The sequence below is a fragment of the Schistocerca piceifrons genome, chromosome 3 (genome assembly GCF_021461385.2).
Source record: "Schistocerca piceifrons isolate TAMUIC-IGC-003096 chromosome 3, iqSchPice1.1, whole genome shotgun sequence".
Taxonomy (NCBI): Eukaryota; Metazoa; Arthropoda; class Insecta; order Orthoptera; family Acrididae; genus Schistocerca; species Schistocerca piceifrons.
The window spans coordinates 163,246,465-163,390,643 of NC_060140.1; the positions used below are offsets into that span (position 1 = coordinate 163,246,465).

General features: G+C 42.3%; 1 protein-coding gene across 1 annotated transcript; it reads right to left on the reverse strand.

Annotated features, from left to right (window-relative positions):
• Positions 1 to 53,226: 53,226 nt before the first annotated feature.
• On the reverse strand, positions 53,227 to 112,934 carry LOC124788483 (trypsin-2-like). Its single transcript, XM_047255754.1, has 2 exons — positions 112,638 to 112,934; positions 53,227 to 53,598 (listed from the first exon to the last, which is right to left on the reverse strand). Exons 1-2 carry the CDS (start codon positions 112,932 to 112,934, stop codon positions 53,227 to 53,229), a joined length of 669 nt encoding a protein of 222 aa, XP_047111710.1.
• Between the last annotated feature and the right edge of the window lie 31,245 nt (positions 112,935 to 144,179).

A 144,179-nucleotide genomic window follows, 5' to 3' on the forward strand; every position in this document is an offset into this window, starting at 1 on the left:
AAAGAAAATAAAAAAAATGGGGAGCAGCAGAAATGAGAATACCATTATCTCTAACAAAATATTTTGGGACTGCTTAGTAGTTGAACTGAAGGGATCCTGTCACTTTATAATTAAAATAACACACGCATGGACGAAAGAAAGAAAGTGGACATTGCAATCAGCACAGCATTGATGAAGAGAAAACTACTAGTATCAAACAAACGCCTTAATTTGAGATAGATATTCAGGAATATGTGTCTGTGTCACAGTATTCAGTGGAAGCTAATCGCGGACTGTTGGAAATCCGAAAATGAAGAGGATGTGGTGTTCGAGAAAGATTCTGAAAATTATAAGAATGTACAGGATGTTACAACATATGTCATTAGAATATAGCATTGTTGATACTAGGTAGAATTATAAAGAGAAAAAATAATGTGTAACACGAGATTGGCATATAGATGGTGATTCCCTGATGATGTGATTAACTGAAGAAGGGTAATTATGTCAATTTGAGATAAGTGCACCTGGTCCGGTAACAGCTGAGTCGGAAATCACAGGTGAAAATCTTTCAGATACCTCTAACAGTGCATTTCTTCTAGTGCAGACCCTTTGCCTCACCAGTTATGAAAAAGGTAGTACGGATCAAACCAAGATATAATTGGTTACTAAAACGAGTTCTAAACTGCATATCTGTGGTGTTATGAGCACTTGTTCAGCAGAAGAAATGAGTTTCACACTACCGAAGATGAGCAATTGGTTATAGCTTTCAATGTATGCACTTTAGACCCCATACGTACTAGATATTCTTTTTGTTGTTTTGGTCCATTTTATCTCCTCCTACAATATGAAAGACAACAACTTGCGGAAGAAGGGATGACAGGTTATCAGAACGATTTTCGTCTATGCCTTTCCACTCGGTCGTTTGTGGACCAGAGTCCCTTACCTCAAACCGATATACATTTACCTTTCCCGACATTCCTGAAAGTCTGAAACATCATCATGGAATCATCTTGTACAAAAAAAAAAAAGGCCGACGGCATAAGGACTAAGTAACACCCAGCAATGAACATGTCGCCACATGAGACGACTTCCGTGTTTGCCCTTATCAAACTATCCAACCGACTGGGGGCTCTCCAAAATACAACGAAACATTGAAGGAGTATCTTTGGATACCACTTGTGTACCGTATCCGCACTTTTTCTCCGAGAGGGAGGACATCCATCATGCGTAAAAGAGCGATGTCGTTGACGTCCTCGTCCTTGTGTCTACTTATTTGATCCACTGTAAACACGTATCCTCCAGGTCCGCGTGCAGACGTGCCAACTCGCAGCATTATTTCGCCTTCCTGCTCAATCCCATGGGTGCAATGTTTTGCTGTCATTGCATACCAAAGTCTAGTGATGGTCGCACCACACTCCAACTTACCCCAATTGTCATAGCACGCCATATAAGGATGATAATAGATGCTGGCTTCCTCTCCATCCATGATACGCGGCGATGCGCAGTAAACGGTAAGAAGTCGATGGCAGGCCATTCATACAAGCACCTCTGCACGAAGCATGCTGAATCTGTGGGCACCCATCCTACTAGTGGGAAACTGCTCTTTGATCCCTGCTCGCATCTGTCATCTCATTTTTGTTGCAGTATCAGTAGATGTCAGAAGTAACGTCTTCTGTGCGAATTTTTGCTACAGGAAGCTTGACTGTAGTCTGTGCGGCATGTGAGTGCAGACTTATGCGGTCGTATCAGTGAACGTACGTAATATCAAACGAAATTTCTTTCATAGAAAAGACGGCATGGCACATAAAACCCCTAATATATCGTGATTTCAGAATCCTAGATTCTTAATGTCTTTGACCTTCATAAAGGGAGTCGTAGGTCAGCGTTATTGGGCATAAAAGTACACTCTGATAACAGAACTCGTATTTACTTTATTAAGCTATTTTCCTTTTACGCTACCATACGAACGTTTTAAGGCACTAAAGGTTTCCTTTAGACAATGTCGAAAGAAGGAATTCACAATTTTACGTATTTTTGCATCGGTGTGGTAAATTATTAAAGTCCAGCCAGCAATTCGATGTGCGATGAAACCGATGCCGTTGTTGTATTAGTAGTGATATAAAATTTAGTGAAATGAATGTGTAACGTAATATTTCCGATTTCAGTGCACTACGATACGGCACCCTTCTCTTCTTAGTTGAAAGATGCACTGCTTTATGCAGTCCATTGCTGACTGGACCTTTATTATGTGCAGCGGAAGAGCCCCACCCCGCCTAACAGCACCTACAGTGTCCTATAGACGCAGGGCGTTTGTGAGGCTGTTAGCACCCCTCCTAAGTCGTTGACTCTTACAAACTACGAGAAGTTTTGGCTAATAAGGTTACACTAATCACAGAAATACTGGTCTCTTTTAATTATCTGCTCATTACTGAATTTTCGGCTCAACATTTCTCAGACAGAGGCCCAGCAGAGTAACTGAACCAGCTACATGTTCCAATTCCTCACTAGGAGTGCGATGTCGCGAAAGGCCAATGATGGTTGCGGCATTTTTCGCTCCACATACAGGGTGTTACAAAAAGGTACGGCCAAACTTTCAGGAAACATTCCTCACACACAAAGAAAGAAAATATGTTATGTGGACATGTGTCCGGAAACGCTTACTTTCCATGTTAGAGCTCATTTTATTATTTCTCTTCATATCACATTAATCATGGAATGGAAACACACAGCAACAGAACGTACCAGCGTGACTTCAAACACTTTGTTTCAGGAAATGTTCAAAATGTCCTCCCTTAGCGAGGATACATGCATCCACCCTCCGTCACATGGAATCCCTGATGCGCTGATGCAGCCCTGTAGAATGGCGTATTGTATCACAGCCGTCCACAATACGAGCACGAAGAGTCTCTACATTTGGTACCGGGGTTGCGTAGACAAGAGCTTTCAAATGCCCCCATAAATGAAAGTCAAGAGGGTTGAGGTCAGGAGAGCGTGGAGGCCATTGAATTGGTCCGCCTCTTCTAATCCATCGGTCACCGAATCTGTTGTTGAGAAGCGTACGAACACTTCGACTGAAATGTGCAGGAGCTCCATCGTGCATGAACCACATGTTGTGTCGTACTTGTAAAGGCACATGTTCTAGCAGCACAGGTAGAGTATCCCGTATGAAATCATGATAACGTGCTCCATGAGCGTAGGTGGAAGAACATGGGGCCCAATCAAGACATCACCAACAATGCCTGCCCAAACGTTCACAGAAAATCTGTGTTGATGGCGTGGTTGCACAATTGCGTGCGGATTCTCGTCAGCCCACACATGTTGATTGTGAACATTTACAATTTGATCACGTTGGAAGGAAGCCTCATGTGTAAAGAGAACATTTGCACTGAAATGAGGATTGACGCATTGTTGGATAAACCATTCGCAGAAGTGTACCCGTGGAGGCCAATCAGCTGCTGATAGTGCCTGCACACGCTGTACATGGTACGGAAACAACTGGTTCTCCTGTAGCACTCTCCATATAGTGACGTGGTCAACGTTACCTTGTACAGCAGCAACTTCTCTGACGCTGACATTAGGGTTATCGTCAACTGCACGAAGAATTGCCTCGTCCATTGCAGATGTCTTCGTCGTTCTAGGTCTTCCCCAGTCGCGATTCATAGGCTGGAACGTTCCGTGCTCCCTAAGACGCCGATCAATTGCTTCGAACGTCTTCGTGTCGGGACACCTTCGTTCTGGAAATCTGTCTCGATACAAACGTACCGCGCCATGGCTATTGCCCCGTGCTAATCCATACATCAAATGGGCATCTGCCAACTCCGAATTCGTTAACATTACACTGACTGTGTACAGTACATACTGATTAAAGTACAGTACATACTGACGAAACTAAAATGAGCTCTAACATGGAAATTAAGCGTTTCCGGACACATGTCCACATAACATCTTTTCTTTATTTGTGTGTGACGAATGTTTCCTGAAAGTATGGCTGTACCTTTTTGTAAAACCCTGTATATTGTCTACCATGCAACCAAAATATTGGTTGCAAATGGCAACAGGAGGCGGGATTTGAGGTATTCAGTGGTGTGCTCAGCATGAGGCTATGGCGTGCAACTGAGTGACTTAATCGGCGATTAGCTCACCACAGTGCTACAGTGATAGTGGTGTTGATGTACAGCAGAGAAATGGCAATAATAAACAATGCAAACATTGCATTATATCTAAAGCAACAGTTGCTGAAGTTTACATTTCGTCAGAAAGGAACCCAAGAAATTTCTCACAGTGAAAAAGAAGTGTCAGATGATATATTTGTGTTTGTCCAAGACGAGTGAGTTGGATGTGAGGTGTCATATACGCTCTACCGTGCGGACAGTCTACATGAGAAGAACAATGATGACGATACAGGCCCAATCGTTGTCCAAAGAGCGGTACTAAACCCGAGCGAAAGCATGGTTTTGCAAGGGAGAATAGGAGCACTTGGCAAAAAAAAAAGCAAAAAAAAAAAAAAAAAAAGAACTGTGTTTGCATGCTCGGTACAATTTACAGTATGTGAACAATAAGTTTCGCGCTACATAGGTCACAGTGATTTCAGCGGAAGAAGTGCAGTGGATGGTTGTGTAACTTAGTGCTGAAGAACTCAAGCACATATGATACAGAAATTTCAATCAAAGCGTCAAAGTGATGATGTGCAGAAGACCGCGGAATCGACCCGAAAACTTGTAAATGAGATGAAGAAACCTATCCCATCATGCAGCAAGGAATTCGTTTCCAACACCAACCACAGGAATTTAAAGAGGGAATGTATAGGAAAGGAACTCCATAAATTAGAGGTACGAAGAGAGTCATATCGAGCCCAATTAACATCAATGCCAGGACACATTCGTATACAATTATTCTGGTTGTTAATCTGGATGGTAAATTGGTTGGAATGTTATTTATTGTGCTGCTAGATGATAGAGGCGCTCCGTCCCCTACGATTCTTCCTCTTGCGCTTCATCTTGAAAGGGCAGTAGTGACTATATACTTCATAGCAAGCAAAACTGGAAAACGGGCGTAAGGGAACTACAGCGTATGTGCACTGCCTTTGGCCATATCTGGTCAAAATAGCTTGTTTGTGCCTGATGCCTGGACTGCTTATAAAAAAGCACTCTCCTTTGGAGCAAAGCATCCCTCCTGAAATGTGTGTGGCATTGAAGGGCATACTACCTCAGGCTACCGGACAAATTCAACTTCCGGATGTTTGTCTTTTTCCTGGCCTGTAAAACATTATTACACTATCCGCAACTACACCTTAAAGGATAGTCAGTTTCACTGTAAGCTCCATGATAGACTGTTTCGCAGTCAACAAACTCACCACAAGACTATGCAAGAACTCCAAACATTCGCAGAACCGGTTTATTCTGAATCTGGGGAACTACGACCACAACCATAGACGGAAACATAAAAGACCAAAGGACATACTTGTAAGGACCTAACATCTATAGCCAAGCACACTCAAACACAATGGTACAAGTGAGCCTCTGTTAATCAGACGCCATTACTGGCTAACCAGCTGGAATACACTGCCGAATAACTGGCACCACGCAGTGAAGCCGTACCGTACAATGCATGCAGACAAGCTCCACACATCCCCCACACAGTGAGATGATCTATGGCGATCTCCCACTACTGTATAACGATCTTGATTGTTCCAGGAATCTAGCGGCTGCAACAACTGGGATACATCACCATCGCTTGCCACGGTAATGATGTATGATACCCATACTAAAAAATCCCATCTTGCCTGAACTATCGCAGCTAGTAAGCCACTACTGCTATTATTACCCATCCCACTGTCGCAGAGGCTTTTTTCCCACGGCACGAGCCTTGGCACTTTTTTCCCTCTGCTCTTCAAATCGCTACCCTCACTCGCGTTTCGTCCACTATCTATCACCTGATGGACCATGTTAATTCGTAGTCTTACCCAGACGCACGGATAACATCACAGCCCAGCATCCTGTGATCCACTTACTAGATAACTAACATGTTGACGGAGGTGACAGTAGAACTTTTGGTTTGGTCACCACGTTGGTGCGGGCGTGGAGGGGCCCCATCTCTATTTTAGTTGCATGCCATCAGTTATCGTCACCTCATTGCACCAATATGATTCAATATATTTGGTTTAAGACTGCATACCCAGGTGAACGCCCTGTACGACTAGTAACAGACAACGACTTCGCCTTCGATCTTAATAGCGTGAACATTTGTGATCTCTGTGGTGTGCCATTTTTCAGTCGTCTTTCATTGTGCCGCTTAATGGTTTGCTTCGAACAAACTTGTCCTTTTTGTAAAGTGTAATTCACACAACCCACAGAAGGTTGATCTCAGCGCCTCCTACCCACTCATTTTCCTTCACCCTCCATGAAGTACACGGTGATTCATTAACACCTAATATTTTTCCTGTCGTATTTGTTAACATTACACTTTCAAACGAGACTTCCCCAAGACTGAATTGACCTCGCGTTTAAGGTTTGCTTATCAGACAGACGAAATCGGTGCACAGTCTAACAACCCTACCACAACAAAGGTCATAAATTAATTATGATTGTAGTGTTGCTCACGCTGCTAAATATTGCATTTTCGGGCAACATCAAAGTTATATTATGTGGCAGGTGTCATCATAGCACAGTTAATTAAGTCATTTCATGAAATATTGGATAAACTAGGCACTCGTCTTTTCGTGTTTCCCACGCTGGTCTCGTTGTGAACTCATGGCTCAATCGTCGAATTTCTACTGTAAATGGTGATGATTCCAAGGTCGGACGCAAAGAGTCCTAGGTGTTATTCTGCGGTATTCAAAAGTTTTATAGATGTGTTTCATAAACCATTCTTGAAGATTAAACTTTTGCAAGTTACGGCAATGGTGATGTAAAAAAAGTAATCAGCACTCCGAATTTAGCTTATTCTTTTTTATTACTTTCGTTGCATCACACTTCCCAATATAAAACATACTTGAAAATATCTTCGTCACTGTTAAAGTTCACATTTCATAAACTGACTACAATTTGCGTCTTTTCAGCATGACGACCAAGACTTGACTCTCCAATAACCGCTTACGCGCCCACCTGCGTCAAAGATCATAGTGACAAAAAAAAGAATGCACAGAAGAATAATGTCATTGCAACATAAACATATCGATGTATCAAAGTACCTCTACACTAATGAAATCAAATCAGAATGTTGTCACAGAAATATGTTAACTATTTTACAGAAACACAGTAGAATATTGCTGGTATCGAGAGGTTGAGGTGAGGTGCCGTAATGGTTACGTAATTCAAGTACCATTACAACAGGCAGCAAGAAACAATTCATAGCCGGAAAACCATCCACCAGCAACTTGACGCTTAAGGTCCAATACGCAAATGGCCCTCACATTATGCCAATATGAAAATCTGGTATCCTGGCCATGTGAATTTCAAAACCTGCTAGAAGGCATGGGGCACGATTATGGCCGCTAGATGGCAGTGTTATATCTGGATGCGCTCGTATGACCTACAAAGCCCAGCCACTTGATGCTGCAGAGGCACATCTACCTTTGCGGCCAATGAGCGTTTGTGGCCGCATTGTAAACCTAGCCGTGCATTAGCTGTGTCTTCAGTTTTATAAGGGATGCGCTTTCGTGTCGTTCTCACTACACACTGTTTCTAATTGGGTAAGAATCCCGAAACAAGTCATCGTATATTAAAAACACATTAGAGAATTTGTACAGTCAAATGGACATTACAGAAGTTGTACAGTAAAATGGCGGAAATATAATTCAGACATTAAAAACTACAGTTCGGAGTTGAGAAGTTGCGTTCAAATGGTTGGCCTGAGTAATGTTGGGAGTGCTGAATCCTAGTCTTAGAACTGACCAGCTATTTCTTCCGAAAGTTTAATTCCGTTCAGATGAAGTATTTATCATTAGCTTAATCAGATCGATCTTTTCTTGAAAAAGGAGTCTATTTCAGAAAGTACGTGCTTAATTAAAGAACACTTATTTTATTACTTGGTCTTTGTTAATTATTTTCTTACTGGAATGCACACAAATAAATTGAAAACCGTGAGAGGAAAAAAGAGATGATTCTATGGTATCATAAATCGATACCAACTATACTGCCGCTCACAATATATGTATCAAAAAAAGTTTTGCATCACGCCGGTTCCCAGAACTCCTGAAGATAAACGTTGACTGAGGATATTGTATCACAGACAAGTCCCTTTGACTGTTCCGAAATGTCACTATACCCGACCAAAGATGTAAACAACCATGCAAGAGCAGCGCTTATTAGACGGAGGGTGTTCGACAACCGATCAGTTCCAGTCATTCCACGTGGCAAGAGGTACACGGCTCGTGTTGTCTGTAGTTTAGTCATGCCTAGAGGGTCAATACGGCGGTTCGATCGTGTCCGCATTGTTACATTGAGCCAGGAAGGACTCCCAACAAGTGTCCGGGCGTCTCGCAGTGAACTAAAGCGATGTTGTTCGGACATGGAGGAGATACAGAGAGACAGGAACTGTAGATGACGTGCCTCACTCAGGCCGCCCAAGGGCTGCTACTGCAGTGGATGACCGCTACCTACGGATGATGGCTCGGAGGAGCCCTGACAGCAACACTGCTATGTTGAATAATGCCTTTCGTGCAGTCACATGACGATTCGTACTGTGCGCAACGGGCTGCATGATGCGCACCTTCTTTGATACCACGACACCATGCAGCGCGGTACATGTGAGCCCAACAATATGCCGAATGGACCACTCAGGGTTGGCATCACGTTCGCTTCACCGATGAGTGTCTCACATTCTGTCAACCAGACAGTCGTCGAAGACGTGTTTGGAGGCAGCCCGCTCAGACTGTACACTAACTGTACAGCGAATGCAGCAGGGTGGAGGTTCCCTGCTTTATTGGGGTCGCAGTATGTGGGGCCGAATTACACCGCCGGTGGTCATGGAGGGAACCGTAACGGCTGTACGATAAGTGAATGCCGTCCTCTGACCGATAGTGCAAGCATATCAGCAGCATATTGAATTCGTCTACATGAATGACAATTCGTGCCCCCATTGTGCACATCTTGTGAACGAATACCTTCAGGATAACGAAATCGCTCGACCTGGAGCCCTATCGAACATGCCTGGGATGGGTTGAAAAGTGCTTTGTACGGACGACGTGAACCAACAACCACTCTGAGGGATCTACACCAAATCACCGTCGAGGAGTGGGACAATCGGGGCCAACAGTGTGTTGATGAACTTGTAGATACTATGCAACGACGAATACAGACATGCATCAATGAAAGAGGAGGTGCTAATGGATATTAGAGTTACCAGTGTTTACAGCAATCTGGACCACCACCTCTGAAGGTCTCGCTGTATGGTGGTATAACATGCAATGTGTCGATTCTCATGAGCAATAGAGAGGGCGGAAATGATGTTTATGTTGTTCTATATGCCACTTTTCTGTACAGATTGTGGAACTCTCGGAACCGAGGTGATGCAATGCAGATGATCTTCCACGTACGAAATTTCTTGAACAACGATTGTCTCTACCATGTTTCACTGGAGACGAGATTTATGGCTCCCTGTCCGACAAGGATGATGAACTACATGGCTCGACATCTGATCACTTTCACTTGTTACGCACGGTTCATCATCATGATTGTACTGCTCATGTGCATTGCCCACACAGTTGAGCGTATACGACACCGCACGTCCCAGTGTCTCAACTTTCATAAATATTAATATTTCATCTGACACTTCTTTCTCTCTCTGCGAAATACTTTGGGTTCCTTTCTGATGAGATGTCAACTTCGGCAACTGTTAGACGTAATGAAATATTTGCTTTGTTTATCGTTGCCTTTGCCCTGTTCTGTATCAACGCATCATTGTAGCACTGTTGTGAGTTACTCATCGACTGAGCAGCTCAACTACACTCCGTAGTCTCATGCTATGATCACCAATAGATACCTTCAGTCCCTTCCCCTGTTGCCATTAGCAGCCAATGTTGTGATTGCATGGTAGAGTATTGCAGCTGAGTATTGCAGTTCCAGCAGCGAGGGCGCTGTCGCTGGGCAGTGTGGCCCTTCTGTCTCTGTGACTGCAAAGCATGCGCCGCAGTACCATCAGCGCACTACGTAAGCTTGAGCAGAGAATGTCCTCGTTCCCACCCTCTCTCCATCTCCACACCCTCCTCCTCCTTTCCCAATGCAACTTCCACCACCTACCCCTACCAGATGATGAGTTTCTGCTCTGACATGTACGCTTACTACCAACCCTAACCCCATCCTCCTGCCTCCTTCTCAGGGCTCCCTCTCCTCCCCTTCCCTTATCCTTAGCGGTTTTCCCCTCCTACTCCTGCTCCCTCTCTTGTGATCCCCTTCTGTGTCTCTGCACTCCCTCCTCCCTTGTCTTCCCTCTTCATCTACTGCCCCACCAGTCTCCTGCCTCTTGGTGTACCTGCTGACGCCCCTACTCTTTTCATCCCGCCGCCTGCCCTGCTGCACCTCACTCTCCACTCCTTTTCCATCCTCTCCAGCCTCTCCCTCGGCAGCTTCGACTTGGCAGTTTTATTCTACACCATGTGAGCTCCAAGTGGGCTTTAAGTGTGTTGTTCTGGAGTGTTTTTAATACTGTTGCCGACTTTTAACCTGTGTGTGTGCCTTCAGAGTCTTCTTTGTGTTTTAAGAATCGCCAACTGTGTTTTTTTAACTTCATGTCGATTTTTTTAATTGTCCCTCCATTAACATCTCCATGTCAGTGTATTTTTACCTCCGTTATCTCCCCTGTTTTATGTTCCCCTTTTTTATTGCCTTATATGTAACATTTTATTCTTGTATTAGATGTCATGCCACTCGGCTGAAGAGCGGCGGACTGTGCTGCTGACAGCCCCCCCTGCCCATATGGAGCAGGGGAATGAAAAGCGTCTTCGTCAGTCCTCGTTCGGCTCACCTGAAGATGACTGGCAGTTGTCCAGCCGAAATATCGTGCAATGAAATTTACGATGTTGGCTGCAGGCCCAAAATCTTTTTGACCAGTATCTGCCTCACATGCAAGGCCTTACTAGACAGTATAGATTCAAATGTCACGTTGGCAAATACTGCAGTGATGTGACGATTCATGATACCATCAAGCACAATGTAGCTCACTCTGAAATTCCCGACAGGCTTTTAAATAGCCAGACACTTCCATGCTACATCTTCCTTGCTACAAGTTATACAAATTCTTCACTGTCAGCCGGCCGCTGTGGCCGAGCGGTTCTAGGCGCTTCAGTGCGGAACCACGCAACCGCTACGGTCGCAGGTTCGAATCGTGCCTCGGGCATGGATGTATGTGAATTCCTGAGGTTAGTTCGGTTTAAGTTGTTCTAAGCTCTAGGGGACCGATGACCTCAGATATTATGTCCCATAGTTCTCAGAGGGCCATTTGAAAGTTGAGAAAATTCTTACAGGTAGGGGTTGAAAATGTTGAGAGGAAAAGCCTTGTGGATCCCAAAACGGTATTACTTCCACCATTTCACATTAAGTATGGCTGATGAAACAATTTGTTACGGCATTGCGAAAAGAAGAGGAATGATTCAGTCATCTTTGTCGACAGTTCCCTTGTTTATGGTTCAAATGGCTCTGAGCACTATGGGACTTAACATCTGTGGTCAACAGTCCCCTAGAACTTAGAACTATTTAAACCTAACTAACCTAAGGACATCACACATATCCATGCCCGAGGAAGGATTCGAACCAGCGACCATAGTGGTCGCGCGGTTCCTGACTGTAGCTCCTAGAACCGCTCGGCCACCCAGGCCGGCGGGGGCGTAGTGCAGTCATCTGGTTCCGGCTTTGACGTGATGTTACCTTCTAGCATTTGGTTTATTGGACGTCAAGTAGCTTCAGCAAGATTTTCATTAGTCATTCATTAGTCATTCGTTAGTCTGGGTTACATTCTTGTGAAGTGAATGAAACTGTTGGCTGCCTATCTCATCGCTCGCGAAAGTGTTTGTTGCTGGACGTTCTCAGAGGTCGATTCCTGGATCATTGTCTGTGACTGGTATTTGTGTTTTATTATTGTATTATTTAACAGATACCTTGTAATGCCAAAATTAAAGGTTACGTACCATGGACCTTGCCGTTGGTGGGGAGGCTTGCGTGCCTCAGTGATACAGATAACCGTACCGTAGGTGCAACCACAACGGAGAGGTATCTCTTGAGAGGCCAGATAAACGTGTGGTTCCTGAAGAGGTGCAGCAGCCTTATCAGTAGTTGCAGGGGCAACAGTCTGGATGATTGACTCATCTGGCCTTGTAACACTAACCAAAACAGCCTTGCTGTGCTGGTACCGCGAACGGCTGAAAGCAAGGGGAAACTACAACCGTAATTTTTTCCGAGGGCATGCAGCTTTCCTGTATGGTTAAATGATAATGGCGTCCTCTTGGGTAAAATATTCCAGAGGTGAAATAGTGCCCCATTTCGATCTCCGGGCGGGGACTACTGGAGAGGACGTCGTTATCAGGAGAAAGAAAACTGGCGTTTCACGGATCGGAGCGTGGAATGTCAGATCCCTTAATCGAGCAGGTAGGTTACAAAATTGAAAAAGGAAAATGGATAGATTAAAGTTAGATATAGTAGGAATTAGTGAAGTTCGCTGGAAGCAGGAACAATACTTTTGGTCAAGTTAATACTGGGTTATAAATACAAAATCAAATAGGGGTAATGCAGGAGTCGGTTTAATAATGAATAAAAAAAATAGGAGTGCGGGTAAGATACTACAAACACATAGTGAAAGCATTATTGTGGCCAAGATAGAGACGAAGCCCACACCTACTACAGTATTACAAGTTTATGTGCCAACTAGCTCCGCAGATGAAGAAATTGAAGAAATGTATGATGAAATAAAAGAAATTATTCAGCCAGTGAAGGAAGATGAAAATTTAATAGTCATGGGTGACTGGAATTCGGTAGTAGGAAAAGGGAGAGAAGGAAACGTAGTAGGTGAATATGGATTGGGGGTAAAAAATGAAAGAGGAAGCCGCCTGATAGAATTTTGCACAGAGCACAACTTAATCACAGCTAACACTTGGTTTAAGAATCGTAAAAGAAGGTTGTATACATGGAAGAAGCCTGAATATACTGACAGGTTTCAGATTGATTATATAGTGGTAAGACCGAGATTTAGGAACCAGGTTTTAAATTGTAAGACGTTTCCAGAGGCAGATGTGAACTCTGACCACAATCTATTGGTTAAGAACTGTAGATTAAAACTGAAGAAACTGCAAAAAGGTGGGAATTAAGGAGATGGGACCTGGATAAACTGACTAAACCAGATGTTGTTCAGAGTTTCAGGGAGAGCATAAGGGAACAATTGACAGGAATGGGGGAAAGAAATCCAGTAGAAGAAGAGTGGGTAGCTTTGAGAGATAAAGTAGTGAAGCAACAGAGGATCTAGTAGGTAAAAATACTAGGGCTAGTAAAAATCGTTGGGTAACAGAAGAAATATTGAGTTTAACTGATGAAAGGAGAAAATATAAAAATGCAGTAAATGAAGCAGGCAAAAAGAAATACAAACGTCTCAAAAATGAGTTCGACAGGAAGTTCAAAATGGCTAAGCAGGGATGGCTAGAGGACAAATGTAAGAATGTAGAGGCTTATCTCACTAGGGGTAAGATAGATACTGCCTACAGGAAAATTAAACAGACCTTTGGAGAAAAGAGAACCACTATGAATATCAAGAGCTCAGATGGAAACTCAGTTCTAAGCTAAGAAGGGAAAGCAGAAAGGTGGAGGGAGTATATAGAGGATCTATACAAGGGCACTGTACTTGAGGACAACATTATAGAAATGGAAGAGGATGTAGATGAAGATGAAATGGGAGATACGATACTACGTGAAGAGTTTGACAGAGCACTGAAAGACCAGAGTCGAAAGAAGGCCCCGGGAGTAGACAATATTCCATTAGAACTACTGACTGCCTTGGGAAAGCCAGTCCTGACAAAACTCTACCATCTGATGAGCAAGATGTATGAGACAGGCGAAATATTCTCTACAAGAAGAATATAATAATTCAAATCCCAAAGAAAGCAGGTGCTGACAGATGTGAAAATTACAGAACTTTCAATTTAATAAGTCACGGATGCAAAATATTAACGCGAATTCTTAACAGACGAATGGAAAAACTGGTAGAAGCCGACCTCGGGGAAGATCAGTTTGGATTCCTTAGAAATGTTGGAACACGTGAGGCAATACTGACCCTACGACTTACCTTAGAAGCTAGATTAAGGAAAGGCAAACTTATGTTTCTAGCATTTGTAGACTTAGAGAAAGCATTTGATAATGTTGACTGGAATACTCTCTTTCAAATTCTGAAGGAGGCGGGGGTAAAATACAGGAAGCGAAAGGCTATTTACAATTTATACAGAAACCAGATGGCAGTTATAAGAGTCGAGGGGCATGAGAGGAAGCAGTGGTTGGGATGGGAGTGAGACAGGGTTGTAGCCTCTCCCCAATATTATTCAATCTGTATAATGAGCAAGCACTGAAGGAAACAAAAGAAAAATTCGGAGGAGGTATTAAAATCCTTGGAGAAGAAATAAAAACTTTGAGTTTCGCCTATGACATTGTAATTCTGTCAGAGACAGCAAAGGACTTGGAAGAGCAGTTGAACGGAATGGACAGTGTCATGAAAGGAGGGTATAAGATGACCATCAACAAAAGCAAATCGAGGATAATGGAATGTAGTCGAATTAAGTCGGGTGATGCTGAGGGAATTAGATTAGGAAATGAGACACTTAAAGTAGTAAAGGAGTTTTGCTATTTGGGGAGCAAAATAACTGATGATGGTCGAAGTTGACAGGATATAAAATGTAGACTGGCAATGGCAAGGAAAGCGTTTCTGAAGAAGAGAAATTTGTTAACATCGAGTATTGTTTTAAGTGTCACGAAGTCGATTCTGAAAGTATTTGTATGGAGCGTAGCCATGTATGCAAGTGATACATGGACGATAACTAGTTTTGACAAGAAGAGAATAGAAGCTTTAGAAATGTGGTGCTACAGAAGAATGCTGAAGAGTAGATGGGTAGATCACATAACTAATGACGACGTATTGAATAGGATTGGGGAGAAGAGAAGTTTGTGGCACAACTTGACTAGAAGAATGTATCGGTTGGTAGGACATGTTCTGAGGCATCAAGGCATCACCAATGTAGTATTGGAGGGCAGCGTCGAGGGAGACCAAGAGATGAATACACTAAACAGATTCAGAAGGATGTAGGTTGCATTAGGTACTGGGAGATGAAGAAGCTTGCACAGGGTAGAGTAGCATGGAGAGCTGCATCAAACCAGTCTCAGGACTGAAGACCACAACAACATCATGTCTAGTTAATAGTTCCGGTCGTATTTGGAATAAATCTTGAAGTGTAAGGGCTGTGTAACAAGTTTACCATCATCTCATTTCACCCGTTTGCTGGTCAGTTGCTTGTTTATTTTAATTAACCCTTGCTTGTAATTGCTGTTTTACAGCAGGTTTCTGAATTTGTTCATAGGGATACCGTTTCTGGCCTTCATGCATAAACTCCCAATTAGACCGCTCCCACGGTGGAATATCATAATTCTGAAGGCAAGAAACGTTAAAATCAAGCAATGGAAACCAAAAATATATTATACACAACAAAATTATATTTACGTACCTGTTTTTTCGGCATTCGGTTGTTTCGGGTACAAACTTTTTCCAATACGTTGTTCAACAGCTGTCTTCAATTTCAGGCCGTATTTTCCCACAAATGAATGCCAATTTCGTGTATGACTACAGTCAATTGCGAAATCAATTATAGCTTTTGCGTCCAACTGTTGAACTCGTTGTCTAAACTCTTCTTCTGTAAATGGTCGTTTTCTTGCTTTCTTTAGCAGATTATCGTATCCTACGTCGTGCTCTTTAGCAATGACATCTGCTCCACTACGCAGTGCGTCTATATTTATAGGATTTCCCGGTCCTACGTAACCACTACCAGGTAAAGTATATCCTTTGTTCTGTACACGTTCAACTACTTTTTTAACGCCGTAAGCAGCACCTGCGGCGGCAGCAGTTGTCGCGCCAGCAGCTATCGCTATCTGCCCTGAAGTTGTAACACCAGCTGTGCTAATTGCGGCCCCGTCCGTGACACTCTGAGATAACAAGGGCACTGTTTCCTGACGCGTAAGGTCTTCAGCTATGATTGTGGTCACTTGCTTTGAAAAAATAATTCGATATTTGTAGTTTGGCAGTAAGCCCTAAAACGTTATTTACTGCCATTCCTGGGGTCTCATACCTTCTGCTGCGTAAATGGCCACTTACTTCTTAATATTTCAATACCTGTAAGTTGGAAGTGCAGCGAGTTCTTAAATATTATTAATTTATTACCATTCTTGGCGTGTAAGGCCTTCAGCCATGATCACAGTGGCTTGTTTCTATTTAAACACTATCTGTATCTGTATTTTATGGTGATTTTCTAAATTGTAACGCACAGAAAACACTATTATTTACACAATTGTGTGTATTTTCTTTATTTATTGTTGAGTCTGGAATTATTGTTTTAAAAATAAATGTGTAACTGTAAAAGGCAACCAATAGTAACTGATTACGGCCCTGTCCACATTCGTAACCGAATATTGTCTTCCCTTGAATAACAGGTTTCACTGCGCTGTAACTTGAGCATTAAAGTTCATTTTCTCCACTCACATCTTGACCACTTTCCTGCAAACACTGGTGATGTAAGTGAAGAGCAGGGCGAAAGATTCCAGCAAGACATCAAAGAAATGGAAAGAAGTTATCAAGGAAGATGGAACGTCAACATTATAGCAGACTACTGCTGGATGATAAAAAGAGGTGATCCTCAACAAGGACAAAGCTATAAAAGCAATAAAAGAAGCTTCGACAGAAAGCGAAAGCATTATTATAAGGACTTACGAGCTTAAAGAGAAATAGAAGTGTACTGGAAATGTTGTTTAGAACATGGTTTATAAATAAAATAAAATTTTATAACAGTGGAAAAAAGTGGTAAATTACTTAAATTTTGTTATTATATCCAAAAATAATCCCTTTTTTGAGAGCAAACCTGACGTGCTAGAAAAAAATGGATTGCATTTTTGAAATCAGTGTTGAAAAGTACAAAAAATTCAGTTCTCAAATTTCAAACAGCATTAAAAAAATATTTTCTTGCAGACCTGTGTAATTACTGCCAAAGATCACATGGCCAGTTAGGCTGTATTTTGCCAACAGTCACTTGAGCAGAAACATCTTTGGTCTGATTACGTTCTTGTTGCTTGTATTCACTATCAACGACGAGATTATGGTCATCTCTGATATGGTTTCCTTCCAGGGACTCGACAACGACCCATGTGACGTATTCGTGCCTGTCTTCGAACGTGTTGTGGGATGCGACAGAGATTTCCAGGCTCATATAGCCATGCTTCCTATTTCTGCCAGACGTGACCTATTCCAGTCTTGAAATGAGTGGTCGTTAAGCAAGAACTCTACCACCGTGATGAGGTTGAGGTAACTGAAACTGTTAAAAACCAAGGCTTGGTTTGATGCCCCGGTAGTGGTGAAAATACATAGTGGTTACCACAATTCTCTGGCTATATGGAGATTTAAAATCGACATCGAGTGCTCAGGCACAAGTGAAAAACCAGCACAAACAACACCCAGATGCCCTCCTCCAAAACGTATGAGAAGTGAATAATTTTCTAAGATATACGGTGCCCACATGTATTTATAGATCACGCTGGATTGGGTGTCGTCACGCCTCATGGTTATTAACACTCTTTCGAAATTTATAAACAAAAGCGCCTGCCATATGAGATCTCTTACACAAAGAGAGTCTTCCAGAGGTAGCTGAAAAAGTTATCCACGGCCATCCTTTCTTGCACTATGTCAATGACATAACTGTCATGGCTACTGCACCTCATAACCACCAATACCACATCTTTACCATAAGGGCCCTGCTTGCACGAATGCCAGTTGCTTCACTGTACCTCCTCACACTTGTTCAAGAAATAAGTGATCCAGTCCATTTCAACATCACTGTCATTATCTCTCCAGCTCCCCTCCACTCAAAACATTTCTTTTTCTTGTTGGGGAGAGATAAATTATTATTCTAAATTCGTCCCAAAACTGGCCCGAACTGTGCCTCTGCTAAACCAACTGCAGAACAAGAACTATCTGTGCAGGTGGACAATTGCCTGTAATTGCGTTTTCTACCTTCTGAGGCATATGCTGCTCTCAGAGCTATGCCTTACACTACTATTCATCAACATGTTCACGGGTACTAGCAATGCAGGCTTCTCCATATGTGCATTGCTGATAGTACAGAGCAACCGATCATCGATATGTCCATGGTGCTGAAAACAGCCTAAAAGGGCAACTCTCAGACTGAAAACGTAGTTTAGCTATTACCTTTGCAGTTAAGAAGTTTCGCAGTTGAGAAGATCAGTGTTTCAACATTCAGGACTAAGTTTACTCTCATTATGGTCCAAAAACCACTGAAAGCGTTATTCAGGGGAGTGTCTCTGCTTGCCGTGCAGACATCACGATGTTCTGAGCATTGGGTGCTTTTCCTCAGCTCCCACAGCCTCAATATTAAATACAGTCCCACAGCACAACATACAGATTCGGACACAGTATATCGCCTACTCGTGGGACCGGACTTGGCTTTGGACCAACTGGAAATACGCACAGCAAAAAAAGTTTTGCATCACCCCAGTTCCGAGAACTCCTGAGATAGAATTTGTTTATGGATATTGTATCACAGACACAGTCCCTTTCACTGTTCAGAGATGTCACTAAACCCGCCCAAAGATGTAAACACCCGTACTTGAGCAGCGCCTATTAGACGGAGGGTGTCCGACAGCCAATCAGTTCCAGTCAGTCCACGAGGAAGGAGGTACACGGCTCCCGTTGTCTGTAGTTCAATCATACCTAAACGGTCAGTAGGTTGGTTCGATCGCGTACTCATTGTTACTTTGAGCCAGGAAGGACTCCCAACAAGGGAAGTGGCCAGGCGTCTCGGAGTGACCCAAAGCGATGTTGTTCAGACATGAAGCAGATACAGACTAGAACTGTCGGTGACATGCCTCTCTCAGGCCACCCTAGGGCTACTACTGCACCGGATGACAGTCACCTACGGCTTATGGCACGGAGGAACCCTGCAATTTCACTCCAGACGTCCACAGCGAGGTCCTTCTTTGCAACCACGACACCATGCAGTGCGGTACAGATGGGCCCAGCAACATGCCGAATGGACGCTCATAATTGGCATCACATTCTCTTCACCGATGAGTGTCGTATATGCCTTCAACCAGACAATCATCGAAGACGTGTTTGGAGGCAACCCTGTCTGTTTGAACGCCTTAGACGCATTACGCAGCGAGTGTAGCAGGTGGAGGTTCCCTGTTGTCTTGGGATGGCTATATATGGGGGTGACATACGCCGCTGGTGGTCATGGAAGGCGCCGTAGCGGCTGTACGATACGTGAATGCCCTCCTCCGACCGATAGTGCAACCATATCGGCAGCATATTGGTGAGGTATTCGTCTTCATGGACGACATTTCGCGCCCCCATCGTGCACATCTTGAAAATGACTTCCTTCAGGATAACGGTAAGCTCGACTAGAGTGGCCAGTATGTTCTCCAGACATGAACGCTATCGAACATCTCTGGGATAGATTGAAGAGGGCTGTGTGGTATGGACGACGTGACCCACGAAGCACTCCGAGGGATCTACGTCGAATCGTCGTTGAGGCGTGGGAAAATCTGGAGTAACAGTAAATTGATGAACATGTGAATAGTATGCCACGACGAATAAAGGCATGCATCAATGCAAGAGGACGTGCTACTGGGTATTAGAAGTACCAGTGTGTACAGAAATCTGGACCACGATCTCTGAAGATCTTCCTGTATAGTGGTATAGCATGCAATGTGTGGTTTTCATGAGAATTAAAAAGGGCGGAAATGATGTTTATGATGATCTCTATCCCAATTCTCTGTAGAGGTTGCGGAACTATCGGAATCGAGGTGATGCAAAACTTTTTTTGATGTTTGTATTACGTTTCCTCACATATGCGTCTGGGTAACGGAATCTCGAGGCGTTTTCCGTTAAAGATTTTCGAATCGCTGCCAACAAGCGACACCGCCCTATCTTATGGCACGTTTTCCATTCCGTGGCTGGATCACATATATTTTGAAGACCACCAATCCGGTACTCTGTGCCTGCACTTGCCTCTATTACTGTCTGTCGACCATCACAGTGGCTTCTAGGTGAACACTCATACACTCATCATGCAATCATCCTGACTGCCCTTCAGTATTCAGTTTTACAACCTCTCTATTCTGGGCAATCGGGTATGCCACGAATGAAAGTCCTTGCAAGTGGTAACACCACCTTTGCAGGTCTGAACAAGGACAAATGGTTCAAATGGCTCTGAGCACTATGGGACTTAACATGTGTGGTCATCAGTCCCCTAGAACTTAGAACTACTTAAACCTAACTAACCTAAGGACATCACACACATCCATGCCCGAAGCAGGATTCGAACTTGCGACCGTAGCAGCCGCGCGGTGAACAAGGACATAGAAGGCATGAGGACCACTCAGTTATTTCTCCCCTTGGGCCAACCCTCATCGACCCTAGAGCCTTCTGCCCTCTTCTGTGCTCTGTTTCGCAAATTGTCGTGGACGCTTATGTTGTCAGCGTGGTGTCCACTTCAAATGTGTCACAATGAACGTGGCTTCGTTGTACCATTATGTCACATAATGGGCCACAATTGAAGACGATGAATATAGAACAATTCTGTACCTCAAACTGAATTAAATACGTATTTAGTGCGGCACTTCACCCACCACCTTAATGGCAAAACTGAGCATATGGTGCGGGCACTTAAACAGCAAATGTAAAATCGATGGGAATCGCCATAACCACATCTGTGTAGTGCCTGCCAACAGCTGATGCTACTACTGATTTGGGGTGTATTCATACCAACCAACACCGTCCGCACCTCAATGGCTTAATCAGACCTGGGCAGCCCAAACATGCTCACCTGTCAACTGCACGGGTATAAGTGGCTGTCCAAAACACAAGCGGCAGTTACTAGGGACACTGGCTAGGAGTTCGATATCCAGGTGTCGCATCAAATACCTCGGCCACAGTCGCCGAAAGCGTTGCACCTCAGCACGTAGGTTGCAGCCTCCGGTTCCACACTTCAGCTGGTGGATTTCAGAGCCAGAGTACCAATCGTGTCGCCAGTTCAGCCTCCAATGCATCATTAGGTATGCTTCACGAGGCAGACGCTCGTTTCAGGGATACGGATCTGGTATCCCAGTCAGGTAATTTTGAGAGCCCGCATGTGGCCATGGTACTGCTACATCTGCGAGCAGTAACATCCCGCCAGCAACACCCTTCGCATAGTGCGGCTCAGACGCGCTCACTTTTCCAGCCAATTAAAGGTTTGCAGACGAATGGAAAAACTTGTAGAAGCTGACCTTGTGGAAGATCAGTTGGGATTCCGGATAAATATGCGAACACGTGTGGCAATACTGACCCTACGACTTATTTTAGAAGCTAGATTAAGAAAAGGCAAACCTTCCGTCTAGCGTTTGTAGACTTACAGAAAGCTTTTGACAATGTTGACTGGAATACTCTCTTTCAAATTCTGAAGGTAGCAGGGGTAAAATACAGAGAGCGAAAGGCTATTTACAATTTGTGCAAAAACTAGAGAAGGGTACCCATGGTCTAGGGGTAGCGTCTTTGATTCGTAATCAAAAACGTCTTCGGTCCGGGGTTTAATCCCCGACACTGCCTAAATTTTGATAAATAATCATCATTGGCGGCCGAAGACTTACGGCATAAGAAGTCAGCCTCATTCTGCCAATGGCCTTGTCAAAGAGGGCGGAGGAGCGGATAGAGGTTCAGGGCACTCTTTTGTCCTAGGGGTGGGAATTTTCCCCTAAAGGCGGAAGAATCAGCAATGATCAACGACATGAGAATGCAGAGGCAATGGAAACACAGCATTAAAGACACGTAACGTGTATCCACAGGACATGTGGCTGTAATTGAAGAAGTGTCATGATGATCTCTCCATTGGGAAAAGATTCCGGAATAGTCCCCCATTCGGATCTCCGGGAGGGGACTGCCAAGGGGGTGGTTACCATGAGGAATGTCAGAAGCTTCAACGTGGTAGGAAAACTAGAAAATCTGTAAAGGGAAATGCAAAGGCTCAATCTAGATATAGTAGGGGTCAGTGAAGTGAAGTGGAAGGAAGACAAGGATTTCTGGTCAGATGAGTATCGGGTAATATCAACAGCAGCAGAAAATGATATAACAGGTGTAGGATTCGTTATGAATAGGAAGGTAGGGCAGAGGGTGTGTTACTGTGAACAGTTCAGTGACCAGGTTGTTCTAATCAGAATCGACAGCAGACCAACACCGACAACGATAGTTGAGGTTTACATGCCGACGTCGCAAGCTGAAGATGAACAGATAGAGAAAGTGTATGAGGATATTGCAAGGGTAATGTAGTATGTAAAGGGGGACGAAAATCTAATAGTCATGGGCGACTGGAATGCAGTTGTAGGAAGGACTAGAAGAAGAGGTTACAGGAGAATATGGGCTTGGGACAAGGAATGAAAGAGGAGAAAGACTAATTGAGTTCTGTAACAAGTTTCAGCTAGTAATAGCGAATGCCCTGTTCAAGAATCACAAGAGGAGGAGGTATACTTGGAAAAGGCCGGGAGATACGGGAAGATTTCAATTAGACTACATCATGGTCAGACAGAGATTCCGAAATCAGATACTGGATTGTAAGGCGTACCCAGGAGCAGATATAGACTCAGATCACAATATAGTAGTGATGAAGAGTAGGCTCAAGTTCAAGACATAAGTCAGGAATAATCGATACGCAAAGAAGTGGTATACGGAAGTACTAAGGAATGACGAGATATGTTTGAAGTTCTCTAACGCTACAGATACAGCAATAAGGAATAGCGCAGTAGGCAGTACAGTTGAAGAGGAATAGACATCACTAAAAATAACCATCACAAAAGTTGGGATGGAAAACATAGGTACAAAGAAGGTAGCTGCGAAGAAACCATGGGTAACAAGAAATACTTCAGTTGATTGAAGAAAGGAGGAAGTACAAACATGTTCCGGGAAAATCAGGAATACAGAAAGTCGCTGAGGAATGAAATAAATAGGAAGTGCGGGGAAGCTAAGGCGAAATGGCTGCAGGAAAAATGTGAAGACATCGAAAAGATATGATTGTCGGAAGGACAGTCTCAGCATAAAGGAAAGTCAAAACAATCTTAGGTGACATTGAAAGCAACGGTGGTAACATTAAGAGTGCAACGGGAATTCCACTGTTAAATGCAGAGGAGAGAGCGGATAGGTGGAAAGAATACATTGAAAACCTCTATGAGGGGGAAGATTTGTCTGATGTGATAGAAGAAGAAACAGGAGTCGATTTAGAAGAGATATAGGATCCAGTATTAGAATCGGAATTTAAAAGAGATTGGGAGGACTTACGGTCAACTAAGGCAGAACGGATAGATAACATTCCATCAGAATTTCTAAAATCATTGGGGGAAGTGGCAACAAAACGACTATTCACGTTGGTGTGTAGATTATATGAGTCTGGCGATATACCATCTGACTTTCGGAAAAGCATCATCCGCACAATTCCGAAGACGGCAAGAGCTGACAAGTGCGAGAATTATCGCACAATCAGCTTAACAGCTCATGCATCGAAGCTGCTTACAAGAATAATATACAGAAGAATGGAAAAGAAAACTGAGAATGCGCTAGGTGACGATCAGTTTGTCTTTAGGAAAAGTAAAGGGACGAGAGAGGCAATTCTGACGTTACGGCTAATAATGGAAGCAAGGCTAAAGAAAAATCAAGACACTTTCATAGGATTTGTCGAGCTGGAAAAAGCGTTCGACAATATAAAATGGTGCAAGCTGTTCGAGATTCTGAAAAACGTAGGGGTAAGCTATCGGGAGAGACGGGTCATATACAATATGTACAACAACCAAGAGGGAATAATAAGAGTGGACGATAAAGAACGAAGTGCTCGTATTAAGAAGAATGTAAGACAAGGCTGTAGCCTTTCGCCCCTACTCTTCAATCTGTACATAGAGGAAGCAATGATGGAAATAAAAGAAAGGTTCAGGAGTGGAATTAAAATACAGGGTGAAAGGATATCAATGAAACGATTCGCTGATGACATAGCTATCCTGAGTGAAAGTGAAGAAAAATTAAATGATCTGCTGAACGGAATGAACAGTCTAATGAGTACACCGTATGGTTTGAGAGTAAATCGGAGAAAGACGAAGGTAATGAGAAGTAGAAGAAAAGAGAACAACGAGAAACATAACATCAGGATTGATGGTCACGAAGTCAGGCAGTAAAATAACCAATGACGGACGGAGCAAGGAGGACTTCAAAAGCAGACTCGTTATGGCAAAAAAGGCATATCTGGCCAAGAGAAGTCTACTAATAACTAATACTGGCCTTAATTTGAGGAAGAAATTTCTGAGGATGTACGTCTGGAGTACAGCATTGCATGGTAGTGAAACATGGACTGTGGGAAAACCGAAACAGAAGAGAATCGAAGCATTTGAGATGTGGTGCTATAGACGAATGTTGACAATTAGGTGGACTGAGGTTCTACGCAGAATCGGAGAGGAAAGGAATAAGAGGAAAACACTGATAAGGAGAAGGGACAGGATGATAGGACATCTGCTAAGACATGAGGGAATGACTTCCATGGTACTAGAGGGAGCTGTAGAGGGCAAAAACTGTAGAGGAAGACAGACATTGGAATACGTCAAGCAAATAATTGAGGACGTAGGTTGCAAGTGCTACTCTGAGATGTAGAGGTTAGCACAGGAAAAGAATTCGTGGTGGGCCGCATCAAACCAGCCAGTAGACTGATGACAAAAAAAAAAAAAAAAATAGAAACAGAAACCAGATGGCAGTTATGAGAGTCGAGGGACATGAAAGGGAAGCAGTGGTTGCGAAGGGAGTGAGACAAGTAGCCTGTCCCCTATGTCATTCAATCTGTATATTGAGCAAACAGTAAAAGGAACAAAAGGAGTAGGAATTAAAGTCCATGAAGATGAAATAAAAACTTTGAGGGTCGCCGATGACATACTAATTCTGTCAGAAACAGCAAAGCACCTGGAAGAGCAGTTGAACGGAATGGACAGTGTCTTGAAAGGAGGATATAAGATGAACATCAACAAAAGCAAAACGAGGATAATGGAATGTAGTCGAATTATGTCGGGTGATGCTGAGGGAATTAGATTAGGAAATGTGACACTTAAAGTAGGTTTTGCTGTTTGGGGAGCAAAATAACTGGTCATGGTCGAAGTAGAGAGGATATAAAATGCAGACTGGCAATGGCAAGGAAAGTGTTTCTGAAGAAGGGAAATTTGTTAACATCAGTATAGATTTAAGGGTCAGGAAGTCGTTTCAGAAAGTATTTGTGTGGAGTGTAGCCACGTATGGAAGTAAAACATGGACGATAAATTGGTTGGACAAGAAGAGAATAGAAGCTTTCCAAATGTGGTGCTACAGAAGAATGCTGAAGTTTAGATGGCTAGATCACATAACTAATGAGGAGGTACTGAGTAGGATTGGGGAGGAGTTTGTGGCACAACTTGACTAATATACTGACGTGCTGTGCCCTTAGTCTGTTTCATCTTGCAGTTGTCCTCGTGTTCACACTCGGCGAACAACTGTTGACGACACCTGGATGGTCGCTTCAGCATCAGCTGTTTCTTTGGTCACATTCTTCAAAATCTCAGTATCTGTAGAAAATGTATTAATACCTTTCTTATGGAAGTTCCTGGTGTTAACTGAGTGCAATAACATACTGTTTTACTTCACGTTACTGGTACACACTGCCTAAAAGGCAAACAATGAACACAGAATTTACAGAGTACAGTTAACTAAAAATTGTATTTAAGTACCGTAGCGTCACACTTGTTACTCTCTCTTTGGAAATAAAATTTCCCTGACTGTGCGGACGAACTACATTTGGCATCCTGTTATTCTTTTTTTCTACTGATGTCCGTACACAAGTTCTAGCATGTCAGCGACTGCAGGTTTTTCTTGCTGTCTTACTGATTGCAAGTAAAAGGGCATAATCATGTCAGACAATGGTTACTTCAGGAGTAGGACAATGGGAAGAAGCTACGGCTCGACATTTGCTGTTCATGCACCAGAAGCAGTGATTTAGACACTGTGACGTCTTCGAGGCAATGTCTATTCGCAGCACTGCCACAAACACACCTGGCTGTTGCCAACCTCTAGTCGTCTCAGTGATGAATGATTCCTGCAAGGTATTTTCCTCCCATACTGTCACGACGTGCTACTGTGCCAATTGCGCAACTCTTACGAGTCCCTCTCAATTCCGTATTTTTATAGTATTTCATATCGTCAAAGTTGTTATAAGAAGAAAATAATTTAAAAACTAAACTATGTTGGATAGTACCCAGGTGACGAACAGTATATTTGGACAGACTACTTACCGTTTACAGATGGCTGGCGATTCTATGGCAGGACAATGACACAGCACCAAAACAAATATATACTCTTAAAGAAACAACAGAAAGAATAGGTCTTTTTTGTTATACATACCCTGTGTTTAGTATAAGGCTCTCTTAATCTTCATTAACTTGGTGTTCTGCGCGAGTTTTTCCTGTCCTGTTGGTTGGAGCACTTCCCCTATGTATTTAAAATGTGTTACTCTGTTCATTTCGCCACATTTTGTGTTTGAATTAAGTGTGTTGAATTTCGTGCAGAAGAACACTGTTTCTTGGAAGGAGACCCGTACCCCTACTTTTTATGCGCATCTTTTGAGTTCTTCTACCAGCGTGACTGTTGTGGGTTTGCTGCCTGCAAGTAGTGTCAGGTCGTCCGCACTGGCTTCCGGTATCCTTTTAATTTCAACTCTTTCGTCCACTTCTTAATGACTTTGTCCAACACTAAGTTGAAGAGGGGTGGTCAGAGACCATCACCTTGACGCATGCCTGTCCTGATCTCAAAGGGTCCAAAATTTCCTCCGTCCTCCCCTATATTTCACTTTTGATGTATTTGTCAGTGTTTATTGGATCAGTTATTGTCCAGACGTTGTTCGTGTCGGATGTTGAACAATGACTGGCGGTCGACGGAGTGATACGCTTTCTTAAAGGCAATGAAAGTGCGTATGACTGGCATATTTCTGAGGGCATTGATTTTCAGCGTAGTCTCCATATTGAACATTCTTTCTGCACAGGAGCGACGAGGTCGGACGTCCGCCTGGTACTCACCGATCTTGTGTTCCAGCTGATCCTGTGACCTTTTGAGTAGGCATGCTGAAAGGATCTTGTATGTGAGCTGTAGTCGCGAAATGCCCCTGTAATTGTTGACGTCTGTCCCGTCGCCTTTTTGATGTAATGGAAGAATCATTGCTCATTTCCGGTCATCTGGCAGCTGTTATGATCTTCAGATGTCCATGATAATGTGTGTGAGTTCTCTATGTGTGTTTGGTCCGAGATTTTTCAGTAGTTCGGCCACTATACCATCTTCACCAGATGTTCTGTTCATTTTGAGTTTGAGCATGTGCCTGCGGACCTTCTCTTATTTATTTATTTACGCATCAAGTTCCGTAGGGCCAAGTTGAGGAGCAAATATCCAAGGTCATGGAACGTGTCGGTACATGGAATTACAACATAAAGGTAATAACAGATAAAAATAAAATATTTGTGTCGGGGGTAATGAGTCTGTGTGCTTCTCTGTCGGTTCTTCCTCTGGGAATTTCCCTATGGGTTCTTGGTAATTCAGAAGTTTTGAGAAATACTGTGCCAACACCTTGCAATTATTCTTATTTGTGAGTGCCAATTTTTCATCACGTTTCCTGAAGCAGATATTCGGTGGTGTGTATCTTCGTATTTGCCCTACAAACGTCCTGCAGAGATCTCTTGTAGTTACGGAAGTTGTTCTCCACGGAGTCCAACAGTTCTTTCATGAATTTTATCTTGGCTTGCCTGTTAATTCTTGAGTTTGTTCTTCGTGTTTCGTTGAAAGCCTAAAATTTTCTGGAGAGTTTTTGCTGTTGTATTTCTGGTATGAAACTTGCCTGATCACGAGTGCATTTCCGCAGTTGGTGTCCCACCAAGGGTGATTAGTGTTCTTTTTCAGAGGAATGAGTTCTTGTACTTTTTTTGTGAATTTTTAGATGGAAATTTTGCGAGTCATTTACGTGTTTTTTTCTTTCCAGGCTTCTTTCACTCGAGCTTCTGCGATCTTCTTTGTGTTAATTTTTGTAAGGGGGTTTTCTTACTGAGATTTCTCTTTGGGGTGAATTTGATTTTAACACGTTTGAGGTAATGATCCGAATCGATATTGGCTCCCCTGCGTGCCTGCACATTGCGGGTCTCTTTCTGTACTGCGTACGTGATTGCCACATGGTCGATTTGGAACTTCTGTTTTCTATGGTCTTTTCTGAGGAGAGTCGACATGAGCTTGATGTTGTTCTGTTGGTAGAGTTCTATGAGTTTTTGTTAGTAGATTTATGCTCTGGATAAATTCCGTTTTCCTTTGTTGTTTTTTTCTGCCGATTTGTGCATTAAAGCCGCCCTGATGTAGTTTTACATCATTCCTGGGGGCTATGGACATCACTTTCTCGAGGGACGACCAGAATATTTCGGTCCCTTTGAGTCTTTCCTGTTACTCTGTTTAGTGGGCGCGTGTGCGTTGATCAGTGTGTACTTTTTTTTTTTTGGCCAACAGACCTCTCAGAGTCATCAGTAGGTTATTTAGTGGTGTAGCTTCTGTTATGGACTCGACTGTGGTCTTGTGAACCATGAAGGCCATCTGCAGTAGTGGAGTGCCTTTGGCAACGCACCTGTCAGTTTTGCTTTTGAAGATGCGGTATTTGCCGTAGTCTGTGGTGTCTTCGTCTGTGAAACGTGTCGTCTGGAGAGCAAGGATTAGAAACTTGTGTCCACGTAGTTCTGTCACTAGATTGTGCAGCTTTCCGGGCTATATGAGTATATTAATGTTGATAGTCCGTAACCATGTTGTTGTTTTGAATGGGAGTTTGCCAGAGAACCCCGATTTTCACTGGGTTTGTGGAAGCCCAGGAGTCCGGGCCCCCAGAATCCGAATGCCCGGTTGCCGTCAATTGGCGGATGGATTGGTTACCACCTGCGCTATTGCAGGTAACTTGTAACAATGGTGACCAGTGATTGTCCACTACGGTTGTTAGAACCAGCGTTTGTCAGTTCCTGGAGCACATGTTGCAGCTGCAGCTCTTGGTGAACAGACGCTAACCATACTGCCGCTTGCTCCAAGTCAGACACAGCATCGATTTTGGTTGTCATTTCCGTCTGCCGGTGCTATTTTATTTCCCACCTACTCTACATATCTGCCCGGCATTCCCTTGTGTGCCACCTGGGGACGCGTCAGAGGGTGTGGTATATACACACATAAAAAAAGTACAGAAAATAGCAATAGAGTTCAACATAACCGTAAATTCCGCCCTTTCTATTGCTCATGAAAACCACACATTGCATGTTGTACCACCATACAGCGAGACCTTCAGAGGTCGTGGTAGCACGCCCTCTGGCATTCGCTCATGCCGGCATTCGCCATGGCATACTACCCACAAATTCATCAAGGCACTGTTGTTACAGATTGTCCCACTCCTCAACGGCGATTCGGCGAGGATCCCTCAGAGTGGTTGGTGGGTTACGTCGTCCATAAACAGCCCTTTTCCATCTATCTCATGCATATCAGTCCGGAGTACATGCTATCCACTCTAGTCGAGCGTTATAGTTATCTTGAAGGAAGTCATTCACAAGTAGCGCTCCATGGAGGCGTGCATTGTCGTCCATGAAGACGAATGCTTCACCAATATGCTGCCCATATAGTTGCATTATCGGTCGGAGGAGGGCATTTACATATCGTACAGCCATTACGGCGTCTTCCATGACCACCAGCGGCGTATGTAAGCCCCATATAATGCCTTCCCAAAACAGCATGGAACCACCACCTTGCTGCAAATGCTGGACAGTGAGTGTAAGAGGTTGAGCCTGACCGGATTGCCTCCAAAAACGTCTCTTACGATTGTCTGGTTGAAGGCATAAGAGACACTTATGGGTGAAGAAAACTTGATGCCAATCCTGAGCGGTCAACTCAGCATGGTGTTGGGCCCATCTGTACCGCGCTGCACGGTGTCGCGGTTGCAAAGATGGACCTCGCCGTGGACGTCGGGAGTGAAGTTGCGCATCATGCAACCTTTTCGCGTACAGTGTGAGTCGTAACACGACGTCCTGTGGCTGCACGAAACGCATTATTCGACGCGGTGGCTTTGCTGTCAGGGTTCCTCCGAGCCATAATCCGTAGTTAACGGTTACCCACAGCAGTAGCAGCTCTTGGGTGGCCTGAGCGAGGCATGTCATCGACAGTTCCTGTCTCTGTGTATTTCCTCCGTGTCCAAACCATATCGTTTTGGTTCACTCCAAGAAGCCTGGACACTTCCCTTGTTGAGAGTCCTTCCTGGCTCAAAGTAACAATGCGGAAGCGATCGATCCGCGGTACTGACCGTCTACGCATGGCTGAACTACAGGCAACACGAGTCGTGTACCTCCTTCCTGGTGGAATGACTAGAATTGATCGTCTGTCAGACCGCCTCATGCATGATTGTTTACAACTTCGGGCGCGTTTAGTGACATCTCTGAACAGTCGAAAGGACTATGTATGTGAACAGTATCCACAGTCAAAGTCGATGTTCAGGAGTTCTATGAACTGGGGTACTGGAAAACTTTTTTTGATGCGTGTATATACAGGGTGACCCATTGATCGTGACCGCACCAAATATCGTCAAACGAAAAAACTGCAAAGAACGAAACTTCTCTAGCTTGAAGGGGGAAACCAGATGGCGCTATGGTTGGCCCGCTAGATTGTGCTGCCATAGGTCAAACGGATATTAACTGCGTTTTTTGTAAATAAGAGCCCCCATTTTTTATCACGTATTCGTGTAATACGTAAAGAAACATGAATGTGTTAGTTGGACCACTATTTTCGCTTTGTGATAGATGGTACTGTAATAGTCACAAACATATGGCCCACAATTTTAGACGAACGGTTGATAGTACGTAGGTTTGTTAAATTAAAGTACAGAACGTAGGTACGTTTGAATATTTTATTTCGGATGTTCCAATGTGATACATGTATCTTTGTCAACTTATAATTTCTGAGAACGCATGTGGTTACAGCGTGATTATCTGTAAATACCACAGTAACGTAATAAATGCTCAAAATCATGTCTGTCAACCTCAATGCATTTGGCAATACGTGTAACGACATTCCTCTCAACAGCGAGTAGCTCATCTTCCGTAATGTTCGCACATGCATTGACAATGCGGTGACCCATGTTGTCACGCGTTGTAGGTGGATCACGATAACAAATATCCTTCAACTTTCCCCACAGAAAGAAATCCGGGGACGTCATATCCGGTGAACGTGCGGGACATGGAATGGTGCTTCGATGACCAATCCTCCTGTCATGAAATATGCTATTCAATAACGCTTCAACCGCACGCGAGCTATGTGCCGGACATCCATCATGTTCGAAGTACATCGCCATTCTGTCATCCAGTGAAACATCTTGTAGTAACATCAGTAGAACATTACGTAGAAAATCAGCATACATTGGACCATTTACACTGTCATCGATAAAATGGGGGCCAATTATACTTCCTCCCATAATGCAGCACCATACATTAACACGCCAAGGTCGCTGATGTTCCAATCGTCGCAGCCATCGTGGATTTTCCGTTGCCCAATAGTGCATATTATGCCGGTTTACGTTACCGCTGTTGGTGAATGACGCAGAACCGTACGCTACGTTCAAAGTAGTCGCCATGCAATTCCTGGTGCATAGAAATATGGTAAGGGTGAAATCGATGTTGATGTAGCATTCTCAACACCGACGTTCTTGAGATTCCCGATTCTCGCGCAAATTGTCTGCTACTGAATAGCGTATCAGCAGTGACACCAGCTGGGCATCATCATTTGTTGCAGGTCGTGGTTGACGTTTCACATGTGGCTGAACACTTCCTGTTTCTTTAAATAACGTAACTATCCGGCCAACGGTCCGGACACGTGGATGATGTCGTCCAGGAAAATCAGCCCTCGGTCACTATATTTAACAAATTTACCTGGTTTCGACACTGCTAGGAGTGTCTCCCTCAGAATTTAAAACAAACAATGGTGTACATTCTATAACATGGTCACAGAATTATGACTAAAACTGTATGATAGAGTATAAGTACGGAAAGACCGGCAGTATTTATATTTATAAAATAATAAATATGCCAAAAGGGCATTAGTCACAAAGATATTTAAGATAAAGAAACCTGTGATGACGAGGCACTTAGAAAACTACTTAAGAAGACTCGGAATTTGGATGAGCCATTGTCTCCAAAAGATTTACTGCGAACAGTGAATGGCAGACTACTAGTTTGCCACTAGGTAAATACTTCTCCACTTCCGTGAAACGGACCTGTTAGAGTTTACGGCCACTGTTGGCTCACTCGATCTCATACGGGAGGATGCAAAGTGAAGTGAGACAACGAACAATGGCATGGGCCTTAATAATTTTAACAAAACTAGAAATCATACTGGATACAGTCCAAGGAAAAGAGACAATGCTATCTGTGGTTTTTCCAGTGGCAATCTAGAAGTATCAGTGGTCCCACATCAATGCAACTGCAGCGCTTACGCCATTACTGTGCCTCCACCAGCTTGAACAGTCCCCTGCTGACATGCAGCGTCCACTGGTTCCTAAGGTCCGCTGTACATAATTTGAATCCAGACTCGTCCGACTGGGCAACATGTTTCCAAGCATCAACAAGCCAATATTGGTGTTGACAAGCCCAGGAGACGTGTAAAGCTTTATGTAGTGCACTCAACGAGTGTACACGGGTGGGCCTTCGGCTCCGAAAGCTCATATCGATGATGTTTTGTTGAATGTTCCGTTCGCTGACACTTGTTGATGGCCAGGCGTTGAAATCTGCAACAGTCTGCGGCATTCCGTCAAGCTGAACGGTTCTATTCATTCATCGTTGGTCCCCTTCTTGCAGGATCTTCGTCCGTCCTCAGTGATGTCGGAGATTTGATGTTATACCGGATTCCTAATATTCACAATACACTCGTGAAAAGGTCGTACGGGAAAATTCTCATTTCATCTCTACCTCGGAGATGAAGTGTCCCACCGCTCGGGCTCCGAATACAACACCAGATTCAAACAACCCTAAGTCTTGATAACCTGTCATTGTAGCAGCATCAAGCGATCTGACAACAGCGCCAGACGCTTGTGGTCTTATATAGACGTTGCGGACCGCAATCTGCCCGTTTACATATCTGTGTATTTGAATATGTCTGCCTATACCAGTTTCTTTGGCGCTTCAGCGTAGTTAATAGAGTACCTAGTTACTCATTAATGATAATAAAATTCACAGATGAAAACAGAAAGGAAGCTGCGATTTTGCTCAGTTTAGAAGGTCAAGTGTTAATACATTTCCTAAAAAAGAAAGAAAATAATATCTAAGAATGAGTTTGAAGCGGGAAATAATGTCTTGAGATATCAAGTATAGAGCGAATTTCTCGATTTCGTACCTTTTTAATGTCGCCAAATTTGGAAAAGGGATTTGGAGGTGAATGATCAAAGTCATGTAGTCTCATAGAAGAAGAGATAAATATCAAAATTCTTATTTTTTATGTTAAAAATTGTTTAAAAGGGAGAGAAGATTGCTTTTCGTCCTTGACGAATACTTATCACTAACAGTTGAAAACTAAGGAAATTATAGTGAATGAAATTAAATTGTTTACTTGTATTACTTCATGTATATGAGGTGTTTGGTTGGATTAACATTTTTGTTCAGCTTCGATATTCCATACTTTCGCAGTTAACAATTGAAATAAATGCAAGGTGTGGAACAACTGGTACCGCAGATAATGAAAATCTTTATACATGGGGAACCAGGAGCCCAGTTAGCAAATTCCACAAGCAATTGACAGATATTTTCGGAAGATTTCATTGTAACGGATACCATGGTATCTAGTTGATCAGTATAGGGCATTTGCATTCCGTTTGCTTTCTTATTACTACTAATTTTGATATCTGTATTGCACTGAAAGTGTCTGTGCGTAAAAACGTCGACGGCATGCGCTGTGTGACGTGGTTTAAAGTACATTTCATCCATTCCCTCGCGATGCTGTCCATTGACAAAAGTAGTTTTCGCCATACTGCTCGCCCTCAAGTTAGAAATGAGGAATGCTCAGTTCTGTACGGGTTTAATTTCCAGGTGGCTAATTGTATGCAAAAAGTGAAACACAGGATTACCATTCAGGAGTTGGTCGATGTCCACCTCGATTTGTTTTACTGAATGTATTTTCGGAGTTTCAAAGCGACACTGTACTGAGCTTTTCCCGATGATACGGTCACCACATCTCAGTATCTTTGCACCTTCGCAAATTTTAGACTTCTTTTCACCCTGTAGAGAGAGAAATGCAGTATACCGGACGTCATATTTGATGTGTATTACTTCTACTATCCCTCGAATAAAATGTAATGTTTCAGTTAATGTCATCACATATATTTATGAAAGTTTGTTTCTGTTTCGTAGCTGTTACATACAAGTTCATTCACAACGGAATGCCGTAATATGTCGAAGTACGTATAGTAGACTCTCATAGTTAAGGCAGAGTGAAAAGAAATTTGAACTGCTTCTGGATCGTATATTTTGCTTCAAAATCCTTATTACATCTCTTTCAACTTCACAGAATACAACATTTGCTCCTACCAATGTAGGATGAGGAACAATTTTAAGCGTCACTTTTTTAATAAGCTTAAAATTTTTGTTGTTGACATACCGCAGGTCTTCGAGGAAGAGTAATTGAGAACGTGCAATGTTCTCCCGCAAAGTTTTATGGTTTCCTGAAGAGACTCCTTCCGATAGAAGAAGAAAAATAACTAGCTCTTCTATCACAACTTCGTCACGTCATCGATCCAGTCACGAAAGTAGGCGACATTACTGAAAATCACATCCTTCATAAAACCAGAGCAATCTGCACGGCTGATGATGCCTATCTGCGTGCCAGCGTATGTGAGTGGTCCCCCTGAATCCATCTGGCACACGCGCGTGCCACCAATCTTTGGGCGTGCACAAATAATGGCTTGCGGCACGGTGAAGGGAAAGTCTGTAACTGGCTTGCAGTTGTCTATAATCATTTCCAGCCTCCTCAACCTCACCACGGTGATTATACCTGGGATATAAATTTGAGGGTGCAAGCCCCATCCTACAACGGTCCCCACAGTGCCGTTCGTCACCTTATCACTGGGTAGCGCCAACGCCATCACCTGTCGACACACGAAGGGCCACCATTGACTTAAAAATAGATAAATATATTACTTACTTACCAAACTGGTGAACAGATTCCCAACATATGACAATTAATCGAGAGATCGCGATAGTTCTGTATTCCCGTCTTCATTTGCTTCGTTAACGACAGGGAAGCCTTTGCCTGAGTTATTTGGAAAAAGTTGAGGGAGGTGCTTGCAGAATTCGGTGTTCAACCACACTTAATAATTTGATCAAGAGTCTATACAATCATCACATCACAGCCGTTAACATTATAGTGTATTTTATATGAAATGTGTGTAGATAATCGATCTAAAAGTCCAGTACTGTATATAAAATACGTTTAAAAAGTTCTGGACACAGCACAGTTGCTTCACATTTGATGACAAGTTTAATCACCACTGAGTACTGGGGATACTGCTGTATGTAATGACACGAAAAAAGATTCCAGGGATATTTGTGGCAGTAGCTAGTTATTGTATTTCATCTGATACGTGAGAAACTACGGAAATGTAGAAATCACATGAAGTTGTCAGTTATCAATTTTTGATTAAATTAGTGTAAGTCCATCTATATCAAAATATCGATCTCAGTTTTGAAAATGAGGACTGTAACTTACTTTTTTTTATCAATGCCATTACAAATCAAGTGATAGCGTAACTCCAAGAGCTTCTGTACTCAGTGTAAGTATTAGATTTCACTTCTAATTCAAGTCACCTTTGTAAAGTTTAGCAAACGGCATGTTATCGAGGCTTTCGTGGTTTGTGTAAATATCAGCGAAGGAGTAGATACTCTTCAGAAAGTGGCCATAAATTGTTTTCAATATGTAATTCATTATTCACAGCATGTTGCCTAGCATGAGGGAGCAGAAAGGAGCCTACGACGTTCAGATGAGAGACAGCGGAGTATGGAGGTGGCACAGCAGGCCAATGAAGAACCTGAAAGAAGCGAGTCTTAAACTTAATGTTTTATTTTCCACTGTTACAACACTACTGCGTCTACGGGATGAAGGTAACTATTGGTAAGTGTAAAAACATGGGCAACATTAACGTTATTGGTGTATTATGATTGCTCCAAATTTTATACTAAATATAGTTGAGGCATTGTGAATTTCATTGTTAAAGTGAAATCACTTATTTTATTTGCAAAACAAGTAAGAAGATAAACGTCTTGGTTTGTGGAACTGCTGACTTCAATAAAAATTATCTGTACAAATGTAAATACAGTTGTACAAGTAATGTAATTAGTATAGGTTTTTTTTTCTTTACGTAGTGTTGTTGTACAATGATGTCTTGCTGTATGTTGAACATTATGAGTTTACAAAATCGACAATAATTGTAACGATAATGCTTAAATCTTCCACCCTAGTGGTTCTATCGTGCTTCTAGAGAGGAGAACCTGTAAACGTCCGCTTAGTCCATGTGACTACTAATGTATCAGTATCTGCTCTTGATGTAGTACGTACACTGCTCTGTTATTGTTAAAGGTTTGACCTCTACATACGTACTGAATAATTTCTTTTGCCCCTTTATACATTTTTGTCACTCACCGCAACATCTGAAAAACTATTATGCATGTCTACTTTGTCTATTGTGGTATGTTGTAGCCTTGAATCTATCTTGGTCGTAATGACCCACACCGTTCTGGTACACGGTAGAGTTTGCTCAGCCCGCTTAGGCCAGAAGCACGCTTGTGTAGAAATAAGGCAATGAATATCATGTTTAAGAGAAATAAAAGGAGAACAGCAATTTGCATGTGTGCATATCTGGTAATGACACCAAATGAAAGATGAACAGTAAAACTTGGTAGCCCACTTTTTACGCCTCATCTGTAATTAATTGCATACTGTCACACAAAATGAGTGTCTTAATGGAGTGTGGAATATGTACCACCACACCTGAACTACTGAAAATCTTTGACGAGCCACAGAAGCCGCAGGACCTGTCTCTCATCAGTTCAAAAGTACTGTAGTAGTCACCCCTCCTTCAAGATTTTTAGTGGGGGTGGAAGTTGAGCAAGTGAAGTGGTGACGCGACAGGTTTAGGAGGCATAGTTCAAGAGCTAGTGTGGGTGGCTCTCATGTGCCATACAGCGTCAGTGAAACACGAATATGTGGAATAACATTAGACTAATCCGTAAAGTGACCCAACTTGGTGTCTCAAGTATTGCACGATTTTTTATTTGTGTAGAGAGGGGGGTGCCAGGGTAATCCGTGCACTGTGCAAGTCGCTGTGCCATTGTGGCTTAATGGCTAGCACCCCTGCCTAGGAAGTAGAAGAGCTGAGTTCGATCCGCTGTTTTGGAACGAGGTTCCACTCGCCGCTTCACAAAAATTCATATCTGTACTAGACCAGTAAAGTCACTGAAGTTGTGCAATTTCGTTCGAATTGATGGTTCACTTGCCGTCGCGTTTTCCATTCACAGTAGTACGCCGTGGTGGGCCTGTGAACGATTTTACTTGTTATGGCTCCATAGTGCAAAACATAGCACAAATATTCGATGCTGTAATACTGCGCGGTCTGTGCTTCTTGATTCGTCTCGGACTGATGCGGCAATGTATTGCGAGCGACCCTCTGCCTTCTGCAACACAGCACTCCTACCGTGCTCTATATACCCGTTGGGACACTCAGTGTCATCTGGGCTGAGTCCTTGTCGTCTGCACCAAGTGAGTCCGACATGTAAGTAAACTTTGGTCCTTAATGATTCCAGCAGGATTTTTACAACGGTTAGTGAATTTCGTGGCGAGATAAGCCGTTAATTGTTAACTGTGCAGCCTTACCCGACATTCAGTCTTAAAATATATTCCACTCACTATACATTGTGAACATTGGTTAAATCAGCAAAGTGCAGAGACGGATTACTGATTAGAAATGGAGGAAAAAATTTCCAATGATCATGTGCCCGGAAGTGTGTCGTTGCCACGGTTTAGAGCGCTGACGAGTGGAAGATCCGCTGACGACGTGCCATGTCTGTCGCCCACAGATAAGGATTATGCAGATTGATTATGCTAGTTAATATTGCTTCGTCAATAAAGAGAACTGACGACATAAATCTCGAAACTGAAATGTTCTGGTGCAAAAAGCTTCGACAAAATACTTCCCGTGGAGGGAAATCCACTTTGGATGAACTTTGCACTCGGGGCAGCTGATAGGGATTATAACGATTGTCACTCAGCATACACATACACATTGTTGGAAGTGGCGCTCCACTTGCCTGGATCTTGTAAAAGGGTTATTCTCAATATCCTATAGAAATCGGTCCTCCAAATCTGGTGTACGCATAGTCCATTACTTCCCTGCACGTTCATCTGTCTGAAAGGACACATGATCACACAACAGTTCCAAAAATGGATTGAAATTCTGTGTCATGTGGTAGGTGTCCGTGAGGATATTTGTTTTGGTATAGAAGTGTTGCTTCTCAACAGTTTCCATTTACTTGGCCGTACACAAACACCATCTGGGCGTGTTCCCTACAAGAATACCGGACCAATCTGCTTCGTATAGTGCGCTCCGTCGATCACACTGCCCGCAACACACACGGAACACAATTCACGTGGTCAAAGGGACTTACATTCGTTAGCGCCATTTACAGTGGCAGCGATGCGTTTCTGGACACATGTCCATAGCACCTCTTGTCCTTCATTTCCAGTCAGGAATACATCTGGTTTTATTAGCATTCGTCCTGTATATTTACTTAATATACACTCATGCTCATAAATTTAATTGCAGAATGTGGTGCCACACAACGTGGCACTACACAAAATTGGCGCTAATACCGTAAGCACTTAGGGAATACACACGACACAGATCTGTAAGTCTACGGTATTGATGAAAAGTTAAGAAAACCGTCCCGAAACAAGTGTGCCAGAAAACACCACTGCTTCCTGCGCATTTACCCCGACATCAGTATGGGATATAATCACCATGCACACTTACACAGGCCGCACAACAGGTTGGCATTCTCTGGATCAAATAGTCGAGCACCTGCTGCGATATAGCTTCCCATTCTTGGACCAGTGCCTGACGGAGCTCCTGAAGTGACGAAGGGGTTTGAAGACGTGCAGCGATACGTCGACCGAGAGCATCTCAGACGTGCTCGATCGATCGGGTTTAGGTCTGGAGAACAGGCAGGTCACTCCAATCCTCCGATATCTTCTCTTTCAAGGTAGTGCTCCATGATGGCAGCTCGGTGGGGCAGTCCGTTATCATCCATTAGGACTAAGGTGGAACCCACTGCACCCCTGAAAAGGCAGACGTACTCGTGCAAAATGTCGTCCCGATACCTCTGTCAAAGACATGCTGGGGTGTACGTGCACCAATCATAATCCCACCCCGCACCATCAAACCACGACCTACATACAGGTCCCTTTCAAGGACATTAAGGGGTTGGTATGTGGTTCCTGGTTCATGCCAGTTGAAAACCCAGCGAGGATCACTGTTCAGACCATACCTGGACTAGTTCGTGAACATAACTTGGGACCACTGTTCCAATGACCATGTACTGTGATCTTGTCACCAAGCTTTGTGGGCTCTCCTGTGACCAGGGTTTAGTGGAATGCACCTTGCAGGTCTCAGTCGTCTGTAGACTAAGTGTCTCGAGACAACTGTTCCAGCGGCTGCGGAAGGTCTCGAGCAAGGCTACCTGCAGCACTCCGTGGCCGTCTGCGGGCACTGATGGTGAGATATCGGTCTTCTTGTGGTGTTGTACACTGTGGACACCACGTACTGTAGCGCCAGGACACGTTTCCTGTCTGCTGGAATCGTTGCCATAACGTTGAGATCACACTTTGTGGCACACGGAGGCCCCTTTCTACGACCTGCTATGTTTGACCAGTCGCCCTAGTATTCTACCTCTCATAACGTCATCAATATGGGTTCTTTGAGCCATTGTCAACACACAGTCACCATTAGCAAGTCTGAAAACGTCAGCATACTTACTCGCTGCACCGTATTCTGACATGCACCAACACACCTCTGCGTATGTGGACTGCTGCCAGCGCCACCGTGCGACAACCGCAGGTCAAATGCACCGCATGGTCATACCCCGATGTGATTTAAACCCGCAAACCGCCCAGCACAGTGTTGTTTCAACCATGTATCAGCATTAGCCTTAATTTACGTGCATGAGGGTATTTCAGTGTGTCAGACATTATGCTCGCTAGACGTTAGTAGCTGACATGTGGTAAAGGGGTGGAGCAAGATGGAGAATAATGAGATAAATCATGTTCTGCTCAGTCATTTTTTGATAAAAGTATATTTTGCACTAGAGAATTATTTTTTTTCTCCTTGCGTTTCCAGGTGGTTGCAACATTATAAAGAGTGAGAGACACCACTGGGACAATGTATTAATGATAATGGCACTTTCAGCTGGTTCATCTTTTGGAGCTGGAGTTTTATAAGCGATTAAGGAATTTAATGTAGCCAAATCAAAGTAAGAAAGATACTTTCGGAAAGCTAGGAATAATGCAACTACAGTGTTGACAAATCAGGAAAAAAAATTTAATTGTCCGATCACTAGCCTATCATGCTGCAGGAGTAAATCATATTTCACACAGTTTTTACAAAGAAACTTGTCTCGTTGGGCAGGACTGGGTTGTAAGATTTATTACTAAGCGTCCTGAGTTACTTTTCGCAAGCCCGAAAACACCTATGGTGCACTATCAATAAAACTCAATAAAATATAGTTACAGTAATTCGATACTAAGCATTGACAATAATTGTATATATTAAAAATGACATTACAATGCATCCTTAATCTTCATGATTTTTTTGACGATTCCGTACTCCTTAGTCTAAATTGTTCGCTAAGCAGCTTCACGTCTTTGTCTGAAGATGATAGTCCAAGAAATTTCAACGTTTATGCAAAAGTTTCACAAAAATTGCCTGATCTGGTACTGCCCTGTGGATGGGGCAGAACGCGAAGCACGCAAGCTTAACTTTGAAACATACGTAAAAAATAAATATTATGCACTTTCAAGTGATTTTCGAGTAAGTTACGTTAGGTTGTACCACAACGCGGTTTTTTATACCCCTAATATGTGTTTTCTTTTGTTACTTCATTTCACAAAAATTATTAAACAGTAAGTATTTCGTTCCGCCAGGTTTTTCCCCTATTACTAGATTATTAAGGTGATGAGATGTGTTAAGGCATCAAGGGATGACTTCCTTGGTAGTGGTAGACTGCTAAAATATGTGGGAAGGGAGATGTAGAAATACATCCAAGAATCTAAAGAGGGAGTTGGGCGTATGCATCAATCTGTGCCAAACAGGTTGACACTGAAGAAAAAAATAAATAAATATACAAAATAACAGAAAGCAATGAAAAAAAAAATAAATACCTGAGTAATGTAAACATACTGCTTCGGTGCCATACCTTGACTTTTTCCCCGATAGGAAATTCTTTTTGCGTGTGTAGGAGAGCTATGTTATTCTCCCTCTCAGTATGGTATTCAATTTTATCCACTGGAACCAGCCATCCTCCATGTCCAAATTGAAATGTGCCAACCCGTAGCCATATTGCACCATAGTCCTCATCTCCCCTGAAACACAATGCAGCAGTCATGGCCCACGACTTCTTAATGATGGTGGCTGCACACTGATACTTTCCCGACACCTCCAAGGCCGCCATGTAAGGATGGTCCTCGATGGATGCTTCTATTTCGGAGATTGGGCGCGACGCTGTGAAGCAAACGGTAACACACAGATAGTTCGACAGCAATAACAACGTCCCTGCACGAAGCATGCTAAAGTGTGTACAAGCTTAGATAGAAACCGCCTGACTTGCTCTAAATTTTTGGGATCTCTCGTTCGTGGTCGTTCCAAAGTAACCTCGAATGTACAGGCCCCAGTAGTAGCAAATGCGCTAGGGGAGTTGATGGGAATACTGATGGATTACGGCAGCAGCATTATATGATCGTAGCAAACGATGTAGATATTACTGAAGGAAATTTATTTCTTAATAATATCGGGAGGACACCAAACATCGACAGTTTACTGTGATTTCAGAAACCTTAAAATTGTGGTGCCTTTGAGATTAGATATCATAAAATTAGACATTTTTATTGAGCATAAAAATGCGCAGTGATTGAACAAGTCAAATTTACTTCCATACGCTGCCTTTAAAAGGAGCCCCACGTTACCAGTATCTGACTATAAAACATTTTTTAAAGTACAACGTAAGTGATGTTAACATTAGGCATTATTATCTTGATCAGTTTGGAAAAAAGATTCTAGGTTTAACGATGTAAGCAACGTGCGGTGTAAATCTAGATCTTTATCACTAAAGCTATTACTTACACTGAAACGAAGGGAATAAATCGACGGGAATGACAATGAAGACTCAGTGACGTGGAAAAATATCACGGTACTGCTAAGATTTTTTTTTAAAGTAAAATAAACGATAATATGGTGACACAGAATTTCGTGTCTTTGGAGTCCATTGATTTCCCCTCCGTGGACACATGGTTTAGCTATTTCAATTCAGAGTGTTTCACGATACCTTTTACAGGCACGTCAGAATGACTGGGGTGACTCACCAGATAAAGTAGTGACAAAAAAACCGCGTCCGGAAGAGTACTTGTTCAGATGTATAATAACTTGGAAAATACGATCATTTTCATATTTTTCACAAGTGCAGGAAATTAATAACAACACCGTTCCCTTAGCGTTAGCTTTGCTGGGGCGCTATGCTGCACTTGATTATATTTGTGTGAAGACTTTTCTATCTCTTCTTTAGGCATCGCCCCAAGTGGGATTAAAGCTGCCGACACAATCACCTCAGAAAACTTTCACACATTGATACACACACCAAAATTTTGTCACATTTACCACCCATGATGTTTCTATGGAGTCAATATTTGGTCTTATAAAGGCAGTTGATGACACAATAATGTCACTTGTCAGTGATATAAGTCACTCTAGAAAGTATCAGAAAGTATTCAGAAATATCGTATAGTTATATAATTGATACAGTGATATACGTAATTCTAGAAAGTATCGAAATACATCGAAAAGCATTAAGAAATGTCGTAGTTACCAAAATATTGAAAAAATTTGTAGGAATTGAAGGAGAAGACAAGTACCCAAGTTAAAGAAAAGTATCGAAGAAACTATATAAATAAAGAAAAAGTAAAGAAAGAAAACTACAGAAAATTTCTGAATTATTCAAAGTACCACAAGGGACTGGAAGTTACCAAAAGAATGGGACTTTTGTTACTAATACAGGAAATAAAACTGTTTCCTGAAGATACACAGCCAACGGGTGGAAATGCAAATAAGTCTTGCAAATAGCTAGAGTTGTATTCCTTTATAAGTAACATTAACTTGGTAAATGAAACTTATCAAGATAATAATGGTAAAACGTGAGTGTCTTGGCTAATCATGCTAACAGAAAAATAATGTAAGGGCAAATGACATCACTAGTGAATGCATCTTAAAATTTTATATTTCATAAATGTCAGTAAATTGTGTTATGTATTGTACAGTATTTGTTGTAAACCGGAAACTAATTATGGACATTAGTGCGCACTGGATGCACAAATAAAAAACTTGGTCGGACACACTGGAAGCCACATTGCAGCGTGCGGTTGGAACGGACAGGAAACGAGGGACACTGTCGACCAGGACACAAACTGCTGACCCATTCATGCGGCTACCTGAAGATCTCGGGCGGCAGACAATGACGGCACAGCCAACATGGTGCAACCACAGCAGCCCTGCTCGTTCAGGTCAAGACAGTTGTTAAAACATCACTAATAACTTGTCTCCACTGTTGTACTACACGATCGAGTAGAGACAAACCAACTGCACACATAATACAGTCAGTTAAGCCTGCAGTGCAACTGCTAATAGCTGTATGGAACTTTCAACTATGCTTTACTTCCATGGTCCTTCGCCAGACAGAGGCTGATAACAACATAACATATAGCAGTCAGTCAACTGGCACTGACTTCTGAGAAATATGAGTCACACACAGCGACTCAAGTTCAATTCTATAGTGTCACCAAACAGAGAACCTACCTGTCCTCAGTTACCGATATCCTTATCCAAAATACAACAGTTATATCAAGAGAAAGAAGCGGTATGAGGAACAGAAGAGTAGGAACACAAACATAGTAACTGAAGAAACATGAAGAACAGAAGAGAAGGAACACAAACATAGTAACAGAAGAAACATGACAAACTAGATACAATTACACTTCTCTTAGCTGATGCAGAAGAATTCTGTGTGACCTATACGATCCTACCCGACTGTACCTCCCTCACACTGTGTGCAAATTCGATGAAAATTTGGCTGTTTCAAAACATACACCCACTGACCTGGCGATATAGTCCGAGGATTCTTTCACATCATCAATATCGTGAGAGACCGATTACCTGACGGGATCAACAATCAGCTCAGGGTCCAAACACCGAGTTGTAACGGCGAAATGTCCCATCTCAAATAATTTTCGTGTCCTAAACATCACAAAAAAAACTGAAGCTTTCATCCCAGTACACAAATGAACACGAAAGAGTGTTGTGAAATCCGAATCAGTGTGTGACTCTTGATTAAAAAAAAGGTGCATAATGTAGTGAACACTGAACAGTTACACCTACAGACCAACAGTTTCCGATATCTATCATAGTGTAAACATTTTGTAGTTATTTTTCTGGGTAGTCTTAAAAACTATTTGTATGTATTCACGAAAACTATGTCTCACATTCTCTTTGATAATGCAATGTATTTCACTGTTTTTATATATTAGTGTATTTCCAAAATTTTATTAAATTATGTAAAATTATGATGTTATGGGTTTTTTAATGTTTTTTGTATTACATTTAACACACTGTGAAGAAACACATTAGTTAAAGTTGGTGGTCGATTGTAACTCTTATTAGAAATATTAATTGTCACAGTAAATGTAAATGCAATTTGTCAAAGAACGCGCTAGACCATAAGATTTTGGAAATGTTGAAAGAGTATAAACATTAGGGAAACACTAGATTTGGTCAATCAGTTTGTGAAATGATGCTTTTTTTTTGTGATGTAGGCTTAGAGCATAAATATGACCAAGTAAAATTCGGCACAATGTTTCATAGAATTTTATATATTTGTATATTGAACAATAAATAACCTCTTGAATAATTGATGTAACTGCTTGCTTTGCATATTAATGGATAAATAAAGCATATGTAATTTATTGGATGACCACTTTGAGAAGATTAGGATACTTTACTTTAATATTTCTAGCCTCAACCTATGTCTTAGGGATGGATGAATGACAGACATTGTTGACCTTAAATGTAAAGAAAGATGGAAACTGCCATTACTGAAAGAGCTTAAAATTTTTTTGTAATTTTAGTTACATTTATTTGATATTATATACTCCAATTGTCATATCTCGGAACATTATAACAGATTATAATAAACATGTAACAAGTAAATTTATGGCAGTAAACCCATGAATGAATGCAGAAGAACATATCATGATTCAAGTGTTCCTCGCTCTCGTATTCTTTTTAGTTTCATTGTACAGACGGTTGATGGTTTTGTACTGGATCAGATAACACTATAAGAATTATCCCATCCTAGTACAAAATAGTTCGTTAAGTGGAGGTATAATTTTGCACCTTACAAGCACCCATTCACATACTTAGCCATGATCAACAAACATAATTAGGTATCATGTGACAGTTTGTACATCGTATATATGAATATATAAAGGAGACTGACATTGCCACGTACACCTTGTAAATAATTGTTAACGCTTATTGCATGAAAGGTGATGGGGTGTCTTTGTTATCATACGAGATTGGAGAGACAATGGAATTGAAACGGCAGGCATAACTCAAGCTGTGGCTGGAAGGCCCTCACAGGTGTTTGTCCTGCTTAAACACAGAAAGTAGGTGGACGGACGTCGTGGCACCTCAGCTCTGGAGCACAATAGGGAGACGGCCGGCCGCTATTATAGTAGGGGTGGAAGGAAAACCAGATAATACTTCCGAACTCTGCAAATCTTGGACGCAGGTGAGAGGAACGAAGAAGCAGCAGCTCGAAAACCACGCGACCTGGTTTATTTCCAAGGATTTTTACTCAGAAGCGTACCATTGTACGAGTATAGGTTTTTACTAGTAATCTTTCCGCACTCACGACAAAAGACTAAAATATGGTTGGTCGACTTTCGGAAGAATCTGTAGAGAGGGAGAATATTCCATGGTTTCGGAATATGATTCGTTTTCGGCATTACGATGGTGGGGAGTGGAGCCCTGCTGGGAGGCCAGCGGTGGAGAGACGAAGTCTTCCGTTGTGAGCGCCCGTGTGTGACGGTCGCTAGATATCAGCTCTGTTGCTACAGATGGACTTGCTGTCTTTGCACACAGGAGAGTTAGTAGTGAGAACAGTTAGGCATTGTACTGTTGCGAACATATACGATTCTGGACCTCCTCTCCAGGTGGGAAGTCGTCGTTGAGTAGGCAGCGTTCAGTAATTGAGAGCACTTCCTCTGCCTATACTTACGCTGAGACGTTATCTTAACTCCGTCCTTAAATCTGGGAGTTCGCGTTTCTCAGTCTGTAGAACACAGATAGGAGAAGACAGTATTAGAGTATATTAGTCAGAGGGCTGCCTCTGCCATCCTAGTGTATGGAAGAGTTTATTTGTGGCTTGAGTTCTTCCATCGTTGCAGACAAGTACGAGAACCATCACTACGACGCACCGGACAAAGTACATATGGTGATATCACAGATTCCTTTGGCTTATTAGGGCTATAGAAGCTAAACAGCTGTGATCACGTTAGTTTATTTCTACTGAGGTTCGACACCACCGTAGATCATCTTTGAAAGAATTGTCTTCTAGTGTTTGGTACGTAGCTGACATCAGTCGTTTCGCGTTGTTGAAATTAGATCTCGCAATCATAGTAAGGGGCAGAGTTTGGCAATTGATTAGTAGTTTTACTTATGAAATGTAAACTTTGTAATATAAAGTTTTTTTTCAATCTACAATACATATATAAGCAGGAACAGCGTTTATCATTTGATAATATTAGTTGCCTTAATCAATCATTTATGCGTAGGTTGTTATTTATATGTTAAAGTCCATTAAGAGATCCTGAGATGTGCTTCCTGGTGTAAACAGACTGGGCAAAAATCTTCATTTTAGCGTTTATTATTTTCCGTTGCGCACATTTATTTTTACACCCGCCTGGAGTAGCATCTTCACGTCGCGACTTGACTTTAGATTACACACCTTTTTCGGACATTTATTGTCAGGCTAAAGTGTGCCCATTCATAGTAGTGACTCATATCAAAGAAACTGCGTTAATAAAAATTATAGTGTCCTACGATTTCAGACAAAGTATTACGAGAAGTGAACCGTGTATTGGAATATCTCTTGTCAATAATAAAAATAACAGTTTATTACACATTGGTATTAAAAGGACTAATGTTCAATAGACAAAACATCGTGCTGTGTAAAATGGACCCTGTTACTTCGGTGTGTATACGCTACGCAAATCAAATATACCAGTTCATTCTGAAACGTGAATCGGATGCCTAGTAATTCATATTGAGCACCTTTGGTGGCAACCTATAAACAGCGCAACTAGCCGAAAGTAATAATTTGCATGTAAGCTTATTAACGAAAACGTCTGACTCAAATTAGTGCAAAGAGCCAACATATTCAACAAATATTAATGGCAGTAGCAAATAACATTCTGAACATTGTATTCCAGTAAACCTACAGTTGAACACAGGTGAATGAATGGCATTCACTGATATTCATTGTGTTTTCAGTAGTTTACTGTCAGCTCTAGCAAGTGGACGAATTATGTTACCTAGGTACATCAACTTAGTGCTAGTACAGGTGAATGTGAATCACATTTGGGAAGATGTTGGTGTCCGAATAAAAAATAGAGAGTGTTGTTCGGAATAGATGTACTGCTATTCATATTGTTCATATTTTTGCACTGTTCGCTGCTCCAAGCAAAAGACGTGTGTTCTTGTTGTTCCACAATTTTGGGAGTTTTCACCGAGATAAGATGGCGTTGCAACATTCTTCTCCCGTATGCCAGTGTAGATGCTGTCACAGTATCAGTGAAATAAAAAATGCACGCTATTCGCTAGTTTACTTACAAACAAAGTCCTACTTCTTGAATTTCCTGTGTGTGAGACAGCGCATACCCTATTTCGTTTGCGGATTCGAAGTTATAGAATCAAATATTTTATTGTTTGCGACTTTTTGTGGGTTATTATTCTCCTTGTCTTATTTATGAAGCACTATATAAAGACTTTGGCCTCTCTTATGGATGTTTTAATCACAAGCTAATCGTTTATCCATTTAGATTTTCATTTAATGTTACAGTACTTTATATATTTCTTTCCCTTGTCCTGTAAAGACGTTCAATTATTCGGGAACTGAAATTTCTTTTCCAGCAATACCAAGATGGGAGCACTTATCATCATACTTGATATCGTCGTTAGCCACATGTGCCACTGTAATTATATTCATTCACTTCCTGATGTTCTGTAAAATATCTTTCAAAATGTCAAATAACATATTACAAGCACCAGTATGTGCAGACACTGTTCTTAAGTAATGGAGTCAGATTAATGTCTTGATCCCGAAATTACCAGGAAATATCAGTTCATTTCACACTTGTACATGATAGTCTACATTTTCTCTGATTTGGTTATTTGTTCACATAAGACAGGTAGAAACTACTAATTAAACAACTTTATTTGGTAAATACCATCCAGTAGTTCTTAGAAACAACCTTTTACTCGCTAATAGAGCAAGTTATATATCAGTAACTATTCAAATGCAATATTATTCACTTACTATCCACAAATATTCGTAGTTATTTACAAATTTACAGGAATCAAAGTACCACGTGCTTCGCTAGTTTTCCATTTTTATAAAATTATTAAATCATTTTATGTATGTTCCAAAATCCCAGTTAGTGGAATGTCCTTAATATATCAAGAATAGTGTTGTCATTTACTAATTAATAATAAAGAATAAAATCCTTACTAGATATATCAGTCAAACAGTGTGAATATTGCTCCATCAGATCGTTATAGAGATATGATTTTCATTTACACATTGTCATTCCAGACTTCTAGTACTTCCACATAGTTTCCTTCAAGTGAGTGGAGGATAGATCATTGTCATCGATCACAGTGATTAATATCCTTTCCCGTTTTGATTACATAACTTTGCCTATTAATTTTATGTGCTGTCAGAGTAGTTAATTTGTAGTAGTACAGGGTAAACAGCAAGATATAATAGTATTCATTGATTATTATAAATATCTCCATAGCTTCCATCTCATTACATGATATTGTCAGCTCCACAACAAAAAGGTTTCAATAAATGATTTATCGAATTTTAGTTAATCCTTTAGATAATTTCCAATTTATGTGGTCCATTGCTGTTGTAATTATGACATAAGAAGAACCTACACTGTTTAAGAAGAATAGTTTCATGTAATGGCTATGAATGAACAATACTTGAAACCCTGCTCCCAAGGCGTCAGGCCAAAGTAAAAGTACATTTCTCTCTATTTAGCACACTTAAGCTTATCCTTTCACGAACATTTGCCATAACATTACTTACCTATCCAGTACCTTGATAATACTTACATTGTGAACAAATTACCTGCTTCGACTTGAGACAGTATACATATTATCCTTCTCTTATGCACAAAAATTCTTATATAAATGTTCACTTATCCATCATGTAAATATCAAACCTGGTGGAAGTTCGATACATTCGTCTCTTCCTACATTCCACCATCCTGACCAAATAGCGTCTACTGCCCATTAAGGCAGTGCCAATCGACTATTCCCCTTAACGCACCTAGTTTAATATTACAGCGGTTGTATTACTTTTCTTCACTCACATCAGCACGTGCAGTCCTGTTGACGTACAGCAACTATACTGAAGAGCCAGAGAAACTGGTACACGTGCCCAACATCGTGCAAGGCCCCCCAAGAGGACGCAGAGTGCTGCAACACGATGTGGCATGCACTCGACTAATATCTGAAATAGTGCTGGAGGGAACTAACACCATGGCCCCTGCAGGGTTGTCCATAGATCGTAAGAGTATGAGAGGGTAAAGATCTCTTCTGATCAGCACGTTGCCAGGCATCCTAGATATGTTCAATAACGTTCTTGTCTGGGGAGTTGGGTGGCCTGCGGAAGCGTTTAAACTCAGAGAGTGTTCCTGGAGCCATTCTGGACGTGTCGCGAGTCGCGTTGTCCTGCTGGAATTGCTCACAATGGACATGAATGGATGCAGTTGATCAGACAGGATTCTTAAGTACGTGTCACCTGTGAGAGTCGTATCAAGACGTAACAGGGGTCCCACATCACTGCAACTGCAGTGCTCCACACCATTACAGTGCCTCTACCAGCTTGAACAGTCCCCTGCTGACATGCAGCGTCTACTGGATCAAAGGTTCCCTCCATACCCAAACACGTCCATCCGCTCGATACAAATTGAATCGAGACTTGTCCGACTGGGCAACATGTTTCCGTCATTAACAGGCCAATGTCGATGTTGATGGGAGTAAAACTTTCTGCCGTGCTGTCATCAAGGGTACACAAGTGGGCCTTCGGCTTCGAAAGCCCTTATCGTTGATGACTCGTTGAATGTTTCGCAGGCTGACACTTGCTGAGGGCCCAGTACTGAAATCTACAGTAATCTGTGGACGTCTGACAAGATTAACGATTCTCATCAGTCTTCGTTGGTCCCCTTCTTGCTGGATCATTATCCAGCCTCAGCGATGTCAGATATATGTTTTTCCGGATTCCTGATACACTCGCGAAATGGTCGTACGGGAAAGTCCCCACTTCATCTATACCTCGGAGATGGTGTGTGCCATCACTCGCGCGCTCACTATACCACCAGGTTCAAACCCCCCTAAACCTTGATAACCTACCACTGTAGCAGCAGCAGCCGGCCGCGGTGGTCTAGCGGTTCAGGCGCTCAGTCCGGAACCGCGCGACTGCTACGGTCGCAGGTTAGAATCCTGCCTCGGGCGTGGATGTGTGTGATGTCCATAGGTTAGTTAGGTCTAAGTAGTTCTAAGTTCTAGGGGACGGATGACCACAGATGTTAAGTCCCATAGTGCTCAGAGCCATTTGAACCATTTGAACCATTGTAGCAGCAGTAAGTGATCTGACAACTGCGCCAGACACTTGTTTTCTTATACAGGTGTTGCCGACCGCAGCGCCATATTTTCCCCGTTAGCATATCATGTAATTGAATACGTTTCAGCGTAGTTACTAGTGCACCTACTTATTTATTAATGATAATAACATTCACAAATGAAAACAGAAATGAAGCTGCAATTTTGCTCAGGTTAGAAGGCCAAGTGTTAGTACATTTCCTAAAAAGAACGAAAATTATATATAAGAATGAGTTGGAATTGGGAAATAATTTCTTGAGATATCATGTAGAGAGTGAATTTCTCGTGTTTGTACCATTTTAATAGTGCCAGATTTTGTAAAAAGATTCAGAGGTCAGTGACCAAAGGCATGTAACTTTTAGTTCTATAGATGCAGGGATAAATCCCAGAATTCTTATTTTTTTATATTACAAAATTCTTTAACAGGAAGAGAAATATTGCTTTCCGGGCTTGAGGAACACTCATCACTAACAGTTAAAAACTAAGGAAATATTAGTTATTGAAATTAAATTGTTTATTGGTATACTGTAAGTATCTGAGGTCTGGTTGGATTAACATTTTTGTTCAACTTCAATGTTCGTTACTATTTTAATTGACAACCGGAAAAAAATGTAAGGTGAGGAACAGATGGTAACGTAGATGATGAAAATCTTTATACACGGTGAACTAGCAGCCCGTTTACCATATTTCACAAGCATTTGACACATATTGTCAGCAGATTTTCTCGTAAGGGTTATCATGGTCTACAGTTTGCTATTACAGCGCATTTTCATTTCATTTGCTTTCTTATTGCTACTAATTTTGATATATTTATTGCACTGAAAGCGTCTGTGCGTAAAGACGTCGACGGCATGAGCTGTGCGTCGCGTTTTAAAGTACATTTCATTCATTCCCTCGCGAGGCTGTATGTTGACAAAAGTAGTTTTCGCCATAGTGCTCGCCCTAAAGTTAGAAATGGGTTTAATTTCCGGGTGGCTACTTGTATGATGAAAGTTAGACACAGGATTACCAGTGAGGAGTTGGTCCATGTCCACCTCGATTTGTTTTACTGAATGTATTTTGGGAGTTTCAAAGCGACACTGTACTGAGCTTTTCCCGATGATACGGTCACCACATCTCAGTATCTTTGCACCTTCGCAAATTTTACACTTCTTTTCACCCTGTAGAGAGAGAAATGCAGTATACCGAACGTCATATTTGACATGTATTACTTCTACTGTCCCTCGAATAAAATGTAATGTTTCCGTTAATGTCATCACATATATTTATCCCAGTTTGTTTCTGTTTCGTAGTGTTACATACAGGTTTGTTCACAGCGGAATATGTCGAAGTACGTATAGTAGACTCTCATAGTTAAGGCAGAGTGAAAAGAAATTTGAACTGTTTCTCGATCGTATATTTTGCTTCAAATTCCATATTACTTCTCTTTCAACTTAACAGAATACAACATTTGCTCCTACCAATGTAGGATAAAGAACAATTTTAAACAACACTTTTTTAATAAGCTTAAAATTTTTGTTGTTGACGTACCGCAGGTCTTCGAGGAAATTGAGAACATGCAATGTTCATCCACAAAGTTTTATGGATTCCTGAAGAGACTCCTTCTAATAGAAGAAGGAAAATAACTTGCTCTTCTGTCACTACTTTGTCTCGTCATCGATCCAGTCACGGAAGTAGGCGACATTAGTGAACAGAACTACAGCCTGCGAAGCACCAGTACAACTGGCACGGCTGATGATGCCTATCTGCCGGTCACCGTAGGTCAGCGGTCCCCCGCTATCGCCATTGCACACGTCCGTGCCTGCAGTCTTTGGGCGTGCACAAATAATGGCTTCCGGCTCGGTGACGTCAAAGCCGGCTCCTGGCACGCACCACGTATAGTTGTCTACAATCATTTCCATCTTCCTCAACTTCGGCGGGCTGTTTTCACCTGGACCTGCCTTGCCCCATCCTAAAATGGTCCCCACAGTGCCGTTCTCCACTTTATTACTGGATAGCGGTAGCGTCACCACCTGTCGACACACGAAGCGCCACCACTGAATTAAAAATAAATAAGTGAATAACTTACTTACTAAACTACTGAATAGAATCCCAGCATATGACAAAAAATCGAGAAATTGCGATACTTCAGTATTCCCGTCTTCGTATGCTTCGTTAACTATGGGTTACCTGGAAAAAGTTGTGGCAGATGTTTGCACAAATCGGTGTTCAACCACACTTAATAGCACTGATCAGAAGTCTGATTTCTTCAGTGTGTAGAGTGGTGTTAGACAGTGTTCTGTCTTCCCCACCGTACAACATCTATGCACAACATGGCATTAGGAGTGCTCCTGATGGTTGGACTAAAGACATTTCAGTTGGTGGTAGAACTATTAACAACCTGCGATTTGCTTGTGGCCCGCCCTTTTAGCCAACACCGGATAAGAGTTTGCTGAGCTATTAATGGAGGTACAAGACAGTAGTCTTTCCTATGGACTGGACCTCAAACTCAACAAGTCCAAGGTTATGATAATTGAGCAAGGAGTACAGGTTTACCTCAAGATAGATTAAGGGAACAGGAAGTAGGGCATTCTTTCGTCTATCTTCAGTCAACCTTCCTGAAACACGAAACTGTTAAGATGAGATAAGAACCTGGTTCACGTTATTGCGAGTGGCTATGAAGAAGCTCACCAAGAGCTGGCAGAACAGAGCGATAATGAACACCACAAAGGAGCGGCATGTTGAAACACTCGTGTTTTCCGTCTTCTTTTATGGTTGCGAGACACGGGCTTTTCATGCCAGAGGCAGAGACAGAGGATCGGTGTCATTGAGCTTTGGTGCTGACACACGATTCTACGTATAAAATGGACTAAGAGAAAAAGAAACGTATCCATTATTGAGCAACTCAGTATCTTCATGCGCTATTCTTCTCGTGTGAAATAAAATTGTGTAGTTCCTGGGCCGTATGGAGAAGAGGTGAAATTACCTATAGAAAATAATAATGGAAAAGAACATATAGGACAAGAGACCGAGGGGAAGAACAGGGAACAGTTGGACTGAGCAACTGAAGAGGCCCTCTGGTCTACCTCTTTGAAGACTATAAGAGACGCTGGTAACCATCTCGGATGGAGACGTTTGGTTCGTGGGGTCACGACACTCAGCATTGACTGCAAGGACTTGTGATGATGATAATGATGAAGAAGATGATGACTGTAAAGTAAGTAAATTAATAAACTGTTCCGAAGAGAGTCGCCCCACATCTTGGTCAAGCAAGTACATGATTATATGAGTCGCTGTTCCAACTAAAGATTTATCAACGGAGATACCAAGAAAAAACCACTTATATGGTCATAAAAATACAAAACATTCCAAAAGTCGATTATAAACTTTTGCAATTCCATACTGAACTGTGTTGAGCCTTACTGAGAATGCATACATGGGCGCAAGGACTGATTAATAGTATAGATAGTTATGTTGAAATTATTCGGACGTTTATATATAAATACATCTTCTTTTCTTTCCTCAGTAGGCGTTGTAATCAGTTTGATATCCAGTGTACATTAAAGCTATATTCTCTTACACCAAATTCGAGCAAACTGGGGGTAGGCGAGAATGGATCGCATTGTGATTTGAAGATTTGAATTAATATGACAGATGATACTGCAAATGTGTAAGGGAAAGAGAGACATTACACGGATAAACAATATAGCTGAAGAATGTTAGTACCTAAATTTATCAGATCACCTATGACGGTTGGTGACTGGTCAGTTGTGAGGAGTTCAGATTGTGAAAGGAGTGGGAAAGGAATAAAATGAATTTCCTTCTATTATTCGTTCATAAAGGCACAAATTAGTGGAAAATGTTTTCACTCAGTGTGTGTTGTATGTGTCCCAAAACATACTGAATTAGAATGACAGTTTCATATGTATTGCCTCCAACGGTTCTCTCTAGTGAGAGTAAGATAACATCGATTTCTGTGGGAATAAGTGCATGTGTGTACATGCACGTGCTCCTTATTAATACTTAAGGAAGGTTAGCTTTAGAACTGTCATACAGTTGAGTACATGGTATTTTGAAGCAACAGAGATCTATTGTATTCGTAAATCAGATCCAATAAGATTCTATATTACGGAAAAAGCGTTCGTATTTGAGAAATGCGGAACAAAATCACCAGCCGGAAAAGTGTTAATTTGTGATCTTCCATATCTTCATTTAGATGTATACGTGTTTTAGTTAATCCATACCTTTCTGTGACTAGTAATATGTACAAACTACTCGTTTTTAATGTTCTTTGTGGAAGAATGGCTTGAGTTTTCAAAGTTTTCTTCCATTTCCAGAATGAGATTTTTACTCTGCAGTGGAGTGTGCGCTGATACGAAACATCCTGGCGGATTAAAACTGTGTTGCGGACCGAGTGAGTCGTGCTTGGGTAGCTCAGTTGGTAGAGCACTTGCCCGCGAAAGGCAATGGTCCCGAGTTCGAGTCTCGGTCCGGCACACAGTTTTAATCCGCCAGGAAGTTTCTTCTTAAGTTCACTTAATTTTATCTACCCCAAGCAAAAGCATTCTGGTTGTGTCCAGTATACCAGCAATTCAGTATACTTCTGTTACGAAGTTGAATAATCCACACTACTAACCATTACAACCTTACTGGTGCTCAGAGCTATTTACACTATATTTTATTTGAAATTTGCGTAGATAATTGTTCTAAACGTTTAGTCTTGATCATAAAATACGCTTAAAAAATGAGAAAGTTCCTGCAGAGTTGATGACAACTTTAGTCACCATTGAATACTGTAAACAGGGCTTTATGTAAGGACAAGAAAGAAGATTGCAAGTATTTTTATGGCAGCAGCTTGTTATTTTATTTCATCTGATACGTGAGAATGTGTGGAAATGTAAAAATTACACGCAGTTTTTCAGAATAGGTAAACAGTGAAAAACCTATTCGGATCAACCGAAAATTCTCAAATTTACCCTAGTGGAAACTGTGTTGTTACTGCACTCCTTGTAGTTACCCGTCTCCGTTTCTCCTTTTCCTTTCTCCTTTTCCTATCTGTTAATTTGTTTTTTCTTGTTCTATCCATTCAGTTGTCTCCATAAAGGTGAGGACTGTGAACCAGATCTCAGTTATCAGGCACCATTGACTCACAGAATCCGCAGTTACACTTCTCTTCTGAAACGAAGATTGATAATAACGTGTCACGGCTCTCTATACTATCCAACTTCGGACGCCGCATGCAATAAACATTTAAGCAAGAATACTCCATCAACACATTTTTATCGTAGGTTGTCTCCGAAACTGAGCTGTAAAAATCGTGCTGGTCAAATCTTACCATAAATGATCTGTACTGTGCATTTAAACATTTGTGCTTTTCCTTTAGGCTCTACGGAACCGTTAAGCCTGTTCTTTGCCACATTTTCCGTCACAAACAGAGGACACCTTGATAACCGCATTGTCGTTCCACCGGATCAGTGAAAGCCGATCGAGACACATCGCAACCTCTGTCCTCTCTTAGATTATTGGAACTGCTCTTACGTTGCTCTTTACCGACTTTCTTCCTTCAGAGAGTGCCGCTTACACCCCTATTTAGTCTGCACAATTGTTCCAACAATAGAACAGAAGTCGAAGACAGCGGTTCAACTTCCACATGCAATACATCGTGGTTCACACAGTGGATATTCTTAAAATTCTGCTTACCCAAAGACTGCCTGTCCAACAACCTGGACATGACAATTAGCAGCATTTACTACTACACTGCATCCGACAGACAGGAAACATCATCTGTATCAACAGCAGTGACCTCATTTGAAGAAATGACTCTAACTGACCTGATATTGTTCCAGGTCCTGTTATTCTTCACTAGGATAGATATGACCGTCACCAATGAACAATTTGTCATCACGCGTAAAAAAAAATAAAGACCCAGGAGGTTACTTACCAGATTGGTCAGTGGCAGATTTAGTTGACAAATGATTTCAAATTAATACTGCATCAGCAACCACTAAGATGTGTATATGAAGTAAATTAATTTACTTAGGTAGGTATTTGCACACTGAACACACCAAGTTACTTTTAGAATTTATAAACCTTATAAAATTCACTATAATTTCTTTGGAAGTTTGTTTAACTCTAACAACCGACACTTATAATATACTGTCCGCGTTCCTGAAAAAATACACCCAAGGCAACAACAGAACATTACCCTTGATATAATTGGAGACTGAGTAAACTAGTCTTTACAGCAATGCTCAAATTTGGAATATGTGTCTAGTGGCATTTTTAAAAGAATATGACAGATAAAGTTGTCAGTTATTACTTATTGATTAAAGTAGTGTAAGTACACACTTATCAAAATATCAAACTCCATTTCAAAAATGAGGACTTACTTTCTTTATATGAATGTCATTACAAATCCAATGATAAAGTAACTCCAAGAGCTTCTGTAAACAATGTTAGTATTAGATTTCACTTGTAATTGAAGTCACATTTCTAAAGATTTGAAAACGGCAGGTTATCGAGGCTTTCGTGGTTTGAGTAAATATTAGCAAAGGAATAGATTCTATTTAGGAAGTGGCAATGGATTGTTTTCAGTATGAATTTATTATTCACAGTATGTTTTAGAGTATGAGGGACCATAAGGGTGAATACGAAGTTTAGATGAGAGTCAGCAAAGAATTGAGGTCGTACAGCAGGACAATGAAGGCCCAGAGAGAAGCAGGTCTTCAAATTAATGTTTTATTTTGCACGGTTACATTACTACCGCGTCTATGGGATGAAGGTTGTTTTTGATAAATATTAAAACTTGTACAACATTACTGATGTATTATCATTGCTTCATATTATATACTAACTATAGCTGAGGCATTGTTAATTTCATCGTTAAAGTGAGATCACTTATTTTAATAGCAAAACAAGTAAGAAGATAAACGTTTTGGTATGTGAAACTGTTGACTTCGATAAAAATTATCTGCACAAATCTAAATACAGTTGTATAAACCATTTGATTAGTACAGCTTTTTTCTTGAGGTAGTTTTGTTGTACAATGATGTCTTGTTATGTGTTGAACATAATGAGTCAACTAAATCGGCAGTAATTGTAGTGATAATTCGTAAATCTTCCATCATAGTGATTCTATCAGGCTTCTAGAGAGGATAAACTGTAAACGTCAACTTAGTCGATGTGACTGCATGGTGACAAGAACTACTTTTCTCTAGGGTATTAGAATCTACTATTAATGTAGTAAGCACACTGACTCTATTATCGTTAAAGATGTGTCATCTACATACGTACTGAATAATTTCTTTTGCCCCTTTATACATTTTTGTCCTCAATTCAACGTCTGAAGAACTATTATGCGCGTCTACTTTGTCTATTGTGGTAAGTTGTAGCCATGACTCTGTCTTGGTCGTAATGACCCACTCCATTCTGGTGCTCAGTAGAGTTTGCTCAGCATGCTTAGGCCAGAAGCGCGCTTACGTAGAAACAAGGCAAAGACGATCATGCTCATGAATAGTAGAACGATAACATCAATTTGCATGTTTTTATATCTGGTAATGACACCAAATTAAAGAGGAACAATAAAACTTAGTAGCCCACATTTTAAGCGTCATCTGTAATTAATTGCATACTGTCACACAAAATGAGATTTTTAATGGAGTGTGGAATGCATATGTAACACCACACCTGATCTATTTAAAATCTTTGACGAGCCAAAGAGGCCATATGCCCTGTATATTATCAGCTCAAAAGTACTGTAGTAGTTACCCCTCCGTTCTAGATTTTTAGTCGGAGTGGAAGTTGTGCAAGTGAGGTGGTGACGCCACAGATTTAGGAACGATAGTTCAGGGGTTAGTGTGGTTAGCTATCATATGCCCTACAGAGTCAGTGCAACGTAAACATCTGGAATAACGCATGATTAATCATTAAAATGAAAAGAGTTAGGTGTGTCTTCAGAGCTGCAGACGTCAGCCAGGTACGGAAGCACACACTCCGCACAGTAGGGCTGATGACATGTCTGCGAGTCGTCTTGTAGCTGCAACAGGTGTGTGCCATGGAGGTCGCTGTATTGGTGGCAACGGCGGGCGTGGAAAGTCTCATAAACCATTTGTTCCAAGATGACGCAGTGAGGTTTACACCTTGGGACTATCGAAGAGGGAGTTGTCGTTAGACGAATGTCGACTGCATATTGCAAACGGTTGGTATCATGCAGAAGAAGCGCGCAAAGATCGTCATCAAAGCGTAAAGCTATGGAGACGGTACTACATCCAGCGTGGAAGTCAGTACTAGTTGTCACGCCCAACAGATGGGAGGTGGAAGTCTGCAGTAACTCGGTCTGTCCGTTCGACAAGGGAAGACCCTGGATCGCCAGAATCATCATCATCCACAGTGGCAACCAGGCAGTAGCGGCTTCTTGCAGGCCATTAAAATCGCTGTACCACGAAGATGACGTGCTACAGAAGCGAAATTTAACCGACAGGAAGAAAATGCTGTGATATGCAAATGATATGTTTTTCGGAGCATTCACACAAGGGTTGGCGGCGGTGGCGACACCTACAACGTTCTGACATGAGGATGGTTTCCAACCGATTTCTCATACACAAACAGCAGTTGACCGGTGTTGCCTGGTGACACAATGTTGTGACGCCTCGTGTAAGGAGGAGAAATGTGGTCCATTACGTTTCCGACTTTGATAATGGTCGGATTGTAGTCTATCGCGATTGCGGTGTAACGTATCGGGACATTGCTGCTCGCGTTGGTCGAGATCCAATGACTGTTAGCAGAATATGGAATCGGTGGGTTCATAAGGGTAATACGGAAAGCCGTGCTGGATCCCAACGGCCTCGTATCACTAGCAATCGAGATGATAGGCATCTTACCCGCATGGCTGTAACGGATCGTGCAGCCACGTCTAGATCCCTGAGTCAACAGATGGGGACGTTTGAAAGACAACAACCATCTGCAAGAACAGTTCGACGGCGTTTGCAGCAGCATGGACTGTCAGCTCGGAGACCATGGCTGCGGTTACCCTTGACGCTGCATCACAGACAGGAGCGCCTGCGATGGTGTACTCAACGACGAACCTGGGTGCACGAATTGCAAAACGTAATTTTTTCGGATGAATCCAGGTTCTGTGTACAGCATTATGACGGCCGCATCCGTGTTTGGCGACATCACGGTGAACGCACATTGGAAGCGTGTATTCGTCATCGCCATACTGGCGTATCACCCGGCGTGATTGTTTGTGGTGCCATTGGTTACACGTATCGGTCACCTCTTGTTCGGATTGACGGCACTTTTAACAATGGTCGCTACATTTCATATGTGTTACTACCCACGGCTCTACCCTTCATTCGATCCCGGCGAAACCCTACATTTTAGCAGGATAATCCACGACAGCATATTGCTGGTCCTGTACGAGCCTTTCTGGATACAGAAAATGTTCGAATGCTGCCCTGGCCAGCACATTCTCCAGATCTCTCACCAACTGAAAACGTCTGGTCAATGGTGGCCGAGCAACTGGCTCGTCACAATATGCCAGTCACTACTCGTGATGAACTGTGGTATCGTGTTGAAGCTGTATGGGCAGCTGTATCTGTACACGCCATCCAATCTCTGTTTGACTCAATGCTCAGGCGTATCAAGGCCGCTATTGCGGCCAGAGGTGGTTGTTCTGGGCATTGATTACTCACGATCTATGCAACCAAACTGCGTGAAAATGTAATCACATCTAAGTTCTAGTATAATATATTTGTCCAATGAATGCCCGTTTATCATCTGCATTTCTTCTTGGTGCAGCAATTGTAATGGAAAGCAGTGTATTATAACTAGCGAGACTGCAGTCTGTCGGAATCAGAGACACAAATGGATGACCAGGCACTGAAAGCGAAGATTCAAAGACGGTGTAAAGCCAGAAATAACGTTAGTCACAGACGGGAAGCCGTGATTTGCCTTCAATACCTGATAGCGTCAGCAGAATTGCCCCATATTGGTGCCTCCATTACTGTACAATTTTATATGCAGAGAGAGGCGTGCCAGGATAATCCGTGCGCTGTGTGAGTAGCTGTACAAAGGTGGCTTAGTGGCTAACGCACCTACCTAGTAAACAAGAGTTCCAGTTTCGAACCCCAGCCTTGGTACAAAATTTAGCTGCGGTCTATAAAAAAAGTCATATGAGGTCTCAAATTGTGTAATTTCGTTTGTATTCCACGTTTCACTTGCCATCGCATTTTCTGTCCATAGCAGTATGCCGTGGAGGGCCTGAACACGATTTTACTTGTTATGGCTCCATAGTGCAAAGCTCGTAAAATGAAGCATTCATTGCTGTAATACTGCACGGTCTGCGCTTCTGGACTTCATCTCGGATTAATGCGGGAGTGTTCTACGAGCGACCCTCTGCCTTTCGCAACGTAGCACTAAAGATGTGCCATAGATACGTAGTGTCATCCGGGTCAGAATCCTTGTCGTCTGCGTAAAGTGGTAGCTCTAAAAATGCATTTGTGCTTCTTGGAATCGATTTCTGCTGCGCAACGTTGGTTCCCCTACCACGAAATTCACGCAGAATCTTATTCTGGTGCACCCAGAACAACTGCAATTTAGACAGATTACACTGAAACTACCTTATACAATGTTCAATACTGGTTAAAATCCTACGAGAGTGTGTCACGTAACTTGTTGCCATTTAATTCACCTTTTTACTCTGTTAATAGGGTCAACATTCTACTCACTCTACTTGCTACAGTTCAGTGACAGGTACTGTTCAATTTAGTTCCTGTTTCTTAGTTATAGCGTCAAGCCATTTATGGGGATATGGCGGAATATCTGGATGGCTGGCAGCTTTGTACCGGAAGCGTAAATAGAGTATACAAGTTGCTATGGCTATCTACTGAATGTTCGAATTTCGGATTCAAGCGTCGTTAAGAAAGGTTGGATTTTGACTAGGTAGAGTATTCAAACATTTTTCTACGTAGTGCACACTGGTAGTGATAAACTGATCGTAGTTGTACCGGTAACGTTTGCGAGTAGTAGAAAAGTTATTCCCACCTATATCACAAGTCGTGCCATTGATCAAGATACCATTATTCTGAAGTTCCATTCTTTCCATGCGTATAGGACTCCCATCTTCGTTAGAGTTAATGGTTATGGCCTGTAGTGTAAAGACTGAGTAAAAGCAGTGGGTGCCGACTTTCTGAAACTGTCGTTGATGTTCTAGCACTTAGATGGGGCATTGCATCAAACAAGTTCACTCCCCAGCAAGTATACTTCAAACGACTGCGCATCTGTGCCGATTATTGGAATGAGACATATGGTAACGATTCCTGTTCTACAGCCTCGCAACTTATCCAATATCATACAGCATGTACATTATCTGAGTCTGAGACCAGTCTGAAGCTGAACCCACTTATTCCCGATATTCCATTTCACTGCGCATGGATGGACACTTTCACACCGATAATGGTTGCTTCTACGTACTACTGGGAATCGGAAAAATATAAGCAGTGTCGATCACTCCGCCTTACTTCTACAATTGCTGACTCCTAGAATATGCTAGATTCTCTTGTATTAAGTCAGTTACTCTGCTGAGAGTTCCTTCTGTGTTCAGTTTAATATTTCCAAAAGACGTTACGAAGGCGTTAATCCTGTATTTAACTGTCCGTGTACTGCATGATGGACTGCTCCTTGCATACCTGCCGCTTTGAACTCTGGCGTCATTAATGATGTTCCCCTGCATCCACTTAAGTCTATCGATAGTCGTCTTTTAATGCAATGCTCTTAATCGTTTCTTAATTATGGGTACGTTGTCATTGGTTATTGCTACCGTAATACCAAAGCACTCCATGAGTTGCCCAGCTATCTCCCGTAATATTCTAGTATTGTTCAACACATTCCTCTCCAGGTTCGTGAGTTGTGTGTTGTAACGCTCTACCGATGTGTTCAGGTCCCACAGGACTTCTTCGTTTGCTGCCACAAATGAGGCTTTTAACATGCTCCCTTCTGCTTTGATCCATCCCCTTTCCGTCCATATCATTCATTGCCGCATTACATCTGTTGTTTGCAGCTACTGTTCCTTTAGTTCCTCATAATTCCAGTTCTAGGCACTCATCCAAATATTTTTGAGAGAATGGGCTCTCTTAGTGTCTCCCCATGTAGCTAGTAGGACCTGTCTTGAGGCCTGCGAATTTCGTTCTATCTTTCCCAACTTCGAAACATAGTCCCCGTGTCCAATGGCGATCCATCAACAGGACGTATGGCTACTTGAAAAAAAAAATACTGCAGAGTTCAATAGCTGCTTCAGGACTGCATAGCCTACTACTCTTCTTTGATGACCAGTTACGTCCAATCGCATTTTTTTCCTTTGTGGACCAACTGTTACAGTTAGTGACTAGTAACAGTATGGTCTGTGGAGTTGTATTGGTCCACCAGTAATTGGAGATAAAGATATGTGTCCATATCTGTATGTTCACTCTTAAAATATTAATGTATCTTCTTCTGAACCAAAAGTAAATGGCACAAGATTTCCATTAATTCAGTCCAGAAGATCATACTCTGATCAGTCAAGAAAGGTTCTTGTTTATAAACTTAAGAAACCAGTTATTCACTAATGGTAAAGCAGCTTCAGCAGCCTGATGGTCACGAATTTCTGTAATCCTTATAAACCACGGCAAATGATCAATGATCATCAATATATAATTATTATAAACTGGATTCCTATTAAAAGGCTACAAATTATGAAGCCCTATTACTTGACGAAGTTTGGACGACACTGGCAATCTTTGAAGAGGAATATTTCTATGGCTTCCATCAGCCCGTTGCACACATAGTACACAGTTAAATACATAGAGGCACAATATGATTTCTTGTTCATCGCCAAAAATGTTTTGGCTGCGCTCTTAACTGCCCCTCTTTGGTAACCATGACCTGACAACACGTGTTAATCTGCCTGTTGCAATTCTTCGTTCCCCAGCGTCATGCATATCATTTTTCTGATATCCATTTCAACTCCTGGTACATTATGAATTGTGGTTGTCATTCAAATTTCTGAGAGTCAGCGTCATCTGCTTCCGTTCTCATCCAGTCACTCACAGTTTTTCCAAGTGCTTCCACTGCTCCGACCTTGTGGCTCAGAGTACATGTATTTGTGTGATTTTTACCATGTTTATGAATGACTTCATAGTCGAACTCACTCAAATGAAGACCTTACCTAGGAAGCCTGCTAGAGGAACCCTTCGTCCCCAACAGACATTTCCGTGAAGCGTGGTCTGTTACAACTATGAATCTGCCCGTGCAGGTAGGTGATCCCACGAATCACTGCTAACATTTATTTCTCTGTGGCAGAGTATTTGTTTACCAATTTTTGTAGCTGTTGTGATGAGTATGCAAGAGGATACTCTTTACCATCTATGTTCTGTCTGAGAATATATTCAGGAGCACTACTACTAGCTATTTGTATATTTGCATTGCTTGAAATTTGTTGCGGCATTCCTTTCATTATTATGCCCTCTAACTGCTTCCTACATCTCCTGTGCCTCTGCTTGCTGCTGGCTTTGACCCAACGCGCTTTATTCAGTTTCGGAACCACGAAACGTCGCAGCTGTTGATGGTAGTCCAGCAGCTCGTTAATGCGCATGGTGCAGCTGCATATACTCCGCCACAATAGCCAACCACATCCGCCGTAGGGTCTCCGTGAATTCCACCATTCCAAGCTTTCAGTGAACAACAGGAGGAATGGAAAGAATACTACGCTCAGTTCGACGTTCATTGTGCTACACATTAAGTGCAAGGTACTGTGGAACTTCCTTATATCTTGTCAGTAGCCGGCACATTAGTTTAGCACCTTGGTCAGTAATTTTTCTCGACTAGTTGCTTGTTTCTGAAGATTTAGTTTTCAATCACACTAAGTATTATGAGGATCAGGTACAGGTATCTGCAGCTCGTTACAAGGTCTTTCGATTGAGGAAAATGTCGTAACAGACATATTGTCAGAGGGTAATTGAAATTTAGGGTTTTATAAAGTAGCTGCGGTGAGCACTATAGTGACAAAATTATTTGTGATGCAATTACGTATAACGTGCCAGATAATAGGATTCGTAAACAAATTCTTAAACACTCTAATCCTACTTTGAAACAGGTGTTAAAAATTATGGAACATCAGAACTTATGTGATAGTGCCATGGAATTATTTGAGGTAGCTTCTGTTCGCAGCGTAACACAAAGTGACAAACAGGCGCAGCACCTGAGACCGACCGCCTTACACAAACAGGCCATCATACTGTGGACAGAGCGAACAAGTGTCAATGTGTATGTCTATTCTGAAACGTGTCCTTCGCAGAACTCTACTTGCTTTGTGGATCTTCAGGTTTTGGCGGTGCAACGACTGTTCCATTAAGTTTCGGGTGTGCAGCCTGTAATGGTACTTGAATTACGTAACCATTATGGCACCTCACCTCAACCTCTCGATACCAGCAATATTCTACTGTGTTTCTGTAAAATAGTCATATATTTCTTTGGCAACATTCAGATTTGATTTCATTAATGTAGAGGTACTGCGATACATCGAATATGTATATATTACAATGATATTATTCTTTCTTTTGTCACTATCATCTTTCACGTACTTGTAACTCTGATTTTTGGGCGCGTAAGCGGTTATTAGAGAGTCAAGCTTTGGTCGTCATGTTAAAAAGACGCAAATTGTAGTCAGTTTATGAAATGTGAACTTTAACAGTGAGGAAGATATTTTCAAGTATGTTTTATATTGTGACGTGATAACTTGGAACGAGTTACGTGATATTGCAGCAAAAGTAATAAAAAATAAGTGTAACTTAAATTCGGAGTGCTGATTACTTTTTTACATCACCATTGTCCTAACTTGCAAAAGTTTAATCTTCAAGAATGGTTTATGAAACACATCTATAAAACTTTTGAATATCGCAGAATAGCACCAAGGCCTCTTTGCATTGAGCTTGCAATCATCACTACCTAGATTGTCGACGACTGAGTCATGAGTTCACAGTGAGAGCACCATGGGAAACACGAAAAGATGCGTGCCTAGTTTATCCATTATTTCAAGATATGACTTTATTAACTGTGCTCTAATGATACCTGCCACATAATATAACTTCGCTGTTGCCCGAAAATGCCATATTTAGCAGCGTGAGTAACACTATAATCATAATTAATTTTTGACCTTTGTTGTGGTAGGGTTGTTAGAAGCCGCAATAATTCTCCTTCTTCTTCTAATATTGCGGCTTTATAACGTTGAGCCATCTTCAGGTTGAGCCGCAAGACTGCCGCTCCAGTACTCGCTTCGTCCCTTTATACGCATGTACCGCGCAATTGCGCATGCGGCCACAGATGCAAATGCACCAGGGACGTTGGACGGCGGCAGAGACGTGCACAATGCGCACGTAAGGGACTGAATTTTGCACCCATGCTAAAGGTTCTGCCATTACCTTCGTTTATCAGCGCCACTGAAGAAGCGAGTCGACCACTTCCCTCGGATTCAGCAGAGGAAATAAGACGTGAAACATGCCGTGCAATTATGAAGGTTTGCCCACAAAAGAGCAATTTATCTGTGGCAGAGAGGGCTGCAGTACGTAAGTTTCGCAAGTATACTCAGACGGTGCTGCTCCTAGCGGATAAAGGAGAAGCTACTGTTTTATTGTCTCGGGGCGAATACCATGATAAAATGTACAATTTATTGAGTGACAGCATGTACTGGAAGATCAGCAGGGATTCAACTAATAGAGTGGCGAAGAAAACTGCTTCGCTTCTGAATGATTCTCCCTTCCCACCAGAAGTTGTTCGGAGATTGAAACCAAGTGTTGCGGTGCCCCCTAGATTTAATGAACTACCAAAGGTCCACAAGAACGTTGTTCCTGCCCACCCCATAGTGAGTAACATAGGCTCTCCGCCCTATGACGTTGCCAAACACGTGGCATCGTTGTTGATGCCTCTTGTGGGAAAATGTGCTCACCACATAGGACACTCTACTGATTTCATTAGTAAACTGAAGTCATTGAAAATGAACACTTCTGAAATATTAGTTACACTACTGGCTATTTAAATTGCTACACCTAGAAGAAATGCAGATGATAAACGGATATTCATTGTGCAAGTATATTATACTAGCACTGACATGTGATTACATTTTCGCGCAATTTGGGTGCATAGATACTGAGAAATCAGTACGCAGAACAACCACCTCTGGCCATAATAATGGTGTTGTTACGCCTGGGCAATGAGTCAAACAGAGCTTGGATGGCGTGTACAGGTACAGCTGCCCATGTAGCTTCAACACGTTACCACAGTTCATCAAGAGTAGTGACTGGCGTATTGAGATGAGCCAGTTGCTAGGCAACCATTGACCAGACGTTTTTAATTGGTGAGAGGTCTGGAGAATACGCTGACCTGGGCAGCAGTCGAACATTTCCTGTATTCAGAAAGGCCCGCACAGGACCTGCAACATGCGATCGTGCATTATCCCGCTGATATGTAGGGTTTCACAGGGATCGAATGAAGGGTAGAGCCACGCGTCGTAACACATCTGAAATGTAACGTCCACTGTTCGAAGTGCCATCAATGCGAACAAGAGGTGAACGAGACGTGTAACCAATGGCAACCCATACCATGAAGCTGGGTGATACGCCAGTATGGCGATGACGAATACACTATTCCAATGTGCGTTCACCGCGATGTCGCCAAACACGGATGCGACCATCATGATGCTGTAAACAGAATCTGAATTCATCCGAAAAAATGACGTTTTGCCATTCGTGCACCCAGGTTCGTCGTTGAGTACACCATCGCAGAGGCTCCTGTCTGTGATGCAGCATCAAGGTAACCACAGCCATGGTCTCCTAGCTGATAGTCAATGCTGCTGCAAACGTCGTCGAACTGTTCGCGTAGATGGTTGTTGCCTTGCAAACGTCCCCATCTGTGGACTCAGGGTTCGAGACGTGGCTGCAAGATCCGTTGCAGCCATGCGGATAAGATGCCTGTCATCTCGACTGCTAGTGATACAAGGGCGTTGGGACAACGTCGAGATTCTGGCAACTACATCATCTTTTTGGGACTCGATAGTGAAGGGGGCAACTGAGATTCGCTGTACGACGAATTAAATTAATAGAGATAGTGGTTTCAACCTTAATAAATCATGGAATCCGGCACATGGTGTAATAAACTCACAAAGACGTCGTCACAGTGCTGGTCACAATGATACATCGATATGCCAACAAAGATCGACTGCGGAGTCATAGATGTAATTCGCGCATTGTGGACATCTCTGCAGCCGACCAACGTCTCTGGCTCATTTGCATCTGTGGCCGCATGCGCAGTTGCGCGTTACACGAGTATAAATGGACGAAGCGAGCACTTGCGGCTCACTCTGAAGATGACTGAACGTTATACAGCAGAAATATTAGAAGAAGAAGGAGAATTCTTGCGGCTGCACACCCTAAACTAAATGGAACTATTTGCTTTGCTTATAGAAAGCCAGGTCATATACAGTCCGTATGTTGGCAACAGAAAGAGACCTCTACCCTCGTTCGCTCCCGTAAGCACGGAGAACCTTGTCACCCAGTGAATACGGCTTTTTCCAACCGGGTACTGATACTAGTAGTTATCAAATTAAGGGTGTGCCTTCACTTCAGCCAAGCGCTGTGCAATGACAATCAGACAAAATGTTTGTGAACCGTGTGTGACCTCAGTTAGACATTGACGCTTCTCAATTTTAGTTTTAAACCAACAGCCTCAGTTACACGGATTACCTAGTGGAATGTGTCTTCTTATAGGACAACTATCCAAGAATTTCCACCCGATAATAGCGAAACAGCAGACTCTGTGCACAGTTTATTATATTGGCAATTCTAATCTCTTTTAAATAACAACAAATTCATATAACTTACAGAGCTTAACAAATGGTTACAAGAATGAGCTTTAAATACAATAACGGAGCCATGCCACCATAAAATCAAAGAACCTGTTACAATAGTGCTTTTGGATTTTACCCAAGAGACAAAATCCAATAATAAGTTAACTTGGCAATACAATATAAGATCATTTACAAAAACTGTTAAGAATGATAATGACACTTGGCACCATAATATCGGAAAACATGAAGAGCAGTAATAAACAAGAAAATAATACTAATCGCAACTTGGCGCCATAAAATAAGAGAAATTTCTTCTGCAAGAGCAAATTACAATGGTTCAAGAAAAATGTTCAAATGTGTGTGAAATCTTATGGGACTTAACTGCTAAGGTCATCAGTCCCTAAGCTTACACATTACTTAACCTAAATTACCCTAACAACAAACACACACACCAATGCCCGAGGGAGGACTATAACCTCCGCCGGGACCAGATGCAAAGGCCATGACTGCAGCGCCATAGACCGCTCGGCTAATCCCGCGCATGAAATCACAATGGTGCTTTAAAAGATTTTACTCTACAGACCAAGATCCAATAATAAGTTAACATGGCATTACAATTTAAAATCATTTACATAAAAAACTTTGAGAAAGTTAATCACACTTGGCACCATAAAATCAAAGAAGCGCAACACACAACCATTAATATAATAACAAAATAATAATTTGACACAACCAAAGGGCAAGGGCAATACCCAACGCAATCATAGACGAACGAGCTCTCAACACTTCGGAGGCTTCCCACTAGATACGGTCCCCGAAATAAACTGCTGAGAGCTCCCGACATGCATCCCACAACTGCCTATCACTTACGCACCTTGGTTATGTTCTGCAACATACGACAGATAAAACAACACAAGATCAAATTCAAAAATCAAATAACAATATAACATCCCGACAGCACATGATAGCCAAGGCCCCGTTAACTCGGGCGCTCTCCACAAGTGCCGGAAGCCAACACACACAAATCTTAATAAATAATTCTCGCTTCTTAAAACAAAACAATAAAAGTCAAGCGCAAATGAATAGTCAACCCACAGTCTTAGAAGTGCGTTAACGACACCAAACGCGACTGCTCCACCAAGTTAATAATAACAAAGTGAGATAAAAATACAGAACATACCACTAAATGCTGTTACACAAACCAAATTGTCAAGATCGTGTTGTTCAGGTCCCAGAAGACCACATATACCAAGCAGCAGTAATTCACTGTGCATATACTGTCCAAAATCGCCTTTCTTATGCAGACTTTACATAACACATCAAATGTCAAATATACCATACATGAACACAACTCCAAGCAGGTAACAGTAACCGCCTACGTGAATTCCTTCAAAAAGGAATAAACAGGCACCACCAAAGGTAACGCTGAGCATACCGGGTGGGCAACGACCCACTCAGCGGAATAACCAAAAGATACTCCAGTTGAGCAAATAAATTAGTAACAACAAATGTCGTAACGTGCCACACACACACACACACACACACACACACACACACAGCAAAAACTTCCAACAACGCCGTCCCACATCAGAGTGAAATTCAGAAACCAGCTGGAGCTTCCAGCGGAAAATCTGACGAGCCAATTGAGCCCGCATCCTAACCTGGCAGACGACTCCAAAAGTCAGCAACTAGTTGCTTCCGGGCCAGAGTATCACAGGATCCCACCGGAAATCCATATGAGAGAGACAGGCAGAACAAGTACGCTGACTCCAATTAGCCACCACCGCATGGCCAGTACAGTGGCGAGTCACCTCCGGCCCAGACCACTTTGCTCATATTGCGAGGCAAAACAACCTTAAGTCGTCGGCACACGGACCATGCATACGAACGTTGAGCGTTGAGCGTGCCGAGTTTCTGGCGTCACAGCATGGAATAGCACGCTCGGGAGTCTGTGCAGAGCAATATCTGGCATGTCAGATATTCTGAGCGTGCGTCTGAGCGTTGACCAATGAGATAGCACAACGCCACCTACGTCAGACACACACGCCGTGTCCCTTCAGTACAGAGTAGTGAGGCGCCATATTGGCATTCGTTTCAAGCCGATATGTATATATGCCGTTCCGAGCACCAGCAAATTGAGAATCACTGCAAAACCCGTTGTTAACTTTGTGATTCGTTCCAATAGAGTAATGAGAAACATCATATTCGTGGCAAAAGAATTATTGTAACTTGTGTATTATGAGAGTAGGCTATTTGAAGGCAGCGACACACTGAAGATCCACCCAAAACGCATTGTTCTTGGTACAATTTGTTATAATTAAATTTCAGTTAGTAACATATCTACGATTAAGGTTTTTGGCAAGTGGGAAGATACTATGATTAGATGCGAAATGTGTGATGTTGGTTTAGCGTAATGAGTAGCTTCACCGTCCAAACACGAGTTTTTTTTTTAATTTTTTTTTGTCAGGGCGGTGGTTCGCGTCCTGACACAACCAATTTTTTTTTTTTTTTTGCTAACATTCGCGTTTTTATTAGGTTCTGATACTTTATTATTAGTTTAATATAAGTATAGACTATAATATTTGATGTTACTTAAATACAAGTTCACCATTTTTTGGGGGGTGACTTTGTTCGATTGGCTTAATCTAAAGGACACCTTGCGCTACTTGTATAAAGATATTTTGCTCCTTCTTCTTTTACGCTTCGTAATTCACATGTTACAAAGATTCTGCTACTGGGTAGTAACAGTGATCAAATACGACTGACCTTGGTGTTTTACTAAAATGTGGGAATGATGAAATAATGTTTATCTTATGCGGAGAAGTATTCCAAATTTGTTACGCACCGTTTGTAATGGAACTTTTATAAGCCTGTGTCCTTATTGATTGGACATGGTACTTTCCTTTTCGTGGACGATGGAAGAAATGTGCTAACGTGGGAATTTTACGCGCGCCCTTTGAGTAAACAGTGTGATTTATGAACTAGAAACATCCCTCAACTGTCGCTGGAGTGCGTTGCCATCGCGTATACCACGTTGGGGCCCACGTACCGTATGCACATGTCGCATCGTTCCTGAGCGTTCAGCAGCACGTTGAACTTGGCACGCTCAACGTTAACGTTCGACAGCACGGTCCGTGTGCTGACGGCTTTAGCGCTAGTCACCAGCAGGTCAGGCAGAGCGAACTACACGTTCCGTGCAATACCCGGAAACCGACTACCCTCTTGCTTTCCACCGGCCACCCCAAACACACACCAGCGACGAAACAGCAAATCACAACTTGAGCGCCACCCGCACCAGAACAGCGAACTATAATCGATTATAGCGCGCGCCCTCAACAAGATCACAGGATAGTGGTGCGTGCCAAATCACCTAAATTTACCTAGGTTTCAGTAGGGAAAACCCAACCTTCTTCATAATAAAAGTAACTACCGTTTGTCCAAAGGGGACATCGTCAAGCAAATACTACAAATCCATAAATTATCGTCAGATTGTAAAAACCTGTCTGAAACTGCCTTGGCCCCACTTAGCGACAACGATGCGGCAGCCACGAGTGCTGTACTGGAACTGACCGCAGCGTCATCAGCCCCGCCTAGGCGGACGCACTACCTTGCGGCTGTGCATCAACTGTTTGATATGTACTTGTTGGGACAAGACGCGAACCTAACTCCTGACTTTGAATTTACTAGTAAAGTGAAATAAAAGAAAGGTACAACTAAGGAAACGGGCGTGATGTTATCCTGTGCACAACGTAGTTAGATCGACTGTCTTAACGTTTATGAAGTTTTCGTTCGTCATGATACGAGAAAAACATCACGTGCTTACAATGTTTGGCCTGTCTAGGAAATTTTTGCGCTTAAGCACAAGTTTAAACACCTTAAAGAACTTAGGAATGGGAAGGATAAAGCCTACATCGTCATTATTAGGACTGGGTCTAAAAGTTATTTTTGAGGCGTAAATGTTAAGGATTTGTTTAGCTTTGGTTACAACGCATGAACATCCTATTGACTTAGCACACAAATTGTCATGAATGAACTTATGAACAAGTCTACATCTAATCTTGTATATGACTATACAGCCTACAGTATAAACAATATCAGTTGCTGTCGCTGCATAAAAATGTTTAAAAAAATACATCTAATCTGTAAGATCCGGCAATGCGGGCCATATAATATTGATGGCCATTATTCAAGATTAGTATATTTGACATGAAATGGTCTAGAATCAAGTCAAAATAAACTAATGCGCGTGCCTGATTGAGCTTCATTTTGAAGTTATGGTTATGAGTTACAGAAAACACTTAAGTAGGTGATAATGTGGCAGCAATGGGTTACTCAATTTGTCTTCATGGAGGTGATCCACACAAATACTGTAAAACTGTGTGTGGAACACTGCCATCATAATTTGAGCCTGGTGGCCACTGCCATTGAACTTAGGGAATGACATCGGAATTATATTTAAAGCTAAAGTGTGACTTGGCGAACATCGCTCCAGTCAACACACTTAAAGCCACCCTATATTGTAATAAAATATTAGTTAGGTAACTGATTATTCCTATATAACTAATAGACACTTTCATAGATAGATCCAAAAAAAATTTTCGGTGTCAACCTAACATACCTAGCTATTCAACGTACGGGAGTACAGATATATATAGGCAAGGGTAAAGCATACCTCGCATAACATTACAGTGGATGTAATAATGGTTTTTAACTAAAAAGAAGCTTCTATTTCGCAGCTGGAGTTGGTCGTTAAGAACGTTGTTTTTGTCATGTAATAAATGTTTAAAAATTTGCATTTACTCTAAAATGTCTAACCTTGCACCTTTTACTTCACAATGCAAGAGCTGAGTATTGGGGTGGGTGGGCGGGGGGGGGGGGGGGGTTGAGGTGGGGGTTGGTTGCATGAGCCAATTGCACTAAATATTCAGTAAATGTCGAACCACGTGTGCAATCTCCAGTTTTAGTGGGAATATGTTCCTTGTACCTTATTAATGAGACTCTTCCTGTTTGCCCAATATAAGATTTCGGACAGTCGCCATACGTCATCTTGTATACTCCAGGTAAAGACAATTTATCTTTAGGCTTTTTCAATCTAAGAGTCAGATTCTTCTGCAGACTATTAATAGTGGAAAAAACTGTCTTAAATCCCTGATTTTTCGAAAGACGCCCATTATTATACGAAACTTTGCCTATAAAAGTAATAGGTACTATGGCAGACGGAGTAACATCTGGTGCGGTGCCTAACGTCCAAGCTGTCATCGTTCTGTTAATGTTTACTTTCTTGTTATAGAGCCGTCTCACAATTTCGGCCTCATATCCGTTATTTCGGGCTATTGTTTCAAGAGTTACCAGTTCGTGTTCCAAGCCTTCCGCGGATAAAGGAACCGTTATCGCTCTATGTAAGCTAGAATGAAAAAATGCCATTTTATGCGCTAGCGAGTGCGCCGAATTAACAGGTATAACATTATGCGAAAACGTACATTTCCTAAAGATGTCTCATTCTATGAGATTATCTACTATAGATACCGTCAGATCTAAGTAGTTCAATGTCCTACTGGGCGACTCCAAGTCAAGAATAAAATTAATTTTCTCGTGGAGATCGCTAAAGGCTAAAAATATCTGACCCATGTCCTCTCGGGAGAGAATATCATCACCGTGTCTTGCATAGAACTGCATTTTCTTGGCTATTTCCACATTACTTGCAAAAATTGAGATTCCATCGCGTTCATAAAAACGACGGAAAGAATGCCTGCTAGCGGGCTACCCACTGCTAACCGGTATGGCTGGCAATATAAATTATCATTGAAAGAAAAATAGTTATATTTGCGCAGGAGATTGAAGAGCTCGTCTATTTCAACATTTGGTAACTTCTTACGAAAATGTAACTTGCGCTGTAAAATTTTTAAAGACCGATCTACATGTATATTCGTATAGAAGTTGAAGATGTCTAAGGAAGCCAGCTTTGATATGGCATGGCGTATTAAATTATTTAATTTATTAACCAACTCGGCGGAATTTTTGATCGAATAATTTGTCTCGAAGTCGAAATTGCCTTTGTTTTATAATGTAAACACCGGGCCAGTTTATGGTACGCACTATTCGTACTGTCCACAATTGGACGGATTGGGTGGAAGTCTTTATGAACCTTAAACTGGCTCCTTAGTACGGGCGGCTTTGGGTTCATATTCCGGAGCCATTTCTTTTGAAACGTTCCTATCAATTTATTGGTTTTCTTTAAACCTGTTCTTATCTGCCGGTCGATGTGGCCGAGCGGTTCTAGGCGCTTCAGTCTGGAACCGCGTGACCGCTACGGTCGCAGGTTCGAATCCTGCCTCGGGCATGGATGTGTGTGATGTCCTTAGATCAGTTAGGTTTAAGTAGTTCTAAGTTCTAGGGGGCTGATGACCTCAGAAGTCCTATGGTGGTCAGAGCCATTTGTTCTATCTCCTTCTGTATACTTGAGTAGGGTCTGAAGTCATATGAGCTATACCATTATGATCGAAAAATGCGTCTGTTATCTCTATGTGTTCCTCTTTAGACACTATGACTAATGCGTTTCCCTTATCGGCGTTTGTAATTAAAGCGCTATTTCAGAAGTTTACTGTTAATGATTTTACTGTTCTATATATGTAAGGTTTTGATTGAGTGACCGATAGTTCGTTTTCCAAGGATCCACAGGAATCGTAGGCTGGTCGCATATGAACACTCTTCGGTCCTTTCGCACGTTCTAAACCTAATTTAAGGTATGCTATAAAATTGTCTACCACGAACGGTTTTGTAATCGCAGGTACAACATTGAATTGAGCCGAACGAGGACTGACGAAGACGTTCTCCTCTCCAGCTTATAGAGTGCGCTGATAGCACCGCCGTGCATGCGTTGCAATAGCGGAGACAGAAGGGCAACACCGCCAACGGCAGCGGCCTCGCGGGTGGAACTGCAATACTCAGCCGCCGTCGGTATTGTCGCTGGCCACAGCTACCGAAGTCTTCTGGCGTCTTACTCTCGAGCAAATTTCGGAGATGACGGGATTCCACGTGTTATTCAATTGGTAACCACTGTCACGGTTCATTAGACTTCCCTCAATGCGTATTTCAACGGATTCTTTGATAATTGAGTTCCAAAAAGTTGTTGCTGTGGCCAAAATCGAAGTACTCCATTGAATGTCCGTTAGGAATACAACGTTCCGTAACTGCAGACTTACTGGGTTGCAGTAGACGAGTGCAACGTTGATGTTCTGTACAACGCTCTTCCACTGTACGCGTTGTCTGTCCTATATAGGCCATACCACACAGACAAGGTATTTTGTAAATTCCCGCCTTCCGCAGTAACAAATGATCCTTCACCGATCCCAGCAAACCCGAACTCTTAGGCGGACGAAAAACCACTTTCACAAGAAAATTATTAAGATTCCTCGCTATCTTGAAGGAGATATTTCCAACGAAGCGAAGAAAAGCTAGTGACTTGGCTTTCTCCTCATTATCGACTTCCCGGATCCTGGCTCTAGTTGAGAAGGCCCTGTTAATTTGCGGGGTCGAGTACCCATTGTCTCTTAACACCGTCTTCAAATGTACAAGTTCCTTAGGCAAATTCTCTGCATCCGACACGGTATGTGCCCTGAGCACTAGAGTTTTAAGTTCACTCATCGTCTTGGAAGGGTGATGGCAATCTTTTTGAACAGTTGATTTTACATCAAATTCCTTGTTTCTTGCCAATGGCCAGCGCAGGTGTTTGGCACCTTGTTCAGAAATTTTTCCCGAGTAGTCGGCCGGAGTTGCTAATTTCGAAAGATTTGCTTTCCAGCCTCACTAAGTGTCAAGAGGATCAGGTACAGGTTGCAGCCGCTCGTAACAAGTTCTTTGAGAAACGCCAGAACAGACATACTGCCAGTGGGTCAGTTAACTTCAGCGTTTGACACTACAGTGTCGCTTTCAGTGTAGCTGTGGACAGCACTACAGTGACACAGTTATTTGTGAAGCAATTACGTATGACGTGCCGGACAACAGAATTCGTGAACAAATTCTCAAACATTCTGATCCTACTTAGAAACAGGTGTTACAAATTATTGAACATCAGAACTCGTGTGGTAGTGCCATGGAAAAACTTGAGGCAGCTCCTGTTTGCAGCGTGACACAAAGTGACAAGCAGGTACAGCCTTTAGCCTGACTGCCTTAAATAACCAGGTCACCATACTATGGACAGACAAACAAGTGTCAACGTGTATGTCTACTGTGAAACGTGTCCTCGTTTCTTTTCCGTAGTCAAAAAACAAAACTGCCCTTCACAGAAAGCTACTTGCCTTGCTTATGAAAAGCCGTGTCATGTACTGTCTGTGTGTTTGCAACAGAGAAAGACCTGTACCCACACTCGCCCTCGTAAGTGCAGAGAACCTTGCCACTCAGTAAATACAGATTTTTCCAGTCCGGGTACTGGTAGTAGTAGTGACCAAGTTCAAGGCGTGCCTTCACTACGCTCAAGTGCAGTGCAATGACAGTCAAACTGTTTGTGAATTTGGGCAATTGCATGCATTTAATTGAAGGCCCTTGTAAGAAGCCCATGACTAAGGAATTTATTGTAGTAGAGCAGGTGTAATTTCGATGCCTGCGATATTTACTGCTCACGCGCTGCCTGCGATATGTAAGCTACATTTGAATCGCAGACCAGAGAGCAGTGTCAGCAGCAGCAGTAGTGGTAGTAGCTCCCAGTCGGGATGTTGGGTCAGGTCGTTCGTAGAGAGCAGTTGTCGAGTTCTATAGCTCACAGAGAGCACTTGTGTCCTGGAGTTCGGACGATACAGTCCAGCAGTGGTGTTTTGTAGCTCGAGAAGAGCAGTAGAGTTATGGAATTACCAAGGCCGGTCGTGGAGAACGATGGCGGTGCCTGAGCGATGTAGTATAAGGTAAAAGCAAAGGTTATTGTTCTTTATTACCGCGCGCGTATATTAATTGCTACAACTGATTTTTGTTCTATTGTTATATCAAAGTCCCACTAAATATTTTCTAAAATCCTTCAATAATAACCTTTCTTTCATCTAAATTTAAAGTTTTTAATTTCTCCTATCCATAGTCATGCCGATTATCGCAAAGAAAACCAGTTGTTTTTTCATACATAACAAAATCTAGTGGCCAGCATTGCACTGGGCTGTGACAGAAAAATTTCTTATAGGAGCAGATACATACGCGTTATCCGCCGACTTCATTGAGCTAAGAATTTTCAGTTTATTCAGAATGATTTTTCAGGGCCATGACACAGCTCTGCTGACGTCCAGATTTACCATTTTAGGGTCACAGTCAGTTAATTATTGAAAGGTTACATTACGAGATTTCTTTTGAAAGGTTATGTATGACTCACATTTTTATTGGGAGGTTAGTCACTAATTTATTGGGAGGTTACACCCGGCCGGATTGCTGTACCATCATCAGAAATGACAAATAGTGTTACTTGATACCCTCCATCACGAACCATGCAGTGGCTCACAGAGTACCTACGTAGATTTAGATATGTACTTGTCGACTGCGAGATTCTTCTGCAGATTTTCTGTCCCGAGAATCGCGTTCTACCAGAATCTCGCGGCCGCGACGGCCATGCCGGTTCAGGAGGAGGGTGGGCACCCCTTCTGGTGCTATCCGACTAACGTTTCCCCCTCGACTCAGGACGGATATCATGACCTCACTGGGGCTCGGTGCTGTTGCGGCTCCCAGGTCCTCACACCACCCAACTACCTGCTCCCCCCCCCCCCCCCCCCCCGGCCATCACTGTTCAGCCCCAGTTAGGCTGGAGACTTCGAGAGTACCAGTACTGATTAATAGAAAGACAATCCTTAGCCTGCGCTCTGCGAGTAGTAATAGTGGGTAAAATGATTACTTGTAGGAAGACCAGAAGCATATCAGACTGCCCATAACGAGAAGATAAATTTGGTTTCTTTTCTTCTCAGAAACAGAGTACTGTGTACAGATCACGTTGGATTCCTGTAACTGGCCTCGCAACTTCTCTCCTTCCTTGTTCGCGTCGGTGCTGACTCACACAGTAGCCCACACAACAAAACCTGTGTGGTTCACTGTTAAAATTCGGAAGGTTTACATTCCTAGAAGACTTAACAATAAATTACTTCCTGTTGTGGATTGGCAAGAGAGCCAACCCACTATGACATGAAGCCGAAAGGCACGCGTTTTAGCCCACGCAGGCTGGCGTGAGGTCTGGAACAGGTCAAGGAAATGAGACTAGCAAAAAAATGTACGCAGCTGCTGGAATACTTAACTTTAATCCATAATTGGTGAACATCGCTCTTGACGGTACATGTTTTACAGCATCAATAGTAACTGCTAATGGCGCCTTGCTACGTCGTAGCAAATGACGTAGCTGAAGGCTATGCTAACTATCGTCTCGGCAAATGAGAGCGTATTTTGTCAGTGAACCATCGCTAGCAAAGTCGGCTGTACAACTGGGGCGAGTGCAAGGAAGTCTCTCTAGACCTGCCGTGTGGCGGCGCTCGGTCTGCAATCACTGATATTGGCGACACGCGGGTCCGACGTATACTAACGGACCGCGGCCGATTTAAAGGCTACCACCTAGCAAGTGTGGTGTCTGGCGGTGACACCACGCTTCCATCTGTGTGTGTTGTTATTGTTATGGTCTTCATTCGGAAAAATGGTCTGATGTAACTCTGCATGATAATCTACTCTGTGCAAGCCTCTTCACATCTGAATAACTATTACAACTAAGTGAATCACATGCTTTGACAATATACTCAATCAGAAATAGTATCACACAGAAATAAGCACCAATGTGAAACAAATACCAGCAAATTGTGTTTCAAACTGTTGAGATAAATACCCTCCACACAAAAGCATATAGTACTCTGTGGAAGTAACATTATCTCTGTCACTGTGCATCTTAAATGTCTTTGTAAATGTTAGTTTATGTAAGTTATTCTCAGTGTATACTGTGCCTTGAAAGTTGTGTGTCATGGTCAACATGTGTGAGATCTTACACAAATGGATCATAAGAAAACGGCAATTAAATGTCCTTCCAAGTTACGCCACTGACTGCGTATAAAAATCGATAACCAACGAAAAACTGTGCGCATTTCCTTAAACGCTTGATGTACAGTACGAATAAAAGAAAATCGTGAGCGGTAACGAAAAAGTTACTTATAAACAAACCCATTGTTTTCGTAGTCGCAGGCTTTCACAAAACCATATATAATGCACAAAATCAGAACGAACATTCGTTTGATCCTGCTTACCGTACTAATCTTTTGAAATAACTCTATATTATTTCGATGTCTGCCCCTGGTAGCTGAGTGGTCAGCGCGAGGGAATGTCATACCTAACGGCCCGGGTTCGATTCCTGGCTGCGTCGGACATTTTCTCCGCTCAGGGACTGGGTGTTGTGTAGTCCTTGTCACTATCATTTCAACCCCATCGACACACAGGTCACCGAAGTGGCGTCAACTCGAAAGACTTGCACGAGGCGAACGGTCTACCCGACGGGAGGCCCTAGCCACACGACATTTATTTATATTTTCGATTTGTTCTTTTTGATATCTGGTAAGCTAGCGTCGGTGCCACTACCTGTGGTGACTGGAGTTTGCCTGTTACGTCGCAAGAGGGTGTGAGTTTTTTACTATCTATGATTTTTAATTTAAAATATAACAGCCACATTTCTTTTGTTTTCTCATTATATATTTTTAATTCGCTTGGCTGAAGAACGGAATATTGTGCCACTGACAGCCCACCCCTCGTCCATACAGGGAACAGGGGTAAAATTATTGTAATGTAAAACAAAAATCTTGGCTTTCTGTACCTGTTTTGGAATATTTCCGTGGTGTGGGTCTAGGTTCTGACCCAGCCACGAAGGTAGTTCACTGGGGTGTACTAGCTGTGGCATCATTGTTACAGCCATTAAAAGCATTTGGTGGAAGATAATATCACACTTGCATCGATCGACTCACATCGTAATGCTGGTTAGTGGTCTATGTGAGTAAACACACACTAGCGTGGTCAGCTGTCCCATAATTTACGTGTTTCATGTGAGAAATAAGGTGCCAAACATTGTGGCACAATATTTTAGAATTTTATGTTTCTTTAAATTACGGTCGAAATGGGAATGCTAATAGTATTTTTGTACTCCTATCAGTTAATTTACCGCTGGGTGGAATCATCCGTAAACTTCACCTTGTTTTGCCAATTCGATGTACACTGTTGAGTTATCGAAATCTCGCTACTCTAGTAACTTCTCTTAACTCTGTGGTTTCCAACGTGGTGGCAATTACTCCCTGAGGAGTAAAATATATTTATCTGAGTGGTAACAACGAAAGGATTCAGTTTTGTTTGATCAGGAAGCAACATTTTTTGTAAAAGGTCTTAATTAATATCATTCTTCTCCCTCAATAGACCACCCACAACATACGTACTTTGCGCTTCGTACCTTGCATGTATATCAGTAAAATTAAGACGTGTACATCACATATGCTTAAATATCACATGAAAACGCCTTTTAGGTAGTTCCTGAAATACACTACAAATTGTTCGACAATTCATTCCCGAAAAAGAAGAGAACCTATTGGCTGCACAACGCAACAGCAACTTCATAGTGGTTACGGCACTGCTGTGGGACCTACACTGTATAGTTATAACTATTATTATTATTATTATTGTTATTATTATTATTACTAGCAGTGGTCAGGCACAAAGAACTGGTAGCCTGAAGTCTGTAAACTCTTGCCATTTCAGAAATAAGGAGTCCAGCAGTCAAGTGATTTACAAAGAGTAGGTCTGAGTATGGAGCAAACAATTTAATCTGGTTGGTTTTAGATAGGGATGCAGAGTGTGGTCGAAGCAAGTACCCCTAGAGTGTATAGTCATGAAGCGGAAATATATTTTGTAACAAGTGTGCAGCGTCAGTGTGGATAGTTACATTTATTCTCTGACAAGGAATTGCAGGTAGCTCTTGTGATGTATACAAAATTGTTTCATCATCCTATAAAAATGATTGTTAGAAATAAACCGTAGAAATTGTCTTACCGAGTCATTACCACATGATATAGTGAAACATCTTCAAAAACAAAACGTCACTTACTCATTTAAAGATGAAAATATTCAAGGAAAACTCTTTTCATTTTAAATTTTAGATACATACTAATGATCATAGTGTGGGGTGGAGGGGGGTGATGGGTAATTGATAATATCTCATTGCACTCAGGAGAAATCGTCTTTGAAAGGCTGCGACCCAGTGACTTAATTCATATGAAGTTGTTGTGGAGTAATATTGTTTTTTTTTGTGTGCGTTTTAGATCTCTAAACCTAATTCTTTTACTGTAATTAAATTTGGTGGGACTGCCTTTTTTGAAAAGTAAATATGTCTATAACTGCTTCTGAATAAAGTTTTTCTAGATTATTCCCTTACGTCCTGCACACGTTATTAGTCCGCCTACTAGAATTGTAAATAAATTGTGGGTTATAATTTACTTCACTTTATTGGAATTCTGACAGCTGTTAAGTTTACAGAGATAGTTTTAATGAACAGTTTTTTGGATGCTCGAACAGTCCACGGGTATACTGCCGGTTCATAGTGTACAACGGGCAACCGTTGGACACTATGAACCGGCAGTATACCCGTGGACTGTTCGAGCAACAAATACGCTGGGAGAAACTGAAGAATCACAGTTTTTTGGATGTTTATGTTTTTCGTATTATTGCCTTTTAGGTTCATTGTATCTGATTCGATTTCAGGCGCTTTCAAATGATTTTTTTAAATGTTTCTGTTGTCTGTTTTATTTACTCTAAAACCCTCTTCCTGCTTACGTTGTCTGATTTATTCATTGGCGCTTTTAAACATTTAAATGATTATCTTAGAGTGTTTCACATAATATTTAAGTGTTTCAGATTAGCAGGGTGTGCATTATGTAGCTTGTTATAGCGACATAAATTGTAAAAATTCCGTGGGCTCAGTCGTTTATCAGTCTCGGATGTCAGCATGCTTACCATTTTAGTTTTCAGAACCATACAGTTCTCCACTAGGAGTTTGGCAATTCCTTGAGGCCTTGCGATGATCTCATTAATTGATCCCTTGATTTGGTGAAGTTCTGCCATCAATTTTCAGTTCCCCACTTCCGTCATTAGTTACTGATGTACCCTACCAAACAACAGAATTCTTGTGCAGCACCAAGCTGTATGTATTCTTTTCCAGCCTGAACTGTTTATCGTCAACGTTTCCCTTACCCATCAAGGCTACATTCAAGACTAATACCTTCACAAAATATTTTCTAGCACTTCAATTTACCTTATACGTTAATAAATTTCTCCTCTTCAGACATGTTTTTCTTGTTATAACCAATCTGTATTCCCTCAGCCATCATCACTTATTTTGCTACGTAAACAGCTAAATTCATCAACTACTTTTGGTTTCTCATTTCTTAATCTTTTTCCTTCAGCGTCGCCGCATTAAATACGACTACATTCCATTAGCGCTGTTTTACTTTGCTGATGTTTATCTTATAACGTCTTTTCAAGATGCTGTCTATTAAATATAGCTGCTCTTCTGTCTCCAACAGAATCAACGTGTTGTCGGCCAACCTCAAATCTTTATTTCCTCTTCGTGAATATTAATCACATTCCCAAATTACTAATTGGTTTTCTTCAAAACTTTCTCATTGTACAGATTGAGTAACATCAGGGATATCTTACAACACTATATCACTCCCTTCACAACTACTGCTCTCCTTTCGTGTCCTGAAACTCTGTATAACACGTAAATAACCTATCACCTTCCTATATTTTATCCCTGTTACCTTCAGAACTGTCATGTGTGGAGCCCAGTCAACATTGTCAAAAGTTCTCTGTAAGCCTACTCATGGGGTGGAATAGCTTCCCCATTTATGGCTTTTCCAAAGATTTAAGTAATTCTGAGAAAATATTGTAGGTCCATGGGCCTTGTTGAAACTTCAAATCAAAACTACTCAAATTCTACTTGTACCATAATTTCTCCAATCTCATCTTGATTTACTTCCTCCCAAATCCTAACAGATCCTTCAGGTTATTATCTCTTGTATTGACATTCTACAAATGCCTTCTACCTTTTAGCTTTCCTCCTTTGCTCAGTACGTGTCTACCATCTGAGCTGCTTCTCAATTCTCCATACGTCTTTTTAATATTTCTTAGGAGATATTTGTCGTTCCCTCATTTATCCATCCTTCTTCAATCTTGCATTTGTCACATAGCAATTTCAGCTTTGCTGTGTTACACTATCATTCTCACTTATTACATGTCTGTTTTCTCTTAGTTTGCAACACATATACGGAGTTACACTTGTGCAAAGGTGGAATATGTTTAGACTTGTGCGGAGCCCACGATACTTCAGGTAGTTGAACTCGGAACAGAGAGTTCCAGAAGTAGAATACACGTGCCTGTCCGTTGCTTCATCTGACGTGGTGCTGGGAATGGTCACCTCATCCTCTAAGAACCCTTCTTGCACACGGGTTCATTCAGAGAAAGCTTTCTCCCAGAGTCCAGTACTGCAGATAATCTCTGACTGGAGAGAAGTGTTGAAGTGTTGTGAAGGTGGAGTTCACGGAAACAACCTAAGGGAAGCCTTCATTGCTTTACGACAAGCTGTAGTCTACAGTGAACTACGTCATCTTCCTGACGTTGGACAAATGCTGCAAGAAATAAATGCAATAGAAGACAATCCACAAAGATAATACTGTTTTGGTTGGCGGCAACCAAGTTTGTATTCCTGATGAACTGGAGTGACCCAAAATTTTGTTACAGCAAAAAAGCATGCTTTAGAAACATACATTGCAGCTTCATCAGTTGACGCCGAAGAAGCAGGGCAGGTCTTCAACCGAGGCTACGATTTAGTAGGAAGTTCAAAATAATAGGTGCATTGCACAATGAGAAAATGCGTGGAACCTCTACATGAGGCGACCAATTTTGGAGCAGTATTCTTTCGAAAATTATGGCTGATGAATGATGGAGGCAAATTTTTACTTGCAAGTGGCGACAGGGAACCGAATGATAGAATAGCGGTGTCTGCCAGCAAAAAGGGTCACTTATGTTTACCAAGCTGTGAGTAAATCTGTGCGAAGGGAACGTTCAAGAGTTCGAACAACAGTTTGGTCAATTTTGTATAGATCAGGCCCATCTTACAAGTTCTTATCAGGAAACAGACAGTGTTCCAGCTGTCTACGTTCTAATGCCAAACAATGAGAGAGAAAACTATTAAAACCAACGTGTTTGAATATATACCTGCCCCTCTCATGAAATTACTAACATTAAGCAAGGCAGCAGCTAGCTTCCTGGGTCGAATCCTGCATCGGGCATGGATGTGTGTGATGTCCTTAAGTTAGTTAGGTTTAAGTAGTTCAAAGTTCTAGGGGACTGATGACCTCATATGTTAAGTCTCATAGTGCTCAGAGCCATTTGAACCATCTAGCTTCCTGATACAGAGTTTATGGGTTGTAATTTTCACTGTTGCAATTTTCAATGTTGGTGCAAATTAGTGTTTTGTTCCTGTCTATAAGGAAATAAAATAAGCGCACTTTTACATAAGCATGTATTCAGTTCTCACATATCGTCCTCTAGAACAGTTGGTTCCCTGTTCACTTGGGCACGTCTTACACCTAAAAGCTTCGGGGCTAAAAAATGATTCAACTGGATCTGACCACTATGGGACTTAACTTCTAAGGTCATCAGTCCCCTAGAACATAGAACTACTTAAACCTAACTAACCTAAGGACATCACACACATCCATGCCCGAGGAAGGATTCGAAACTGCGACCGTAGCGGACGCGCGGTTCCAGACTGTAGCACCTAGAACCGTTCGTCCACCCCGGCCGGCCGCTTCGGGACTCTTACAACTGTCTTTGAACCGACGGTTCCATACAGCACATACTGCAAGAGATGTATAGAACTGCAGGGGATGTTGCATTCGTAAAAGCAAACTTATAATTTATCAGCATGGTGCGTGCCCTGTTTGCAAATTAATTTTCGATTGAGATGTAAATTTACTAGATCCACATTATTACGATTTATCGCGTTAATAATCCACGAATCATGAAACTAACTGAAGAAAAATTTGCTACTAACGACGTCTCTGAAGGACGGAACCGAAGGATAAATGCATTCATATAAAATTTTCACCAAAACGTTTACTCACTAGAAATTTTTTTTCGAGAAGATAAGCACCACCATGTCCATCAGTTTGACAAAATAATTTTAAATTTCGATGGGAAAAATAAGAAATAAAACTGAAGTTAAGACTCTCAACAGCATTAAAAAGATTCCTATTGACCGCCACTCAAAATAATTTCTGAATGTTGTGGCGTCCACACAAATATTGCAAGCCTTCTAATTTATGTAAATATCGAATAGTGGTTCATTGGAAATCTTGTAAATATTATAAGAAGTTAAATGGCGTACGAAACGAGTTTACCTAGTCATGCTTTTCCTTGGGAAACATACACTCCTGGAAATGGAAAAAAGAACACATTGACACCGGTGTGTCAGACCCACCATACTTGCTCCAGACACTGCGAGAGGGCTGTACAAGCAATGATCACACGCACGGCACAGCGGACACACCAGGAACCGCGGTGTTGGCCGTCGAATGGCGCTAGCTGCGCAGCATTTGTGCACCGCCGCCGTCAGTGTCAGCCAGTTTGCCGTGGCATACGGAGCTCCATCGCAGTCTTTAACACTGGTAGCATGCCGCGACAGCGTGGACGTGAACCGTATGTGCAGTTGACGGACTTCGAGCGAGGGCGTATAGTGGGCATGCGGGAGGCCGGGTGGACGTACCGCCGAATTGCTCAACACGTGGGGCGTGAGGTCTCCACAGTACATCGATGTTGTCGCCAGTGGTCGGCGGAAGGTGCACGTGCCCGTCGACCTGGGACCGGACCGCAGCGACGCACGGATGCACGCCAAGACCGTAGGAGCCTACGCTGTGCCGTAGGGGACCGCACCGCCACTTCCCAGCAAATTAGGGACACTGTTGCTCCTGGGGCATCGGCGAGGACCATTCGCAACCGTCCCGCAGACCGTTAGGCCGTCTTCCGCTCACGCCCCAACATCGTGCAGCCCGCCTCCAGAGGTGTCGCGACAGGCTTGAATGGAGGGACGAATGGAGACGTGTCGCCTTCAGCGATGAGAGTCGCTTCTGCCTTGGTGCCAATGGTGGTCGTATGCGTGTTTGGCGCCGTGCAGGTGAGCGCCACAATCAGGACTGCATACGACCGAGGCACACAGGGCCAACACCCGGCATCATGGTGTGGGGAGCGATCTCCTACACTGGCCGTACACCACTGGTGATCGTCGAGGGGACACTGAATAGTGCACGGTACATCCAAACCGTCATCGAACCCATCGTTCTACCATTCCTAGACCGGCAAGGGAACTTGCTGTTCCAACAGGACAATGCACGTCCGCATGTATCCCGTGCCACCCAACGTGCTCTAGAAGGTGTAAGTCAACTACCCTGGTCAGCAAGATCTCCGGATCTGTCCCCCATTGAGCATGTTTGGGACTGGATGAAGCGTCGTCTCACGCGGTCTGCACGTCCAGCACGAACGCTGGTCCAACTGAGGCGCCAGGTGGAAATGGCATGGCGAGCCGTTCCACAGGACTACATCCAGCATCTCTACGATCGTCTCCATGGGAGAATAGCAGCCTGCATTGCTGCGAAAGGTGGATATACACTGTACTAGTGCCGACATTGTGCATGCTCTGTTGCCTGTGTCTATGTGCCTGTGGTTCTGTCAGTGTGATCATGTGATGTATCTGACCCCAGGAATGTGTCAATAAAGTTTCCCCTTCCTGGGACAATGAATTCACGGTGTTCGTATTTCAATTTCCAGGAGTGTAGATGGCTAAATGTCTGTTGCAGTTTATAAAATACGCTATATGATCGAAAGTATCAGGACACCCTAAGAAATATACGTTTTTCATATCAGGTGCATTGTGCATTCACCTACTGCCAGGTACAACACACCAGTGATCTCAGTAGGCATTAGACATCGTGAGCCAGCAGAATGGGGCGATCAGCGTAAGTCACGGACCTCTAACGTGGTCACTTGTGTCATACGTCTGTACGCGAGATTTCCGTACTCCTAAACATCCCTCGGTCCACTGTTTCCGATGTGATAGTGAAGTGGAAACACGAAGGCACACGTACAGCACAAAACCGTACAGACCAACCTTGTCTGATGACTGACAGAGACCGCCGACAGTTGATGAGGGTCGTAATGTGTAGTAGGCAGATGTCTATCGATGTCATCACACAGGAATTGTAAACTGCATAAGGATCCACTGTAAGTACTATGACAGTTAGGCGAGAGGGATTTCATGGTCGAGCGGCTGCTCATAAGCCACACATGACGCCTGTAAATGTCAAACGACGCCTCGCTTGCTTTAATGAGCGTAAACATTGGACGATTGATTAGTGGAATAACGTTGTGTGCAGGGGCGAATCACGGTACACAACGTGGCTAGCCGATGGCAAGGTGTGGGTATGGCGAATGTCCGGTGAACGTCATCTGCCAGCGTTTGTAGTATCAAAAGTAAAATTCGGATACGTGGTGTTATGGTGTGGCCGTGTTTTTGATGGAGGCGACTTTCACCCCTTGTTGTTTTGCGTTGGGACAATCATAGCACATGCCTCCATTGATGTCTTAGGCACCATCTTGCTTCCTACTGTTGAAGATCAATTCGGAAATGGCGATTGCATCTTTCAACGCGATCGAGCACCGGTTCTTAATGCACGGCCTGTGGCGGAGTGGTTACACGACAATAACATCCCTGTAATGAAGTGGCCTGCACAGAGTCCTGAGCTGAGCCCTACAGAACATCTTTGGGATGTTTTGGAGCGCAGACTTCGTGCCAGGCCTCACCGATCAACACCGATACCTCTCCTCAGTGCATCACTCGGTGAAGAATGGGCTACCATTCCCCAAGGAACTTTCCAGCATCTGACTGAACGTATGCCAGCGAGAGTGGAAGCTGTCATGAAGGCTAAGGGATGGGCCAACACCATACTGAATTCCGGCATTGCCGATGGAGGGCATCACGAGCTTGTAACTCATTTTCAGCCAGGTGTCGCGAAACGTTTGATCGCATAGTGTATTTTCTAAGAAGGACTGTGTCAAAGGCCAAGCCTTTTCTAGGGAATGGTCGCCTCATTCCTCTTGAGAAGTGGTTAGTATTAAAGTATGTGTCAATGGAAATAGAATACTAACTCGTTGCAGTGGAACTGCTGGAGAGTGACATACGACCACATATATTCAATCACCCTTCGCCTGGACATGTGCTTGTACTGTGGAATGCTGTGTAGCGGAAGAGTAGCAACAGGCTCCGTGGAAGAGGCATCACTCCGTTCAAGTGATCCATCCCCGTTTTCCCCTTTCTCATGCTTCAGTTGCTGTGTTTTTTTTTAATATTTTCTCCTATTCGTCACTGAAATTCAATGTCAATTATTGTTTTCGTAAGCTCAGCTTCAGTTAGTTGTCGCCTAATACTCCCTTTGAAACTCTGAAAGACTTCAGGTTATTTTATTTTATCCAGATTTCATATCCGTAATTTCATAACAAGTAGAAATATTACAAGATCGTAACCAATAAATTACGGTCAGGGCCACATCTGCATCTAGAAACGACTTACAGTTTGAAATCTGTTTTTAAAATCTCTGTCTTGTAATCATATAATGAATTTGAAACCTTCCAGGGTCTCTTCCACGTATACAGTCTTTCTTCATAATTCTAAAACAAAGAATTACGGATGATTTAATTATACTCTCTGTAACATTCTTCTAGGCGTTTTCACTGCAGTTTCTCTCTCCCCTAATTATGCTCTTAGTAAAATTCTAACAGGCGGCTTCTCCTGTAATTTCTTTCGCCCCTTCCATTTTCTCCTATTACGCTTACTTCCCTTCATTTTCCGTCAGCAGTTTTGCAGCCACATAGCAAAAATTAAATTTTTGTCTCTCATAACTACCTGATTATCTTCCATCATCTCATCACACATTCTTTCAGTCTCTTCATCATTTGTGGTGATTGCTTTCATATGACGTTGCACTTTTCTGATGGATGGTTGCTTCGTGTCTATCGCGACTATGACGATGCGTTAGCCGTGTAGTGCACACTAGCTTCCTAGCATTCCCGTTTTCATATTACTGATTAGATAAACACTTCTTTTACTTCTGTTTGATTTATTGATAAACCTGTGGTGTCCTTACCAGGAGTCCTATTGTTCCTGCCATCACACTTCACTAATCACCACTATATCTAACTTTAACAAAGCAATTTTGGTTTATACATTCTCAAGCCTACTTATCAGATTAGAAGATCTTACACTCCACGTTCCGAACAGTAGAACGCCGGTTTAGTTTATCCTGAGAATGACATCCTGATGATTAGTCCTCATCTGGACATGAAAATGGGGCTATTCTTACCTCTGGAATATTTTATCCGAAAGGGTGCCATCATAATTTAACCACACCGTAGAGCAGCCTTCCCCGGGAAAAGTAACCTCAGTAAATTGACTATGCTTTCAACATTGCGCCGTAGCAGCACATTTAGCTCATGTTGGCTATTTTACTAAGACAGATCACTCAGTCATGCAGACGGTTCCCCATGCAATTACTGAGAAAGCTTTCTCCCTCTTCGGGAATTAGCCGATAGACTGGTTTTTCCACAGATACCTTCCGTTGTGGGTGCACCTGACTATCTAGAGAAATTTCATGAAGGTAAAGAGATCTGAGCTAATCGTATGTTTCCATGTCTCGTTCCTCGCTCTGGCCTTTTCCAACGAGAACAGAAAGAAGATATTTACTAAGTACCATTCCTCACACATCATAAGATAAATTGCAAGGAATAGATGCAGATTTTGGTGTCCGATCACTAAGCATGTGCGTTATACAGAGTGTTGGCTTTAGCTCGAGGTAACTAAATACCTCGAAAAGCCCGCATCACATGAAATAAATGTTCAAACTGAAACGGGGACGTCTTTCTGTGTTACAACACACCACTACCTCGACGCGGTTAAGTTTGTATTTTCAAAAGGGACCCACACATTTTATTGCACTTTCGGATTGTATCAACAAAAAAAAAAAAACCTGGGATTTACCCAAATCATCGTTTCCAATTTGTAGTAGGCCCCGGTGTTTCAGACAAATACTAAGTCTGGCAGCTTTTGCAGTTAAGAACTGAAATATTTGATTCTACATTTTATTTACAACGTAAATGTAAACCGTGTGTCAGTTGTCCAAATCTCTTCTGTTTCTGGAATCACAGTGCGGGAGTCAAAAGTCTGCTCGATTTAGTTGTCATGTATGCCATCTTACAAAAATATAATCAAATCCACGTATTTTACGTAAAACAATTTGTTATTCATTTCGGGATAGGTCGCTACAGCATACTCCATTTTTCTACTTTTGGTATCGTTTTCTTCAGTGAGTTAAGACATAGAGTTCATCGACTTCGTTCCATTCAATGTAGTACTGAATCTAATACCACTTTCCTTCCCTCGTATTGAATACACATCTACTTTCTCCTGCCAATGTTCGTTGAATCTTAATAAACAGTGAAACGATTAAAAGTAAAACATAACAATATTTTTGTGTACTATATTTTTCAAATTATAGTATTTGCCAAACGGTACTACTGTCAGAGCGACAGGCATAAAATACCAAGTCCTTTTAATTGACAGCCAGATCATTGGGCCCCGGTAGGACGGACATTGTGTGGGATGCAGAACCGAGATGTTCTGCTTGTATTTATTAATAAAAGGAAGATGGAAAACACACAATATGTACGAAAATCGTGGGAGTGCAGTACGAATGGAAGCCCAAGGAAAAAGTGCACTGGCTGTAGAGTCGGCGTGAAATGGATGTTTCCTGTTCCGCTGCCATTCAACATGTGCGTCGAAGAAGCGGAGTCGGAAGTAAATTTCTGAAATGTGGTTAAAATTCAGGGTGACATGATAACATTGGTAAGATTTACTGATGACATTGCCGTCACCAGTGGAAGTAAGACCGAATCAAACTACCTGCTGATTACAATTAACACTGTAATTAGTAAAGAGTGTAGAAAGAGAGTAAAGCAGAGGAAGGCGAGTGTAAACATCAGTTAGCACTGCTGTTGTGGTATTCAGTCGAAAGACTGGTTTGATGCAGCTCTCCATGCCATTCTATTCTGTGCAAGTCTCTTCATCTCCAGGTAGCTACTACACCTTACATCCTCCTGAATCTGCTTAGTGTATTAATTTCTTGGTCTCAGTCTACGATTTTTATCCCCCACGCTTCCCTCCGCTACTACATTAGTGATCCATTGATGCCTCACAATGTGTCCTACCTACCAACCGATCTCTTCTTCTAATCAAGATTTTATTCCTTCTCCACGGATTTCAATTCCTACTCCAAATTTTTCTTTTGTGTCTTTTACTGCTTCATCAATACACATATATAATAACATCGGGGATAGGCTACAATCCTGTCTCACTCCTTTCTCAACCACTGCTTCCTTTCCTTTCTGTACAAATTGTAAATAGCCTTTCGCTTCCTATATTTTACTCCTGTCACCTTCAGAATTAGGAAGAGATAATTCCAGCCAACATTGTCAAAAGCTTTCTCCAAGTCTACAAATTCTAGAAACTTAGATTTGCTTTTCCTTAATCTATCCTCTAAGATCAGTCGTAGTAGTACTGCCTCGCATGTCCCTACATTTCTACGGTATCCAAACTGATTTTCCGCAAGGTCGGCTTCTACCAGTTTTTCCATTCGTCTCTAAAGAATTCGTTTTAGTATTTGCAACCGTGACTAATTAAACTGATAGTTCGATAATATTTACACCTGTAAGCACATGCTCTGTTTGGAATTGGACTTATTGTATTCTTCTTGAAGTCAGGATATTTCGCCTGTCTCATACGTCTTGCTCAACAGATGGAAGTTTTGTCGTGGCTGGCTCTTCCAAGACTATCATCAGTTCTAGTGGAATGTTGTCTACTCCCGGTACCTTATTTTGACACTAGATCTTTCAGTGCTCCGACAAAGTCTTCACGCAGTGTCATATCTCCCATCACATCTTCATTTATGTCATTTTACATTTCCACAACATTGCCTTCAGATACATCGGCCTTGTTTAGACCCTCTATATACTCCTTCCACCTTTCTGCTTCCCCTTCTTTGCTTATGAGTGGCTCTCCATCTCAACTTTTGATGTTCATACAGGTGGTTCTCTTTTCTCCAAAGGTCTCTCATTTTCCTGTAGACGGCATCTATCTTACCCCTAGTGATACATGTTTCTGCATCCTTAAATTTGTCTTCTAGCCATTCCTGATTAGCCGTTATGCACTTTCTGCCGATCTCATTTTAGAGACATCTGTATATCTTTTCGCCCGCTTCATTTACTGCACTTTGATATTTTCTCCTTTCATCGATTAAATTCAGGATCTTTTGTATCACTCAATAATTTCTACTATAGATCGTCTTTTTACCTACTTGATCCTCTGCTGCCTTTACTATTTCGTCTCTCAAAGCTACCCATTCTTCTTCTACTGTATTTGTTTCCCATGTTATTGCCAGTCGATCTCTAATTCTCTCTCTGAAACTCTACACCCTCCGTTTCTTTCAGTTTATCCAAGCCCCAAATCCTTAAATTTCAGTCGTTTAGCAGTTTGTTCACTTTTACTCTATAGTTCATAACCAAAAAGTAAACTTTTGTCCTTCATGTTTCCAGCTGGGTTTTCACAACTTTTGGTGAATTCAAGGCGAGATAGGCCGTTGACTGAAGATTGTGCAGCCTTCACCGACATTCAGTCTTATTATGCGTTCCATTCATTATAAAGGATGAACATCAATAAAATCGACAAAGTGCAGGGTCGGATTTCTGACTAGAAATGAAGGGCAAAATGTCTTACGACCATTTATCCGGAAGTGCATCGATGCCACAGTGGATGGCTCTGACGAATGGAATGCCTTCTAAGTGCCACGTCTGCAGCCCATAGATGAGGATTAGGAAGATTGATTATGCTAGTTCCGGTGAAGGTTGCATCTGCAGTAAAGAGAAATGACGACAGAAATCTCGTAATTGTGATGGATGGTGCAAAAATCATCGACAAATAACTTCCCGTGGAGGGAAATTCACTTCTGATAATCTTTGCACTCGTTGCAGGTGATAAGGATAATAGCGGTTGTACACATAATCATATTTTTGCTTACACCATGTGGGAGTGCCACTTACCTGGATCTTGTACAAGGGTTCGTCTCAATTTACTATAGAACGCGGTCCTCCATATCTGGTGTACGCGTAATCAACCACTTCCCTGCACTTTCATCGGTCTGAAAGGACACATGATCACATAACACTCCAAAAAATGGATTGAAATTTTGTGTCATGTGGTAGGTGTCGTGAGAGTACTGGTTTTGGTATAAACGTGGTGCCTCTCGACCGTTTCCATCCACTTGGCCATACACAAACATCATCTTGGCTTATTCCCTACATGAATAACGTACCATTCAGCTGCTTACAGTATGCTGCGTCGATCACACAGTCCGCAACACACAAGGAACACAAGAAACGTGGTCAAAGGGACTTTCATTCGTTATCGCCATCTTCCGTGCCAGCTATACGTTTCAGATGGTTCAAATGGCTCTGAGCTCTATGGGACTCAACAGCTGAGGTCATAAGTCCTCTAGAACTTAGAACTACTTAAACCTAAGTAACCTAAGGACATCACACACATCCATGCCCGAGGCAGGATTCGAACCTGCGACCGTAGCAGTCGCGCGGTTCCGGACTGAAGCGCCTAGAACCGCTTGGCCACCGTGGCCGGCTATGCGTTTCCGGACACATGTTCATAGGACCTTCTTTCGTACATTTCGAGTCAAGAATTCACCTGGTTTTATTAGAATTCATCCTGTGTATTAACTATATAATACATTTCACTACGTTAGACATTATGCTCGAAAGAATTTACTAGCTGACATGTGTTGCTGGGGTGGATTAGGATGGGAAAGAATGGGATAAGTCAACTTCTGCTTAGTCATTCTTTGGTGAAAGTATATTTCACATTAGATATTTCTTTTTTTTTTTCCTCCTTGCGTTTCCAGATGGTGTGAACTTACGAGCGTTGGAAGCTTACTAGTGGCAACTATTTATTTACACCTCGTACAAAATAGATATGTGTTTGAAAGTTTTACTGACCTTCAAAGTAGTCACCAGCATTGTGTATAACCTGTTGCCAGGAATGTCGAACTTGTAGGATACTTGAGAGGTTCCATGCCGCCTCTCATTCTCACCAGTGTTATTAATGTTTTATGTCATTGCACGGTGGTAACAGACCGAATAAGGTTATTGCAGTGAGATTATTTGTACTGAGAGCTCCAAATACTTTCACTTGATTCCTATGCATGTTGGATTACATCCCTGGATGGCCCGTGCTACGCGAGCACCGATGGACGCAGCACACTGCGTTAGCGGTTGGGGATTGCACTTCTGCGAATGCTCAGAGGGTCGTACATCAATGGGCTTAAGCACATGGCGGTTCGACTGACGTCGGTCGAGTTTCAACTACTGTATGCAGGGCGAAACTACCTCCGAGACGTCTGAGAGTCGCCGCAGTTTATGTGTTTACCGTTATGACGCGTCCGGAACGAAAACTGCTGGCACGGACTGACTGCATGGTCTTCATGATTGTGAGAATACTCGTGGACCGTGCCCTGTTGGGCGTGACTGTCTGGCGCCGGATGGACCGTGGTCTACGCATGTTGTTCTCGTAACTGGTCAAATGAGAAGTTCAGTGCCCTCAGCTGAATAGCTAAGCATGATTGGTCAACTTAAACTGAAGCTAGTTGAAGTCATAAAGCCCTGCTCGAAATTGGAAGGAACGCTCGCTATTGGTGAGAATGATGTTGTGAGACAGTGTAGAGAAATTTTGGAATGAGCACTGAATGCTGATTCGCGGTTTCCGAGGATAGTAGGGAGTTGAGCAATCTTGGCTTCGCTCATGCGTTGCACGGGTGCAGGTATTCGGCATCTAATCTTCGTCAGATTCGCACGGTCTTGCGGTTTTTGGCAGTACTTAGAATTCTAGGACAGACTTCGAGGCCAGGGTTTGAAACAGAGTTGCTGCACAGCAGAAGTCGGCGCCTACATCATTACAAAGCTGTGTACCGATGACGTGCTGCAGATTTCAGGTCTGGTACAGTATTTGGCGGCTTCGGCATTATAGGATCTATCATTATTGTACTGAATCCCTCAGCAGCACTTGCGCTCGCTTTGCTACAGGTCCACCTTGCTTGTTTCTCCATTTGAGCTCTTCAGATAGTTCAGATGGCTCTAAGCACTATGGGACTTAACATCTGGGGTCATCAGTCCCCTAGACTTACAACTACTTAAACCCAACTAACCTAAGGACACCATACACATCCATGTGCAAGGCAGGGTTCCAACCTGCGACCGTAGCAGCAGCGTGGTTCCGGACTTAAGCGCCTAGAACCGCTCGCCCACACCAGCCGGCCATTTGAGGTCTCACTACTAATTGCAATACTGTAATATAGCCGGTAGAGCAATAATTGATTCATCTATTGCATCACAGAGAGTAGGAGCCCCTTGTTCTGGAGCCAACTCTTATTCTCGCAATAGTTTAGTATAACCCATCCTTTAACCAACTGTTTGTGTCGATAAACATGTGCCTTTACGTTCTGATGTATAATAAGTCACATTGTGATATTTAATCCGCATGTCATGTCGTAGATATATGCAATAACCCATTTCCTCTGGTTTATTTTGATAAATATCCCTTTTTTTCTGTGAGTAGATTGCGATTTTTATTAAATTTTTGTGAGTGTGCACTCCTTATTTTACCAACCAGCAGTGTCCACCACTATATCCTTTCGTTACTGTTGTGCGCATAATTAATTTGGGGGTAGATAACGAGGGGATCGAGTGCATGTCTCGTTCTCATGCAAAATTCGTCTGAATGAAAGAGGTACAAACTTTTCTCCACCCCAACATCTCGCTTAATATGGCGACCCTTGCCTCGATTCTTTCCTGTGACTGCTGAGATGCTGTCAGGACTTGATCGATAACATTTCATGATTAAAAAGAAACACCATAATCAATTTTCTTTTCTGTGATTATATTTCCCTGTAGAAATATTTCGCAGCGCGCATGTAATAGCCATTTATTTTGTCGATTTATTTAGTAATTTCATTTTGTTTAGTTTTGTGTGTTGGTTGATGTGTGTGGGCTCTGTACCACATCACATTCCGTTGAAACTGACTTATAGACATTTAATTTTTTTTTTAAGTAGGAGTAGATTAGTGTAATTTTGTGTCATATGGGGTTTTCCCTGTTAATTTTTTTTTTTTTGTTTTGTTTTCTGTGAATGAATGTTCACTCGTAGCAGATCGCAACTGTTGTCGAACGCATCTCAAATAAATAGACTGCACACGATGGAGCAGGATCAGGGTACGAACAAGGTTTAGCCAGATGAGGAATTGTTAAGTTTTCTTACGGGAAGAGAGGTGTTGAGCACAGACGTTAGTCGCGAATCGGAGGCAGACCGAGAACAGGAGGATCTGAACGGTGAAATCAGTCAGAAAGAAGGAGTGGTAGAAGTGAATAGGTATGTGGAGAATTTTGTTCATATAAATAAGACCACTGATGAGAACACAGTGAGGAAAATTGGGTCTCCACTCTTCAACAGTGCTAAACTGTCTAGAGTAGCATCACCAACTGGTGAAGATAGGCCTTGTCATCCGAAGGCTTTATTATCAGAGATTTTTGGGGTGGTAAAGGACATAAAACAGAGCCTAGAAAAGAGAATGGATGAAGCAGAGAATAAGGTAGCTGCGGTTGTGAACGAAGAGTGAAATAGCGGAGGTCGGTAAGGCTAGTGCCGAGGCGAAGAAAAGTGCCGTTGAAGCGAAGAAGGAAACAGAATTAGCAAGGGTTTAAGCAGCTGGCGCCAAAAAAAAAAAAAAATGGCAAAAGTCGTAAATAAACGTGCAAGAATCGCTAGGCGATTTGGACACGTCAATGCGGTAGGAACTGATGCAATAAGAGCCCAGGGGAAGGAAGCACTTGCAGAGCACAACGCAAAGAATGGAAAGCGCTGAAGAAGGAGTTGCGGGTACCACCCAACGGTGCGAAAGCGTGGAAGAACGTGTAGCACTCCTGGAACGCCAAGTACAAATTGGTACGTCGCGTCCAGAGGCGACGACTGGCAGACATGGAAGTGGGGCGCCAGACGTCTGCCCACCGTGCACCGGCTCGACGTAAGGTAGTGGACTACCAAACTCACACTGCAGCCCAGGGAGCACACGGACGCAAAATTACAGCCCGATCGTAATAAGTAACACTCAGTTTCAGTATCATTATCAGACAGGACTACGTGGTCACAGCACGCAGGGGATGTCACCTCGCGTCGAACAGACGGGCGCGTTTGATACTACAACCAATATAAATGATAAAGAGGGACCAGAGTTTGATTACAAACACTTTTAATCGGTCCTCTAATTCCAAAATTTCCGGGAAAGTGGAGGCTCACTTCATCCAAAAATTTGGCTGTCACAATTTTCTAGTACGCTACCAATATCTTGGTCATTGACAGCTAATTTAGAATTTATCTGCGGGCACATCGAGGGCACGGCAGCTGCGAAAATGCGCGGTGTTGTTGGTACATGCCGGATGTGTCAAGAATTCACCGACGTGATTCTCGGAACGTATTGTTCGCGCGAAATGCAAGACCGATTAAAACTAGAAATCAATTTCTCCAGATCTGGAGGCGACAGGATACAAGAGCCCTACGAAACTCTTCGAGATTTTAATTAAAAAGAATCAGTTTCTTGATGTACCACATAGTGATGGTGAAATAATTTAAGTTCTGTTTTGCGAAACTGCCAAGCAGCTACCAGCAAGCGCTTGTAGGAAAGTACAGATCGGAGTTGGAGATAATTTTTGAAAAAGAAGCAGCCCATGATCGAAGGAAAGGGCAATATTACCATTACAATGGCGACTTTTGTGGAGCACCGCGCAATAAGAGCAACAATGTTAGGAGGAATGAGCGTGATACAACATCTGGGAGGCAGGAATACGGGAGACAATATTCAGGACGGCAGAGTAACTGGCAGAGGCAAAATGATACCCGCCAGAACGACACGAACTGGAGGCACAGAGATTCAGATAAACTGCGATGAGTCAACGAAACACGTGGTCCTAACACGAGTTCCAGTCACCGAAACAGAAATGGAGGGCGATATTGAAGCCAGGGCCGTGCGGTTTCGGTCCACGGGTAATCCGCACAAATAATCGGTCAGAGCCGTTTACATATGTTGAACTGTAAGGAGAGAGAGAACGTTGTTTTTGTATAGGTGAAAAAGTGTTGGTGAAATCTTTTCGGCTTTCGAATAAACGAAAACAGAAATGCCAAAAGTTTTTCTCAGTGTACAATGGACCCTACAGGGTTAAAAGAATCGCCCACCAGAACACGCACGATTTGCTGTCACTGAAGGGCAAGATATCCATTTGTATTCTTCATATACTCCACGTTAAGCCGTTTGTGGAATAATTCTTGTGACTAAAACGAAAGGGAAATATTTGTAAAATGTACTTGGTTAGAAAACATCTTTCCGTTGTGTACATATTAGAAATTAAGTGTGGTAATTTGTTGTTATTTATATTCCTTAACATGTACATGTATAGCTTGTAGGGTCTACGAAGCGACATATGATCTTGCGCGAAATTGGTTAACTCTGAAAGCGAAGTATCGATCTAATTCACGTTTCTGGACTTTCCGTTACATGGGAGAGCCACCACTCTTATAAGTAAATGGTAACACAGATTCGATCTTCATGTGAGTTATATCTTTACACCATACCTACTACTGTGTCTTTGTTGAGGAAGTGCTACTGGATGCATATCGACACTGTTCTGGGCACGCCTTACAGCGTTGCTCCATTTGTTTGTTTTAGTGGTACTTGTGACTGGCGTTATGGGCACACAACTGCAGTGTTGCACCTATTTTCTGTGGGCCTTTTTTTTTCCTCGTTGGCGTGTTAGGCACGCCACAGCGCGTTGCGCCATACTCTTAGGGTTTGGAGGCGGATATACACTGCTGGCCATTACAATTGCAGCACGAAGAAGAAATGCAGATGATAAACGGGTATTCATTGGACAAATATATTATACTAGAACTGACATGTGATTACATTTCCACACAATTTGGGTGGATCAATCCTGAGAAATCAGTACCCAGAACAACAACCTCTGGCCGCAATAACGGCCTTGATACGCCTGGGCATTGGGTCACACAGAGCTTGGATGGCATGTACACGTACAGCTACCATTTCAGCTTCAACACGACACCACAGTTCGTCAAGAGTAGTGACTGGCGTATTGTGACGAGCCAGTTGCTTGCCCACCATTGACCAGACGTTTTCAGTTGGTGAGAGATCTGGAGAATGTGCTGGCCAGGGCAGCAGTCGAACATTTTCTGTATCCAGAAAGGCCCGTACAGGACCTGCAACATGCGGTCGTGCATTATCCTACTGAAATGTAGGGTTTCGCAGGGATCGAATGAATGGTAGAGCCACGGGTCGTGACACATCGGAAATGTAACGTCCACTGTTCAAAGTACTGTCGATGCGAACAAGAGGTGACCGAGACGTGTAACCAATTGCACCCCATACCATCAGGCTGGGTGATACGCCAGTATGGCGATGACAAATATACGCTTCCAATGTGCGTTCTCCGTGATGTCGCCAAACACGGATGCGACCATCATGCACCCAGGTTCGTTGTTGAGTACATCATTGCTGGTGCTCCTGTCGGCGATGCAGCGTCAAGGGTAACCGCAGCCATTGTCTCCGAGCTGATTGTCCATGTTGCTGCTGCTTAATGGTTTTTGTCTTGCAAACGTCCCTGTCTTTTGACTCAGGGATCGAGACGTGGCTGCACGATCCTTTACAGCCATACGGATAAGATGCCTGTCATCTCGACTGCTAGTGATACGAGGCGGTAGGGATCCAGCACGGCGTTCCGTATTACCCTCCTGAAGCCACCGATTCCATATTCTGCTAACAGCCATTGGATCTCGACCAACGCGTGGAGCAATGTCGCGGTACCATAAATCGCAATCGCGATAGGCTACAATCCGACCTTTATCAAAGTCGGGAACCTGATGGAACGCATTTCTCCTCCTTACACGAGGCATCACAACAACGTTTCACCAGGCAACACCGGTCAACTGCTGTTTGTGTGTGAGAAATTGGTTGGAAACTTTCCTCATGTCGCACGTTGTAGGTGTCGCCACCGGCGCCAATCTTGTGTGAATGCTCTGAAAAGCTAATCATTTGCATATCACAGCATCCTCTTCCTGTCGGTTAAATTTCACGTCTGTGGCACGTCATCTTCGTGGGGTAGTAATTTTAATGGCCAGTGGTGTTTAAAGGGGACCATTGTGTCCTTCCACGCCGCTGCTGCTGGGAGTAACCTTTGTGGAGTGTGGCGAGTTTCTCATACGATGGTACGTCAGGTTTCTGTACGTGTGAAGTCGTCCGGGTTTATCGTTTGCTAGGTGTAATAAAGAAGGTATGGAATTCATCAACAAGTCCGGTAATTTGTGCCTTGGTGTCAGAACTAGCAAACAAGGGAAGTCCAAAAGGATGGTATTTGGAAGAACTTGTTTACAGAGGTAGAGTCTTTGCATTGTAACGTACGAAGACTTCCTTGTTTTTTTTTGTGTAAATTTTCCACTATAAGGTTCATTATATTCAGTTCCATCTCAGATGAGCAGCGACCAACTCAGCGTATCGGCCACGCCAGAGACAGCAACATCCATCCAGTTCTCTCAGTGGGGCAGGACATGGGCGTATGTAAGGTACACGGGTGTAGCCAATACGTTACATACTGTATTTCCACTAATTTCCATTGCTAAGGCAACTGCAGCTAATTTTATCTGGGGTATCTCGGGTTCATTGTGTATTTGTGTGCGGCCGCCATGTCTTGAGCAGTTTTAAGGATCCACTGAGGCGTCTGGGGTCAGAGATGGCGAGAGACGAGCATTGGCGCCTGTAGATAGCGTACTTAGCAAATTTAAATTGTCTTCCGAAGTTGTGAGCATGCTCCAGTGACGGGTAGGCCATAGTTGGGATTACATATAGTAGTTTAGGGTTATGGGTAACGTACTTCAGCTCTTCTTTATCTTAATGCGTCAATAATGACACACACACACTCTACCATTAACAATGGCCCTATAGGTTAAGTGACTGCTCTTTATATGTAATGTTTGTTGTTGTGGTCTGGAGCCCAGAGACTGGTTTGATGCAGTTCTCCATTCTACTCTATCCTGTGCAAGGTTCTTCATCTCCCAGTACCTACTGCCACCTACATCCTTCTGAATCTGTTTAGTGTATTCATCTCTAAGTCTCCCTCTACGATTTTTGCCTTCCACGCTGCCCTCCAGTACTAAATTGGTGATCCCTTTATGCCTCAGAATATGCCCTGCCAACCAATCCCTTCTTCTGGTTAAGTTGTGCCACAAATTTCTCTTCTCTTCAATTGTATTCAATACCTCCTCATTAGTTATGTGATCTACCCATATAATCTTCAGCATTCTTCAGTAGGACCAAATTTCGAAAACTTCTATTCTCTTCTTGTGTAAACTATTTATCGTCCATGTTTCACTTCCATACATGGCTACACTCCGTACAAATACTTTCACAAACGACTTCCTGACACTTAAATCTATACTCGATGTTAACAAATTTCTCTTCTTCAGAAATGCTTTCCTTGCCATTGTTGGTCTACATTTTATATCCTCTCTACTTCGACCATCATCAGTTATTTTGCTCCCCAAATAGCAATACCCATTTACTACATTAAGTGTCTCATTTCCTAATCTAATTCCCGCAGCATCTCCCGATTTAATTCGACTACCTTCCATTATTCTCGATTTGCTTTTGTTGATGTTCATCTTATATCCTCCTTTCAAGACCACGTCCATTCCTTTTAGCTGCTCTTCCAATTCCTTTGCTGTCTCTGACAGGATTACAATGTCATTGACGAACATCAAAGTTTTTATTCCTTCTCTGTGGATTTTAATTCCTACTCCAAGTTTTTCTTTTGTTTCCTTTACTGCTTGCTCAATAACATCGGGGAGGCTACAACCTTGTCTCACTCCCTTCCCAACCACTGCTTCCCTTTCATGCCCCTCAACTCTTATAACTGCCATCTGGTTTGTGTACAGATCGTAAATAATAATACTATGCTAAATATTTTCATCAGTCTATAAGACATTTTATACTGAATTAATGTAACAGTGCTATTCATGTAAATATTCCTTTCTATTAATTTTTTTTATTGAATGCACAAAATACTATCTGAGACATTTGTAAGGAATTCTGAATGCTGTATTTGTAAAACGTTTTGGGGAGGCACACTTAATAAAAGGATTTAAGTATTGTCAGGTACTGGGAACAGCGAGTGACTCCTGGACGAGAACTGACACTAGAAGGAATGGAGTAAATGGGCTCGAGCGGCAGGGATATACCTGAGGGAGGCAGCTGTCAGTCACTTCCCCTCCTCCACCCAAGCGCTCAGAGGCGCGTGACACCTACCTGTTCAGCGCGGTGAAAGAAAGGTGGCGGCTCACCTGGCAGACAGTTCTGGGTCAACTGAGGGGGGGGCATAACCCTCAGAATCCCACTGGGATGGGCGAACCCATTAACGGCTAGGTGAGGAGACAGCGCCGCGCCACTCAGCAGTGACGCAGAAATGGGGATTCCACTGCAGAAGGGGTAGCCGACGACGAGGTGAGCTCAAATAATGGTGGGACAAAATGTCGGAGAGAGGATCTCCTGAGCCGCACTTATGACGGACGCCGTTTACAGTTGCTGCACGAATTCGTATAACTCACTATAATAGCCGTTTCCACCCGAACCCACACGATCGTACGGGTTTATTTTTTATTTTTTTTACGATAAACTGAATCTCTTGCCTTGCTTCCAACCGACCTGCAACGATCGTGCAGGTTGTGCGCTACGCGTTTCTCATCTTTATGATGCCATTTGGCGCCAACAGATTGCAGCACATGTTGTTTAAGTTAACCGAGAAGTGAGCATTATGCCGGCGCCTGGTTAGTAGCTCATAATTAAGTTAAATTGAATTGTTTCGGCGATTTGCTAGATCAGGTTATCTGTAATAGTGTGTACAACGTTGGGGTATTGATAATTATTAGTAACTTCATATCTTTGCACAGTAATTGTGCGTTAAATTTGTAGTAGCACGATTGTGCCGGATAGGTGTTGACTGTGTAACTTCATCCTCGGGTGGGTGTTGTTGATTGTGTCATTGGCCTCCCTATAATACTGCTTCTCATACAGTTTTGAATGGGAAAGTTTTTATGCACATTCCCGTTATTGTATGCAGGTTTATCAGACAGTCAAATCCGTTCTCTATTAGAGGATTCGGATTTGAGTGGCATTTCGTCAGATGAGGACGACGAGTTTGTTCCTTCTCCTTCAAATATTCAGCAGGCAGACGACTCGTCTGATGATGATTTGAGTGCCGAAGAAGATCCTGAAGTTCCTCAAGAGCGCGGGAGTTCACACAGTGTCACAGAAGGTGTCAGACCACTGTTTCTTCTGAGATCAAATTTTGTTCAGAAGTTTCATCCACCAAACATTAATTACAGTGCTGTTGAGGTCAGTGTCAAAGAGGTGCGATCTGAGTTACCTATTTCGTGTATCATTCCCATTTTCTTACTAAAATATCTTCTTTTTAATTCTAGAGTCCTTCACCAACTGGAACCAAGTGTTGCCGAACGAGGTTCAGAACCAGAAAATGGACACTCAGGTGCTTGCTGCATTTCATAGACCTTTCAGTGGTCAACTGCTGGTTTCTCTACAGAGAGCACTGTCATGAAAACCAGACTGCCAAGAAGAATATTATGGATGTGTTGAAATTTATAATGTCTCTAGCTGAGGCTCTTCTGTCATGTCCAGACAGAAAGAGATCTGAAGAGTTTGAAACACTGTTAGATGATACGTTAAGTATCTCCACAAAGTTTACAAACCCCATCCGAAACCAGGTTTGGACAAGCGATATGATGCGTATGACCACTGGCCGACACTGGATGATATTTTGTCACCACGAACATGTCAGTAAGAGCGCTGCAGTTCCAGAACAAAGTGCATAAAATGCAATCAGTACTTATGTCTTGCGAAAGGAAAGGATTGTTTCAATTTATTTCAGGAAAAATGAAGCAGTCTGAACCATGACTTTGTGTTACAAAATAAATAAAATAAAATTTATATTAATTTTTTTGGCACAGAATATGATTTGCAATCTATGTAACATTTTTTATAGTTACTAATAAATAAAAGTAATGAAAGAATAGTTTTTTATTCATAACTGTTCCTCAGGTAAATTATAATATCAAACAAATAGCAGGTTGGTGAAATAAAACCTGACTCTCACGATTGTGCTAGTTGTTTTCCCGCTATATTTCTTATGGAAGAGTTTTTTTATTATTTTTCGCAGTGTCTACTATGCCCAACTATACAGAGAATTCAACTTTATTCACCATTTTCAAAAAAAAATGTTCAGGATGGAAAGGGATAGGCTGGACTGCATGTCCAAAGCAGTTCTGTGTTGGGTATTGCTCCACTGCAGTTTGTCATGATTATCTCCGGCAATACAGAAAGCAGTTCCGAGTAGTTCCGAGTCACTCTAAGAGTAGTATCCTGTATTGAAATTTTTGGTGAATTTTATCCGTAATGGATGCTTTCCCTCTGTGTCTGTTCCTTTATAGGTTGTAAAAAATATCCGCTACCAGTCACAATAAAAGGTTATTTATTTGTCATATGACCGGTCTAAATAAGTCCAAGCGTTACTGTCTTTGGACAGCCAACTACCTGCCCTATGGGTCTGTCCAGAATCTTGGAGTACTCAGCGACAATCGTAGCCTGTACATGTGCTTGCCATCATATCCCACAGAACTGCAAATCAACAATAGGCTGTTCTAGCACCTTATGAGCTTCCTGTTGACTGACAATGCCTCTACAGAGAGGGGAGGATGACTGATGTTACTTCCGGATGCCATTTCCATGCCTGGTTCCGAGAAACATTAGATTGGAGACCCGCACCACTAGTCGCACTCCTCCCAACAAGCACCCCATTTCTCCACTCCAGGAACCACCACCCCACTACACAAATGAGTATGAGTGTGGCGATGTCCATGTGTTGAGTGATTTGTTGTGTGATGTTAGCATGTGAAGGATATTTTTTTTCTTTGGCTCAGACAACTGTATGAACACGGTAAAATTCGTGCCCTTAGTGAAAACATTGTTCTTTTTTTTTTTTTTTTTTGCCCTCAGACTTTATTTCGGAGACTACAAGGTGGATTCAAGTTCTAAGTCCTCCAATTTTTTTCCTCCGGACTGGAAAGAGATAGAAACATGCGCATTGTTTTAAAATGAGGTCGTGTTCATTGTCAATACGTCCCAGAGATGGCAGCACTGTACGGCAGATGGACTTTTACCGCCAGTGGCGAGAATGAGAACTGTTTTAAATACGTAAAATGGCGACGTTTTCCTTACTTGAACAGCTTGCAATCATTCGTTTTCTAGTTTGTGTGGTCTGAAACCAATTGAAATTCATCGACAGTTGAAGGAGACATGTGGTGATGGAGTTATGGATGTGTCGAATGTGCGTTTGTGGGTGCGACAGTTTAATGAAGGCAGAACATCATGTGACAACAAACCGAAACAACCTCGGGCTCGCACAAGCCGGTCTGACGACATGATCGAGAAAGTGGAGAGAATTCTTTTGGGGGATCGCCAAATGACTGTTGAACAGATCGCCTCCAGAGTTGGCAATTCTGTGGGTTCTGTACACACAATCCTGCATGACGACCTGAATATGCGAAAAGTGTCATCCAGGTGGGTGCCACGAATGCTGACCGACGACCACATGGCTGCCCGTGTGGCATGTCGCCAAGCAATGTTGACACACAACGACAGCAGGAATGGGACTTTCTTTTCGTCGGTTGTGACAATGGATGAGACGTGGATGCCATTTTTCAATCCAGAAACAAAGCGCTAGTCAGCTCAATGGAAGCACACAGATTCACCGCCACCAAAAAAATTTCTGGTAATCGCCAGTGCTGAAAAATTGATGGTGTCCATGTTCTGGGACAGCGAGGGCGGAATCCCTACTCATTGCGTTCCAAAGGGCACTACAGTAACAGGTGCATCCTACGAAAATGTTTTGAAAAACAAATTCCTTCCTGCCATGCAGCAAAAACGTCCGGGAAGGGCTGCTCGTGTGCTGTTTCACCAAGCCAACGCACCCGCACATCGAGCTAACGTTAGGCAACAGTTTCTTCGTGATAACAACTTTAAAGTCATTCCTCATGCTCCCTACTCACCTGACCTGGCTCCTAGTGACTTTTGGCTTTTTCCGACAATGAAAGACATTCTCCGTGGCCGCACATTCACCAGCAGTGCTGCTATTGCCTCAGCGATTTTCCAGTGGTCAAAACAGACTCCTAAAGAAGCCTTCGCCGCTGCCTTGGAATCATGGCGTCAGCGTTGTGAAAAATATGTACGTCTGCAGGGCGTTTACGTCGAGAAGTAACGCCAGTTTTATCGATTTCGGGTGAGTAGTTAATTAGAAAAAAAATCGGAGGCCTTAGAACTCTAATGCACCTCGTATAAACTGGAAATACATTGTAAACTACGTGTATATTGTTTCGTTTTATAGCTTCCAGTCCTCTTTTTTGTATACATGTTCATGTTAAAGGTATCCTGGTTCTCTATCATCACGTCAGTTTAGAACAAGTTTTTTTGTGATGCAGACTATGTTACATGATGTTCAACGACACAGGTGTACTTAAGAAATTTTAGTTTCTTTGTACACTGTATCTCTATCTTACTTGCGTTGACGCCTGTGAAGCGTCACTATGTGTACAAATTTCTTGTGTATGTGCCAATAGTTACAAATTGTTATACACAATAATATGCCACAGATACGGGAGAGTATTTTTGTTTGTTTTGTGTATGTGAGTAGGATATCTGTGGTTACAATTCTGGTTAGTGGTGAATGGACCATCAGTCAATCAATCACTGTCAAAAAACTACCATCCTTTCTGTTCAGAGAAACGGCGTGAGTATGGCTAACTGTTTCAACAATGAAGCACATAAATATTTTTTGTCTTTTTGGCTTCATGCAAAAGAATGTGTGAGTTTGAGTTGGGCACCAGTAACTAATTCTTGAATGTTACCTTAATGAGAAGCATGCAGATCCAATAGTTCAAAATTTCATTGCAGCTTCGAACTTGGCCTTCTGGCATGTTTTCCAACATTTGTATGACTGTACGAGAATATCCATGATTGAGAGTGGGTTCCCTGAGGGCGAATCTATGTTGAGTGTGACATTCGTCAATGTGGATAAGATGTTGGTAAAGCCAAAAGAAAAATTCCACCTTTCGTTTTCTCATCAATTTTAAATTCGATCTTCCAGTTTGTAGTGACATTTTGGAATCTGTTTGGACAGATCCCTTTCGAGTGATTCACACTACCTCTGTGAAATAAGTCAACCACTACCAAAAATAATTTAAATTGACTGGGGAGTAATGAGAGGTTTCATGCCCTCTTTTGCATGTCGCCTCTCATTTTCATAAATTTTATTAATGTTTTACGTCATTCCACGGTGGTAACAGGCTGAATAAGGTTATTGTAATGAGATTATTTGTACTGAAAGCTCCAAATGGTTTTCACTTGAATCCTATGCATGTTGGGTTACTTCGCTCGGTGGCCTGTGTAAGGCGAGTATCGGAGGACACGGCACAATGCATTTCCGGTTGGGGGCTGCACATCCCCGACTTCTGAGGGTATCGTACAATGAGCTTAAGCACCTGGCGGAACAACTGACGTCAATCGAGTTTCGCCTATTGTATGCAGGGCGAAACGACCTGCGAGACGTCTGAGTGTTGGCGCAGTTAATGTGTTTACCGTTCTGGCGAGTCCGGTGCAAAGACTGCTGGCACGGACAGACTGCATTGTCCCCATGATTCTCAGAATACTTGTGGACCCTGTCCTGCTGGCTGCGACTGTCTGGCGCCAGATGGCCGGTGGTCTAGGCATGTTGTTTTCGTAGCCAGTCAAATGGCCAATTCAGTGCTCTCAGATGAATAGCAGTCGCATCATTAGTCAACATACACTAAGGTTAGTAGACGTCATAAAGCCCTGTTCGAAATTGAAGGGAACAGTCGCTATTGGTGAGAATGATGTTCTGAGACAGTTTGGGGGAATTTTGGAATCAGCACTGAATGCTGATTCGCGGTTTTCGAGGATAGTAGGGAGCTGAGCAATCTTGACTTCGCTCTTGCGTTGTGTGGGCGCAGGCACTCGTGACCTAATTTTCATCGGAGTTGGACGGTCTAGCGACTTAGTCGCACGTTTTCGGCAGAGAATTCTCGAATAGCCTTAGATGCCAGGGGTTGAAACAGGGTACTGCACAGCAGAAGTCGGCGCCTATATCATTAGATCATTAGAACGCTGCCTACCGATGACGTATGCTGATTTTAGGTCTGATACAGTATTTTGCGGCTTCGGCATTATAGGACCTATCATTATTATACTGAATCCCTCAGCAGCACGTGCGCTCGCTTTGTTACAAGTCCACCTGGGTTGTTTCTCCATGTGATCCCATTTTAGTTATCGCTACTAATCGCGATACTGCAATATAGTCGGGAAAGTAATATTTGATTCATTAGGACCCCCATTCCTTAACTTCAATCTAGAGCATCACTGAGAGTGGGAGCCCCTTGTTCTGGAGGTAACTCTTATTCTCACGATAGTTCACTATACCCTATCCTATGGCCGGCCGCGGTGGTCTCGCGGTTCTAGGCGCGCAGTCCGGAACCGTGCGACTGCTACGGTCGCAGGTTCGAATCCTGCCTCGGGCATGGCTGTGTGTGATGTCCTTAGGTTAGTTAGGTTTAAGTAGTTTTAAGTTCTAGGGGACTGATGACCACAGCAGTTGAGTCCCATAGTGCTCAGAGCCATTTGAACCAACCCTATCCTATAACATACTGTTTATGTCGATGATCATGTACCTTTATGTTCTGATGTGTAGTAAATCTCATTTTAACATTAAATCCGCATATCGTTTCGCAGGTATATACCGATTCCCATTTCCTCTTGTTTATTATTATGAAGTTCTTTTGCGATTTTCATTAAATTATTGTGAGTGGGCACTCCTTATTTTACCAACCAGCAGGGTCCCACCATCATTTCCTTACGTTACTGTTGTTCCCATAATTAATTAGGTGATAGGTAAGGAGGGGGTCAGGTGCATGTCTCTCATGCAAAATTCGTTAGAATTAAAGAGGTACAAATATTTCTCCACCCCAGCACCTCGCATACTCTTAGCAGTACCAGGAGTGTTGACAGTTCGTTCAGCACGGTCTATTCCACGTCGAAATTGTAGCAGTTCTGAAGCGAATGCCGTAGAGTGTTTCCTTCAGTTTAGAAATTGAATAGAACTCTCGAGGCTTAAGTCAGGGGAGTGCTGTAGGTAGTATAGCACTTAGCAGGCCCATCATTCAAACAAATCAGTAACAGCTTGCACTGTACGTGCTTGAGCATTGTCCTGCAAAATGATGGTCAGGTCCTGCAGAAAGTGTCATCACTTCTAAGCTGGTCGTAGGTTGCGTTCCAAATATGAACACCATACAGACAGAAGTGGTGACACTTTCTTAGGACCTGACCATCATTTTGCAATACTGTGCTTAAGCACGTACAGTGCAAGCTGTAACTGATTTGTTTGACTGACGGGGCTGCTAAGTGCTATACCACCTACTGCACCCCCTGACTTAAGCCCTCGCAAGTTCATTTCTAAACTGTAGGAAACACTTCACTGCATTCGCTTCTGAACTGCTACAAATTCGTCGGGCAGTTGACCGCGCCGCTCTAACTGTCAACACAACTGGCACTGCTAAGAGTATCCTAAGACTTCTACATCGCTGGCAACGGGTTATACACAATGCTGGTGACTACTTTGAAGGTCAGCAAAACTTTGAAATACGTATCTGTTTTGTACGAGCCGTAAATAAATAGTTGCCACTATTAACGTTCCAACCCTTGTACATTATAAAGAGTGACAGACAGCACTGGGATTTTAAATGAATGGAAATCACACTTTCATCCGCTCCCATCTTATGCAGTCCGAGTTTTATAGCGGTTAAGGAATTTAATGTAGGCAATTCAAAGTTGGAAAGATACGTTCGGAAAACTAAGAATAAGCAACTAGAGCGTTGACAAATCAGAAAGAAAATTTAATTTCACTTTCGGATCGTTAACCTAGCATTTAGCAGGAACATATTTTATTTCACACAGGTTTAACAAAGAAATTTATCTACTTGGACAGGACAGGGCCATAGGATTTATTACTAAGCATCCACCTTTACTGTTTGCAAGCCGGAGAACACATCTGGTGCACTAGCAATGTGACTGAATAAAATAGAGTAACAATAAGTAGGTGTTAAGCATTAAAAATAATTCTGTCTCTTAAAAATGACATTACAATATTCCCCTCCTGTTCATGATTTTTTTTTTTTACGATTCCATACTCCTTAGTCTAAACTGTTTGCTAAACAACTCCATGTCTTTATTTGAAGATGATAGTCCCCGTAATTTCAACGTTCCACCGAAACTGATTTACCTGATTCTGCCCTGTGGGTGGGGCACAACGAGAAGCACGCAAGCCTATTTTTGAAACAAATGTAAAAAAAAATACTATACAGTTTTATGTGATTTCCAAGTAAGTTACGTTAGGTTGTACCACAACACGGTTTTGTGTACACTTAATAAATGTTTTCTTGTGTTCCTTTATTTCACAAAAATTACCAAATAATAAGTATCTCATTCCGCCAAGTTTTTCCCCTATTACTTGATTTGTATGGTGATGAGATGTGTTAAGGGATCAAGGGTGACTTCCATGGTAGCGTTACACTTCTAAAATATGGGGGAAAGAAGGCCTACAAGTCATCCAGGAAATAAAAGCGAGCGTTGGGTGTAAGGTTCAATCCGAGCCAAAAAGGTTGACACAGAAGCAAAAATAAATACATATACAAAATAAGAGAATGTAACGAAAGAATATTGAATACCTGAGTAATGTGAGCTTACTGCTTCGGTGCCGTACCTTGACTAAATCCCCGATAGGAAATTCTGTCTGCGTGTGTAGGAGAGCTATGTCGTTCGGCCTCTTTTCAGCATGTCTTACAACTTTATCCACAGCAACCAACCATCCTGCATATTCGCGGTCAGATGTGCCAACCCGAAGCCATATTTCACCATAGCCTTCATTTCCCCTGACACAGTGCGCAGCAGTCATTGCCCAAGACTTTTTGATGACCGTGGCTGCACAGGTAAACGTACCCCACACCTCCAAGCCCGCCATGTAAGGATGGTCCGTGATGGATGTTTCTACTCCGGACATGATGCGCGAACCGGCAAAGCAAATGGTAACACACAGATGGTAGGACAGCAATAACAGCGCCCCTCCATGAAGCATGCTAAAGTGTGTAGACGCTTCCATAGAAACACTTAGCTTGACTCGCTCCAAACATTTGGGATCTCTCGTTCTTGGTCGTTCCAAAAACCTCGAGTGTAAATCCCCAGTAGTAGCTAATGCGCCGTGGAAGTTGATAGGAGTACTGATGGTTTACGGCAGCAGCATTATGTGATCATAGCAGACGATGTAGACATTACCCAAGGAAATTTCTTTCTTAATAAAGCCAGTAGGACACCAAACATGGACAGTTTACTGTGATTTCAGAAACATTAAAATTTTAGTGCCTTTGACGTTAATTATCGTAAGATACGTCATTTTTATTGAGCGTAAAAGTGCACAGTGTTTGAACAAGTCAAATTTACTTTCATACGCTGCCTATAAAAGAAGTCCTATATTACCAGTTTCTGACTATAAAACATTTTTATAAAGTACAATGTTAGTAATTTCAAACGTAAAGCGTTATTATCTTAATCACTTTGGAAAAACCATTCTAGGTTTAACGATGTAAGCAACATGCGGTGTAAATCTATATCTTTATTACTAAAGTTATTACGTACACTGAAACGAAAGGAATAAATCGACGGAAATGAGACAACGAAGACTCAGTGACGTGGAAATATATCACGGTGTACTGCTAAGATTTCTTGATATTAAAATAAAATGATAATAAGGGACTCAGATTTTCGTGTCTTTGAACTCCATTGATTTCTTCTCCGTGTACACATTCGATTAGCGCATTTTAATTCAGAGTGTTTCACGATTCCTATTACAGGCGTCCTAGAATGGCTGCGGGGACTCACTAGATAAAGTGCTAATAAAAGAATCACGTCCTGAAGAGTACCGTTTGGATGTACAATAATGTGGAAGTCATGATCATTTTCAAACCTCTCCCTTGTGCAGAAAATTAATAGCAAAACCGTTCCTTTAGCGATAGCTTCGCTGGGGCGCTATGCTACGCTCGATTTCATTCATGTGAAGACCTTACTGTCTCTTCTTTCGACTTCGCCGAAGTGCAGCCAGCCTTAAGGGATTAAAGCTGCCGTTAATTTTAGGGCACAAGCATCTCAGAAAACTTTCACACATTGATCCACACAAAAAAAACTTTGTCACACGTATCACCCATGATATTCCTACAAAGCCAATATTTATTCTTATAAAGGCCGTACATGACACTATAATGTCACTTGTCAGTGATATAAGTCATTCTAGAAAGTATCGAAAAGTATTCAGAATTATCGTAGTTAACAAAATATCGAAAAATATTGTAGGAATTGAAAGAGTAAGATAAGTATCAAAATTAAAGAAAAGTATCGAAGGAACAGTATAAATAAAAGAAAAATAAAAGAAGGGAAATATAGAAAATTTCAGATCTATTCAAAGTATCACATGGGACTGGAGGATATCAAAAGAACGGGAATTTTGTTCCTAATGCACGAAACAAAACTGTTTCATGAAGTTACACAGCCAACAGTTGGAAATGCAAATATATCTAGCACATTCACTTGCATCGACTCTCCCAAACATGATGTTCCTGGACATTTAGTCAACAATTCCTTAAATGCATATGTGCCGGCTTTAACAAGTGTCGTCTCGTCTAACACCTTGATGAATAAGCTGGAGGATGGATATTAAAAGCAAGTCAGCCGCTATTAACAAGTCACTGATGCTTCTGCTGCCTCATATAGTTCTTCGGCACACACATAGGTAAAACTACTCGACTGAAAATGTAAGTGTAAAGGACGCTACTACCAACAATCACAGTTCTCATATTTTTTGGTACCAGAATAGTGAAATAGCTTAAGAGAACATTCTTCCCCTTGCGGCTGCAGAACATAAACATGAAATTGTGAAATAATTTAGTACCTCCATTTGCAAGCTGTTGCGGCAGAAGAGCAGTTGCAATTTGGAGTTCAATTGAACATGCAGATGTATATAATAATAATTAATACTTGAATCGTCCAGAAAGCCTGCTAAAATCAGTGATGGTTCTCTTCCATGGACTTGCACGGATTTATGTATTAAAGATAGCAAACGTTAAAAGAGAAACCAAGGATAAGCAAATGGTGGACATAGGTCCACACCTGTGGAAACACAGCGAGAAGTGCATGCTAGAATATAAATGTAGATGGCGATAATTAGGAACTGATTTGGATGGCTGTGTAGTTGTACTACATGATCCCCAAGGTTACTGTGTAAGCTCATATAACTACAGACGTTTGTATGTCCATTTTGAATGACAATGTCCATCCCTTAGCGCAACATTTGTTTCCCCCAATTTGAGATGCTTTAATCTGACACGACAGCTCCACTAACAGCACAGTTCACATCGTCCGGGAGTAGTGGGACAATGTTCATGTCACCTCGCACTGAATTTCTCTCAAAAATATTCAAGATGGCGGATCCAAATTAGTGGCCACAAATGTGGCATGGTCGCACTGACGTCATGGCGGGAAGTTCTACTTTTTGGCGAGTATATAAAGCTATCTCCGCTAACCTAACTCCACCCCCTCCCCTTCTCCTACCCCTCTTTCCACTCTTCCTTCAACTCTCTTCCCTCTCCCAGCTGGAAATTGGTGGGAGGAGGACTCAGTCTACGCTGGCCTGCCAGCTAGGATGGACATCTTTATTTTGTATGCAGTGCAGTGTATTGTTTATGTAAACAATATTTGTCGTTATTGGTCGAGCTCTAGACGTACCTCCATATAGTGTGTTCACCTGTAGGTCCGGAGTCTAACTGATGTAGTACACAACAACCACCAGAGATCGCTGTCTGTCCTCCCCCTCTCGTCCCCCCATGTAATCCATGACGGTGTATCATGGAAAAATGGTGTCTAAATCTGCTCAGTTTGTGTCTAGCTACTGGACGTTGATGGTGAATGTATTTGGTTACTGTGTACTGTGTGTTCAATGGATAAGGTATCTGTGCTAGAGAAGGAGAGTGTATTAGCTGTAACCATGCAACTGAGGACAGTGTCCACAGCTACCTGCACAATACTTGGAAATCAATGATATATGCTGAATGTATGAAGACGACAAATATGCTTCATCAGATAATGAAGATGCAGCAGGTTATTGCTACATTACACTTCGCAACTCAGTCTGATAAATGTGATGCTGTAACTGTAGATCACCTGATAAAAGTCTTCCAAAACAGAGGAGGCCACACATTCACATACTCCAGTGCAAGCATCCATGTTTACAATTGAGGAAATGCTGTTGATGAGCAGGGATGAATTTAATAAGTGTATTGCACAGTACGCAGCTGATGACTGTATCCATAGCCTTCTACACAATGAGTGAAAAGTACAAAAATTGGAAGAATTGCAGTGCAGCGGGAAGGTGTGAAGATGCATCTCACAACTCACACAGACAGATGCTTGAGCTAGAACTGCCTAAATTTCCGAATTTTGCTGCCGGTCCTCATCAACTTTGCCCTATTCAGCAAGGAACCATAGGTGTTCACCTTAAGGCTTGGAGAACAACTGACCTAGTTCACAACACTGCCCCAGAGAGTGGTGTTGGTCCCCCTACCACGATGTGATGCATGATGACAGTGCAGAAAAAAGGGTGGGAACCAATTGAATTGCTGAATCTTGTCACGTGATATGCTTCAGCCAATAGGATGGCAGCATCTGGTGACATCATGGGAGGAGATATAGGGTGGGCTCAGCAGCTCTGAACCCCCAGTCTCTGTGAGCCAGCAGCTACAGCAGTAGCAGCGGCAGCAGAAGAATAAGTACCATGAGACATCAGTAGCAACAGCAGAGCGAAATACATCACAGCCTTGCAGAACAGGAAGAAGTGGGAAAATAAGTCTCCAATGAAAAACAGCCCACAGTTGCACTAATTATGTTTGTTTTAAGCCTTGACCATGGTTTCTTCTATATAGGCTTCTTCAGAAGTCAAACACACTAATAAATGAAAAATGTCTTAGCCCAGTGGCTGTGTTAACACCAACAAATTTATTTCATTTATTAGTGTGTGTGACTTCTGAAGAAGCCTAAGTTATTATAGCAGAAACCATGGTCAAAGTTTAAAATAAACATAATTATTGCTACTCTGGGCTGTTTTTCATTCTAGACAATTTCGTAACTGTTGCTGTTGTCGCTGTCATGATGAAAATAATGGCAAAATAACTATTCCATATCACGTCTTTGTCTGTTGTTAGCATTATTATTGGTTGTTTTCGTGTCTTGGTCTATGCATAATGATTCCTCCTCCTTGTTCAGGAGTATTCTTGGAAATGTCGAGGCTTGAGGAGCGAGCACTATCATGATCTCGGCTACATCCGGAATCGCAGAAACATCAGCAGTCATCTTGTCGAGACCTGCCCCGACCTCTAAAGCTGCAGAAGCAACAACATGAAGGTCTGACCTGTAGCGACCACGTGGGATCCTGCAGCGTACCTAGCCCACTTGCTGGAGCAGGACAAAAAGCTGTTATTGTCTGTCGCACTCATCGATTTTGGTGATGAGGATTTCCAGTATGTTCCTGAAGCTACAAATTTTGCTGGTGGTCCTAAGCAACAGCAAGATGGACGTCCTACTGGTCACCAACATATGACCAATCCGATCAGAATATTCTTGTGGTGCTGCAGAGGCAGAGTGCAGATGCTGTAGATAAGAAGGTTCCACTCATGGTCCACTTTGTGGAGCATTCAATGAGCTGTTGACGTCAGTCCCACTCATTGATAAGTGTGATGAGGATGCAAGTCTGCTGGTGGTAGTAAACAAAATTGGAGGAAAGGGTTGGTCACTGGCATACACTCAGCACTTTTCCCAACAATTAACATGTGGGGGAGGGTAACGGTGGGGATAGGAGACTTGGGAGTGGTCAGGGGGGTATGGTTAGGGAAGGGGGTGGAGATGGTGCAGGGACAGAATGAAGATCCTATGGATTAGATTGAATGAAGTGTGTCCATACTTTTCAGTTTCACATATGATTTAGCTCCTAGTGGAACTAAACGTGGGTATAGAAGCAGCTCATGACTGGAGGTTGCATGTGAGGACAGAAATTGAAAATCCATTGAAAGATGCTACAGTACCTATTTGTAAGTTCGACTGGGACGAAATATGTCATGGAGAGTGCTATATAAATCAGCAGACGACCACAGATTGTAATCCAACTAACTCGTACCCCTCCCTCTCTTCCTTTATTTCCGCACAGGTTAAATGTGCATGTGATAAACCAGAGCACTGCAGGTACCCGTGGGTACGAAGGAGATACGCATGGAATTTACTGCATATCAAAAAGCTTTATTTGGAACATATCGTACAGGTACAATGAAGGTAAAGTCTGATGATATTTTTTAAATACTACATCCGATGCATGAAATTTATATAAATAATGTGTATACATAATCTTAAACTATGTTTGTGTTTTATTTCGTACCTGTCTCAGTATAGTCCAAGTAATACACTTAATAATAACATTATTTTCATTGTTGCACCTATTATCATGGGGCAGGAGACAACTGCCTCAAACTCCTCCTCACCTGTCATTTTCAAAGTGAATGATGAAGCTACTTTTCATGAGTGTTTATATATATATATATATATATATATATATATATATATATATATATATATATAAATACTCATGTGCCAGTGCCTACTACTTGTCGGTACCTGACATAGTCGGTATCATGAAAGGGTGGGTGAAACGTACTCGCCCAAGGACTTTGTTGTAGGTGACTAGCTCTGAGAAGATGCAAAAGAAGACTTGAGGAAGAAGAAGAATGGTACACCCCTTCCTGAGCATATACGAGCAATTATTGCTCCAGTCGTGGCAATACTACTGTTGTGTTGACACTGCTAACACACAAATATGGAGTCCGATTTGAACATGTTTGTTTATTTTCAGAAACGCTGTTGAGCCGAAGTATCAGCTATTACTGCAGATACTGGGCGATGTGCGTTACATACACGATATTCAATGAGAGCAGTGATATCCCCCACCTGAGAAAGTAATGTCAAACTATGTGTTCATATTTGAGAATGTTTCTGTTGGTAACCAAGACTAAATTAGAGAATAATTCTGTTTCGGGCGTCATATGGGTGCTGATGAATTTTATCTAAGCCAAACATGAACCAGAATCCAGAAACAGTTGGTAAGTGGTACCACATACGTCATTAGAGCCTTCAAACAGGACAATGTGAATTTAAATTACATTTATCAAGCCCTCGTAAGAATTGTCATGTCGTTCAATGATTTTGTAAAGCTATGTGGCCGTTTCTGGAAACATTCACAGTATGGGTTTCTCGTTATTGGTAAAACAAGAAAACTGAACGATGGTAATGTAGGTGAAAGTTTCAAGAGTTTCTGTGTATATAGCCCGGTAAAAGAGTATAATATAGCAGACTTAACTAAAAGGCTGAAGCTTTTGAGGGGAAAAAATATATGGTCTTTTAAGGTAAGAGGGCGAGATTGCTCTGTGACCGCCATACGCAGGGAGAGATTGATCGAGTACTATTCGCGAAGTCTTAGAAATATGTTTAGCGTTGTCTGGTATACTTTGATCGTATTTATGTGTTCGAGAATTAAGTGTGAATGGACGTACTGATCAGTCATCTATCAATGCTCGCAATGATACTTGCAAAGTAGAGGAAGTATGGTTTAGCTATGAAACTAGGAAAACATGCTGTGACATGATTGGCCAGTTTTAGACTTACTGTAAAATTTTTCACGATATAATGTGTGATGGGTAATTTTACAGTAAATCAGTGGTGTCTAATCCAACCCATCCGTGCATTGGGTACCACATAATGATTGAGTGACAATGCTTGTTTGAGTTGGGGAGCTAATTATGGTTGATGGACCACAACTTCCAGGGTTGCTAGCACCAAAAACGTGATCCCGTACTTGTGTCCAAAATGAACAATCACTAGAAATGGAACGCAGAGTCATCAACTATAGGGTCATTGCGGCATAAGAGTTTAAATGTAGAGGCCGTCAATCACTTTGGGGGGTAGTTTGGAAGGTCGCCACAGCGCCACCAGGCTCTTCTAGTTTCCTTGTGTTGTGGCTGTCCTTCATTTAAAATCATTCAATGTTATGCTATCGACTGTAAGAATATGATTTACAAGGTGCAAGGTATAGTTTCCTGTGAGAGGCCATGCATGTCCGTGTTAATGTCTGTGCACGGCAGGAATTCTAGTTAGTCAGAGGTCTGAGGCACGCTAAAGTACTAGGACTCTGCTTAATATCGTCGAGTACGATAAGAATTTTATAGTATTATATTAAAAATATTTTTGGTCTTATAATACGCGAGCCTGGAGATGCGTGTATAAAAGGGAGCAGACTCTGATCAGAAAGCCTAACGTGTTTCTACCAACGGGAAAAGACTCTTCCCAAATAAGCTGAACTGTTCTGAGACCGACTTGGGTCGACTGAGGGTGCACTGATGTAAAATAGTAATTTTGTACCCTATAGGAAAATGAATTCTATCTTTACTACAACGACAAGGTGCATGTCGGAATACTGTCTTCATTGGTCTGTGTTTAAGTATATAACATTAAATGCCCTATCCTCAGTGAGAGGGGTGTGTATGTCGGTAAAAGTATTTGATTATTTGACTGCATGCATGTGTAATTTAGTATGTTTAATTATTCACCGAATATGACTATCTGTGGAAAACGGAATTATTACGTTCTATTGAGCTGGGTTGTGTGTGGGGGCGTAAATGCTTGTACAAAATTATTATAACAGGGTGGGTGGAATATAAGTAGAAAGCGTGTGTTGAAGGAATGAGCTACTGGATGATACAACTCATCTACGACTATATCATTAGGACATCTACATAAATCTCGGATAACCTAAATTGAGGTCATTTTTTCTTAATGGTACGTGTGACTTCTGCTTGGAATTATGTTTGTCTATTTGTTCTAAATGCATACTCATCTACGCTTAGAAAGGGAGAATGCTTTTTTATTGTTAAGTGAGTTTTGGTAGGAGTGAATAGGCTATTATGTATGTGAGTCTTTAAGATTTGTAAGTGGAAATTGTCAGCGCAGCGTTAATGACGTCGGGTTCGCTGGCTGGGGGAGACAGTGTTTACATGTTCAGTTGGAGACTCAGGGGAGTATAGAGATCTGCACTATTCACGAATCCATTTGTGCACTGTATGTCGTTAGACAATAGCTGGAGAGCAGCTATAGAGAGAGCTCACTTCAGCATGCAAGTCCTGGGGCTGAGTGTATGGTTGTTTAGATGGACAGATATGTGGCATTGACATGCCACCGGCTGCACTCGGACGCTCGCTTTGTAAGGTGAAATGGGATTAGTTTGAGAATTTGGTACGTGTTTTGGTGATTATTGGATTAAGAACTGTAACATTGAAGGTCATATCCTCAGTGGGAACGCTGTGTAATTGAGTAGGAGTGTTTACATATTCGAAGATATGTTTCACGATTGGTGATGTTAAGTTGATGGCGAAATTTATGTACCACTGTAAAAAATAGCTGTCTCGAGCTGAAAGAAAGATAGAAGTTACCTTGCCCCCCAGAACTGATGGATGAGTTATTAGATAAGAGCAAGTGATAGTTGTTGAAAGATGCTATGTATTCTGAATAGGAGTCTCTATATGGCGGCGCAAATGAATGTGTATGTTGAACGTATGAAGTGTAATGCATGATGGAAGGAGTGACACATTAGAACATCGAGGACGAGCGAATTCGCGTCTCTCCTTGTTGTTCAATGTAATCTGATGATGATTACAGTACACAAACCCGTGTGGGTGATGTCTTCATAGGCCTTATGCACACTGGTCGGGTATTCATCATCGGGGATGGCAACTGAGGCGTGTTGCTAATAAAAGTTGTATAATGACTAGAGAAGATGAGTTTGTATGCTATCGTGTTAGGGTGAAGCTTGAGGACATAGATAATTGGACTAGATTTTTTTAATGTGGAAATTTATACAATCTATAGATAGTGATATTCGATCGCTAGTGACAACAGTTAAGAGCGGAAAAATAGGTCCAAATGGAGCGCTGGCAGAATGTTGCAGCAATGGTAATAATATTTAATTCACGTTGGAGGTGGTAAATATGGACCAGGCTTTGAATGTTGGTGTGAGCCTGGTATGTGCTTGATGGTCTGTATAAAAGTTCGACTCTTTAATTGTGTTCGGTATTTCGGAGTGTGTGTAAAAATAATTTTACTGCTGAAAGTGCGAGAAAGATGAGTTGATCGGTGTTTAGATAGAGGCTACGTTTGTAATTCAAAAAGATGGGATGAGAATGGTAAATTGATTGATGGACATGGTTTGTGGGGTGATATATGAGCATCCAGATAGGATTGAGGACGTTTGTGTATGTTGATGGTGGGAGGGGTGGGAGGTTAGGTGCTGTGGAAGGAGTAAATGAGACCTTTTTTTTTTTAATTGTAAAGTAAGAATAATATTTGGAAGTTCTTAGATGGCTGGTCATGCGACGAGGCGAGAGCAGGTATGTGTAGTTATTTTTAGTTAAAGGGCTGTGAATTGTCGTTTGAGGAACAATAGGCAGTGTGCTATTGTGTCATAGGAGGTAAAGACATGTGCTGCTATGATTTGTCTAGCGTATGGAGGCTGCGCTTTGGAATTATGCTACGTTGATATAAAGTTGACTTTCACCCGCGTTCGGTGGTCGCGGCTCGGGGTTGTGATGGATCGCGGTCCTGGACGGACGTCTGTGTGTGCTTTGATGGCAGACGAGCGCGTCGACCGCGCCAACTCACGCTTGCGGAAGCCGAGCAGGGGCTGTGGGCGGTCTGTAATCAGACGGATGGGTGACTTCAGGGTCCTGTGAACAGGGTGCGGTGGGGCGGTACCTGCGCACGTCTGCTGAATCATTTTGCTAGCAAATCTGCAGGCTCTGCTATGCTTTATTTGTATAGTTTACGAGTACTCAGCGTATCTACACAACAGTGTGAAGAATTATTTGGTAGCAGTTTGCTATAGTGTGTACTGAAATTATGATTGGGTGCGTGTCTGTGGGCTGTGTGACATGGCCCAGGGCACATCTGGGTAGGTGTTTTGTGATAGTGTGATAGATATACTGTATGGTTAAATAAGTTGTTTGAAAAAATAAATGGAGTGTTGTCAATCATTACACCCACCTGCAGCGCAGATCAGAGTAATTGGTTTTCCGTCACCATTTTGGTTGCAGGCGAGTAGTAAGTGTTTTTGCGGTGACGTTAATCATGTGAGTCAACGAGCTGTGGACTATTCTGACAATAGACGTGAAGACTGGTCCAGACCTGAGACGCCGGCGGTATACACCAGAAGATCAATGCAGCTTTCACATGTGTCGGAGGAGAATGCCCTTTCTGGTCGGCTGTCACGAGCACGTGGAACCTGCACTTGGCTGGAAGTTCTGGAGTCCCCCCTCCTAGAGACAGCACGCACACACGGCCTACCTTGGAGCGTAATCTAAGGCACACAGGTGATATGAATTTCTCTGGTGTTAGGCGCGAATGTGACTGTGAGGAGGTCATGCTTGGGAGAGGCCGAGCAGAGACTTTTGGTCGGTTTGGCAGCTGGGGGCCAGGGTATTGGGTGAGGATGTTTGGGTGCGACTGTTGCACTATTTTGCGAGCATGACTGTGCCCTGTGCTGTGCGTTATTTGGAGAGTTTAAGTGACAGAGCTCGTCTGCGGATATTGTGTACTCCATTATTTAAGAGCAGTTTGCTATTGAGTGGTGAAATTAGGAATTGTTTAGGTGTTTGTGGCCTGTGTCAGATGACCACAGTGAGATCAGTGTGGCTGTTTTGTGTCAAATATACTCCATGACTAAATAAAAGGAGTCGAAATAAATAGAGTGCAGTCCTTCCTTACTTCCCCGAGCAGCACAGCACATCATTAGCGGTTTCTGCGCAAAAACGGCAATCTGGTCAGACTGTGAGTGAGTCAACAAATAACTGGTGATATTTATCTGTAGAGGAGTTACAGGCCTGGATTGGAATGAATATCTTTATGGGTGTGGTTGTGTTGCCACGTGTAATGCGATACTGGAGTTCAGAACCTGCCTTAGGTCAGCCTTACATATCGACACCTATGACAAGAAAACGTTTCAAAAAGAAATGTGGAACTATTCACATATTCTGATGTCAGGGGGGGGGGGGGGGTGTCCTAAGGCGATGGTTCTGTGTATTAAGCCAGCTGGACCGTGGACTGAGTGGCGAATACAGAGGGTGGTGGTGCTGTCTATCTCTATTTGTTTAAATAAAGACAGGTGGATGATTTTGAAAAGTTGAGGATTAGGAAGTAGGGGATTTTAAATGGATTATCACTTAGAGAAATTAAGAGTTGTACGGTTCTATGGGCGTGAGTGTTTTGAATTATTTAGATGTGCTTCACATGCCTGTAGGCTGTGCAGTGCCTTTCTTGACGGTCTACAATTAGCAAGCGTGTGTGTAGAGGTTTTCTTTGGGACATGTCAGAGTGTGTGTTCTGTGATACACATACTCCATCCGTAAGTAAATTGCTCCCAAATTAATAAAATACATTCCTTCCTCCTTCCAACAGCCTAGTGCGTGCTGAGTCCTTTTACCACCCACTCCTAGGAAGTGGTGGTGGTGGTACGCTACGTTTTCAGCAATTTTCATACGTTGGTAGTGAAGACGCAAGTGAGGTTTGTATACTGGCAGATTTCACACTTGGCGTCTGATCCTAGGAGAAAGACGTGGTCAGGTGGATGAGGTTAGAACAAATGCCCTTTCCTTATCCGCAATTTTCTTAGGTTGGTAGCGAGAGCGGAAGTGACGTTTCTTTAGTGACAGAATTCAAACTCGGTGAGGGTTCGTAGGAAGAGGTGGCGGTCTGCTCCTCTAAAAGTAGTTGAAAGTAGGTATTTGAACACCTTTGCATACGTATATGAAATTTTAAATTGAATTATTTTATATGATTAACATTGAAATGAAATTAAGTACTTAGGTAATTGACATGTTTGATGTGCGATCTGGGTGTTAGCATATTTACAGAAGACTATGTCCGTCGCGTGTATGGAGGGGGCAATCGAAGGTGTGTGACATAAGCGGTCAGACGTGAGTGTGGCCTTGGTGCGGCGCACGTATGATTATAACGCGCTCGAGAGAGAGAGTCTCATGACGACCAAACGTGCTCTTGTACAGTAATTGAGGGTTCCACTATCGAGCAAACGTTGGCGCCAAAAGTGTAGCACTGCGATCTCGATCGCATAACAATCATAATAATAATAAATAATGAATGATAATAAATGATAATGACTTACAATGAATAATAATAATCAGTGATAATGAATAATAATAAAGAATAACTTTTAGCAGGTCACATGATAGAACTTTGAAGCTTTAGTAAACATCTCGGACCGTTGTGTGACGTCAGGGAAGAATCCAGTGTCCCGAAAAACAACTTTGGCGTGAAAAGTGTTCTTTTGTCCGATACTGAGACACGTGGTGGAACGCGGAACGATCGGCGGGTGTCTGACGTGAATATGGACCTGTTCTAATCTGTCCAGGAAAAACAACTTTGTAGCCAAAAGTGCGAGAGTGCGTTTTCTGCCCACCGCGTGCTGGATCGAACGGCCGACCGTTGAGATGTAGCCATGGACAGGTTCCATCTTGTCCAGTGTTATGTGCTCGCCAAAACATGTTTACTTAAGGTGAGTGGTGTGACGGACTCTGCGACACCAGTAGCCGTGGGGGGCTGGTCGCTGCCTACCTGGCGCGCGGGGCCTAGGAGAAAACGGAGCGCCTGAGTCGGCAGCGCGTACTTCAGCTGCACTCTGCAGTTCATGGTGTGAGCATCACGTGGATGTATACTAAGTGAGTTGGGACACATCTGCATGACTGTTTTGCCTGAAATAAAGAGTCCTTTCCCCACCTTGTGACTTAGAGTAGTACAGGTGAAGAGATTTCAATAATTTAGCGGCGGAAGCATAAGTAACCACGAAAATTCAAACTTGGTGGACTTAGGTTAGTGGATGTGGCCCAATTGCCCATCTTTAATAACGTAATGGAGGTGAGGCATATATCAAATAACATAGTTGGACACGTACTTGATATAAATAATAATAAAGAGAAGCCCGCCATTATCCTGTTGGAGTTCTAATTTGCCACCACTCTTTCTGGAGGCTTAGGTTAGTGGACATAGCCCAATTGACCTATTTTCCCGACAAAATTCAAAATTTCGGCCATTTTTCTGTAGGGTTAGGTTAGTGGACATAGCACAATTGACCTATTTTCCCACCAAAAGTTGCCATCTTGGATGACGTCATGCACTGCTGCCAAGTCTACACCCCGCCATCTTTACGACGTCAGCAACACCAACTTGAATAAGTTTGGCAACAATGCAGAGTGTCGTGACACGAAGGTTGCTCTACTACTTGCGTTGCCCATAGGGAGTGATGATTGCCGAAATTTTCTATTCTCTACACACTCTTGACACTGTGGATCTCGGAATATTGAATTCCCTAACGATTCCCAAAATTTTATGACCCATCATCTATCTCCATCTAGCACTCCCCGCTTAAGGCCCGTTCATTCCCATCGTGTCGCCACAATTACGTTGGTAAGTTTTCCACATGGAGCACTTGAGTACAAATGACCGCTCCGTCAATGTACTGAACTTTTATACATTCTGTACGCGATACTACCGCCATCTGGTTATGTGGATATCACTATGCTATGCCTTTTTCCACGTCGTATCGCCAAATTGCTTCTCGGTCATTATATGAACATAATAAATAAAAAATGACAACTTGTGTCACCATGTGGAATTACACCGTGCCTGCCCACACTAACCCTAAAATGTGACATGTTATGAAGGCAATACCATACAGTGTGGACATAGAAGCACTTCGTTCTGTGATATATGCAGATATTAATCAGGCTGTCACTTTGAGCACTGGTTATTTGAACAGAATCATGGGGACGTAGGCAGACAGGGTGGGCAGTACCACAATCACATGCAGGAGAAGAGCCCAAATTCCTATCCTGCATTGCAATACATTTAGCATTCTGAAAAACGAATGTTAAGCACTAAAATTGACAGGAAATAGTGCTATATTCTTCTATGTGAAGTTCATATGTGATCCAGCATGAGTTACAAAACAATTTACAAAAATATATTGAATGAAACTTCTGTAATGTGGATACAAGTTAGAGAGAGAAATGCTAGCAATGAAGAGCCTACATTGACAATGTAGGCTCTTTTTCCTATAGTCACTCAAGTATCCCATTTCTACCTATGTATCTGGCCAGCAAATTCTGAGGGATCTCCCATGTTTGTAAAGTTGGCGTTGCTTGTCTGGCCGCAACCTCCAACTACGTCACAGGAAAGTATCGTTACGCTGTTGGTGTCCTTCTTAATACTAAGGAACTGAGTTAACGGTCTTTGCCATCTTGGACACCATCCTAAATTATAATTTGAAAAGCTTCGATTTTCCCTTACACAGGCACAAATTTGCTCCAGTGTAGAGGGAATAATGGTAACCAATTTCTATCTCACTCCCTAATCGGTAATACATAGCGAATCAGGAGGCAGAGAGTTTTAATTGTAATTTGTATCTCAATTCGCTAATGAAATAAATGTAGATTTAGCATTACCACCAGTATAACACATACAGGTGAGACATTACTAATCCATTTATTGGTAAGGAATTAATTAAACTTCTGTGACATGAACTATTGTCAATGAATGTATTCAGAGTTACTTTAGCAGCGCTAAACGCATACGTAACGCATAATATTCATTTAATTTGGTTCTTGCTGCATCCAGCAAACTGATGATGATTTTGTTTGTGTGTGTGTGTGTGTGTGTGTGTGTGTGTGTGTATGTGTATGTGTGTATGTGTGACTAAATAAATTACATCACAAAGTGATCAGTTTCATCAACCAAACTATCTAATTTTCCTCTCATACCTAGGTAATGCATTTCATTCTTGTAAAATATATCTATAATTTTGGCATTTGTAGCTTCCTCCATTTGTAGGTACAGATTTTACTATAAACAAAATAATTTTAATTAAAATAGAAAACAATGGCTATTCCGAAAGATATTTCATCTTGGGAGAATGTGTTAATGGAAACAAGGCGCTATAGAAAATGAGTGGTTTCTGTTATTATTTCTTAGTTTCTTAGGATACAATGTTTATCACATTTATTGTGCAGAGGGTGAAAATATGTTTAGAGGCTATTATATTCGGAAACATATAGAAAGTTTAGTTGTAACTAATAAAGAACATCCAAAAATATTGTCAAATTATTTTAAAGAGTTATTCAAGAAAACTTGAAAAGAATGGAAAAGGATATGGATATTAAGGGAGCAAACACAAGACTTCACTTGGTCTTATTTGGTGTTACTTTAATTTTATGTAATTTGATCCTAAACTGGTAATTTGAATTATGTTTTTATTTTAACCTGTACCTCAAGCCACTAACTGGATCAGAAACAATCGTGTACGTTTTCGAATTTAAAAATATATCTATCCTTTCTTCGACAATTTTCAATGGCAGTATTGGAAATAATTAGATTTAATCCCTCTTGTAAAGTTTCTAGTTGTTTGAAGGTTTTTTATATTTCCTAGTATTTCTCCTATTCTTTACTTCGACCATTTCTTCACCTTCTTCTTTATACAATATATGGCGTGTTTTTTGGAAATAAATTGCGTTTTTAAATAAAATATTTTGGGAAACTAGGTTCACTAAAAATGATAAAACCATCTGTTTGAATTTCCATAAATGGCTCTTCCACAAGATAATAAAAGATTTCTGATTGCTATTCATAACTATCATATGGAATACAAATAACTCCTACATTTTTAAGAATATATTTTTATTGGTCTCTATATATTTATTCTCACTGGTACCTTTAACAATATATACTGATTTATTTCCATTATGTACAGCCAAAATTCTGAAATATATAAACTTGTTTCTGTCATCTGCCACAAAATAATATATTTTATAAATTCCCATTTGCCAAAATCCATCTCTTGTTGCGTAAAATAGATTTTTATTTCTTTTTCCTCTTCTCTTATCTTTTGTTCCTTCACCTAAGTATTTTTTGTTCTTTCTTCAAAGTCTGTGCAATATCCAAATATTATAGATTTCGTTAATAACTGAAGAGAAGCCATCATACAATCGTTATTCAAGCAGTGTTGAGGATATTCGGCCCTGTTGTCAGTCACGTGATTATTGCCACAACATGTTAAAGGACAACATTATCCCATTTGCAAGTGCTAAAAACAATGAACGTATATAAAACAATCCTCCACATATTGATAGACATACGAGGCTTACAGACATCCTGAGTTACAGCCGACCCTCGAAAATATTTAGGGGTATTAGGTTTCGTCACAACAAAGCTGCACACGTGCATAGTCAATTGCTAACCATAAAACTTCACAAGCTGGTGCATCCAACTCGGAAACGTTTGTTGCACTGCCTTGTGATGTTTCATGTTGTGGTGCAAAGACAGACCACTAGGATCAAATGAATTCAGAAATTCCGTTCAGAACTGCACGGCCTCATCAAAATTCACTGCAGTATCAACAGATGTACATTCAGTAAACTCAGCCACTAACAGAGACAGTACTGTACTATTAACATTATTTACAGCCCCATTTCTTGGTGCAAGAATGGCTACAATCTGAACCACTGCATAAAGCAAAAGTTGTTTGCGTGTGGCACCCCAATATGTTTTTATAAACGATGTTTGTTTTGATAGGTTCAATATTGCTGACTGTGTAAGATATTGCTTCTGGTCTATTAGCCGACCGGAGTAGCCGAGCGGTTCTAGGCGCTACAGTCTGGAACCGCGCGACCGCTACAGTCGAAGGTTCGAATCCTGCCTCGGGCATGGATGTGTGTGATGTCCTTAGATGAGTTAGGTAGAAGTAGTTCTAAGTTCTAGGGGACTGATAACCTCAGCAGTTAAGTCCCATAGTGCTCAGAGCCATTTGAACCATTTTTTGAGATTATTGTAGTGTTGGGGTAAGAGAGCGCTTGGCGCTCAGTTGTAGGTAGCATTCTGTGAGGGAAAGACGATGGAGTAGGCAGTTTTTGTGGTGTGCTGGGTGAAGCCACCAAGCGTTAAATTAATTTAGGTATGTCAATATTGCTGAACTTGGAAGGAGAAGTCTTCATGCAAGCAAGGTAAAGACGTTAAATAATTATGATTGTGTTCTTACCTGCACATTAGTATGGATGAGTCGGCTGATAATTTGTAATTGTTGAGTAACCCTCGAATATATGTCAACTGTTCTCATAAAAAAAGCTAGTTAGATATTTCACTTTTGTAATGTTTCTAATATGTGTTATACGTAATTTGATGATTTGCATTTATGTTGGTTTAGTGAAGGTAAATAATACTTGCTGTTTAAATCTCATTGTCTGTGAATCAACAAGTCAAATGGGAACGAAGTTTTTCGAGGCGGCACTTATGTATAAAACATTCTCGGTATTCTTGCCGCGTCAGTTCTAGATAAATGGCTATGGTGCACGCGATATAAAGGCAGCGTTCTGCAAAAGAAGGAAACGTGAAAATGCAGCAACCTCACAGCATGAAACACCGAAGCCCGATTTTTCGTCCTCTTAAGGACAATCTCGGCCTCAGGGTCCCTAGAGTTTGTAATATACCCTGTGAGTGTCGAAGCAATTACATAGGTCAGACGATTGGTACAGTTTCCGACCGCCGTGCAGAACACCAACGCCATATTAGAAATAAAGAACTGGAGAAATCGGCAATTGCGGAGCACAGCCTCACGAACAAACATAAAATATTGTTGGATGAAACCAAAATTCTGTCCCATGCCTCCACGTACTGGGATTCTGTTATTAAGGAAGCTGTTGAAATAAGAATGAGCCAAAAGAACTTTAACCGCGATAGCGGATACCATCTTTGCTGTGCGTGGAAACGAGCGCTTGATGCAGAGAAGCAGCAGAGACGTTCCTTCCGAGGTTTACTTTCAAACGGAAGCGGTGGCGCCACCGGCGGACACAGTGACACCGTCTGAGACCGCAGCACGTAATCGCCGACCAATCATAAGCCGACCAATCAGAAGCCGTCTTCGGGCTATATAGAGGCTACCATAGCAGCAGTGGAGACAGTCAGCTCCTGACGATGACGATGGAGGTAATCGTGGAAAGCTCGAGATTTTATCTAGAACTGACGCTGCGAGAATACCGATAATGTTTTATACATAAACAAGTTAAATGTTTTGGAAAAGCGTAACTTAACTTCTAAGATTGCAGGGCACTCTCACTTCTGATGCGGTGTTATGCTATGTAATGTTCTCAGGGAAGTTGATCCTTATTACTTGGATGCGATACCTGGCTACGATCTGACTTCATTCATATGATGAAATGGTTGGCAGTAGTTAACGCTCTAGCTTGTGTGCTCTACTGAAGGAATAGCAGTAAGGCTTACCTGCATTCAAAAGAAGAAGTTGGCGATTTAAACGACTAGAGTAAAAGTGTACGGCGGCTGAGGGACCAGGAGAGCGTTTTTTTCTGCGAAACCTGGGTGAAAACATTTGCGGAGTGCCGAGTTATGCTGTCTCATTGTGTAGACACCTTGGGTGGCGCCGGTCGGTCGGAGACCTCGCTCAGGTTGGTTGAGTAGCACCAAAGAGCCACAGCTGCTGTGACAGAGCACTGAAGGCCAATTATAAAGCAGAGGATTGGCCCTTATTTACGTAGGAAGTCGATGAGACGACTCTGTGTTTCTATGAATCTCCGTGGGACAGGTGGTGGCGCCCAGACATCCAGATTATGCTAAAAAACATGATTTTGAAGGCACGAGGCCTTTACCGAGTTTATGGCCGTTCTCTGGAAAGTTCAATATCAACGCACAGAGAAGGTAATGATCCTTTTATGAACGGCTGTTGTTCCACCCAGGTCATGCTTTTAGTAAAAGTGTGGTGTCACCGCCAGACACCACACTTGCTAGGTGGTAGCGTTTAAATCGGCCGCGGTCCGTTAGTATTCGTCGGACCCGCGTGTGCCACTATCAATGGGGATTGGGGAGAAGAGCAGTTTCTGGCAGAACTTGACTAGAAGAAGGAATCGGTTGGTAGGACATGTTTTGAGGCATCAAGGGATCATCAATTTAGTATTGGAGGGCAGCGTGGAGGGTAAAAATCGTAGAGGGAGACCAAGAGATGAATACACCAAGCAGATTCAGAAGGATGTAGGGCGCAGTAGGTACTGGGAGATGAAGAAGCTTGCACAGGACAGAGTAGCATGGAGAGCTGCATCAAACCAGTCTCAGGACTGAAGACCACAAAATATAAATGCTTGGCCGTCGTCCGCTTCTGCAGGCCGGCCAATCACATTCTTCCGGAAGGGGGTACCGCATTGGTCAAGTTATGGGGGGGGGGGGGGGGGCGCAGACCGGCGTTGAGACCCGGTGGCTATCCAATCTATCGGCGGACGCCGCTGCCTTCAGATAGGAGCGTTCCTGACGTAATTTGTCAGTTGTGGGATTCCACGCTGCACTGAGCTTGAAACCGCTATCCCTGATTACTAAATTGTGCAGACGTACCTTCAGTGCCTCTTTGAAGATCGAGTCCCAGAAACCGTTGGCACGGCACAGCTTTTTCGTTTTTTCGAATTACAAGGTGTGTCCATCGATAATGCTATGTTTTGCTACAGCGGACTCGTTTGTCTGTCCTGGTCGTACGTTCCTGATGTGCTCGGTACAGCGCTGGGAGATACGTCTTTATGTGTGCCCGATTATTCCACCCCAAATTCGCGCTCTATCCCGTAAATGCCCGGCTTCTCCAGTCCCAGTTGGTCTTTGGTTGAGCCTAGTATATCTTTCATTTTTTTCGGTGAGCGAAAGATGGTCGTTATTTCGTGCTTCTTTAATATTCTTGCGATATTGGCTGTTGGCGGTCCTGCAAACGGCAGATCTCCCTAGCTCTTTGTACTACGGTGTTGAGCACTGAGTTACGTTGTGCTGGATGGTGGCAGCTCCGAGCATTGAGATATAAGTCAGCGTGCGTCTTCTTCATGTAGACTTGGCTAAAGCAAACACCAACTGGGGCGTGCAGGCGGTATTGAGTGTGAATGTGGGATGGAATACAGGGTGGTCCATTGATAGTGATGGGGCCAAATATCTCACGAAATGAGCACTAAACGAAAAAACAACAAAGAACAAAACTCGTCTCGCTTGAAGGGGGAAACCACATGGCGCTATGGTTGGCCCGCTAGATGGCTTTGCCATAGGTCAGACGGATATCAACTGCGTTTTCTTAAATAGGAACCCCCATTTTTTATTATATATTCGTGTAGTACGTAAAGAAATATGAATGTTTTAGTTGTACCACTCTTTTCGCTTTGCGTTGATGGCGCTGTAATAGTCACAGACGTATAAGTACGTGATATCACGTAACATTCCGCCACTGCGAACGGTATTCTCTTCGTGATACATTAGCCGTGTTAAAACGGACCGTTTACCAATTTCGGAAAAGGTCGATATCGTGTTGATGTCTGGCTATTGTGATCAAAATGCCCAACGGGCGTGTGCTATGTACGCTGCTCGGTATCCTGGACGACATCAACCAAGTGTCCGGACCGTTCGCCGGATAGTTACGTTATTTAACGAAACAGGATATGTTCAGCTACATGTGAAACGTCAACCACGACCTGCAACAAATGATGATGCCCAAGTAGGTGTTTTAGCTGCTGTCGCGCCTAATCCGCACATCAGTAGCAGACAAATTGCTAGAGAATCGGGAATCTCAAAAACGTCGGTGCTGAGAATGCTACATCAACATCGATTGCACCAGTACCATATTTCTATGCACCAGGAATTGCATGGCGTCGACTTTGAACGTCGTGTACATTTCTGCCACTGGGCACAGGAGAAATTACGGGACGATGACAGATTTTTTGCTCGCGTTCTATTTAGCGACGAAGCGTCATTCACCAACAGCGGTAACGTAAACCAGCATAAAATGCAGTATTGGGTAACGGAAAATTCACGATGGCTGCGAAAAGTGGAACATCAGCGACCTTGGCGGGTTAATGTATGCTGCGGTACTGTGGGAGGAAGGATAATTGGCCCCCATTTTATCGATGGCAATCAAAATGGTGCCATGTATGCTGCTTTCCTACGAAATGTTCTACCGATGTTACTACAAGATGTTTCACTGGACGAAAGAATGGCCATGCACTTCCAACATGATGGATGTCCAGCACATAGCTCGCGTGCGGTTGAAGCGATATTGAATCGCATATTTCAAGACAAGTGGACTTGTCGTCGAAGCACCATACCATGGCCTGCTCGTTCACCGGATCTGACGTCCCCGGAGTTCTTTCTGTGGGGAAAGTTGAAGGATATTTGCTATCGTGATCTACCGACATCGCCTGACATGCGTCAGCGCATTGTCAATGCATGTGCGAATATTACGGAAGGCGAACTATTCGCTGTATAAGGAATGTCGTTACACGTATTGCCAAAGGCATTGAGGTTGACGGACATCATTTTGAGAATTTATTGCATTAATGTGGAATTTACAGGTAATCACGCTGTCACAGCATCCGTTCTTAGAAAAGATAAGTTCACAAAATTACATGTATCTCATTGGAACAAATGAAATAAACTGTTCACCCATACCTACGTTCTATATTTTAATTTAAAAAAACTACCTGTTACCAACTGTCGTCTAAAATTGTGAGCCATATGTTTGTGACTACTATAGCGCCTTCTATCACAAAGCGAAAAAAGTGATACAAATAAAACATTCATATTGCCTTACGAGCTACACGAATATGTAATAAAAATGGGGGTTCCTATTTTAAAAAACACACCTGATTTCCGTTTGACCTATGGCAGTGCCATCTAGCGGGCCAACAATAGCGGCATCTGGTTTCCCCCTTCAAGCTAGACAAGTTTCGTTCTTAGTAGTTCTTTCGTTTGACGCTTATTTCGTGAGATATTTGGCCCGGTCACCATCAATGCAGCACCCTGTATATCGGGCAGACACAACGATGTATCTCCCAGCGCTGTACTGATCACTTCAGGAACGTACGACTAGGACAGACAAACTAGTCCGCTGTAGCAGAACATAGCATTATCGTGGGACACCTTCGAATTAGAAAAAAACGAAGATGCTGTGCAGCGCCAACGGTTTCTGGGACTCGATCTTCAAAGAGGCAGTGGAGATACGTCTGCACAACAATTTAGTAAACAGGGATAGCGGTCTTCAGCTCAGTGCGGCGTGGAATCCCACAATTGACAAAATACTAGAGGAACGCTCCGATCTGAAGGCAGCGGCGTCCGCCAACAGATTGAATAGCCACCGGGTCTCGACACCGGTCCACGTCGCGCAGCCCCCCCGCCCCGCCACCCCCCACCCCCCCCCCCCCCCCCACCACCTGGAACGACGCGGAAGCCCCTTCCGGAGGAACGTGATTGCCCGGCCCTCAGTAGCGTAAGACGGCCCAGCATCTATATAGATATGCAGAATACAGCATCCCGAATCGACATTTCGCCAGAAGATGATGGGTATGAAAGTCATTGAGACGTTGCGACATCACGACGCCACCACTCGACTGATAACCCGAGAAGAATTCATCAGTGGAATACGCCGGGAAAGACAGAAATCGCATCTTCGGTGTTTATCTACTGTTCGTAACAAATAAAGTGTGGTCAGAGTCCACGTCTGCTTCTAGATACGTCTTACAATTTCGAATCTGGTTCCTAAATCTTTATCTCACAATTATGTAATCAAACTGAAATCTTTTGGTGTCTCCAGGTCTCTTCCGTGTGTACAACCTTCTTATATGATTCTTAAACTAACTGTCAGCGAAGAATAAGTTATGCTCTGTACTGAATCTACCAGACGGCTTTCTCTTTCGTTCCTCGGCCTTCGCCCCCCCCCCCCCCCCTCTTAATACCCAATTTCACCCATCCATTTCTACCTTTTCCTGCAGTCGGATCACAATCAACATTCACAGTTAAATTTGCGTCTCATTTGACTGTCTGAATAATTTCTTTAACCTTATCATACATTTCTTCAATCTCTTCAAAATGGTTCATATGGCTTTACGCACTATGGGACTTAACATCTGAGGTCATCAGTCCCCTAGACTTAGAACTACTTGAACCTACCTAACATCACACACAGCCATGCCTGAGGCAGGATTCGAACCTGCGACCGTAGCGGTCGCGCGGTTCGGGACTGTGGCGCCTAGAACCGCTCGGCCACAAAGGCTGGTTTCTTCAATCCCTTTCTCATCTGCATAGCTAGTTGGCATGTACTACTGCGATTGACGTGGGCTTCGTGTCTATCTTGGCTACGGTAATGCATTCAATATGCTGTTCATAATAGCTTAAGAGCATTCCTGTTTTGTTATTCATTATTAAACCCCTATTTGACTTTCTATTTATAACCCTGTATTTACCTCAACGGAAGTCGTGTTCCTCCTTCCACCGAATTCCACTAATTCACACTACAACTAGCCTTAACCCATCCATTTTGCTTTTTAAATTTTCTTACCTACCTGCCAGATTCAGGGATCTGACATTCCACAGTCCAATCCGTAGAATACCAGTTTTGTTTCTCCTGATAACTACTTCCTCCTGAGTAGTCCCCGCCGGGAGACGCACAAGGAGGACTACTTTACCTCCGGAATATTTTACGCAAGTGGACGCCATCATCATTTATCAACACAGTAGAGCTCCATGGCTTCGGGAAAAATTACGGCTGTAATTTTCCCTTGCTTTCAACCGTTCACGGTAACACCACAGTTAGGCTGTTTTGGTTGATGTTATAATGCCAGATCAGGCAATCATTCAGACTGTTACCGCAGTGGTGTGTGTATATATCCTGTGCATACAAGGATCACCGCATATGGTATACTCATATGGCCTGCGGACAGTGTGTCATTGAGAAATGCGAACGGGACCTGCCATATAATGTTACTGAACACACGCGTTCATCGTTTGTTGCAAGCGTGCGCAGTGTGACAGCAGACTTAATACTAGAATCTGCCAAGTAAAATTCCCTTTCGTCCGATGCTGACAATGATACCTGAAGAATTCAAGTCCATTGACATTGCTGGATTATACTGTCAAGGAAGGGGATGTGTATAATATCTGTTTGCAATACACGAATTGTTTTCAAATCATGTCCGTCTATATGTTACAAAGTTTGTTCATGCCACACCAATAGTCAAGAGGTTTAGGGATGAATATTACCCTCGCTTCAGAATTCATGCTGCAACATTATTTAATGACGAGTCAGATTTTATTGGGCGAGTTTCGTACTCACATCTGAGTGAGCATAACATCAAACAAATCGCGATTTCAATTTCCAGTCCTGAAAGTAATTGTACAGAACGAATTTTCGAGGAATTGAACTGTTTAACTCACATCAATACAACACATAGGCAGATAAAGAGCGTTGATTTCATCACCCTCTTTGACGAGATAATGAACGATCTTACGCATCTTTGCTCAGGAGACACATCAAATTAAAGTGTGTTGAATTAAGATGAGAAAAATGAGTGGGTGGCTCCACTTCCACACTCCCCGAGACTTGGCATATCGTGGGAAGAAAGAACACGCCAAGCTCTTGTGACACACAAGATAGCATGTGACCCAGACGAGATGATGCTACTTAGGTATCACCCAAAGGCATCCCTTGTAAAGAAAAAGAGCAAGAAGTGGTAGTACTGAATTGTGGAAATTCCACACGATGGATGCTTCCTCTTAGCATATCCGAACTTCTGTAAAGGCAAACAGCTTTATCACCACCGGCACATAAGGAAAATTACAAATTAGAATTTTGTTTTTATTATTGTACCATGTGTAGAAGAATGGAACCAGAATTTGGTTGCAATAATTACACACCTGTTGTTTGAAACTGATAAAAATTATGTTACTCAGAATAATCTCCATTGTTAATTACACAATTCTCCTACTTTTCCGGCGGACTATGAATGCCACGACTAAAATAAAAAGAGAAAAAGAAAGCAAACAGTTGCTGTATTGAAGCGAACCAGTCAGCGAGCCATTTTATACATTTTCATACCAACTGAAGAGTTGTTAAGCGAGAGTGATGAAAACAGTGACATTCGGACAGAATCAAGTCTGGAGAATAAACTTCATGCCACAGTATATCCCAAATGAACGCCTCGATCGCTTCCCTGATGGGTTTTGCTGTGTTTGATGGGGCGTTGTCATGTAGAAATATGACTTTGAGCTGTCGTTTTCCATATTCCGCTCGTTTTTCACGTAATGATCGATTTAAATGAATCATTTGCTGTTGATAGTGTTAATGATTTCACCAGGTTTTAGCAGCTCATAATAGATGACAACCTTCTGATCCCACCAAACAGCATTGTCTTTCTTCCAAAGTGATTTGGTCTTGCCGTGGATGACGATGGTCCGTCTGGGTCCACCAATGATTTACGACGCTTAAGATCCATCTTTCACTACCAGTCACTTTCTTTTGTATCTGGCGAGCAGCACTTAACACACCGTCTTTCGAGCTGATAGCTATCTTTCATTCAGATCATGCGGAACCCATTTTCCCGCTTTCTGCGCCTTTCCCTTCGCTTTCAACCGAATAGAAACTGCTTTCTGCGTCACATTAAATTGTTCCGCATGTTCCTGTTGACTTTGGGTATCATATTCACCGAATAAGGCCTGCAATTCGTTGTCTTCGAAGTTTTTCGGTGGTTTCTCGCGCCGGTCGTTTCTCGCGTCAAAATCGCCAGTTTAGGATTTTTTGAACCACTCTAACACTACGTTTTCCCAAGAGCATGTACACCGAAAGCTTCGACAAGCATTCGATGCACTTCTGCAGTAGTCTTATTCAAATGATAACAGAAAGCTAAAACTTTCCGCAAATCGTAATTCGTAGGCACCAAACTCGACACACTTACCGACGTATGGAGCTTTGGGTTACTCTGTGTTGATATTCGTCGTCATCCGTTACACAAAGCAGATGGCGCTGCACGGATGGTCTCACGGGCCCTTCGCTGACGGCTAGCACCATCTATAGGTTAATTCCGGTTTCATACTTCTACACCTGGTATGTAGCTATTTCCTTACTTGTTTTATTTGCGATCTATTTTTACACTGAGGAGCCTAGGAAACTGGTACACTTGCCGAAGAATGTGTAGGGCCCCCACGAGCACGGAGAATTGCCACAACACGACGTTGCATGGACTCGGCCAAAGTGTGAAGAACTGACATCACGAATCCTCCAGGGCCGTCCATAAATCCGAAAGAGTACAAGAGAGCGGAAATCTCATCTGAGCAGCACATTGCAAGGTATCGGAGATATGCAGGATAATGTTCATATCTGGGGAGATTGGTGGCCAGGGGACGTGTTTAAACTCAGAAGAGCTACTATTACAATTCTGGACGTGTTGGGTGTCCCGTTGTCCTGCTGGATCCTTCCAACCCTTTCGGAATGCACAATGGACATGAATGGATGCAGGTGATCAGACAGGATGTTTAGGTACATGTCACCTGTCAGAGTCGTATCTACTCGTATCAAGGGTCCCAATCGCTTCAACTGCATACGCCCCATATCATTACAGAACCTTCACCAGACTGAACAGTCCCATACTAACATGCACGGTCCATGGATTTATGAGGTTGTCTCCATGCTTAGCACGGAGGCTTTCCGGCAGGCGTCCTTCCCGCAAACCATCCGCGGCTGGTACAAGAAAGGGCGGTAATGACAGTGGCATGTAAAGTGCCCTCCGCCACACATCGTTGGGTGGCTTGCAGAGTATCAATGTAGATGTAGATGTAGATGTGGATCCTCTCGGTGGTGACGGGCCCAGGAGAGGCGTAGCACTTTGTGTCGTGCAATCGTCAAGGGTACACGAACGGGTCTTCTGCTCCAAAAGCCTATATCGATGATTTTTCGTTGAATGGTTCGCATTCTGATACTAGTTGATGGCGCACCATTGAAATCTACAGAAATTAGCGGATGGTCTGCATTCCTGTCACGTTGAATAATTCTCTTCAGTCGCAGCCGCAGCGATGTCGGAGACTTGATGTTTTACCAGATTCCTGATATTCACGGTACATTCGTGATATGATCTCAGGGGAAAATTTCCACTTCTTCACTACCTCGGAGATGTTGTGTCCCACCGCTCTTGCACCGACTATAACACCACGCTTAAACGCACTTAAATCTTGATAACCTGCTATTGTAGAAGCAGTAACGTATCTAACAACTGTGCACTCACATGTTTTCATATGTAGGGGTTGCCAACCACCAGGCCTTATTCTGCCTGTTCACTTATCTCTGTATTTGAATACGCATGTATATACCAGTTTCTTTGGCGCTTCGGTGTATCTTGTACGTCATATATGTAAATATGTCAATGTGAAATATGCAAGAGGACTTCACAGTGTGTCAAATAATGCGTGAATGACAGAGTTTGTCACAAAAAATACTGAATACGAACGGGGTTTGCGGAAGCAGTACATTATTTACATGCAATGATGCCAGGTTTGTGATAACCTATGCTTATTATAATGTTGGTTCATGTTTTGAAGACTGTGCCATCTACACACCACTTAGCGCCTTCTGCACTACAAATTTTAGTAATGTAAGTGAATTCAAAGTAATAGTCCTTACCTTGTCGATCTTCTAATGTGTTTATCTAAATAATGTAAATAGAAATATTAAAACTAGTCATTGGTGAAGTGGATCCTCTTGTTAAACATGCCATTAGTGAGTTGAACTTGGAAAATTTCCTATGGGACCAAACTGCTGAGGTCATTGGTCCCTAGGCTTACACAGCACTTAATGTAACTTAAACTAACTTACGGTAAGGGCAACACACACACCCATACCCGAGGGAGAACTCGAATGTCAGACGAGGGGAGCCGCGCGAACCGTGACAGGCGCCACAGACCGCCCTGTCCCCAGCGCCGCACTAGTGAGTGAAACGTCAGTGTAAGTACTTGTATGATGATGACTTTTGTTACTTAAGTGCCTCTAATAAGAACATTCATAACCAGTCATTACATAAACTACGAATTGTAGAAAACATAGACTTAGCGGTAGTCGCTATTCGATAACTGTGTATGAGACAAAGACCTATAGGTGCATAATTAGTGGCCGAATTTTAAATTCTGTCATTTCTGTGTTTCTTACAACGTATTACACTACACGTTTTTCTGAAGTGTATTTGCCTTTGTGTTTCGAGGAAAGGTATGTACGTATATTTTGTCTATGTCCTCAACGTGATTCGGAACGTGGGTGATTGAATAGATGTCTAAAGTTCTTCAAGTGAGGATAGCTTCTGTCGTACTGCCGTGTTGGCATTCGCGGGACTTGTTGATTTTCTGGCTTTGGTCGTTTTGCTTTGCTTTCTTTCATGTTTCGGTTTAGGAGGCTTGATGTCCCAACATTTTATCTACATTGTCTTATTAGTTAGACCTTGAGCAATTTGCAAGTGTCCGTCTGACTGATAACTTCCAAACTTGAAAAACACAGCCGACTTTTACTTACGCATTGTGCATGAGTAACAATAAGTACTTGTTAATTAACCATTTGAAACTAATTCGAGAAAACACTCTTCTCAAATTGAATATTAAAAAACTGTTGTCACCATCCTGGGACTTTAAGGCAACTATTACACACAGCTCACGTGTACAAGCAATTCATAGACTATTGTGTGGCGTGTAATGATGCGTGGACACTCTCTGAAGTGATGAAACTCGCAAACGCCTTGGCGACGCAGAACTTTCTCACCTGCGTGTGAGGCCAACAAACATGAAACTGAAGATTGTGTACAGTAGCGGTGATCACTCACCCGTGGCCGACATCTATTGGGTACCATACTGTCATATTTTGAATCCCTCGGAGACTGTATTCCTGTGATAGCGCAGGTAGTCCACTCTTCACGAACACTTAAACCGAATAAACATGGTATGACGATTTAATAGCGTGAGACCTCAAGAGGTACCTGCCCGTGCCCTGTAGCCGACGGACATAGACTCAGCTATAAATCTGTTTTTGCGCTATGTGCATTATTAAAGCTTAAAACATTCTGCTATGGCAACAATAATTTACGAGAACGCCATATATGGACATTCCAGCAGTGCTTGTGGCATCGTTTTAATATAAATGTGAGTTTAAGAGAAATTTCTGCTCTCTCAAGCTGTGTTGTTTCATTAGGATTTATTGTTTTGAACACTAGTGAATAAATGTTGAAAAAAACTGTGTGTGTGAAATCTTATGGGGCTTAACTGCTAAGGTCATCAGTCCCTAAGCTTACATACTACTTAACCTAAAGTATCTTAAGGACAAACACACCCACCCATGCCCGAGGGAGGACTCGAACCTCCGCCGGTACGAGCCGCACAGTCCATGACTGCAGCGCCCTAGACCGCTCGGCTACTCCCGCGCGGCAATAAATGTTGAGCCAGTTGATATAGCGAATAGTACCAGCTTACAAACACTGTATATCAAACGAATCTCCCTTGGAACTGTTGTCATTTTTAAAAATTACACGTATCCAATATATCGATATTTGAAAAGTATCATTATCGGTGGTCGAAATATCGTTAAAGTATCTGTCCATCGATACTTCGACGAAAAATATCGATTTACTGGTGTATAGTTACATTGGCTCCACACTGTAAAAGTACCGCCGGTTTTCCAGCTGAATATTTAAGTATTGATTTATTATTAGATATATACAAGCTAGCAGCTTGCTTATCCCACGTGAAAGGAAAACAATGGATGTACGCGCTTGGCGACAACCACTTTGCTACCAATGGTATCAGCATGTAAGTGGCACAATAAAAGCTGTCCTGGTTCCACGGTTCGGCTTCATCACATACCGAATTTGTCCGGAACATTTCATGACGACTTCCCAGTGACTTAGCAACTGTAATGTCAAAAATATGTGGTGAAGTTAAACGTTGCATTACCTCTTGCCAGAGCCGAGTGAAGATTATGTCAGCATTTCTCCTGACACCTCTCTGCCCATCGCAAAGACTAATATTGTCATTTAGATTCTTGTTTCCATTATTTTCGGTACCTTTTTTTGAAGAATGACAATGTGCAGAAATGGAGCACTAGTTAATAATTTTTTTAACTCAGTTGATGTGCTGTTTTTTCACATCGGAAATTTTGCTACTCCATTGACACCGTCAAACCCTCCCCCACCCCTCCCCCTCACCAAGCATACAAACATTCCCCCAGTGCAATCGGACTTCTTTTGTGCCACAAATACGTGCTTCATGCAGTGCCCAAAAATTAGTAAGACTCCTTCACACAGTAGAGGTAAAATAATGATCTACTACAGTTTCAAAAGTACAGTATCAAATATTTACCGGAAATTACAAAAAATATATTGTGCACCCGATACTCCCATTTAGGTACCAATGTACAGGTAAGAAAGATCTCGGCGATATTATATCATCAGCCATAGCCCTAGTGAAGCGTATCATGACCAAACTTTTCCATAAAGCCAGAAAGGGCTTCATATCATCACTTCAGAACAAAGTGTTGGCAGCAGTCTTTCGTTGGTTTGGTGAGTAAAGGCACCAAAACAATGGGGTCATCAGTCCCCAAGTGTCAATATTAAGCGCTGATGCTGCGATTAGATTTTGTTTCAGAAACCCTGTTGAGAGCTGAGAAAACAGTTGGCAAAACTGTGGAGCCTCTTAGTATACGCCTATGCTCTCGACACTAATGGTTTCTGCACGCTGCCATCACAATGACGGTGTCGCTGGAGGGGTGTATTTTCTGACACACAATCTGATTTAGATGAACCAGATGATGAATTCCACTGTCATACAGATAGTCTAGAACCAAATTTATTTATTCATAGCGACCTTAACGATTTGGTTAGGGATCTGGGCTTCACGAAATAAAAGCTGAATTTCTTGGCTCTAGATTAAAAGAAAAGAACTCATTAACAGTTGGAACCAGCATATACATGTATAGAAAGAGAGAGCAGCAATTTTCTAGGTCTTTTCAACAAGAAGGTGATTTAGTGTATTGCTCAGACATTCGTAGTGTGGTGAATGAGTTTGGTATTAAATACAAAAAGGAAGACTGGAGGCTGTTTATTGATTCATCCAAAACTAGTGATGGAAAAACGCTAACGAGCCTCTGGAACACCAAGATGATGGGGCACTACTGTTGGTCACTTCACCAAGAAGTTCAGCAAGCGACACATCGTAGAAAAAACTACACATCAAGCTTCAA

Coding starts and splice junctions, on each gene's coding strand:
- LOC124788483 (XM_047255754.1), bottom strand. CDS start 112,934: ATGTCCGGAGTAGAAACATCCATCACGGACCATCCTTACATGGCGGGC. Junction 53,599..112,637: donor CTATCGGGGATTTAGTCAAG/GTACGGCACCGA, acceptor GTGTGTCGACAG/GTGGTGACGCTACCGCTATC.